The sequence below is a fragment of the Cyanistes caeruleus genome, chromosome 37 (genome assembly GCF_971803275.1).
Source record: "Cyanistes caeruleus chromosome 37, bCyaCae1.hap1.1, whole genome shotgun sequence".
Lineage (NCBI taxonomy): Eukaryota > Metazoa > Chordata > Aves > Passeriformes > Paridae > Cyanistes > Cyanistes caeruleus.
The window spans coordinates 72,036-176,995 of NC_141738.1; the positions used below are offsets into that span (position 1 = coordinate 72,036).

Below are 104,960 nucleotides of genomic sequence, written 5' to 3' on the forward strand. Positions count from 1 at the left end.
CCCAGGTGCTGGGGGATGGTACTGGGGACTGGTTTGTGCTGGGGGGAGTTACCTTCCTTCCCAGGGGCTTCTCTGGGGTGGGGCTTGGATTTGGGCTGGAAACAGGGGTGGGGAGGGAAATTCAGGTAGGTTTTTATTCCTGCCCAGAGCCAAGGCCTTTCCTGTTGTAATAAATATAGTTATGAATAAAAATTCGTAAGTGACCTGAATAAATATATCTGTAGTTATAATAACATGAGAGAATATAAAATGGAAAATACAGTGTGGCCAGAAAGTCTTTTCCCAGATCTAGTCGCGAATTCCCATTCAGGAAATAACAATACTAGCCGAAACCCCGATAAAGATCCTAGCCGGCGTCCATCAACCGAAAAGAATGAGCAGGACACGAGCCATCAAGCTAACAAAGGAAGGAGCTGGGAGGAGATACCCATCTCCGGACCTGAACACCCCACCTGGCCACCCCACCTGGCCGACCACTGTTGAGGAAGCAATCAGGTTAACAAAGGAATGAGCTCGGAGGAGATACCCATCGCAGAACTTGAACACCCCACCCCGGCCCCAACCCGGATCCCACCACTCCATCCTGATGGCCCGGACCAAAATGAAATCAAGAATCTCTTTACATATGAGGAGACTCTGCCCAGACATCTATTAACTCTATTCTCCAATGCCAAGAAATCCATTCACCCAACAATCAAGGACCTTTGGTGAATGGTGCCTGCTTGGAATTTGGCCTCAGGACACAAAATCCCTATAAAAACCCAGACCTGAAACCCCTCGATTGTGGATTTGGGTAAATCTGTACCTCTGGGTATAGACCCCTGTCCACCCAGCGCTGCGCTGATCTATTTTATTGTGGTTTTTATTTTTCTCCCATTTGTGATTGAATTGTTTCATAATAAATCGCTGTCTATATTAATCATATTTTGCCGTTGCATTTATAACACTTTTCCTCATCCTGCCCCACTTGTGAGGGTGTTGGGGGAGCACCAGAAAGCAGGAGAGACACAGCTGAGACATGCTGATGTACAAAACATTCGCTCAAGGTGAGAGACTTCTCCAGGGTCGAGCTGCTCAGGTATAAGCAGTTTATTATATGGGTAAAGAGAGGGAGAGACTCGTGTCCACCATCAGCATCAGTGAACACGTGGCCAGGGAGGGAGAGAGAGTGGAGGGGGGAGGGCAAGAGAAGAGAGGTTAAAAAGAGAGAGGGGGGAAAACAAGAGAGAGAGGGAGAGCGGGGAGAACAAGGGAGGCTTAGGAGAGAGGGGAGAACAAGAGAGAAGGAAGAGGGAACACAAAGGAGTTAAGAGAATGGGGAGAATGAGAGAGAGTGGGGAGAACACAAGAGAGTGAAGTTCCTGTTACAATCCAATATATCCTTTTCTATAGCGAATATTCTAATTCCAGTAACCAATCACTACTAGACACACCCACTAAAGAATTTACATATAGCCTATAGGAACTACTACATTACCATACAGTGTTACATTTCAAACTCTAAAAGCTTTACAAATTCTTCTCTTGCTGCTTGACCTTTGGATTCTCTATCTGCAGAAGGACATTGTTTCATCATCAGGGATTCTCCTTGAGCTGGCTAGGCTGTTGTTCCTCGGATAGCACTCAGTATCCCATGACTCAAAGCCAGCTCTTATTTCTATTTCGATTCTAGGCGTCATATTTTCATTTTTTATTTTTGCTAAACAATCATATTCATAAGGTTTCCCTGTTTAATCCTCCCCAACATAGACAGATGACCTTGACTTGACCCCAGACCATGTGGAAGAAGAATCAGATTGGGAAGCAGGGGGGAGGAGTAGGAAGGGGGGATGCTGGAAGTGATGGCATTTGTGTTCCCAAGTCACTATTGCCTGGGATGGAGCCCTGCTCACCTGGGGAGGGATGAACAGCCACCTGCCTGAGGAAAGCAGGGAATGAATTCCTGGTTTGGCTTCCTTGCACAAATTTTCCTTCCCCCATCGACCTGACTGTGTCTGAGCCCAGGAGTTTGGTCTCTTTCACTCTCTGGATTCTCCCCCATCGAATGCTGCTGTGTGAGGGACAAGTGCCAGAGAAGAGAGACAGGGAGAGATGTAGCTGTGGACTGTTGCCACAGCAACAAGTGCGGGGAACTCCAGCCCATGTATAGAATCAGGCACAGAAACAGGCAGATATGACTTTACACCCTTCCCTGCTGTTTGCATTTCCTGCAAGCTTTCTGGAGTGTTGCTGGCAATATTTTTATAATTTTTCAGGTGATTTGCACACCACCTCACAGGACACACTCATGGTCTCAGGAGAATTATGTGATATACCGTGGATTCATGTCCCTAGAAAATACCAAGGCTCTAACTGATTAGTCACTGAGTCTAGAAGTGAGCAGTACAGACTTCCATTTTTCACTTTCAAGTGCTCATGGGGAAAGCGCAGTATATTCTTCCAGGTCTTTGCACAATATTTGTTAGTTACATACAATAACAAATCTTATTTACATCACTGCTCAACAGCTCAACATAAAGAACACAAACTACTGGCTTGTCCATAAGACTACACAAAAAGAATGCATCAGGTATGTTTTGCTTCCCACTTCAGATGAATCTGGGATTTTTAATTTTTCATTATCTTTCAAGACATAGTTCTCTTGTCATCTCTAAGCTCTGAAGTAGAGTTTGTCATTGTTGAAATCAAGATTAATCAAGGATTAATAAAGAAATAGATGTTCTAATCTATGCTTACACTTTTGTGGCAGAAGCTGCTGTCCCTAGAAAGGCTGACTGGTAATTTCTGTCTGTTCAAATATTTAAAGCAACAACATTTAGTCCCACAATTTGTATTTCAGATAAACAATTTAATGGCATCTTAACATTGTTTTCACAATTTTATAACATGTGTATTTTATTTCTTATGTAGCTGAAATATTTTTAAATACAAGTGATTCTATTAAAACTTCAGTTTTAGAAGTTTCAAAACTGTTTTAACGTACAATCTAGAACAGTCTAAACAGACAGGTCTAAAAGCCATTAAAAGGCAGGAAAAAACAAGAGGATTTCAGGTAAAAGTGTATACATTTAAAAGCTACATTTCTTTCACTAAGTATTATGTGTTAACAAAAACAGAGTAAACTTAAAAGAACAGAAGTTCTTTAAAACCAAAATTTCTAATGCCAGAAACAGCTTTGAAACAACTTTCTACGTAGTTATATTTCTTTCAAAATTTAAAATTGGCTAATTTGTGTCCCAACATTTAACAGCAGAAGGGAGGAAAGGTGGAAAATACTCTGCAGGGGGATGTATTTATAGATCTATAAAGTTTATATGTGTAAAGGAAATGAACATAGAATTCAACGCACTGAGCATGACAGAAAAATGCAACAAAGTACTAACTCTGAGAGATTAACACCCCTATGGTGGCACCCATAAGCAATGCCCAGGCACTGGGTATTTCTGCATTTTAAGTAAATAACTTTGCAGCTTCTTTCATTTTTCTTTTCCTGTCCATTTTGGAAACCGCAGTCCAGTCCGCCTGGCGCGTTCTCCTCATTGTTTTGAATCTCAGTGAAGAGCCTGGAGATTTCACATTGGATGAAGTTGGTGTCTAGGAAGGAAAATAAAGCCATCCATTATTTTGTGTAAACAATCTGATTAACTGTTTGGTTTAATCATATGAAAGGCTAACATACCTTTTTTGGTGCTGTGGAATGTAATTGTGAAGCTTGTGGATAATCTTTGTACAATTTTTTAAACATTTCTTCTTCCGAGACTATGCTCTAATAAATTAAAAAGTTACTTAGTCACACTGTATTAAAAAATACTTTTTCTTTCCCCCTGTGGATATTAAACTATATAAAAAAAAAGTTAAGATGTCATTATGAGGCATAACAGTTCAATGAAAAGAATGTAAATTATGTACATACAACTACAATTCCAGAAAGAACCAATTAAGTAAAAAATATACATAAATATTGGCTTGAATGTGGAAGCCTAAACTCTTTATTTTCGTTCTTGGACACAGCAGTGAGCACAAAGAACTGCCCAGTACATTATTTGTTCTCTGACTCTTACCAGGAGGTCAGTGTACTCAGAGCTGTCTGACTGACTATCCAACTGGAGAAACACTTTTTGCTTTTTCCTTGTGCTCTCCTCTGAAGGTAGGTTTGTGCTTCTTCCACTTTGCAGTTTATCTACTGGAGGAGTCTTTACAATGTATGTCTGGAAAAGATTTTTTTTTATATTTTTACATTATATTTTATGGGATAAGTATAAACCTAAACTCATGACTCAGGTTACAGTCTGAGTGTCCAAGATGACACCTGAGAGATGTGGTGGAACTATTATCTTTCCATCCAAACATGAAGCAAAGACCCAAACAAAGTGGGGTGGGGTGGAAATATCCTTTTTTGGTTGCCAAATGAGGAGAATGAACAGGAAGCTGTGGAAGAACTGAGTTTCATGGCATACTAAGTTCTTCATGCTTCTCTGTAGAAATTCAGATTATTCTGAACTGTAACCACTGCACATGGACTATATCAAACATCTAAGAAAATGGAAATGAACAAAACTGCAGGAAGAGGCTTTCGGGGAAAGATTGATGGTGATATCAACATTGGTGTTATTTAAAATAGTCTTTTCACTAGAAATTAATCTGAGAACATTGCAATGGTCCAGTGCAGTCCCTTTTTTGAAAGATAACATCAAAATGGGAGTGGATTTTATTGTTCCAATATGAAAACCACAAGCAAACTCTTGACAAGGAAGAAGAGTAAGTTTTGCACTCAGAAATACTTTGATACTTTGACAATTTTTACAGCCATATAAGTTTTTTTTCTCTTCCATAGAGAAAAAAATGCCTTTTCAAATGGATACTTTTGAACAATTGTTTAAGTAAAGCAATTCTAGAGACATAAAGCAACAACTGAGCAAGAAAAATTACATATTGGGAACCCTTCCACAAACTGCTGTCTACTATCTCCATGGAATGGTATCACCCTTTAAAATCCCTGCTTATCCCAGGAAGAAAATAAATAAGTATCTACAGAGAATTAAGAAATACAGGCAGAAAAATGCAACAAGAAAAATTCAGTTTTAGGAGTTACAAAACTTCAATGTTGAACTGCCCAAGGGGCTTCCTGCAGGTACCACAGGAGACACTTTTTTCTTTTCCACCATGTTGACTTCCACAGGAATATAATTTGGAGACTTTCTATTTTTTACATTAATAGATTCACTGTCTGGACCTAAACAAGGTTTAGGAGTCCCAGGAACATAAGTTTAAAAGGTTTTAAGTTAAAAGCATTCCAATGTCTTTTGTTGAATGCAAATAAATTATCATGGCACTTCAGTTGATTCTACACATATACACACTACCAAATTCTAAAACCAATTAAAAAGTTAAAGTTACCTTGTGTTTCTTTTCACTTTCAGAAATCATCTTTTGAGAGTGCTCTTTTACAAGAGTCTCCTAAAAAAGAATTATGTGATAGGCAGTAAATATTTATTTCAATTCAATTGTTATAAATCTTCTTGGTGTAATTCCAGAACAGAGTCTACAATCATCGATGGTTACAAAGTTTACACAAATAAATGACCAGATTTAGTACAACTGCAGCATTCAAAATCATGTTTTTTCTATTCAGTTTCATTTCTTATACAACTTCTCCCAGAGCACAAGGCCAAGCCACACCTCTCACCCACACTGCTCAGTTAGTAAAAAACTCCACCTTCTCTTCAACTTCTGCTTTCAGTTCTTCCTTAAGGGATGACAGTTCACTTTTCAAACATGACAGCTCATTTTCCTAAAAACAATTAAATAAATGATATGGTTAACTATGCACAACCCAGAAAAAATAAAAGTCCAAAATGAAACAGTAATTAATAGGGATACTCATTACATAAAAAAGATAATTCTATTTGTTTTTCAACTCTATACCTGAACCTTTGCTTGTTTAAAAAATCCTGAAGTACTATAAGAAAAGGTAATTGATCAGAAGTGTTCAAGGTAAGACTTAAAACACTTGGGAGAAGAATGGTGAGAGAGTAGAATCTAACTATTTAAAACAAAAGTTTCATATTCAAACTGTGAAGCCAGAAAATGACACACAATCTGGAAGAGCAGACACAAACTGCTACTCCAATTTATTCTTAGAAACATTTGGAGTTTTTAGTGCCCAGAATAAGATCTGTAAGAAAATAAAAGCAAATAAATTAGTGGGCTGAATCAATCCCACTAAAGCAGACAGTTAACCCTTCCCCAAGTACTCAATAGGAAGAAGTAAAATATGGCATTTATAATTTTATTACTCTTCAAGGGACGTTGGTTTAACACATCTTGGCTCTCAGTGGGGGTGGAGGAAGCCACAGAAGTGGCTTCTGAGAGAGAAACCTGTTCAAAGCTTCTACTGTGCCCAGCAGAGCCAACTTCTGAAGGCTCTGATCATGGACATGTTGCTGGCCTAATTAAAAAAGTCGGTAATGCCTCTGTGATATATTAAGGGAAGAAAAAAACTGCTCACACCTTTTCTTCTTCTTCTGAGAGGTGGAGAGGCGCCACAGCCGGGACCCTCTTGGCACCATGAGTGGCCACCAGGGCCACGCAGCCGAGGCCCCATGGCCAGAACCACGTGCCTGGGGCCGTGTGGCTGCCACCATCTCGGCACAGCTCCTCATGCACTTTGCCTGCTCAGACGCTTTTAGCCAGCCGTGCTGCATGCAGAAGGACAGAAGCTGTGGAAGCAGCTTCTCCTTCTCGGTGCCTTGCGTGAAGAGAGGGCTGAACATGAGATGGTGCCTCAGTGGCCGTGGTGGGCACCACGTGGCTGACAGTGGGGGGCATGACGAGCAACACCCCCAATACAGAGCCCAGGTGAGATCAACTTTTCAGCACTGCAAAACCCTACAAGAACTTTCCAATTGATAGAACTTGAGAACAAACGAACCTCCAAACAATTTTCTCCAAATCAGAGAGAAGGAAAAAGTGAAGACATGTGAAAAGAACAACATGGCAACACTAAAGTCAGTGAGGGGAAGGAAGGAAAAGAAGTGCTCCAAACGTCAGAGCTGAGATTTTTCTGCAAGCTGTAGTGAGGACTATACTACAACAAACTGTTTCTCTGTAATTTATGAAGCGCATGGGGAAATGCAGAGATCCATCACAGCCCGTGAGAAAAGTTGCTCATGCTGGAGGAAGTGGATGCTAAAAAGCTGTCATCTAGTGGGAAATTCAAACAAAGAGAGAAGCTGGAGAATCCATTTCCAAACTAGAACAGCTCCTCATTAAAAGACTGCAGCCCCTAAACCAATGACCCTTGCAAAACAGTTGTGCGAAGACTTTGCCTTTGGGAGGGACTCACGTGGCAGCAGGTCGGGTGGGACAGCTATTTGTCAAAATTAAAATCACACTGAAAAGGTTCACAGAACTGGCTCTGGTGGGAAAGATCCCATGGCAGAGCAAGAAACTCCCTAAACAAACTGAAAAAATATTTTTAGAAGTGACAAACTGATTAAAGATCACATGTTTAGTCTCTGTACTGTCAGTGGAAAAGAAGAAGGGATTAGGAAAAAAAAGTGTTCTAGAGGTTTATGTCACTAAAGGACACGAAATGATTCACACGGACTCAGCTCAATGGTATGACAGGAAAAGCAGTAACTTTATTTTCTGACTCCAGTATTTATAGATTCTTGACAATGACCAGGGATTGGGTAACTAAATTATGACCTTCCCAATCACACTGGTCATGTGAAACGTCCATCAAAGATGTTTCTTAGAAGGAATGTGTAAATATTTATGTTTACAGTTACTTTCCTGGGAAAGTAACTAAAACTATGAAAACAAGATCAGAAAGCTTAGTTTTCAGGGCAACAGGTTTATTTTAATTCTAATTACCCACTTCTAATTCTATTTATATTTTCTTGATACTATTTAAAATTGAACCTGTTTTACCCTTAAAGTGTTTTTCTCCTAATCCTTAGCTCATAAGCCCTTCCATTTTTCTTTCCCCTCCTCTGCTCAACTATAGCACAGAAAAATGAGTGAATGTTTTTTTCATGCATGCCTGGCTCTTAGCCAGTGTAAAACCACGAGACAAGGACATCAGCCCCTTCACTGAATTATTTAACATTGGAAAGTACTCCTTACCAGTGCTCTTTCTGATGATAACTGCTTTTGCAGTTTTATTTTATATACTTTTAACTCTGCATCTTTTTCTTCAATCACTTTATCATATTCGTTCTGTGTTAAAAAAATCAAACCAACATCAAACTCAAAACATGACTAAATTTTACAATTACAGATCTATCCAGTCTTAAAACATCAATCATTTTTTCAAACCAGGCTCTTCAGAAGATTCAGAAAGAACCATGAACAAACACTGATGCTTCTGCAGAGACTGTAAAACAGAAAATGCTCGATACAGTATTATTTTGTGGACTGGCAGAGAGTGCTGTATTTCTGTGCAGCAATATGTGTTCAGCACCTATGAGCCAGCTGTGCTATTTTTATTAATGACACCTGCTAAAGATATGGTAAAAGAGGGCAACAGAAAGGTAACCTAAAATATGTCAAGCTAAACTGCTGACAGTCACTAAGTAATCGCCCCGGAATAAGAGGCCAAAGTGATACTGAAAAATACTGCATTCAGATGGTATCAAAGGAAGCCTGAATTTAAAATAAAAAAAAAAGCAATTAAAAATCCAAGAAGTTTAGATAAGTGGAGTTTATCTGCCCATAGGCATGTTTTCAAAAATCTTCAAATTAATTTGATTTTACATGATGAAAACTCAAGTATGTATTCAGCTTCCTTTTCCCAGATTCAGGCTTTTTTCTGATTTTGAAAGGTTATTAACGTGGTATCACAAAATACAAATCAGGGCAATCAGTAAAATCTCTCACCTTGTGCTTTTCCATAAGTGCCACCATTTCAGTTATCTTATGCTGACATCTGATATCAGTTTCTCTTTGTATCATTGTTGTTTCATCATAAAGCAACCTCAACTTTTCTACCTGTTAGTAATAAATTACATTTCATTCATAAATGTAACAATATATTTTTTTTTAAATCTTAGTTTAATTTATCTTCCCCCTGTGGGTGCCAAGTATGTAATCCCACCTGGACTTCATTTGCTTTTAAGATCTTTTTCAAATCTGACATCTTTTATGCAGATTGTTAAAATGGGCAGGATTAAAGGTACATCCACAGCAGGCAAATTCACTTCTAACCACAAGGCCATTTCAAGCTCTCTGCCCTAACATTTCCTAGAATTACCATCAACAAATGTGTGGGGGAAAAAATATTAATATGGGAGAAGTTATAATCTAATTTAGCTATGCTGACTTTATACCAAGGGTAGAATTTCTTTGAACTGTATCTTGAAAGAAGTAATTTTTAACTGGGTTTTTATTTTCAAAGATATATTCAAGTACTTTAACTTAAGCACCTAATGTACTAAAGCTTTGCTCATGGGCATACAAAAGAAGTTCCATTTATGTTGATAAGACTGAACTGTAAGAGTAAGGACTCTGGCCAATAAAGCTTCATAAAAACATTTTAAATTAAAAAAAAAACAAATTGCAGAAAAAATTAACACCTCTCACCTCTTCATGAAGTTTATTTTCATTCATTTTTCTTGTTTCTATGTCTTTTTGATAGGTGTCAACTGCTTCCTTATGTTCTTTGTTCATATTTTCCATCTCTAACTGCAATTTATTCACCTTTTGAGAATGCAGAATTGCTGCTGTTATTTGTTTAGGAATTAATATGTTAATGCTTTTTTTTTCCTCTTATTCTTGAGCAGAAACACACTGTTACTTTTCAGGTATATGATTAAAGTGTTTCCTATTTAAAAGTTCAGCTTTTTTTTATAAAGAATTGAACTTTGGCTTGAAGTCAGTTAGAAAATACTCAAAGAAACCATGGCAACAGCATTTTGCAGATTACAGTTTTTCCTTTTAAGTTTCTCATGTGGATATCCTCACAAAAGTCCACTTCTTTCAAGTGCAGTACCCAAAGCTGGACACAATATTCCCATCGGAGGGATTGTGACTGCAGAACGCATTTAAAGAACAGCCTAAAGTGAGTAATACATGTATATCTTTTAAATGCTTTTCTGTCACAATGGGGTTACTGAACCCTGTTCAGTCTACTATCAACAAAAGAAAAAAAAAAGAAAGGAACTGATTACAAACATAATTAATTGTGATGTGAAGTCCATCTCTTTTAAATGTCCAATAGTCAGTGCCCAATGACTAAAAATGGAAGCATCTTCTAAAAACTATGAACTCATTCCCACAAAATCTGTATCCCAGATCTATAAATCAGTTCAGAATGTATTTAACAAGTATTACCATTAGTTACACTGGGGCTTAAAAGCACTCACCTCATCTTCTACGTGATGTTATTTAAACCTACCTTCCCTTCATATATACTGTTTTTCTTGCTTTCTGCAGTAATTCTCTTTTTTAGCACCTTATTCTGTTGAAATAAAAACCAAGGACTGTATCTTAATAAGTTAATAGAATTATGTAATGGTTTAACTGCATCAGGAATGTCAGAATCTTCAAAATTCCAGCTTTCATCAAGCAAATAACTTTCCATTGTGCAGTTCAGGTTCCACAACAATTCTCCAAACAAAAGAATGCTCAAATAATTACTGTGATAATACTGTTTCTTCATGACCTTAAGAAAGAGCTCCTTCTGAGCAACAACAGGGAAAACAAATGAGGTGCAAAATGGGAATTAAAACTAAGGTGCTGCTGACAGAAAGTGTGAAGATGTCATGACAAAATATACAAATTATTTTTACAGTGAAGTTACTACAATTTGTGCTAGTGCAGAATTCTCTTCTACTACTGGTAACTGAGATAGTCCTGATGACCAGTAAATAAATAATACTATGTACTAAATGAAAAAAGTACAGGTTTATTCAAGATATTATTTTTGTAATTGTTCTTTTCAAATTAAAGCTAATTTAACAAATCAAGTGATTCCAAAGATGACTCCTTAATTTGCTCAGAGTTAGGATAAGAAAGAAAAATGTTTAAATTACATAGGTGTATCTAAAGATACCACAGCAGACAAAAACTGCTGAAAAGTCACCCCAAAATACCATGTGTTTATGTATTTGTAACTTTTAAAATCTCTACACACCTCCTGCTGCAACTCTTCAATGTGTTTGGTTTTATTTTCCACCTGTTTCTTTAAACTATTCATCTGAAAGAGATATTTCAAATATTAATTAGTAAGTTCTAAAAATGACTCCATGTTAGCAATTCCTGTCAGCATTCTCAAACATGCACTTGCACCAGTTTGGTTTATTCCAACAGGATTGAAACACAAGCTGACATGTTAGGATGATCTGAGTTTTAGCCATAAAGTACTACAAGATGTTAATTAATAGCAATGACCCAGTGTTTATAGGGTTAAGAAAGAAGAAAAAAAACCCAGCCTCTTCACAATTTTAAAAATACACTTGTATGAAGTTCCATACAATCCATGAAAAAATGAATTTTCCCAATTATTTTCTAGAATCTGCAACTGCTTTTCTTTTATTGAAATTCCATTTTCAATACCCTTAACCTGAAATTAAAATTGTAAATCTTTGACTTTTACAATAGAATTTTGAAATCCATTCTAATGCTAAAAACCTCAGGTTGCTTTGAAACTATAGAAAGAAAGTGAAAATATTTGAATCTATTTAAGCTAAAACTCACATTACATATAAAAAGCTAATCCAGAGCCCATCCATCAGTCAGTGGGTATATGAAAAAACAGAAAAGCAGGTTCTCTGTTTGCCTGAAATCAAGCAAATCTTTAATATCAAACTTCCAAGCAAAGAGTAAACATCCCAGTGATTTTGCTTGTCTTTTAAAATAATAGGGCTCAGCATGTGGACACACAATGTCACAACTGGCAGCAGCTGTGAAAGAAGAAATCCTCTGGCAGAGATCACATCCCCCAGGCAGAGCTTTGCAGAAAAAAATCCCAACACACATTTTATATTTAGATTATGTCCTACAGGTTATGTAACATATTTTCATGACACATGACGTGACGTACGTTTTCTTCTCTTTCATCCAGTTTACTTTTAACCTCTTCACCTGTCTTTGCCATTTTCTCCTTCAAAGACTCCAGTTCACTTCTAAGGGCCAAATTAACAAGCATTGGTAAATATCTACTTATTACCTTTAACTTCTCTTTAGTTTAATAGTATAGTATACTTGTAATAGTACATCATAATTAATAATAATGCTGTATTTTATTTTCTAAAAAGAGCTGCTAATGTTGATGGGAACTTCATAAGCTGCTCAGTGAAATGAAGCAACATGGCTAGTAAGTCAATATGTGAACAGTCTATACATTTTTTATGTAGGAAAAGATGTTCCACCTAACCTAAGGAAAATACATCCTAACCTGGAATATTTTAATGCAGCTATGAAACATGGGAGGTTGCCTGTCTATTGAACAGATGGTACAGAGACTTCTGCAGAGAGTAACACCTATCCAGTTTTGCCTTATCACATTTAATCCATAACCTTGAACTTCCATTTTTATTTCCTTCCCACCTAAGATGTCTAACACAAAACAGAACAGCTCTTTCATGTAATACAAAACTATGGCAAACATTGTTCCTGCAGCAACAGGTACTTATAATCTGAGAAAATTTCTACCTGGCCAACAGCAACACTGAATAGTTTCTGTTTAGCTATATATTCTAGAAAAACATTAATCAAAAAAATCCCAGAAAGCAGCATATGAACACAACTATTTCAGTCTACTTCCTTTAACAACATCAGAAATTAATATTTGTTTTTACTTGCCTTAGCTGGCTATTTGCCTCTTCTAGGTTTTCAACTAACTGCTTTGTATTTTCTTCTTTTTTCTTACTATCCTAAATAAAGACCCGTGTCAGCAAAGAAAGAAAATTCAAAGTGACTTCTTAACAAATTCAAACACATCCAAAGCACACTGACCTGCCTTATTCACAAATGTAAATACACTTCCTTTCCAATTCAAACACAAAAAATAGTCCAGGTACTCTACAGAACCATGTCATGTTGCAGCTTATCATCTGATTTGTAAAATTGAGTACTGTCCTTTAAAGAAAGCTGGAAGTTTACAACTTGCCTCTTGTTTTTCTTGCAGCCTCTTGAGTTCTGCAGCCACACCATTTTTCTCTTGTGCTATTTGTTCTTTCTCTAGTGAAAGCTTATTGAGATACACTGTTAGTTGTTCATTCTTCAACCTAGTTTAAAACAAATGGCCAAGAGGAATAAGAACATGCATTTTGAAATCTCCTTTTAAATTAAATATACCCATTATCAAGTGTTACTCCATGCTGAAAAACGTCCAGGCCTTTATCTACAAATATAAGCTTTGCAGCAAAGTCACAGTGATATAAAAAGCTGACACAAGAAGGAAAGAAAACTAGAGCCAACTTTTATATAAATACAATCTTAGTGAAGATGATGTAGTTTAAAGCAGGATTAACTATGAATTCAGAAACCTTCTCTTCTTGTTAACTAAGTCAAACAGATACGGAACCATGTATTCCATAGAATACATACAAATAGACAAAATCTAATTTACAAATACAAGTGTATAATTAATGTCATACTAATTAGTTCAAAACTTCCTTTTGAAAACAATCATAGTACGTTTCACTGTGTATTAAAGTAACATCTATATAACACCAAAAAAAATTAAATACTATATTTTCAAAATGGTCATACTCCTCTTGTTCAAGATCTGTTTTCAGAGTCAAAAGCTGGTTTAAATAATCTTGTTCCTTTTCAGCTGTACTAGTCAGCTGTACTTTCAAATCATGGATTTCTTTCTGCAAAAGGAAAAGGAAAAGTTTTGAGTATACATGTGTAAACTACAACTCATGGAGGTTATCAGACATGAGCTAACAGCACAAGGCTTTCAGAAGAACCAAACAACATCCATGTCATGGATTATCCAGACTGTATCTTCACATATCTCTGGTGGGATATGGAAGTGGTGTGAGAGAGTGAACTCTGACACCAGTGCTGTAAATGTCCCCTGCTGTAATTAGTTTAATTACCTAGTCTGCAAAACTACTAAAATTAGATTCCTTGGACATAATTGTAAATAAAGACATTTACTTCAGACTTCATAAGCTTTTACATGCATCTAAGTAAAAATCAGAGAATTCCAGTTCTATAAGATAGAACAGAAAGGCAATCAGCAGGGCTGTGTCTTCATCCTTAGTACAGCCACTCTAAGAGTGTAAGAGGCTACAGGAGGACAGAGGATCTCCTGCTGTCACTGTTATGAGCAGAGCAGTTCAGCGTGGGACATTGCTCTGTGTGCTATTTCTTATGTACTAGTGTACACGTTATGATGTGTTACTTCACTATTTATAAAAGCATGTTACTATTGCCCTATTTCAGGCCTCTCTGATTTGAAGAGCATTTTCATTTCTCTCTCCAAATTTTTCTCTCTGCAAATTTTCTACAGTAGCCTCAAGATCCTTCTTCAGTACAAGTCCTCCAACCTGCCCATTTTAGAAAATTAGTGAAACTTAGAACACTCAATGCACAAATTATAACAACAAGCAGACATGGTAAAATGCACACCTGATTTCACACTAACTTAACTTGATATGGTTCCTTGTTAGACTTGTTAATATAAAATCATAATGAAAATAAACCTCTATTAAGAGTGTACTTCATATAGCTTAAGACTTCTGTGACAGAAAATGGGCCTATGTCACAGTACAGTAGGGTTCAAAGAGGCCAGAGCCAATTACCTTCCTATAAGTAAGCAAAAAATTGGAAAACTTTATATGCAGAGGGAGTGGCATTTGAATGAGCATGAACGAAGAAGGAAATAACCAAAAACCTTGACAATGAAAACCAAAACATGGGAGACAAGAAAAACCAAAACACAAGAGACGAGAAAAACAGTGGCAATAAAGTTCTTCAAAGAAAACACTGAAATTGTGTGTGAGAAAGTTTAGTAGAAATGTTAAAGTTGACTAGATGGTGTTCATTTATGGCATTTAAGATACTTACAAAGCAAGAGGAATTTCAATTAAGAGCAAATGCTATAAGATTAATAAAATGAACATTTACCAGAGTTTCTGACAGCTCTTCAAGTTGCACTTCTTTGTCACATTTTACTTTAGTCATCTCCTCTACAACACATGTAATGTAAAATTAATGGAACAGAAATAATTTTTCATATTTGGCAGGCAGTATAAAACATTAACCCTTTTCCAATACCCAGTTCTGAAAACTTTCTGGATTAAGTTCAGAAGCTGTAAAGCTAATTTATGACTTAATCTAAATGTAGACTTGAAAAAATGATAAAGAAAGACATTAGCAAATCTATATCTGAAGAGATAAAATTCAGAGCCAATTATGTTTTCCACAGTTATGGCTTCAAACAAACCATGGACTGTAAGACCAGAGTATTCTCCAAGTATTGATGCATCTGCATTGTTCCAGAAAAAAAATCTGAACTGCTAAAGGTGTCACACGGATATGCTGAAAAAGGAAACCAGTTGTTACTAACTTCCAAATGTTTTCTATGTGCAAATTCACAATACTGGTATTTTTTGCAAGTACTCAACACCAAGGTCACGTTTGGTGTGGAATTCTCACAGGTCTCATCCTGCCTCGATCTAAACAAGTATTAGCAGTTCACTTTTGAACACTTCTCTATAGATGCCCTCAGTGTAGATAAAAACATCCAACCACATTTCTCATCTGTCAGATGAAACCCAGGGCCATGTGCTGCACAGCAGGAAAACAGTCCTGAAGGCAGATCTCTTACTCTGGGGGCTAGGGAGCACATCCCTAGAAACCACATGATATCAAAGCAGTATTTAAAGATAACCCCTGCCAGCACCACTGCACATCCAGCCAAGTACAGAAACGTTAATGGGAGGGTTTTATCTCTGCTACAAGCCACAGAAGTCACTCCTGGCACCTGCAGTGCTACTAGTCTTAGCTGGAAACCAAAATTACTTCCATGAGAATTCATGCATGGATGGTCTTACTACTGGGGTTCTGCACAGCACTGCCCTTTGGCTGTTCCAGTACCAATGACCACCAAAGAAAATGGAGTCAGATGAGTAAAAAGAAATTTAGGCATTCCTGACAGGTACAGGTACTGTAAAATCATTTCTCCAAGTACTAGAAACAGTCCATTTCCAGAAAACATTTTTATTACTGCATAGCTCATTTTATGCCTTTCTACAAGCCTTACCCAGCTCAGCAGACTTATTTTGGAGCTCCAAGGTAAGCAGCTTTGACTTGTCTTCATATTCCTTTAATCTAAGAAAACAGTAATTTAAATTTAAAAATCCCAAATGTATAGTACAAAACACTGCATTTGAAACTTAAAGGACAATAAGACAGTCTTACCACAAGCACTTTAACAACATTTACCTTTCAACAGGCAGATGATATATCAGCCTGCAACACATATCAAATTTTTACTTTTACAATTTCAGAATAGTAGATATTAAAAGTAAACAAATATATACATACAGAAATCTGTATTTCTTAAAGACAGAATTATAAAAGTCAAAGGGGGAAAAAAATTACTTTTTATAGACCAGTATCAACCATCACAAATAAAAAAAAACAACATTAAATTCTCTGATTTAGACCACTGTGTCAAAAAAACCTCCAAGTCTCAGCTTCATTTTTAACTGCTCTTTGTCATAGACTGCAACCTGTAAGATGACTCTCCAAATTTAAACTCTTTAATTTACCTATTTTGCTCCTTTTGCAGTAAGCTTTTCAAATTGGCAGTAGAAGTCTCAAACTCCTCTGTCAGGGCTGCAAGCAAAGCTTCCATTTTTTTACATTCTTCCTCCTGTGCTTCCTTTTCTCCAGTGACCTGAATTAATGCTTTCACTGTAGTCTGACATTCTGTTTCTAAGTTCTTTTGAGTAACCTTCAAAACATGATATAATCTCTAAACAGGTTTTGCAACAAACAGCTACAGCTGTTTCATATCCATAATTATTTATGCAAATGCTCATCTAGTCTATTTACACTGTAAAACTATAAGCAAGGTGTACCTCTGCTTTTTGCAGTGAAATTTTAGCCTCTTCCAGCTCTGCCCTCAAATGTTCTTGACTGGCCTGGGATTCCTTTAACATTTCTTCTTCATGTACTAAGCAAAAATGATGCATGTTTATACTTTTACAAATAGGATACTTACTAAAAAATGCTGCTAAAAATGGAAAAGTACATACATTTATAGAATTTAACAAATACCAATGGTATTGACATCATATACTAGAAATACTTTGAATATAGATGGCTTAAAAATATTGAAAATCAAGTTCTGAAAAGTAAGTTTCCTCAGTGGCATCTACCTGACTATGAATCTGCAAAAGTGAAGCAACATATTTTCCCCCTGCAATTTTCAAAAGCTCTCACAGCTTGACTTGCCTAAAAACTACCCTGCCATTCCTGAATCCACATGAGCAGCTTCTGCTCCAAACAAAAATAAGGCCTTCAAGGACCCAAAATTCTGCTGCTGACCAGCAACAGAATAAAACTATCATGACCCTGCTTCCTATGCTTCTATAACAATTACATTTAAACACAGCAGACAGAACTCTTACATTTTGCTTCTATTAAGTCAGCAATCTTATTTTGTGACGCCTTCAGCTGAGCCTTGATGTCTTCTATTACACCATCTTTTTCATCTCTCTGTATGGTAAGAGTTGAAATCTAAAAAAATTAAGGAAATATCATAATGAAGTCTGGAGAAGGGACAGATACTCATTTTCATTTGTACCCCAGCTATGATAAGCAGACATACTGCTGTCATTCAAGTTAGATAAGATTGCTGATCTTAGTCAAATATTGATCAAGTCACATTATTAGTCTAAACAAAAAGATTTTCCAGATCAAAATCAAATCATGAATTCCAGTAGATTAAAGGTACTGAAACATCACTAAACTTAGCAGAATCTGAATTAAATGCAGCTTCAGCTATTATTTTTGTCTTTTTTAAGAGTACTCAGAAACAATTATTGGGTCTTGCATTGCCCCTTTAGTCACAAATAAAGCTGCACATATTAGATGGTAAAACTGAGCAAACCTGCTTTTCCTTCTGACTGACTTCCAGTTTGCATTCCTTTTCAAACTTGTCCACCTTTTCTGCTTCTTCTTTTACTTTTGAGATACAGTAATATCCATAGTTAACATTCTAGCTGAAATATACTCCAAATTCAATATAACTTGCAGTTTAAGATTGCTTGTAATTGTACGGCGGTACAATTTGTTTCCCAAGAAAAATTGTTGAGGCAATGTTTGATTTCATAATAAAAATATCTTATTTTGCCAGCTTTTCACAGAATTAGTCCTCTACTCCATGTTTGTTACAAGAAACTAACAGAAAAGAGCATGTGAAAATGAAACACGAACATAGTAGCCTATACATAGCATATAGCTAAAGTTTCTGTAGCCATACATTAGTGCATTATCATTTAAATAAACTAGTTGCATGAAATAAGTATTGATCTCTAGTCTGTACTTCACAGACAAAACTTGGACTTTGAGTGAATGTTTGAATAATAAAGTTCCAAATTTGGCCCAGTGGAACAGCAACAGAAGGGGCCAGGCAGTGAATACTGGCAGCATGAATAAAAGAGGGTCCTGGTGTCTCAGTGTGACCTGCTCACCATCCAAGCACTTCACGTCTGTCTGCTCTGACCCTGCATGTGTTACAAAAGCTATCAAATAGAAAATTGTTGAGCCAGCAGCATAAACACAATAAACAGAATTCTCACATTTGATGCTCATTTCCAATCTGTCCTTCTCGGCTTGCATATGAAGCTCTTCAAACGCCACTGTCATTCTCTAAAAACAAAATTTAATATTTGAAGTTCAATATTGGAAAACTCTGGAAGTTCTCCAGAGGCTGCTGCCATCCTCAGCCATTCCAAGAAATCACCAGGTAGGCGAAACAGAGTCCAAAAAAGAAGACAAGACATTCTGGCAGTCACCCAGCACTAAGCACAGATCACACAGATCACATGGATCTACATCCCACACGCTGCTGCATTTTCTCCATTGAATGTGCTTTATATAATACAAAAATGATTCTTGAGAAGGGACCGAAAACCTGACTTTCTGCATCACACATGACATGATATGCACACATGATGGAAACAAATAGTATCTCAACATAAACATGTAACTCACATAACTCACATCCTTTTTATCAAGCTGTGTCACTTACTTCGATGTCGCTATGAAGTTCCTCATACAATTGTCTTGTTTCACTTTTTTCCTGTTCATCTGTCAAAGCAAGAACATTCAGGAAGGTTTTTCTTTTGAAAAAGAATGCAAGCTGTCCAAATCATTATGCTTAATCAGCCTAATGAATTAAAAAAGGAATTATCAGCTCCTTTCTTATTAAATAAGTCATTATAAAACATGGTGCCAAAAGTTATAGAATCTAGGGAAAACATGTATTTCATTGAAACATTAAGCAAACTCAGCTTTTAAATTTCCTTCCCAATATAATTTTTTCCGTGAAAAGTGTAATTCTGGATCAATTTACGTAACCATATTAATTATTATAGTATTAATGTTGTTGAGTAATAATGTATCAAAACTGTTAGTATTGGATAAACTGTAATGTAAGGTTTAACACTGAATTTCTTCCTATCAGCAGATACCTATGACCACAGAACTATCACTATAAAATTGCAACAACACTCCATGTCCATATTTTCCTTCTTTCCTTTCACTTTTGTAATTGATACTATTTTTCCCTAAGAAAACAATTAAGGACAGGACAGTATGAACACACCTATCAAAAAAGTACATCTATACACAAGTGTTTCTAGAATTAAGGCTAAAAAGAAATAGACACTTCCTAAGTATCCGGGATCAAGTCAGTAAAATTTTAATGACTACAATAACAATTCTAAATTGCATATAAAGTCATTCCCAATCAAGAACACGTTTTAAAACCTCAAGAATTAAACTTCATTAAGTTACCCAACTGTCTTGGCTTGTTCAGCTTTGCAAGAAGAATTCTACTTACTCATTATACCTTGGTGTTAAGACCTTTTTTCCCCACAAATGTGCGAATGGCTTCAAACAGGAAATTCCAGCTCTGGAAATTTATTAATGAGTGCTGGGAATTTGGAGTAGATTTGACTAACTAAAAACAGGCATGAAGTGCCACTTCATACATCTTAATATATTCACAGTGTCTGGATGGGATTGAAAACCTTCAGTGGGCTGACCAGACTTGAGGAGACCTGCATGGCTCTGGAGTACCTGTCAGTGGTTAATCAGGGGTGTTGACACTGCCTCAAACCTGTATCAGTGTTTAGGCACCCAAATAGCTCCCAGGCTTGCAACCTTTCAGCAAACAATGACACTGGCTTCAAAAGCCCTCTGGATTTAGCATTACAAACCATACCTCTGTTAAACCTATGGCTTCACTCCTAATTTTGTGATTTACTTTGAATTCACTTCTCATTTTAAGACTCGACCTCAACTGGAGAACGTATCTGAACAGCACGAGAACTTTTTTCTGTTTGTGAATTTAGAGCAAGCTAGAAGTACACTGACTCTCATAAATTAAAAATAAAAAAGCATTTACATTTGCTGGTCTTCTCTGTCAAGTGAGAGTAGGTTTCCTTGAGCAGATTACACAGATGCCTCGAAGCAGCGGCTCTAAAGGAGGGAAAAATAGCATATGCTTTCATAGGAGTGCACAGTACTTTATGCACCTAAGGAGTAACAATGTAAATGACCTTTACAATTTAACAGCTATATGAAACTGACCATATGAAAACTAATTATTTTCACCACAAAAATATGTATTTGGTTGTATTACTTACTCTTTCAAGAGATCTTTATTTTCACAAATCTCATCTTCCAGTTTCAAACGGAGTTTTTCATTTTCAAACTAATTTCATAGAGAACAAATGCAAAAAGACACTGTTATTGAAAAATACATTAGAAATACACTTTGACTTCTCAAATCCCATACGAAAAAGTAATTTTGGGCAGAAAAAAATACAGTAGACAGTAGACTGAAGTCTGTTTTATCTGGTATTACATCCCGAGTCATCTTTTGCATGAAAGTCATAATAATTAATGAACAATAATTTACCAGCAACTGAGGCACTTAAGGGTATATTCTTCATACAAACACACACAGGACAGGTGCACACACCTTCTCAAAATAATCATTTTCTCAAGGCACAAACCAAACTGCAACATTCTTTTATATTTAATTGCATCAATAATATTGTCATACTAAATCAGGAAGCACTTCATCTTTTCAATGTATACTATACAATACTGGCCTGAAGTTCTTGAATGGCTTTATTCTGTGCTTCAATAATCTTTCTATTTTCTTGGAGTTTTCTTTCTTTCTGGTTTAGTTCTGATTCCACAGTCAGTTTCCACTGCTTGATCTTCTCAGCCTCTTTGTAGAGTTTTGAGAACATTTCATTCATTGTTTCTGTATTCTATTAAAACAGGTTCCACAATTTACTCTCAAATACTATCTAATAGTGTTGTAGATAACATATTTATCTCTTAGAAATGTCACAAGAGTAGTATTTTTCCACAGGTGGTGATATAAGCATATATGGGATCAGGAGCCAAAGTTTAAATCTTTGTGCATCCACTATGTATGTATCAAAAGGCATTACAGAGCACATAGGATAAACAAATACAATGAAATATCCCAAACTGCCTTCAGACATCACCAAATAGATGGTCTTAAAGGCATGGATAACTGCAGTCCACCAAAATCAATAAAAGCTTTGCTAGAATTATCAGCAAAGCCAAAATTCCTTCTAGTAGGTTCTGTAAAAACAGCTTCAGGGACTTTGCCCAAGAGCAGCAGTGATACTGCCATTAATGTAAGCACGCAGCAGGAAGTAAAACCACGCACCCTTGTGCTCTTAGAACACTTTGAAAGCATTGTACAGGCAGTGCTGGGCCAGTGGTCAAGGCAGGTAAGAGTAACACACGAGCCCACAGGGCAGTTTGGTTTACGTATGACGTCCCTAACACCATCCTTGTCTTGGCTGCATCACAATATCTTTACAGTCCTGATGGTGCTTTAATAGCTGCTAGGATTAAAAGAAGTCTAATCAGCAGGGATATGAAAATCAGCAGGAGGAGCGGAAGAAATGTGTTTTATTTTGTGGTAGCATGTTGCTGTTGGACACGAAATGATTCACACAGACACAGCTCAATGTGTGATAGGAAAAAGAGAGCAATTTATTCTGTGGTTTCAGTATTTATAGATTCCTGACAACAACCAGGGATTGGATGGTTAGGTTACCACCTTCCCAACCACACTGGTCCTGAGAAATGTCCATCAAAAGACATTTCTTTAATAGCATGTATAAACATCTATGTTTATAGTTACTTTCCTGGAAAAGTGGCTAGAAACTATGAAAACGAGATCAGAAGGTTGAATTCTCAGGGCGACTGTAGCAAACAGTGTTTTGCAGCTGCAGTACAGAAGCTATTGTGAAAAAATGAGCTTTACTGAATTGTGCTAAAGCAGAAATATGCTGGTAAAGAAGCTGTGAAAAGAATCCAGTGCTTGAGGAAAACACTAAATTCATTGTTTTACAGATAAAATAAAGCCAGACAAGGCAATTGGCACTATCTACTTCCATTTTCCAAAGAATACTCTGATTTCAGTCCTTCTGCCCCTCAATGGAATAGTCAGAACCAGTTCCACCAGGATACTTAAGTGTTTAAATCTTACTCTAAAGACTTAACAGGCACTTAAAGAAAATGAAAAAAACAATAACAAACAACATTGCAATCACCTTAATTTTTAAAGATTTGTCTGCAGGCATGTTCACTAAATCACAAATATCTCCTCTAAGTGATTCAGCTTTAAATACGAGACAGGAAACATTATCCCCTTCAGACTACCTCCTTTAGCACTGAAATATCTACTGAATAATGCTTCAGGCACTGTTTGGGAACAAATTCAAACAACCCAAATAAATTAGATATGCAGAGTTGATACTTAGCTGACCTCTTCATCTACTTCAGAGCAAAGTTTTACTTGCTGTGAAATTGTATCTGAAACATGAAGAGACATTGATCAATGTATTGCTAAAAGAAGTAACGGTGAAACTGTTAACAGTGTTAACAGATTTGAAACAGTGTTACAGGTATGAAACTGTAAGACTACTCATGAAAATTAAAACAGTAATATTAAAAAAAAAAAGTAAAGATTGTGCATGGCAAATATTTTAGTCTTACCTGAATCAGTGATTTCACCACCGTTCGACATATTGGATGGCAACTTAAAATCATCATCTGAGCATTTGTTAGAACCCTGCACAAATTTAAAAATTAGTTTCTTATGGGTAGATTTGTAAAGAAGGATTATAAATCTAGGGAAAAAAAAACTCTACAGATGATGTGAAAATAGAATTTTGCATTAATAAAGCAGCTGCCTACAACTTTCAAAGCCCAAGCTATTGGCAATGGCTTTGGAACTCGCTTGCTTCTTACTTCACAGTGGCTTATCAAATTGTTGGTCTTTTGCAATTTCCTTTATAGACTGTGGCCAAAAGGGAAGCTTTCAATGCAGGGAACTCAGCAGTTCCTGCCTGTCTGTGCACTCGTGCGTGGTAAAGAACTCAAGAAGCCAAATTACTTTTTTTGAAGACCAGTAGCTGGTATTTCTTTTTTGCTTTACTTCCAATGGCGGTTTTAAGCCATATCTGATTATGTTCCAGCATGAAAATACTCTTTACAAGGTTTTTAAGTGACAGAAGTTTGTCCTGTAAACAGCATAACTCATCTGCTGTCAGAATATCCCGTTTGAATCTCAACACATTTCTTAAGGAGCTTCGACATGAAAAAATAACCTAATTCCCATAACCCAGTGTGGGGACAGAACATTTTCACTGCACACTTGATCTGGTGAGAGCAAGACATCAACGCCACTGCTCACATCCTTGTGGGGCACTGCTCGCTTTCTGTGCTGAATTACCCGTATCAAATGCGGACTTATCATCGGTGAAGTAGTTACAACACAGAGCAGATTCTCGATAAGATGATTCCCTTCAGTTCAGATGGGAAATAACAGCAAAAGTCTTTGGAATTCGAACCCAAGGTGTTCCCCCGGCACCAGTCTAGGCATATGGACAGAAATTATTCCAGCGCAGGAGCCGTCCTGCCCGTGTGTGTGTGTGTGTGTGTGCGAGTGTGTGTGTGTGCGAGTGTGTGTGTGTGCGAGTGTGTGTGTGTGCGAGTGTGTGTGTGTGTGTGTGTGTGTGTGTGTGTGTGCGCGTGTGTGTGTGTTGCAGCTCGGGTCTCTGCCGGGGCACTCTCCGGGCACAGCTCTATCCCCGTGTCCCCGGGGAAGGGCCCCTACGCTTTCCACCCGCCCGCTCCTCAGCCACGGCCTCAGGGCAGCACAGCCGCCCTTAGCGGCCCCGCGCTCACCTGGCCTCTGCCAGCAGACACCTGCCCAGCGTTCAGGCGCTGCGGTATGAACAAGTGAAACCGGTTTTCCTTCTCCATGGCCCTGATAAAGGGGCGGGCAGGCGGGCCCCAGCGCCGGCGCCTCTCGGCGGCCGTGAGGGCGGGCGCGCCGGGCGGGAAGCTGAGGCGGCCCCTCAGCGCCGCTCGCGCCGGGCGGGAAGCTGAGGCGGCCCCTCAGCGCCGCTCGCGCCGGGCGGGAAGCTGAGGCGGCCCCTCAGCGCCGCTCGCGCCGGGCGGGAAGCTGAGGCGGCCCCTCAGCGCCGCTCGCGCCGGGCGGGAAGCTGAGGCGGCCCCTCAGCGCCGCTCGCGCCGGGCGGGAAGCTGAGGCGGCCCCTCAGCGCCGCTCGCGCCGGGCGGGAAGCTGAGGCGGCCCCTCAGCGCCGCTCGCGCCGGGCGGGAAGCTGAGGCGGCCCCTCAGCGCCGCTCGCGCCGGGCGGGAGCGCCGCCTAGCGGAGCTGCGCGGGTGCAGGGCGCTGTCCCGCCTCAGGCGCGGCCAGGCCGGACCGAGCGGCGGCCGAGAGGCGAGCGGGAGGCGCGGCTGCCTCGTCACCAAAATGTGGTGTGGTTTGGTGTGGACACCAAAGAGGTTTCGGGGCAGCCCGAGGGGCCGGGCGGGTTAGGGGTGTCGCCGTGGTCGCCGGCAGGGGCAAAGCGGGAGAGGTCTGGGTGGGAATGGGGGAGGGGGTCCCGCCTGTACAGGGAATAAATGGGGGAGCCCCGTTCTCCTGTGACTCCTCGTGCTGTAAATCGCTCCCCCAGAAGCGTCGGTGGATGGAATGTTGTGTGTCGGGCACCGGAACGTTGAGAGCTCTGGAAGGAGCCAAAGCAGCCAAAGTCAAAGCCCGGAGAGCTCAAGGGAGGACAAACCTTTTCAGTGCGGGCCGCGGTGAGTCTGTGGGTGCAATGCAGGGACAGGTCCTTGAGGCATCTCCTAAAGCTGGCACAGCCCCAGGCGATGGGATCTGTGAGGAGGGGGCTGTTGGGGGGCACTTGGGATTAGCTGTGCAGCCAGGGGGTTCGGGGTGCAGCTGGGGCGCTCAGGACTGTCCCGCAGAGAAGGATCCCTGGGCTTCAGGGCTCTGTGTGCCAGGGCAGGGACTCTGCTGCCTGCCAGGAGCTCAGCCAGACCGGGGAGCTGCTCACAGCACTGGGGGACAAGATCTGGGTGCTGATGCCTATAAAACTTAGATCAAAGTTACAAGGTGCTTATACAGCTTGAGTTATAAGATATCAATATAACCTAATACATCTAAATAACCTGATATCCATATAACCTAAATCATGACTTTATATATATATTTATATATACATATAAATCTGATACCTACATAACCTGAATCATAGCTTTTTATACCTATATAACCTGATACAAATAACTTTTTATACCTATATAACCTGATACAAATAACTTTTTATACGATGTAGTGGCTAGTATTGTAAGAGATGCTTTCAGGGTGCTGGATGGTCCGAAACACAGCAGAGACCTCTATAGTCCAGTGAGATGCTAGTAGTTTATTTCAGGGCGTGGGAGAGAGAGAGAACAATACAAAATACAAAATATTGTTCGGAGAGAACAATACAGAACGGGATAAAATATGAATACATGAGTTCAAGACTTAAGATTGCTAAGAAAGAGAATAACAGAACAGAAGTGAGAGAGCCGGGAAAAAAAAGAGGCCAAGCTCTTCTTTACAATTACTTATATACCCTATACCTTTGAATATTCTATTCCTTTACTAACCGATCTTCATAAGTATACTAATACAGTAACATCACATTTGTGTGTGACCTATAGAAATCGCTGCTTTTGCATATTTTTAGTTACCTCAGGGTCCCTCAGACCTTTCATTATAAGGCTGGGGAGAGGGGTCCCAGCTTAGTTTTATTGGGGGAAAGAATGTGTTCTGGTTTGCCAGGCCGTTTTCTTTGAATTATTCAAACCGTGCTTTCATTTGTATTTCTTCCTTAGCCTCTCTGGCTAAAGAGTCATATTTATAATTTCTTTCTAATTCTACCTTCCCAACAAGTATATAGTTAACTAGTTGCTTAATGCTGAATAGACAAAAGAAAAAGAAGAAAAAAACTCACCAGGTAGATAGTTTTAGAGATAAGGGAAAAGAGTCCACTGGGGCAAAAGAGACACCTGTGGGGTCTCTCTTGAGGTTTTGGAGGATACAGCCTCTTTTAATCCTGAACTCCCAATTGCATGCTGCCCTCTTCCTTTCTCCATCAGCTGAGGTACCAGGAAGGTACAGCTTTCCTAAACTGCCTACCACATATTCCCCCTTGAACATGTGTCACCATTGTCCCCCAATGTCTGGAAGTTCAGGCTGTCTGGACTTTATTACCCTAAAGTTCAGGAGTTCAAACTGTCTGGGTCAAACTGTTTGGGATCTTTAACAAACTTGTGCAGCTTGATGTTTGTAGAGACATTAAGACACATTTTGAAGACATTAACACCCTAACCCACTCCTCCTAAAGCCCCTCACCCATTTATAAACGCACCCATCTTTCCTGTCAGACTGAAGGACTGTAAGGGAGCAAAGATCCCCTTGGTGATAAGGAACAGCCACAACATTATTCAGTAGCATCCTGGAATGGGAGTGCCATCTCAGGAGGGCAGTCCCATTGGGCCTGGAGCTGAGCCCAAGGCTGGGCTCAGGGGCCTTGAGCTGGTGCAGCTGTCTGTGAGAGGTCAGCTCTGTTCACATCCATGCAGAGTCCTTGGAGAACACCTTATGGTGGTAGGATTCAACCCAAACGGGGAGCTTTTGGGGTTTGTATTTAAGGGAAAGGCATGTTCAATTCACCTCATACTCTATTAAGGAATGCTTCAATCAGAAACTCTGGATACTAGGATGCAGATAATGGCTGTGGCCATCACCCCTGCCCTGAGCAGGTTGGGGTCCCCCCGCTGCTGCCAGAGGGGCCACAACCCTGTTGGATGTGTCTCCTCCCCAGGGATGGGAGCCCTGCACCCCAGTGTCACCCCCTTTTCTCTCCCCACAGGGCTCCTGTGCTCCTGCTGCAACCTCAGCCCCTCTCGGCTCTGGCCCAGACCAGAGCCCCCCGTCCCCAGTCCCGATATGTCCTGGTGGCCCCCGACTTCACCCTGCCAGTGCCCCCTGAACCTCCCACACATGTCCAGCCCGGGGATTTGGCTCCCAGGGCTTTGGGGGGGCTTTGGAGCAGCAGTAAAGTAGTTTGTAGGGGTCCTGACACCCACAAATCTGTGTCATCCGTTCCTCTGCAGCCCTGGTGACACGGCGGGGGCAGAACGGGGTGACTGGGAGGCTTTGAGGGGGCTTGGGGATGATCCTGAGAGGGCTGCGGAGGCGGTCGAAATCCTTCTGTTATCTGAGTCTTGATGGGTCTGAGTACGCCCACCACCCGTGCCCCCAGACCCATCACTCCACGATCCCACCCAGGACGCCCCGGACCCACGGCTACGGCGCCCCCCTACAGCCATCAGCCAATCAGGGCGCGTTATGCCGCTGACTCAGCAGTTGCCAGGCAGACCCCCAGATCCCAGCGCTCCTCACCCGGATCCCACCTGGATCCCACCTGTGTCCCCCCTCGCCCCCGGCGCTCCCGGGAGGGGAACGTGGGCAGGGGGGAGGTGGGGGCCGCCCAGGCCGGGCTCTCCCGCGCTGTCCGAACCGTGGCGACTGCAGCAGTGGCCAAGTGCAGGCACGTCCCGGGATTGTTTCAAACTCAGTCCCACCTGGCCCGGAGCCACTCCAAGGATGGGGCAGCCACAACCTCTCCAGGCAACCTGTTCCCACCTGTCTTGTTGGGATCAGGGACAGGGCTAGAGATAACTCCAGAGTGTTGGTGTGTCAGAGAGTGAAACGTTATGGTTAATGGCTTAAACATCATTGTGAGGGAGTTTTGCCCTTTATGGCAAATTTTTATAAAGAAGCTGCGACCACTGAAGCCCACTCCTCCCTGAGGATGCCTCCTGAGGGAAACTTCGGACTGTGAGTTAAGCCATCTAAGGAAACCTGAGATAGATAAAGGTGACGCTGGTCAATTTTCTCAGGTCTAGAGAAGTAAACAAGGCTGAGGGAGAAGAAAATATCCCCCAGAGAGACAAACCCAGCAGCTTTCATGAAAATCAGCTTTGGTTAAGTTTGGGGTGGGGGAAGCCATAGCCTCAGGCTCATCTACTGAGGCCAGGCTTGCACACACTTCCCCCAGCCAAGGGGGAGGTGGGGAATTTTGGGGGCGTGATGCAACCTCTGGTCAGAGGCAGTGAACACCATCGTCCGTTACACAAAACGGCTCAGTTGTAATACCCCCCACCCCAGGAAAGCCATGCTCAGAGGATATTTTTTAAGGCCTTGCACAAGAGCACTGCAATTTTCATAAAATCAGAAATCTCTTATAAACTCTCTGAGTGCGGGGAGAGTTCTCCTCGACATTGAGAGTTACTTCCCGACGGAGGATTGAGAAGAAGGAGACCTCTGCACCCCACTATCATTTGTTGCTAAGTGACATAGAAGGAGACCTCTGCACCCCACTATCATTTGTTGATAAGTAACACTGGCTCCTAATCTATACTATTTGTTTGCTAGCTGTAACATAGGTACTTTTATTATCATGCAATGTCTTAAGAACCTACTAATAGAGTTTCTTTAGTTTATCCTGTGTAGTAAGTAAGCCTGTCAAAGTCTCATGTCTGTTTCTTCCCTTGTGTCTACTCGATAAATAACTCAAATTGTAATAGGCTTGATAGGTCATTATTAAGAACTTGAGAGCAAGAGTGGTTTTGGAATGCTGGCTGCCACAATAAAGCTGCTGCCTACTGCCAGAAGCCTGGGCAAAGGCAGAGACTTGTCTAAGCTCGCTCCTCTCATTTGTAACAGACCCAACAGGATGCTGTTTAGATCCATGGAGTGGTGATATTTTTTCTGTCACTTTGTCTTTCCACCCACCTCTTTTCCTATTTCTTTCTCTTCCTTTATCTCTCTCATTTACTGTTAAATAAAATCCATACTACTAACTTTGGCATATGGTCTTGTTTGGACCTGAATTCAGAGAGAGGCATCTCTAAAAATTTTAATAACGGGATCACAACACCGTGTTGAGATCCTTGCAGACCAACTCCAGCCAATGTTCATCTGCTGGAAATATGGCACCAACCCTTGGGATCTGTTTCATCTGCATCTGGGACCAGCTGTGGGGTGCCTCAGCAGTGGAAATCAACAGAGGTGTCAATCAGTTGACTGACACGAGACCTTGAGATGACTGTGATGAAGAGATAAGCACAACCATGACATGATCCTGACCATGAGACAACCATGGTCATGAGATAACCCTGACTATGACCATGACAGGACCAGGACCATGAGACCAACAGATGACCTTGAGATGACCATGACCATGAGGTGATCAAGACCTAGAGGCGACCATGACCAAGACTATGAGGGGCGTCCCTGAGGTGGCCCCAGTGCAGTGCCATACCCAGGGGCTGCTGGAGTGAAAGCTCCTGAGGACACAGAGAACAAAGTTTGAGCTCATAGCCCTGCAGATGAGGAGATCTTGGAGAGAAGACCCACTGCCAGGAATTCCACAGGATCTCGGTTGGGAATGGCAGGAGTGGGGGACACTGGGAATGAAGGAGCACCACAAGCAGGGGGACACCAGGAATGAGCGACATTGGTATCAGGGTCCACCAGGAATGGGGAACTCTGGGAGTGGAGAACACTGGGAATAAGAGACCTCAGGGATGGGGAATAGCAGTATGGGAGACACTGGGAAAGCGGGCACTGGAAATGAAAGACAAGGAGTGTGTGTACACTCTAACTGGGGATCATGGGAGGAGGCCCAGGGAGATCCAGGGGAGTCCCATGCATTCCTGGGGAGTTTCCCAGGCAGGACCAGGTAAATCCCCAGGGATTCCCTGTGGTGGTGGATTTTCCCCCTGCCTTTTCCAGGCTACACCATGATCTGAGAAATACTCATTAGACCTCTGCCTTGATGAACTTCACCTGGGCTGAACTCCTCTTGAGCTTATCAGAAACATTGTGCTTCTAGGCAATGCTGCTGTCCCACACCTCCTGATTTCTTTATGAACAGCCTTGGGAACTATTTTTCTTCCCTTAACTGGTCAAAATCCTTGTTTTCACACTTTGGGAGAAAGCTGCCCAGCCAAAGTAGGGCCAGGATGAAACTTTGTTGTGACTAAAGGCCATCCCTTGGGTCCCACTAAACAGGGGTGCCAAAGGAGCCCCTTGGAGCTGTGCTGGGCCACAGGAGTGATGAGCAGCAAAGTCCCTGTGAGTGGGGCCTGTGCCAGCCGGGAACTCTCCTGTTTGCTGCACCCAGGGGATCCCTGAAGGACAGTGGCTCCTCAGCTGCTGATGCCCCCACTCCTGGAGACCTCAGCCTTTGCTCGGTGAGAAGATGCCAAGGCATCTGAATGGAGTATTTCAGTAGCTTGGAGAGGAATTTTTTACAAGTACCTTGCACTGACTCATTATGTCTGTGTGCTTTTTCATGTGCATATGCCACAGCAAATCTGGGAGAAATGATGCTGTCTAAGATGTTTAAGTACCTTAAATATCTAACTAAGTCAGGCCTGTAAGTTTATTTTATGTTGTATGTTAAGTTAAATGATGTTAAGTTTTATTCCTTTGTTAAATTTTTAAGGTATAAGTACAGTTTGGTTTGAGTACTGTTAAGCTTTTAGGGTGTATTCCTTTTTATCCTTTCCCTTTCTATCCTTTGCCATATGCACCTAAACACACACACACACAGATGGATAGTTCATTTCTGTTTTGATTGGCTGGATTTTGTTATTGTTCTCTTTTCCCCCTCCGTCTGCCCTAACTCTCTGTAAGCAGTAGAATGAGTCTTGCCAATGAACCTTGCCAAGCTGTCGCTTAATATTAAACCAGATTTTCATTGTTCCCCCTGCAGGTGACTTTTTTTCACGGTCCGAAACGCTCACTGCTAAAATTCCCCGCCACGCTCTCGGTCACTTTGACTCCCAAGGATCTGCCCAGCGACATCGCTGCAGCCGTGCTCTTCCATCGGCAAAAAGGAAACGGCGTTGCCAACCGCGGGGCCGGAGGGGCTCTGCCGGGGGAGATGGTGAGGGGTGAGTGAGGTCTCCGGTACAGGAATCCCCTGAAGTTCCATTCCTGGGCACTGGGACCCCCCCTGCGCTCCCTTTCCGGGTACCAGAACCCCTCTGAACTCCCCACTCCACAACCTGCACCCACCTGCATCCCCTTACAGCATCGCTCCCAGACCCCATATGCCCCTTTTTCCTTGACCCTGGGAGCCCCTGGACCCCCATTCCTGCCTTTCTTAGCCCACATAACCCCTCTTTCCTCAATACCAGGGGCCCTCTGGACCTCCTTTCCAGCCATCCCTGCTTTCCCCAGCCTGGGACTCCCATTTCCTTGACACTGGGAGACCCTGCACACACCTTTCATTCACCCTCTGATCCCCAAATCCCCTTCCTGGCTTTCCCAGCTTTCCTTGATACTGAAATCTGCTGGAAGATAATCTTTCTAACACAATTTGAAGCACTAGAGAGCAGTCATCATCTGTGCAGGACACATGGTGGATATCTCCTTATTCTGTGTTTGAGGTGAGACTTTACAAACAGATATTTGTGCATCGTAATATTCATTACACTGTGTCTCCCAGCTAATACAGGAACATTGCTTTCCTAGAAGTCATTTCTATGCATCTGCTTCCTACTGGAAGTTGTTTTATGGTCCTAGAGAGTTGTCTGAAGGAGTCTCTGGTGGTTGTATTCACTGAAAGATTTGATACTAAAGGTGACCTTCCCTTGAACTTCTCCTTGAGCATGCACTATTGCTTCTTGCTACATACCTTGCTCAAAACCACACTGTTGTCCTTTTTATCTGCTTCTCCACTGGTTCCAGACACATTTCTCATCCTATGTGCATACCTTTACATCCTTTTATCACACCGTTTCCCTCTCCTTGATCTATGAGGCCCCCCCTGGAATCCCCCAACCTTTGTGTCCCTCCAGTTCTCCACACTCTGTGATTCCTGTGCAGTGTCAGAGCCCAGCCTGGGGGTTTCCCAGTGTGTGGCCATGGGGTACCTGGACAGGAACCCTTCTGAGTGAGCAGGGCTGGATTCCTGCTCACGTGGGATGGATGGAGAGGCATTGGAGTGGGATTCCAGAACAGGACTGGGGAGATTCCAAAGCAGATCAGGTGGTATTGATAGAGCAGGATTGGGGCACCAAGGATACAGTAGGATGTCACAGTGAGGGTGACTGCAACAGACAAAGATGCCATGGATGACAGAACATTGGATACCCAGACCTGGTTTGCCAAGCAGAACCAGTGCATGGCTGCCAGCAACCTGGAAACGCTGTGGGGCTGGGGTAGCAGCAGTGGGGGTATCTTGGGGTGATTTTATGATGATGTTTTATTTCCTAATCACGTGCTTTATGCCCAGAAAATGAGTCCTGCAGCTTTAATATAGACCCAGGGAAGGGGTGGGGAGCCTTGGGCTCTTGCACGAGCTCTGTTCAAGCCCTGACAGTGCAGACCAGGACACTGCATTGTTCCTTCTGTTGCATTGGTTTGGGGCTTTTTGCGTGAAGCAATAAGAGTTTTTTTTTCCCTTTCTCCTAGCCTGGAGGCTGTACCAGGAATCCTCTTGACGATTTGTTTCTCTTTTTCCCTTGAACTGTTTCGGCTTGGGTTTTTTTCCTTTCTTTGGCCTGTCTGGGAAGCCAGTGGGACCACCCAAAACCCAAGACCTCAGAGGAGCTGAACTGACACAAGAAAGAACATTAAAATCCACCAACTTCGGCTGCTGCAAGGAAACTGATGGCAGAAATCCAACATGTTCCCATCTGCTCTGAACTCTTGTCTCTTCCTGTCCCCATACACAAAGAAGGGCAGATGCCATATTTGCTTTTTAGCCATACAGCAAGGTGGGAGTGTGGTGTATGGTTAAATTTTTTTTTTTTTCCTAACAAAATGTTCCTTTTTTTTTTTTTTTTTTTTTTTTTTTTTATTTTTTGACTTTCATCCCCTGGTATCCATTTCTCTCATTGGCAGAAGAAAGAGGAGTTATTGAAGCCCTCTCTCTCTAGAGAAAAACACTAATTTTAAAGCATTTTTCTTCTAGAATTTGTCTCCAAACCAAGATGGGGGGGCAGGATCTGGGGGAATCTGTGGGGCTGGGATCTGTGAGGTTGGAATGAGAATCTGTGGCTCTCCATCAGACTCTGTCCATCAGACATCCCAGCGCCATAGGGCTGGGATGACACTCTCTGTGGCTGGGACACAACTCCATGTGGCTCCATGGGTCCAATCCACCCCTCCAGGTCTCCACACAGTGCACTAGGTTTGCAGCAGGTTTGCAGCTGCGACCTCCTGTTCCTAACCCTGGGAACATCCATGGAATCTCTGGGGAAGGCTACAATGGGTGGGATTTCATCTTCAGGCTGGGATCCAGCTTGGTGGTGGCTGACAGTGCTGCCTGGATGACCTGGCAGTAACCAGGCTGACCACAGGATGAATTACTTGGAGCACACTGTGTGGAATGGCTTTAGAAATACATCAGATATTGGTGCCATACAGCTCATTAGGACTGGGATGCAAATGTGGGAGTGGAATTCCTGAGGGAATGCAGGATTTGGGAGGGAAAAATTCAGAAACACAGGAATTCACACAGGAATCCCATGGATAGATCTCACAGTCATCCCATTCCTATGGGAATTCTGTGAATGGATTTCACCTCCATCCCATTCCATTGAAATTCCACAGGTGGATCTCACCATTGTCTCATTCCCATCAGAATTTCATGGATGGATTTCTCCATTATCCCATTCCCAGAACTCCCTGACATCGATGTGTACAGAAAAGTGGAACACGGGACCCTGGCGCTGTCCTGCCACATGTACAGATTCTGCCCCAGGATCAGCTGGATGAAGGGGGAAGATTGATCAGGATTGATCAGGATCAGGAGATTGAGTGGGGTGGAATCATTCCCACCAGCGATGGTACCTTCCACACCTGGGCCAGAACTGAAGCACTGCCAGGGGAGTGGAAGCAGCACTGGTGCCAGGTGGAGCATCCTGTAATGCTGGAGCTTGGGATCTTCATCTGGGGAAAGGCTGGGAATGCAGGATCTGTTAACTGAGAATCTGGGAATGAGAAAATTGGGAATACAAAGCAGCAGGGTAGGGGTTCCCCCCCTTCTCACCATCTTGCACTTCCTAGAGCTGGAATCTCATCCCACTGATGGTCCCTGTGTCCATCATTGCTGTGCCTTGATCCTCACTGGATTCAGCACCCGAAAGGTCCGATCTAGTAACCTGTGGGATGGTGGCTGGGGATGAGCACCAGTCTGCCCAGCAGCATACTGGGGATCCTGCACTGCAGGCGCTGATCACGCTTTAATTCCACAGGAAACTGGAGAGGAATGGATGCAGTACAGTGGCTGGTGGGCTGCTCTGCACCAGAGCTCTGGCTAGCTCTACGGTGTTCTTTCACACTCTGGCACAGCACCAAGAGTGGGGAATCATTGGGGATTTAGCTTTTCCCACAGTGAAGCCTCCAGAGTCTTGGGCCACCCCAAGCTCTGTGGTGCACGGCATCGGGGATGGAGGTAATAAAATAGGAATCTCTCTGGATTGAAGTTCCCAGCAACAGTTTAGTGAGGACAGGGAAACAAGGGACCCACACCAGACAGGGTCAGATTGAAGAGAACGCTGAGAGCTGTTGTGCAAGGGGTTAAATACAGCCCGAGCTCCAGGGGAGGGTACAAACAGTGGCCCAATAGGGAATCCCGAGGGGAGGAGTAAGGGGTATTTACAACTTCAAAACCAATAAGAATACACAGAGGGAGGGAGCAAGATACAATAACCAGTGGGACCATGAGGGACAAATGATTGTCAAGGAAGGATCTGGAAGATGGGGTGGGGCTTACAATGATGGACAGGGGAGTAGGGGCAGGGCTGCGGTGGCAGACAAGGAACTTTTGAGAAGGAAGGGAGAGGTTTGCTTTGATGGATAGGATGTGGGAGGGATAAAAACAGGGAGAAACCCAAATATTTAACCTGGGGGGGAAAGGAACATGCCAACAAACAATTCAAACCTATCAACTTTGACAAAATTAAATAAACACACTGCAACAGGTACGAGTGGCAGATCCAGCTCTGGGTCACCTCCGTGCAGATGAATCCTGGTGTGTGATCCATGCTGGAATCTCATAGATCTCATTCTGCAGAAACAGGCAGAGGAATCAATTGCTTGACCGCAGGTACAGAGAGGGACCTGTGTGGGACTCCAGAAGGAATACAGGGCAGGATTCCAGATCAGGGCAGGATTCCAGATCGGGATCAGGTAGAATTCTGAAGTGTATCTGGGCTGGATTCCAGAGCAGGATCGGGTGGGATGGATGGAGAGGCATTGGAGTGGGATTCCAGAACAGGACTGGGAGGATTCCAAAGCAGATGAGGTGGTACTGATAGAGCAGGACTGGGGCACCATGGGTACAGTAGGATGTTACAGTGAGGGTGGCTGCAGCAACCAACCTTTGGGTCCTCTGATTTCAGGACAGAGGGCAGCAGAAGAATAAATAGGAGTGGGAACGATGGTTAGCACCAGGAAAAGAACCCTTTAATAAGGAATAAAATAAAATAAAATAAAATAAAATAAAATAAAATAAAATAAAATAAAATAAAATAAAATAAAATAAAATAGGGACAATGTCCAAAAGTGGAGCAACCAGGGGGTGCTCCGTGAGGGTGACCAACCAAAGAGGAGAACAAAGGAAGGCACAATGATATATAACCTTAGGGAACGAACATTCTAGTAGCCTAACCATACAGGGAGACACGTTACTCAGTCTGTGACTGACATGTAACTCAAGTAACATAATAACAGAGGTGTATCTTGGGGCTTTTAACTCAAATGAAAGATTTCCGCATCTTCAGATAGATAGGTGACTCTTCCGAGGCAATAGTCTGCTAGGTTGTGCCCCCAGCCAGGCTGAGGTCCATAATAAGGTCTGGTGGGATTCCAGAGTAGTTCTTGCTCTTTGTGGGCTCTTCAGCCAGATCCAGCCCATGAGATGGGGACAGAGACAGGATGACATCAACTCTCATCCTGGCAGGAATCACCACCTGAATGATCCATGGTGCCAGGTCCAACCCTTTCTCTCTCCCTGCAGAAAGCCACAAATTGCTGGCAGAGCTCATCCTGCTGCTCCCACCCATCACACAGCAGCTTCTCCCAACAGATCGATTTCCTGTTTTCCCATGTTTTAAACACAAGAATTACAATTATTCCGAATGTTCTAATTCTGATGTGAAAATACCCTGGTTTGGGTAATAAATTCCAGTTTCCTCCTCCAGTGCATAGCAGCTCCTCTCTGGGAAACAGGAATAGAAAAGGGGACATGGGGAACTGGGATGAAGACACTGGGGATACGGATGGGGACACTGGGAAAGGACTGGGGACACCAGGAGTTTGGAGTGGGCTCAGCAGGAGTGGGATGAGGATATGACACCCACACCCAGATCCATCCCTTGGGATTTATTTCCCACTCTGTCCCATGTCCAGGAGCAGATATGGGGGACATGGGGACCAGGAATCATGGGGACATCACAGGGCTTGGATACAAGTGATCTGCGCATGGGGAGTACAGGGAAGGATACAGGGGACACAGAGATCCAGGGAATAGGGTGACCTGGGGGACACTGTGGACATGGGGGACACAGGGACCAAGGCAACACATGGAGTTGGGATCCAGAGGACATGGGGATAAGGGATTCACAGGACACTGACTGGGGACACCAGCGGCGGGTTGGGGACACCAACACCAGGAATGGGGACACTGGGACTAATTCCCCTTTATTCCCTGCCAGATGCAGCCCCCTTTTCACTGCCCATGCTGGAGGCCTCAGGCCCCCCAGTCCTGCCACCTCCAAGGAGCAGGCGGCTGTAGGCCCCACAGCGTTCCCGCAGCTTCGCTGGTGTTCCTGTCTCCACCACAGCTCCACGCTCCAGCACCACGAGGTGATCGGCTGCATCCAGCACCCGCGGCCGGTGGGACACCACCAGCACAGTCTGGGCCAGCCCCGTGCGCAGCCAGCACTGTGCCTGGGGCCAAAGAAACCTCATCCCATCCCATCCAACTCAGTCCTACCCTGTCCCATCTGATCCCACCCAATCCCAACCAACCCAACCCCACTGTCCCATTCCTCTCAGTCCCACCCAAATCCCATCATCCTATTTTTACCATCCCACTTCCCTGTTCTCTATCCCATCCCCATTGTCCCATCCTGTTCACACTATCCCCATCCCCATTGTCCCATCCTATCCTACTCCCACGACCCCAACTCTTCCCATCACATTCCGTCTCTCTGTCCTCATCCCAGCATTCCTTTCCCCTCCATTCCCACCCCATCCCAACCCACCCTATCACATATCTTTGTCTTCATCCCTTCATTCTATTTTCCTGCCAACCTACACCCCTGGTCTCCATCCCATCCTCACCATTCCCATCCTACCATTCTGTCCTATTTCTCTACCTTGTTGACCCACACCACTCCATTCAATCCCTGTCTTCATCACATCATTCCCACTCTATCCCACTATCCCTTATTCCCACCACCCCTATCTCTCCAGTCCCCATCCCACCATCCCATCCCAGCCATCCCATCCCAGCCATCCCACCCTTCCGCTCCCATACCATCACACCCCATTTTCACCAATTGCACCCCTATCCCAACCAACCCCCTCCATCCTACCCCACTCACCGCCCCCTCGTCTCCATCATCCAGTGCCTCGTCGAGGATGAGGACGGCTGGGCGCCGGAGCAGAGCCCGGGCCAGGGCCACACGGCGCCGCTCCCCTGCTGCCAGATGCTCCCCATGCTCCCCCACCTCTGCAGGAGCAATCCCATGGGATCAGTGGGATCCAGCCCTGGGGTTACCCCTCTTCTCCCCACCCCCTGTGCTCCCCCACCTCTGGAGGTGATCCTGGAATCAATGGGATCCCAGACCTAGAGGTCCCCCACTTTCCACTACATTCCCTTACCACTGCAAAAGCAATCCCATGGGATCAGTGGGATCTGACCTTAGGGATCCTCCCACACCCCACCATCTGCCACCCAACACACTCTCCCATCTCTGCCAGAGGATCCTGGGATCAGGGGGATGCATCCTAGGGATGCCCCATCCCCCCAGCTCTCACTAGAGAGCTCCATCATCCACTCCACCCCCATCCCACTCCACCCCCAGGATGAAGCCACAGGCCCCAGGATTCCCTTGGTATCCCCCTGGCTCTCACCAGTGTCCCAGCCCCGTTCCAGCCCCTGGATGAATTCCATGGCTCCAGCAGCAGTGGCAGCCTCCTGCAGCTCTGACTCTTTGCAGTGCTCCAGCCCCAGCAAGATGTTTTCACGGATCGTTCCAGAAAATAGGATGGGATCCTGCTCCACCAGCACCACCTGCCCCAGCCCCGAGCCTTGTGATGCTGTCTTGGCTCCTGGTGTTGCCATCCCTGTTCCATGACCCCATCCCACCTTGGCACCCCCATAGTCTCCATCCCTGATCCCATAGTCCCTGTCTGTGTCCCCAGCGTCCCCACCCCTGACTTCCCACTTTCCCCATCCCATCCCTGTCATACTCATCCCATTTCCCAGTGTCCCCATTCCTGCTCCTCATTCTTCCCAGGTCCCAGTTCAATTTCAGTGTCCCCACCCATGTCCTCATATGTCCCCATTCCATCCCCAGTGTTCCCAGTGTCTCTGTTGTCCCCACCTTCCGGTGCAGGTACTGGTGTTCATATTCTGGCAGTGGGATCCCATCCAGAAGCACCTTCCCACTCCCGGGATCCCGCAGCCGCTCCAACAGTGCCACAGCCGTGCTCTTCCCGCTTCCATTGGACCCCGCTAGTGCTGTCACCTCCCCGGAACGCACCTCAAAGGTCACGTCCTATGGAAGGGGGGCAGGTGATGCCAGAACTCTCATCCTGGGAAACCCCACCTCCCCACAGACCTACCTTCAGCACAGGTTGCTCTGGATTCCCAGGGTACGTGAAGGTGACTTCCTGAAAAGTGACATGGCCCTGAAGCTCGGGGGGCTTCTGCACCCCCCCGACATCCCCTGTGGCTTCCCGATCCAGGTATTCCCAGATCTTCCATCCGGCAGCTGCTTTGGTCAGGAATTCATTGAAGCCGTAGAGTAGCACCTGGGGAGAAGGAAATGGGTGGCACTGGGATGGAGAGAAGCATGGATGGATGGACTGACATCTGGATTCTATGGGATCACCTGGACATGGCTGCCAACTGTGTCCTGGTACAGCAGGAAGCTGACAAGGACCCCAGGAGTGATGTATCCGTCACGGAGCTGCTGGTGACTTCGGAAGAGCACCAGGACCCGGATGGTCAGCTGGAGCACCTGTGGGTGGGAACAGGGATACTGGTGCCCCCAACTCACTCTTGGTGTCTCCATTCTGCCTGTCCCCATCCCGCTTCTGGTGTCTTCATCCCTGTTCCTGGTTGCCTTAATCCAGTCCTGGTGTCCCCATCTCACTCTCGATGTCCGCATTCCTGATCCTGATGTTCCCAGCCTTTGTCCCAGTGTCCCCATCCTGCTTTCTAATGTCACCGTTCCTGGCATGCCCATTTCTGATCCCAATGTCCCTGTTCTGGTGTCCCCGTTCCTGGTGTCCCCATTCTGCTCTCAGTGCCCTCATCTCAGCTGCTGGTTTCCCATTCCTGGTCCCAGTGTTCTCATTCCCAGTGTACTCATCCCTGATCGCGGTATTCCCATTCCCTGGTGTCCCCATTCCCATTCCCAGTCCCCCCTGACCCTCTGGACAAGGGTGAAGAATGCCAGCTCCAGGTTCATCTGTTCCTTCAGCCTCAGCTCCTTGGCCAGGTTGCAGCTGTGCTGCTTCTCCTCCTCCTCCTCCGCCGAGAAGATACGGATTGTCTCGATGGCAGCAACAGATTCCTGCACCCCCGAGGCTGTCCGGGCAGATGCTTCCAGCATGGATCGCTGAAGTGCCTGTGGCAGCATTGGGGGTGTCCAACTTTCCCAGGTCACCATCCTGGCCCACCATCCACACCCTCAACATTCCCATCCCACGACACCCATTGCATCCCCACTATTGTATTCCCAGCATCCCACACCCCTCTCTCCCACCCTCACCATTCCCATCCATTCTCCCAGTCCTAATCTCACCATCCCCATCCCCACTGTCTCATCCCATCCCCACCATTCTCATTCCCAGCATCCTATTCCTCTTGTCCTCATCCCCACTCCCATCCTCCTGGAACTCATCCAACCACACCATCCCAACCCATTTCCCTGTTTTATCATCCCATCCCATCCCGTCCCTTCCCCACCATCCCACCTTATCCCATCCTTTTCTTCCCATCCACACCACTCCCATCTCCACCATTCCATTCTATCCCCATGCCAGCATTCCCACCATTCCATTCCCCTGGTCTCTATCCCCTCTCATTCCATCAGTTTCATCTCCATCATCTTCCTTTCCATTCTCCAACAAACCCATCCCATCCCCATCCTCTCATTCCCCTGGCCTCCATCCCGATTCCACCACTCCCACCCCCCTTCCCCACGTCCATGTCCCCCTCCCACTCTTTCCCTCCTGCATTCCTGACCTGTTTCCGGGCACTCTCGATGCGGTGGATAGCGATTCCAAGGGGCAGCTCCAGCAGTGCCAGCAGTGCCAGCCCCGGTGCCAGCACAAACATGAACGCCCCCACCACCAGGGCCATTCCCAGGCTTCGGAACAGCAGGTTGGCTCCACTCGGTGCTGCCATGCACACCCGTGGCACTTCCATGGAAAACTGAGCCGAGAGCTCAGCTGCAGGGTGGGAAAAGAGGTTGGGATCATGGGGAAAGGATGGGGATGATGTGATGGGGACCAGTGGGATGGGATTATGGGTATGGGGATGGTCAGAGTGGAATTGGATGGGATGGTGGAGATGGGATGGTGAGAATGGAGGTTGTGGGCTGGGGTGATGGGGGTGGTGGGATGATGGGGACATGCAGTGGGATGGAGGCATGGGAATGAGAATAATGGGGAGGGGACAGTGAATAGAATGGGAAAGTGGGATTGGGACAGGATGAGACATTGGAATAGAATGAAGGCAGAAAGATGGAGTAAGATGGAATGGTATGGTGGGAATGGGAATGATGGGGATGGAATGGTGGGATGGGATAACAGACAGATGGGATAGGATGGGACAGGGATGGGACTGAATGCTGGGATGGGGACTGGGGTGACAGGATAGTTGAGATGGGACGGGTTAGGTGGGACGGGTCAGGTGGGGTGGGGTGGGGCCGTGCCCTGTTACCTGCCGGCGTTCTCTGAAAGAAGTCCAGGTCTTGACGCACCAGGTGAGAGAAGAGCCGGAGGCTCAGCCTCTGATGGAGACGAGCTTTCAACAGCATGAAGAGCCCCCCACGGCACCCGGAAAACAGCACACTGCGGGAACACAGGGACACGGTGACATCGGGGACATTGGGCACAGGGGGACAGGCCCTGGGAATGCTGCAACCCACCTGGCGGCTCCAGCAGCTGCCACCATCCCAACAGCTCCAGCAGTGAGTCCGTCCCCATTCCTGATGGCATCCAGCACCTTCCCAGTGGCGTACGGTCCCAACGTCTCCCCTGGGTGTCACCGAGACTGTGTCACCATGGGTGTGACCACTGACACAGGGGGACCCTGATTTGTGAAAGGCAGGACCCAATTTGGGGAGTGAGGATCTAATTTCGGAAAGTCAGGAGACAATTTAGGGATCAGGACCCAATTTTGGGGGTTTACTGTCAAATGTCAGGGTTTGACACCCAATTAACGGGGTCAGTACCCATTTTGGGGGGTTCAGCACACAATTCTAGGAATCAAAACCTAAACATGGGAGATGAGGACCCAATGTCTTGGAGGTCAACATCCATTTTTGGGCACCAGACTCTAAGTTTGAGGGTCAGCACCCAATTTTAGGAGGTCAACACCCAAGTTTGCAGAGTCAGAACCCAATTTGGAGGGTCAGCATGCAACTGAAGGAGTCAACTCCCAATTTAGGGGGGGTCACCATTCAATTTTAGGGTGCCTAAATCATCTATTTAGGGACTCAGCAATCAATTTTTAGGGGCCAGCATCCAGTTTGGTGGGAGTGGAGGCATGTCCCAAACTGGGGGGTTCCAAATTTGGGGCTGCAGAGCCCAAATCTGGGGCATCAGCGCCTGTCACCGCATGTCACCCACCAATGGCCGCCAGCACGAGGCAGACGAAGGCACCTCCGAGAACGTTCCGCTCCTCCCAGGTCAGTGCCAGAACACGCAAGATGGTGCCAGGAGCCTTGGGAACGTCGCCAGAGGTCTTGGGGACACCGCCAGGGGCCGGGGGTGCGGCCCAGGCCAGCAGGGCCAGTGCGACAGCTGCGTGGGTGACTCCGAGCCAGGTGGGGGAGGCGGTCACCAACAGCCCTGGCCCAGCTCCAGGTGGCCCCAGGAGGTGCCGGAATGTTCCGAAGGCCGCGGGGGTGGCAGCGACCGTGACAGCGGCCGCGGTGGCTCCAGAGGGACGGCGTGGGAGCAGCAGCCACGTAGCCACGGCCAGGACGGGCAGGCGCAGGGCGGCCTCGAGCCACAGGCCCACCACACCCAGCGGCACCAGCACCGGCACCAGCGGCACCAGTAACACCAGTGCCAAGGCATCAGCCACCAGCAGAAGCCCAGGCAGGAGAGCAGCAGATGGCAGCGCCATGGCTGGGCTGGTACAGACCAGTGCTCTGTGTGTGGCTCCCAGGAAATGATCAACAGCCTGTGAACTCACCAGTTAAAACCAGTTAGGACTGGAGTGCACCCTGTCCAAGCCAGTGGTCCTGATAGTAAAAAGATTTTAAAATCATAGAAAATTCAGGGGGTTAGAAAGAAAGTTAGGCTTGGCAAGACCTGGGAAAAGTGTTAAAGGTAGACCCTGGGAAATGTTAGGCCTTGTGCTTGCTAGAGATCATGTGAAACTGCATCTGTGTAATCAGTATATGATAAATGATATAATTGTTAGATGTGATTAGATATAATTATTGTTTAAAGAACATGAGGAACAATGTTAGGGGTTTTGGGGGGACCACGAGAAACCCATGCTTGGGTAAAATCAATGCATACAATAGAACAATGTAATTTTAATAATTAATATATAAGTTATATAACGATAGTGTATAAAAACATGTTCAGCTCAAAAACAAGCCGGGTCAGATTTGGGTATGTGTACCCCTGACACCCAGAGCTCTTAATAAAGCACCTTCGTATAATCATTCCGTGATTATGTGTTCCTGAACGCTAACAGTCCCAGTCTAGACCATGGCGCTACCAGTCTAGCCCCCTGAGCTCAGCAGTCCACACCAGTGCTCCCAGTCCAGCTCTCTCAGCTCCCCAGTGCCCATCAGTGTTTGCAGTCCAGCTCAGGGTACTCACCAGTCCACACCAGTCCACACCAGTGCTCCCAGTCCAGCTCTCTCAGCTCTCCAGTGCACATCAGTGTTTGCAGTCCAGCCCAGGGCACTCACCAGTCCACACCAGTGCTCCCAGTCCAGCCCTCTCAGCTCCCCAGTGCACATCAGTGTTTGCAGTCCAGCTCAGGGTACTCACCAGTCCACACCAGTCCACACCAGTGCTCCCAGTCCAGCCCCCCAGTAGCTCCCAGAAATGGTCCGTTACGATTTAACTTTCGAGCCTCCGCCCCTCCCCTCCCTCTCCCCGCCCTCTCCCCGCCCCTCCCCGCCCTCTCTCCGCCCCTCCCCGCCCTCTCCCCGCCCCTCCCCGCCCTCTCCCCGCCCAGACCCCGCCCCCGCCCCGCTCAAACCCCGCCCCCTCATGGCATCGCTCCTTTCGTCTCGCAAGTTGCTCAGGCTCCCTCTACCTGGCAACCGATGATGTCACCTCCACGTTGACCAATCACAGTCAAGCCGGGACGCCCGGGGATTCCCCTCGGCTTTCCGGGAAGAGGCGGCGGCGGCGGGAAAGGGACCGGGTAGGAGCGGCATCACTCACACCGGGAACCCCCGGGACTCAAAAGGTCCGGACTGGGACATACTGGGAGCAGTACCGGCACCCGCCCTGGCCCTCCGGGACCCTCCGGAACCAACCGCGAAAAGAACCGGGACCAACCGGGAGCAGGACCAGGACCCAGCAGGACCACACCAGGACCCAGCAGGACCCAGCAGGACCACACCAGGACCCAGCAGAACCCAGCAGGACCACACCAGGACCCAGCAGAACCCAGCAGGACCACACCAGGACCCAGCAGGACCCAGCAGGACCACACCAGCATCCAGCAGGACCACACCAGGACCTAGCAGAACCCAGCAGGACCACACCAGGACCCAGCAGGACCCAGCAGGACCTAGCAGAACCCAGCAGGACCACACCAGGACCCAGCAGGACCCAGCAGGACCCAGCAGGACCACACCAGGACCCAGCAGGACCCAGCAGGACCACACCAGGACCCAGCAGGACCCAGCAGAACCCAGCAGGACCACACCAGGACCTAGCAGAACCCAGCAGGACCCAGCAGGACCCAGCAGAACCCAGCAGGACCACACCAGGACCCAGCAGGACCCAGCAGGACCACACCAGGACCCAGCAGGACCCAGCAGAACCCAGCAGGACCACACCAGGACCTAGCAGAACCCAGCAGGACCCAGCAGGACCCAGCAGGACCCAGCAGGACCACACCAGGACCCACCAGCCCCCCTGGCCCAGATGTTGTCTCCCCCCACACGCCGGCTCCTGGCCCTGCTGGGCCCTGAGAGCGGGCGCTGGATGCTGGTGGTGGGGCTGATGTTTGCTTCTGCCCTCGGTACGGGGGGACCCCGGCCTGCGGGGGGCAGGACCCCTTTGAGGGGCTTCAGGAGCCTATTTAGAGGATTTGGATGTAACCAGGGGAGTAGGACCCGATGGGGGGTTGCAATGCCAATTTGAAGGGTCAGAAGCCAATTTGGGGGAGGCCGGATCTGATTTGAAGGGAGGTCAGAAACCAATTTGTGGGCCGGGACTCCATTTAGAGGCAGCAAGCACCCAGTTTGGCGAATCAGGATCCAATTTTGGGACTCAACATCCAGTCTGGGGAGTGGTCAGGATCAAATTTTCGGTCCTCAGACCCCAGTTCAGGGGTCACCACCCTGTTTCAGGGCATTTGGCACCCCCCACCCTAATGTTGTGTCCCCACAGGTGAGGTGGCTGCCCCATACTTCACAGGACAAGTCACCGACCAGGTGATACAGAAGGATGCAACAGCGGTCGTGTGGCCCCTTGTGCTGCTGGGGCTCAGCAGGTGGGTGACACCGGAGCCACGGGGACACCCCGAGGTGCCGGTGACCCTTTGTCCCCCTGACCCCGCTGTCCCCGCAGTGCCATCACTGAGCTGGCCTGTGACAGCCTGGCAGCAGTGGCGCTGACACGGGCACGGGACCGGCTCCAGCGCGGTGCGGTGGCTGCAGTGCTGCGTGGGGATGTGCCCGGGCCGGGGGGCACCCTGGGGGACACGCCAGGCGCGGTGGCCGAGCGGGTGACAGGGGACTCTGAGGCGGCGCACTCAGCGCTGGCCGATGTGCTGGTGCCGGGGCTGTGGGCGTTAACACGGGCTGGGTCACTGCTAGCCATGGTGGCCTGGCTGTCCCCGGTGCTGGCCCTGCTCACCCTTCTGGCGCTGCCCCTCCTCCTGCTGCTGCCACATGCCGTCGGGTGCATCCAACAGGTACTGAGAGGACATGGGGTGTGAGAGGCCCCTGTCACCTCCCTGTCTCCCAGTGTCCCCTCCCTGTCCCCACTGTCTCCTCCCTGGACCCCTTGTCACCTCCCGGCACATTGAGTTCACTCCAAGTCCTTCCTGTCCCCTCCCTGTGCCTGTTGTTACCTCCCCATGCCCACCGTCACCTCCTCCTGTCCCCTATTTCCTCCCTGTTCCCCCACCATCCATCCCCATGGTGATTCTGAGGGGACTTCCCTGTCCCCAAATGACCCTATGGTGACCCTGTGCTGACCCCGGTGTAACCTTCCTGTTCCCTCTGTGACCCCATGATGACCCTGTGGTGATCCCCTGTCCCACTCCATCCACGCCATGTCCCCCCCATCCTTGAGGTAGCCCCTCCATGTTCCCATGGTGACCCCCCCTTGTCTCCACTGTGACCCCAGGGTGACCTCCTGTTCCGTGTGTCCCCAGGATCTGGCACGGCAGGTGCGGATGGCACAGGCCCGCACCACTGCACTGGCCCTGGAGTCACTGGGGGCCATAGGGACCATCCGGGCCTTCGGGCACGAGGCCGGTGCCACCACACGCGTCCGGCAGTGCCTCGCCCAGGGACATCAGTTGGAGCAGAGGGAGGCGCTGGCCTATGCGGCTGGGTGCTGGGCCAGCGGGGTATGGGGACATGGGGATACTGGGGGCACTGGGAACTGAGGAACAGTGCTGTGGGAACGGGGGATGTGTTGGCACAGAGCTGGGGGCAAGGGCACATGGTGGCAGGGGGCTGGGCGGCATGGGAATATGGTGGCATTGGAATAGGGGACACAGGGATGTGGCAGCAGGAAGTCACACTGGATGTGGTGGCAGGGGGGATGAAGACATGGGGACAGGGGCATGGGGACACAGGGATGGTGGCACAGGGATGGGAGGGGTTGACAGGGGCTGGGGAACAGGGACACAGTGGCAAAGGGCCAGGGGACACAGAAACATGGTGGCCTGGGGCTGAAGGGCATGGGAATGGGTGGCCTGGGGAAGGGGACGTGGTGGCCTGGGGCTGAGGGACACAGTAACATGAGGCTGGGCTAACACCCTGTGTCCATGTATCCCCGTGTCCCCAGTTCCCTGCATTGGCCCTGAAGTTGGTGCTGCTCCTCTTGGGGGGATACTTGGTGGCTGCAGGGACTGTCACCCCTGGGGATCTGGTCACCATCCTCATGTGCCAGCTGCGCTTCATCAACGCTGTGAAGGTGATGAGTGTGTCCTCTACATGTCCCCAGTGTGTCCTCTCCTGTCCCCAACCCCATTCCCTGTGTCCTGTGTCCCCCTCATGTCCAATTCCCATGTTCCCATGTCCCTACATCCTCCGAATGTTGTCCCCATGTTCTCCTGGCCATGTTCCTGTCCCTATCTCCTGTGTCCCCAGATTCCCCCACTTATGTCCCAGTGTGCACCTGCCAGCTCCCTGTGTCCCTGCGTCCCCATCCATGTCCCCATGCCCGTTCCCCATGTCCCCAGTCTGTCCCAGCCGTGTTTTTTCCACCCAGTCTCCAACATAACCCTGCTGTGTCCCCTCCATGCCCCCAAGCCCCATTCCCCACCTGGCTGTGCCTCTCCCTATCCCCAGGTTCCCCTGTGCTCCCATGCATCCCCAGGCTTTGCCGTATCCCCAATGTCCCCCCACGCCCCCATCACCCCCCATGTCCCACTGTCTCCTGTACCCCAATGTCCCTTGTGTCCCCCAAGTCCTCCCATGTCTCCAGGCCATGCCATAGCTCCCCCATGTCACCTCATGTCTCCTCGTGTCCTCCTCACATCCCTGTGTCCCTAATGTGCCCATGTCCCCAGGGTGTGCTCCAGTACTTCCCGATCCTGGCCAAGGCTGTTGGCTCCTCTGAGACACTCCTGGAACTGCTGGAGCAGGCCAGGAAGGTGGCACCCGCAGGGCCACCATCACCTGTCACCCCCCAGGGCCATGAGACCACATGGACTCAGGGCCTGTGCCTCAAGGATGTCTGGATGTCGTACCCTGGGCGGTCCGAGCCAGTCCTCAAGGTGATGAGTGACACAGGGGCATGGGGAGACATGGGGGTATTATGAACATGGGAGGACAAGGGGGCACTGGGGACATGGGGAGGACGTGGGGGAACGTGGGGTTTGGGGGGGATATGGGGCAGGGGCACACGGGAGATGGTGGCACAGGGGGATATTGGGGCCACGGAGGGACACGTGGGACATGGGGAGGCGTCGGGTGCGATTCCCGCTCCTGCCACCAGGGGGTGTCGCTGTCGCTGCGCCCCGGGGAGGTCGTGGCCGTGCTGGCGCCTCCTGGCGGTGGGAAGAGCTCGCTGGTGTCAGCGGCGCTGGGACTGCGCCCCCTGGCGGGCGGGGAGGTGCTGCTCAACGGGATTCCCCTGACCCCCAACTCAGACCCTGCTCTGCGACAACAGGTGACACACACGGGCCACCCTCGGGCCGCCACTGCCACCCCTAGATCACCATCCACCTCCTGCTGCTGGCCCCCTGTCACCAAACCTGTCCACTGTGTTCCCATGGCCACCCTGGGCAGCCTCTTGTACCCCACAGCCACCCCTGGGTCTGGTCCTCAACAGGTCCCCACTGCTACCCCCAGGTCACTCCTGTGCCCCAAATGGGTCCCTACTACCCAAGGTCACTGGTGGTGCCACCCCCTGGGTCCCCAGTTCCACCTCTGTGTCACCTGGGTCCCCAGTTCCACCCCTGTGTCACCAGTGGGTTTACCATGGCTACCCCCAGGTCACCCATTGCCCCAACAGCCATGACCACCATGTCACCCTGTGTCCTCAACACTCCTCACTGCCACCCCCTCATGTTCCAAACAGTTCCTCCCAGCCATGGGACCTCACCATGACCCTGCCACCACCCCATGTCTCCACTTGTCCCCTCCTTGTCCCCTGTGCCAAATCCCTATGTGGTCCTGTGTTCTCTCATGTCCCCTGTGTCCGCAGGTTGCTGGTGTCCTGCAGCGCCTGTCCCTCTTGTCTCGCTCTCTCAGCGCCAACATCACGCTGGGCTGGGGCCACAAGGAGGGGCCACAGGTGATGGCAGCGGCACAGCGGGTGGGGGTGCACACTTGGGCCAAGCAGCTGCCAAATGGCTATGACACAGGTACAGCAATGGGGGTTCCCATGCACCCCCTGTAGTGTCCCCAGTGTGTTCCAAAGATGTCCTAAAGTGTCCCAATAATGTGTCCAAGGTGTCCCCTTGGTCTCTTCAGTTTGTCCCCATCGAGACCCTATGATGTTCCCATAGTATCCCCATAGTGTCCCCTGCTGTTCCCACGGTGTCACCTCACCATCCCCAAGGTGTCTATAATGTCCCCACGGTCTCTCCACTATATTCCTTCTGTTCCCTCACTGTTCCCTGACTGTCCCCATGGTGCCCCCAGGGTCTCCCCATGCTGTCCCCTCCATGTCCTCTCTGCTTCTTCACTGTCCCCTCACTCTCCCATCTCTGTTGTCCCTGTGCACCCCAGAGCTGGGGGTGCAGAGGGTCTAGCTTCCTAGCATGTCCCCAGTGTCTCCCAAATGTGTCTTCATGGTGTCCCCTCAGTGTCCCCATGCCATCACCACAGTGTCCCATTGTCACCACACTGTCCATTCTCTGCTTGCTCCCAATTCCCCACCGTGTCCCTTCGGTATCCCCTCTCTGCCTCCTCCTTGTCCCCTCGCTGTCCCCGGAGACGCAGGTGCACAGTGGGTGCAGCTCCCCAGTGTGTCCACACGATGTCCCCGTGGTGTCCCACGGTGTCCTTGTGGTGTTCCCATGGTGTCCCCTCTGTCCCCAGAGGTGGGCCCACGGGGCATGCAGCTTTCAGGGGGGCAGGCACAAGGAGTGGCGCTGGCCCGGGCCCTGCTCAGGAACCCCCAAGTGCTGGTGCTGGATGAGCCCACGCGGGCACTTGACCCCATGACCCAGCACAAGGTAGGTCACAGCCCTGTCCCTGTGTCCCATGGCCCTATCCCCCGGGTCCCCTGGGTCCCCCAGTCCTCATGTCCCCCATGTGCCCTGTGTCCCCTGGATTACCATGTCCCCTGGGGTCTCTTAGGTCACTAAATTCCCTGGGTCCCTGCCCCTGGGTCCCTTTAGTCCCTGTGCATCCCCTAGGTGCCTTCCTTGTCCCCATGTTCTCTGGGTTCCCACTCCCCAGGTCCTTTGGGTCCCCCATCCTTGTGTCCCCCATGTGCCTCGTGTCCCCTGGGTGCCCACTCCCTAAGTGCCCTGCATCCCCTCTGTTCCCATTCCCTGTGTCCCCTTGGTTGCTGTCCCCATGTCCCCTGGGGTCCCCTCTGCCCTGGGGTCCCCTGGGTCCCCTGAGCCATGAAATCCCCAGGATCCTGCCCTGTGTCCCCTTGGTCCCAATGTCCCCGCGTACCCTGGGTCCCCACATCCTCACATCTGGGTCTTTGTCCCAATCCTAGAGTCCCCTTGATCCCGATGTCCTCTGGGTCCACATGTCCCCACTCCCCAGTCCCTCACTATGCGCTCCACCCTGGGGTCCCCTGACACCCCCATGTCCCCGATCTCCACCGTGTTCCCCGTGTCCTCGTGTGTCCCCGCAGGTGGAGCAGGAGCTGCTGTGTCCCGGCGCTCCTGGGGCAAGGGAGAGGCCGGCAGTGCTGCTGGTGACAGGGCGGGTGGCCCTGGCCCAACGGGCTCCGAGGGTGGCCCTGCTGGAGGGGGGACGGCTGCGGGAGCTGGGGAACCCCGGGGAGCTAAGGACCCTCCCGTGGGGGACAGCGGGGGACACTGGGGACACTGGGGACACTGGGGACACTGGGGATGGGGAGGGGGACGACTAGGGCTGAGAGGGGGACACCAGGGATGGAGACTGTGAGAACAGGGGTGAGGACGCCGGAGAAGGAGGGGCAGTGGAGGCATGGGGACACCGTGGGGGAGAGGGTGACTTCGGGGCCAGGGCTGTGACAGTGACCGAATGTGAAATCAAACGATAAATCTACAAATCTGTACATCAAGAAATCGATAAATTAAGCAATAAAGGCGTCGGGAGTGGGGCTGGGGCCGGGACCCCCCCCCGGCGGGGCCCCGCCGCCCCTCCCCCCCCCCCCCATGATCTCATCGTGTTGATGGAGAAAATTCCTTGGCGGGGGCGGGGGCGACACGCGGTGGGGGGGACACGGAGGGGAGAAAGGGGAAGGAGCAGTGGAAGACATCGGGGGAACACGGGGTGCTCCCCCCACTCTGCTCCCGCCCACCTCCGCCCCTCCCTCCCGGCCTTTTGGGGGGTCCCCGGAGCCCCCCCCGCCGCTGTTGTTGTTGCAGCCGGGGCAGTGAGTCACGGCCACGCCCGGACTGGGAGCACTGGGAGGGGTTGCGCTGGGGCACTGGGAGCACTGGGATGAGCTGTACTGGTGTTACTGGGAGCCCTGGGTTGGGGTGTGCCACATTATTGGTGTTACTGAGAGCATTTGGACAGACTATACTGGTGTAACTGGGAGGACTGGGGTGGACTGTGCCACGTTACTGGTGCCACTGGGAGCATCAGGATGTGTTACTGGGAGTCATGGGTTAAGCTTGCTGGGGTTTTGGGGGTTACAGGTGTCACTGGGTTGGGCCTTACTGGTGTTACTGGGAGGACTGCTGTGTGCTGTGCCACACTGGGGAGCACTGGGAGCACTGGTGCAAGCTATACTGGTGTTACTGGGAGCACTGGGATGGGTCATACTAGTGGTACTGGGAGCCATGTGTCATGCTATGCCATATTACTGGTGTTACTGGGAGCACTGGGGGCTGGAGGGTAGGTGGCACTGGGGTTACAGCTTCTATTGGGGGCACTGGGATGAACTGTGTGGTGTTACTGGTGTCACTGGGAGCACTGGGATGAGGTATAGGACAGGTCCTACTCTACTGGGAGCACTGGGATGGACTGTGCTGTGTTAGTGGTGTTACTGGTGTCACTGGGATGGACTGTGTGGTGTTACTGGTGTCACTGGGAGCACTGGGATGGACTGTGCTGGGGTTCTTGTGAGCTGGGGGTCAGTCTGAGGCACATTACTGGTGTCACTGGGAGCACTGGGATGAACTGTGTGGTGTCACTGGTGTCACTGGTGTCACTGGGAGCACTGGGATGGACTGTGTGGTGTTACTGGTGTCACTGGGAGCACTGGGATGGACTGTGTGGTGTTACTGGTGTCACTGGGAGCACTGGGATGGACTGTGCTGTGTTAGTGGTGTTACTGGGAGCACTGGGATGGACTGTGCTGTGTTAGTGGTGTTACTGGGAGCACTGGGATGAACTGTGTGGTGTTACTGGTGTCACTGGGAGCACTGGGATGGACTGTGTGGTGTTACTGGTGTCACTGGGAGCACTGGGATGGACTGTGTGGTGTTACTGGTGTCACTGGGAGCACTGGGATGAACTGTGTGGTGTTACTGGTGTCACTGGGAGCACTGGGATGGACTGTGTGGTGTTACTGGTGTCACTGGGAGCACTGGGATGGACTGTGTGGTGTTACTGGTGTCACTGGGAGCACTGGGATGAACTGTGTGGTGTTACTGGTGTCACTGGGAGCACTGGGATGGACTGTGTGGTGTTACTGGTGTCACTGGGAGCACTGGGATGGACTGTGCTGTGTTAGTGGTGTTACTGGTGTCACTGGGAGCACTGGGATGGACTGTGTGGTGTTACTGGTGTCACTGGGAGCACTGGGATGGACTGTGTGGTGTCACTGGTGTCACTGGGAGCACTGGGATGGACTGTGTGGTGTTACTGGTGTCACTGGGAGCACTGGGATGAACTGTGTGGTGTTACTGGTGTCACTGGGAGCACTGGGATGGACTGTGTGGTGTTACTGGTGTCACTGGGAGCACTGGGATGGACTGTGTGGTGTTACTGGTGTCACTGGGAGCACTGGGATGGACTGTGTGGTGTTACTGGTGTCACTGGGAGCACTGGGATGGACTGTGTGGTGTTACTGGTGTCACTGGGAGCACTGGGATGGACTGTGCTGTGTTAGTGGTCTTACTGGTGCCACTGGGAGCACTGGGATGAAGTGTGTGGTGTTACTGGTGTCACTGGGAGCACTGGGATGGACTGTGCTGGGGTTCTTGTGAGCTGGGGGTCAGTCTGAGGCACATTACTGGTGTCACTGGGAGCACTGGGATGGACTGTGTGGTGTTACTGGTGTCACTGGGAGCACTGGGATGGACTGTGTGGTGTTACTGGTGTCACTGGGAACACTGGGATGGACTGTGCTGTGTTAGTGGTGTTACTGGTGCCACTGGGAGCACTGGGATGAAGTGTGTGGTGTTACTGGTGTCACTGGGAGCACTGGGATGGACTGTGCTGGGGTTCTTGTGAGCTGGGGGTCAGTCTGAGGCACATTACTGGTGTCACTGGGAGCACTGGGATGGACTGTGTGGTGTTACTGGTGTCACTGGGAGCACTGGGATGGACTGTGTGGTGTTACTGGTGTCACTGGGAACACTGGGATGGACTGTGCTGTGTTAGTGGTGTTACTGGTGTCACTGGGAGCACTGGGATGAAGTGTGTGGTGTTACTGGTGTCACTGGGAGCACTGGGATGGACTGTGTGGTGTTACTGGTGTCACTGGGATGGACTGGGATGGACTGTGTGGTGTTACTGGTGTCACTGGGAGCACTGGGATGGACTGTGTGGTGTTACTGGTGTCACTGGGAGCACTGGGATGGACTGTGTGGTGTTACTGGTGTCACTGGGAGCACTGGGATGGACTGTGTGGTGTTACTGGTGTCACTGGGAGCACTGGGATGGACTGTGTGGTGTTACTGGTGTCACTGGGAGCACTGGGATGAACTGTGTGGTGTTACTGGTGTCACTGGGAGCACTGGGATGAACTGTGTGGTGTTACTGGTGTCACTGGGAGCACTGGGATGGACTGTGTGGTGTTACTGGTGTCACTGGGAGCACTGGGATGGACTGTGTGGTGTTACTGGTGTCACTGGGAGCACTGGGATGGACTGTGTGGTGTTACTGGTGTCACTGGGAGCACTGGGATGGACTGTGTGGTGTTACTGGTGTCACTGGGAGCACTGGGATGGACTGTGTGGTGTTACTGGTGTCACTGGGAGCACTGGGATGGACTGTGTGGTGTTACTAGTGTCACTGGGAGCACTGGGATGGACTGTGCTGGGGTTCTTGTGAGCTGGGGGTCAGTCTGAGGCACATTACTGGTGTCACTGGGAGTACTGGGAGCCCTTCCATCTGGGTTGTTTGGTTTCCATGGCGACGCCCCAAACACGGGCGGGGGCGGCTCCCCTGGGGGGGTGGGGAGGGAGTGGCCCAGGCCCCGCCCCCGGCCCCGCCCCCCCCGGGCCACCCCGCCCGACCCAGAGCGAGAGCGCAGCGGGACCGGCCGGAGGTGCTGGGGCAACTGGGGGGACTGGGGGGTCGCTGGGGGGCACAGGAGGGACTGGGGGAACTGGGGTCACTGGTGGGTGACTGGGCGGGGCTTGGGAGAACTGGGCAGGTCTGGGGGGCACTGAGATAAACTGGGAGAAACTGGGGGGAATTGGGGGCATTGGGGGGACCGGGGAGCACTGGGAGAACTAAAGGGACTGGGAGGGACTGGGAGGGACTGGGAGGGACGGGGGGAACTGGAGGCACTGTGGGAACGAGGGGGGACTGGGGGGAGCCGTGGGGTCACTGGGAGAAGTGGGGGAGGCTGAGAAGGTACTGGGGGGAACTGGGAGGCGCTGTGGGAGACTGGAGGAATTGGGTTGCACTGGGGCAAACGGGGGGCACTGGCAGCTCTGGGGGAACAGTGGGGATTGGGGGCTGAGGAGGACTGGGAGTCACTGGGAGTTACTGGAGAGTCACTGGAGGTTACAAGTTGCTGTGGTTTGGGCTGTCTGTGTGTCTCCAGGAATGTCCCCCAGGTGTCTCTCGTGTCCCCGCAACTGTCCTTGTGTCGCCATGGGTCTCCCTGTGCCCCCCTCGTGTGTGTCCCTGTGTCCCTCAGGTGTCCCCAGAAATGTTCCTGTGTCCCCTGCCGGTGTGCATGTATCCCTGGAGATGTCCCCAGCGGTGTCCCCTGTGTGTCTGGGTGTCCCCTACGGGTGTCTCTCTTCCCCCTCTGTGTCACCGTGGGTGTCCCCCAAGTCGTCCCTGTCCCCCTGCATCCCCCCATGGGTGTTCCCAGTGTTTCATGTGTGTCCCTTGTGTGTCCCAGGGTGTCTCCACATCCTCCCGGTGGCTTGTTTGCCTTGGACGTCGCCACAGCTGTCCCTATGTCCCTTATCGGTGCCTGTGTCTCCCCATGGATGTCCCCATGGGTGTTCCTGAATCCTCGTGCCATGAGCCTGTGTGCCCTGGCTGTTCCCATAAATGTCCCGCGTGCCCCCCCACATGTGCCTGTGTCCCCGCCGTGGCTGTCCCCACGGTTGTCGCTGTGTCTCTCCACCATGTCCGCGTTCACCTGTGGCTGCCTCTGCATATCCCCATGTCCCCGTTTTCCCCCAGGACGATGCCGATGACCCTGGAACTGCGGCTTCTTCTGCTGGCGCTGGCGCTGCGGGGGGAGGCCGTGTCCCCCTCAGTGTCCCCTTCAGTGTCCCCCTCAGTGTCCCCCTCAGTGTCTCCTGCCGCGTCTTCCCCCGAGTCCCCCTCCGAGACGTGTGGGGCAGCACTGGCGGATGTGCTGAGGCGGCTGCGGGAGCTCGAGGGACACGTGCGGGCACTGAGGGGACACTGTGGGGACACGGGGGGACCCCAGGCCGGGACAGGTAACAGGGGACAAGGAGGGACAGCCCGGGGAAACCTCAGGCTGGGACAGGGGAGCACGTGGAGGGTAGGGAGACATCGGTGACATGGGGGGAACTTGGGGCTCATGGGGACAGTGAGGGGACATGGCAGAAGCCCAGGCTGGGACAGGTAACAGAGGTTGGTGACATGGAGGGGACACAGGGGGCAAGGGAGAGTGAAGGACAGGGGGACATAGAGGGTCCTTGGGGGAATCACTGGGGAGTCAGTGGGGGCTCATTGGGGGGTCACTGAGGTGGGGACACTGGGGTCATGATGGTCCTTGGGGTCATTGGGGGTGTCAGTGGGGTCCAGTTGGGGGTCAGTGGGGTGTCACTGCCAGGGTCAGCGGGGGTCAGTGGGAGGTCACTAAGGGGTCACTAAGGGGTCACTGGGGGTGTCATTTAGGGGGGGTCACCGGGATGTCACTGGGGATGTCACTGGAGGTGTCACTGGGGGGGGATCACTGTGGGTGTCACAGGGGGAATCATTAGGGAGGGTCACTGGGGTGGGGTCATTGGGGGTGTCACTGGTAGGGGTCACTGGGGGAAGTCACTGGGGGGTCGTTGGGGGGTCATTGGGGGTGTGTCACTGGGGGGGTCATTAGGGGGGTCACTGGGAGGGTCACTGGTGGGGGTCACTATGGGGTCGTTGGGGGATCATTGGGATGGGGTCATTGTGGGGGGTCATTGTGGGGGTGTCACTGGGGGTCAGTGATGGTCACGCCCGTGTCCCCCCAGGTCGGTCGGTGCAGCTCTGCGCGCCCCCTGCCGGCGGCGGCTGCGCCTGCCCCGCCCCCTCCGCCGAGGCCCCGCCCCCGGCCCCGCCCCCCGCGTGCCCGCGCGGCTGCAGTGACCAGGGCCGGTGCGAGCGCGGGCGCTGCCGCTGCTTCCCGGGCTTCAGCGGCCCCGACTGCGCCACCCCCGCCTGCAGCCCGGGCTGGGGCGGGGCCCGCTGCGACATCGGTGCGTCCCAGTGCCCCCCAGTGCTCCCAGCAGCCCTCCGTGACCTCCCGTCCTCCCCACCTCAATGCCCCCCAGTGCTCCCAGTAGCCCTCCGTGACCTCCCGTCCTCCCCACCTCAGTGCCCCCCAGTGCTCCCAGTAGCCCTCCGTGACCTCCCGTCCTCCCCACCTCAATGCCTCCCAGTGCTCCCAGTAGCCCTCCGTGACCTCCCGTCCTCCCCACCTCAATGCCCCCCAGTGCTCCCAGCAGCCCTCCGTGACCTCCCGTCCTCCCCACCTCAATGCCCCCCAGTGCTCCCAGTAGCCCTCCGTGACCTCCTGTCCTCCCCACTTCAATGCCCCCCAGTGCTCCCAGTAGCCCTCCATGACCTCCCGTCCTCCCCACCTCAATGCCCCCCAGTGCTCCCAGTAGCCCTCCGTGACCTCCTGTCCTCCCCACTTCAATGCCCCCACTGCTTGCACTGCGTCACCCCCTCGTGTACCCTTGGATGGGAGGGGACTCTGCTGCGAGGCCGGTGGCTCCCCAGTGCTCCCCAGTGTTTCTCCTGTGACTTCCCAGTGACACCAGCTCAGCGCTCCCAATGCTGCCCCTTCTCCCCTCCCATCCTGGGCGCCCCTACTGTGACACCAGTGCATACCCAGCTGCTCCCCAGTGCCCTTCAGAGTTCCTCCAGTGCTCATCCCAGTGCTCCCAACAGACCCCCACTTCTCTCCCCATCCATGGGGGGGTTCTCATGCCGCCTCAGTGTGTCCCCAAATGTCCCTGTGTGCCACTCATAGTGCCTCTCAGAGCCTCCCAGCACCCCATCCCTGAGTGTCTCCATCCTTTTGTGTTCCCAGTGTATCCCCAGTATGTCCTAGGGTATTCCCAGGATGTCCCCATCTCCTAGATGCCCCATCCCAGGGTTGTCCCCGTGGTGTCCCCAGGGTGTCACCATCCCAGGGAATCCCCATCTCATGGGTGTCCCCTGGTGTCCCCATGGTGTCCCTGCACTGTTCTCTCAGAGGTGCCCTGGGTAACACCACGCTTGGCCTCCCGCACCCCAACGTCCCTGCGCATCACCTGGCCCCAGCCCCTGGTTCCTCCTGATGGCTACCGGGTGACACTTGTCCCTCTGGTGAGTGGGGACACAGGAGACATGGGGGTGGGGGCATGGGAATGGGACAGGGACAGGAGGGGACAAACAGGGGAACAGGGATGTGGAAGGGGGAAGACCCTAGTGCCACCTGTGTGGACACAATGGGATGACCCCAATATGTCCCCAGATCATCTCCATGTGTCCCCATGGTCTCCTCAATGGTATCCCCTACGTGTTCCAAGTATGTCCCCCATAAGCCACCCCATTGTGTCCCAAACATGTGCCCAATGCATCTCCCCAGCACTGGGGAAGATGGGACCCACACCTGGTGGATCCCCAGTGTGTCCCATGGTGTCCTCAACCCGTGTCCAATTTGTCCCCAGTGTTCCCTATTGTGTCTCCACCATGTTCCCAGTGTGTTCTAATGTATGTCCCAACACATCCCCAGTGAGTTGCCACACTGTGTCCTCAATATGTTCCTGACACATCTCCAAGGTGTCCCTGAAGTTCCTAAGGTGTCCCCAGTGTCTACCCCTGGTGTCCCCATGATTTCTGTCCCCATCCCCTCATACTGTCTCCGTCCTCAGGATGACCCTGTGGCCATGACAACGCACGAACTGCCCAGCTCTGCTGTCGCCTTCTCAGTGACAGGGCTGTCCCCAGGCCACCCCTTCGAGCTGCTGGTCCAAGCCCGGCGGGGGCCGCATCTAGGGGCACCTGGGGTCCTGCGTCTGCGCACAGGTGGGGACCCTTGGGGACACCAAAGGGACACCTGGGAACACTGTGGGAACAGGGAAGGGAGTGGGACAACAGGGACAGGGGTGAGGGTGGGAATGGCATGGGGATGAGGATGGAGAGGACCTGGGGTCCTGCAGCTGTGCAGAGATGGTGGCACCTGGGGACAAGGCAAGGGGCATAGAGATGGAGTTAGGAACACAGCAGGGACAGGAATGGAAGTGGGGATGGAAGGACAGGAGTGGAGACAGTGGGTGGCATGGGGACAGGGATAGGGTGGTATACAGATAGGAATGGAATGGGGATGGCACAGGGATGGGGACAGTGATGACATGGGGTCACCATGGGGGCAGGGATAGCAAAGGGACAAGGATGGGGATGGGGCTGGCATGGGCATGGGGACAGGGATGAGAGGCATGGGGACAGTGATAGCACAGTGTCACAGTCAAGGGGACAGCCCAAAAGTGTGGTCAGGAATGGCACAGGAGTGGGATGGATGACCCAGTGCAGGTGGGAATGGCACAGGGATGGTGTCACAGTGTGGTGTTGAACAGAGATGGGATGGCACAAGGATGGGCTGGGGACTCAATGGCATGGCCAAGGGGGGCAAGGATGGGAACAGGGATGACAGGAGAACAAGGATAGGGGAAGCATGGCATGGATACAGGGGGAACAGGGACATGGGGACAGGGTGGGGATGGCCCAGGGATGGGGACAGGGATTTCCTCTGCGATGGATTGATGACGTGGGTCCCCTTTGCTCCACAGCACTCATCCCATCTGTGCCGCACTATGAGGGGTCCCCGGCGTCGCCTCAGGGCTCCCTGGGGTCCCCAGCAGTGGCACCATCAGCCCGAGGACCCCCAGAGTCCCCAGGATCCCCAGGGTCACTGGGACCCCCAGGGTCACCAGTGTCACCCATATCACCAGACTTGTCCTTGGGATCACCTGGGTCTTTGGGATCACCAGCATCCCCCAAGGTTCCAGCATCCCCAGTAGCTCGAGGGTCCCCGGGATCCCCAGCACCCCCCAGGTCATCAGTGTCACCAGAGTCCCCAGAGTCACCAGCATCACCAGAATTCCCAGGGTCATCAGTGTCACAAGATTTCTCAGTGTCACCAGCGTCCCCAGAGTCCCCATTGTCCCCAGAGTTCCCAGAGCTTCCAGGGTCCCCAGAGTCCCCAGTGTTTCCAGGGTCCACTCCACCCCCATGGTCCCCGGTGTCCCCATGGCCCCCACTGTCCCCAGGCATCCCCTCCCTGCAGGACCTGGTGGCCCGGCTGTCCACATACAGTGGATCCCTGCTCCAGCGTCTCGAGAGCCACCTTCGGGCCACCAACTTCCCACTCCGTGGCAACCAGACAGTGCCAGGGGTGGCCCGTGCCATCCTGGCTTACATCCTGCGCCGGCACCCAGAGCTTGGGAGAAGACAGGGACCCATAGGTGGATGTCATGGCAGGGACTGAACCAGGAGGGGTGGGGACCCTGGGGAGGGGGATGGGGAGAAAGGATGCCTCAGGGATGAGTGGTACAAAGGGAGAGACATCCTGGAGAGTGGAACAGGGGGGATGGGGAGAAAGGAACATCAAAGTGAGGGGAATGCGGGAGGTGGGGTGGGATGGTGGGAGGGGGGAGTGGGACAGGACAGGGAAGGAACATTGCAGGGAGGGTGGGATGGAGGGGATGGGGGAAGTGGAACAGTGGAACAGTGGAACAGGGAGGATGGGGAGGATGGGTGGAAGGAACATCCTGAGGAGGAAGAGGGTAACCAGGCACAGGGGGAGGGACATCTTGGGGAGGGGAATGAGAGAGATGGGGTGCCAGGGATGTCCTGTAATAGACTCTCTTGGGACAGGGGAGGGTGGAAACCAGGAGCCGGTGCTGGAATGGGTGGACATGGATGGGATGGAGCTGATGGAGCCATGGAGGGACGTGGAGAAAACAGGTACCGATGTGGGGGGTGATGGATGGGATAAGCCCAGGTGTTAGATTTGATGACCCTTCTGGGTACCATCCAGTTCAGGAGATTCTGTGATTCTGTGATACCTGGGATGGAGACAGGATGGATGGATGGATAGATGGATGGATGGATGGATGGATGGATGGCACATGGATAGAGGGATGGAGAGACAGATGAATGGAGACATGAATGGAGGAGGGGATGGATGAAGAGGTGGAGGGTTAAGACAGTGATAGATGGAGGGAGGGCTGGAGACATGGATGGCCATGTGAATAGACAGATGCCGGTGTTCCAACTTCATTGCAGTCAAGGCTGAGCCAGAGGAGCTGCGTCCATCCCGGCCAGTCCTGGGTGACCTCAGTGTCACCAGCATCGCCCCCAGCTCCATGCAGCTGCAGTGGACTGTCCCCAAGGGCTCCTTTGACTCCTTCATGCTGCAGTACCGGGATGCTGAGGGCCAGCCCCAGGCCCTGCCCATTGATGGCGGGTCTCGCTCGGTGACGGTGCCAGGCCTGTCCCCCTCCCACCGGTACCGCTTCCACCTCTATGGACTGCGGGGTGGGAAGAGGATCAACCGTGTTTCCATTGATGTCATCACAGGTGAGGGTGGATGGATGAATGGATGATGGATGGAGGGATCAACATATACATGTATGATATATATAACATATATATGTATGTGTGTGTGTTATATATGTATATATAACATATATACATATTTGAGATATCCCATCTCATCCTATCCCAATTTGTCATCAAGCACCCACTGACATCATCATCACCCATCATCATCGTTACCATCATCATCCATCACCCATTCCCATCCTTCCACCTAAGCTGTCCCCAGTTTCCCCCAGTCCCAAGTTTGCCAGCTTGGGGGTGGAGGATGGGTAAGAGCATAAGAGGGTGGATGGATGGATGGATGGATGGATGGATGGATGGATGGATGGTACAAGGATGATACATGATTGTCATTGAGAGCATTTTGTTGGTGGTTTGACGTATCAGATGAGTGGCTGAGTGGTTGGATGACTCAGGTGAGATTAAAGGAGTTGAAGGAAAAGGTGCTTGGTATGCCCCGTGAATGAATGCATGGGTTGGTTGGGGGATGGTGGATGTTTGGATGGACACAGGCATTCCCACCCCCAGCACTATCCACACCCCACTACAGCTGCAGCAGAGCCAGAGGAGCAGCCCCTGCTCTCAGAGAAGCCCCAACGTGAAAAACATCGAACTGAGTCCCCTGCATCTGAGGCACCTCTTGTGCGGGCAATGCTGGACGATCTGAGGGTCTCCAGTGTCACCCCCGACTCTGTGCAGCTGCAGTGGAGCGTCCCCAGTGGTTCCTTTGACTCCTTCATGCTGCAGTATCGGGATGCCGAGGGCCAGCCCCAGGCCTTGCCCATCACTGGCGGGTCCCGCTCAGTGACAGTGCCAGGTCTGTCTCCATCCCACCAGTACCGCTTCCACCTCTATGGGCTGCGGGGTAAAAAGAAGATTGACCACGTCTCCACTGAGGCTGTGACAGGTGAGGGGGAAGGTCAGGGGGGTGAGGGTACATAGAGGAAGTGAGATAGGGAGGGATTAAGGAATGGGGGAATGGGTGGGTGAAGGAAGCGATAGAGAGGTGCAGGAGTAGAAAGATGGAGGGTGGAAGGATGGATGGATGGATGGATGGATGGATGGATGGATGGATGGATGGATGGATGGATGGAGGGGAAGAGATGAAGAATGGGTGGATAATTGGCTCCTCGGTGAGTTGGTTGGGTAGACTGAAGGATGACGGGATGGTTGGGAATGCATGGATGGTGATGGAAGATAAATCAATGGAAGTGATCTTCTTCTGAGTGGGATGGATGGATGAATGCTGAATGGACACGTGTCTGGACAGGTGCACATGAGGCTGAGCGCATGGCTGGTTTTTACTTTGAGTGAATGAGGGGGTGAGAGTAGGGGAATAAGATTGTATTCAAATCAGATTAAAATAGGATTTTATTCAAGGACTGACTGAAAGAAACAGGATGCATTGATGAATGGATGGATGAAGATGGATGAAGATGGATGAATGGATGAAGATGGATAATGAATGATAGCTGCTGGGACAGTTTGTTAGTGGTTTGATATGTCAGATCAGCCGGTGGGTGGCTGGATGACCAAATACAGGGTGAGATTAAAGAACTTGAATGAAAATGTGCATAGTATGACCAGTAGCTAGATGGATGGGTAGATGATGGGTGATGGAATTAATAGTCCAGCATAAAAAAAATACACTGATTAGTGGGTAGTGGGATGGATGATTGGATGGAGAAAGAGACTACCATGCTGTCATCCATTGCAGGCACAGAAGAGCCAGAGGAATTGCCCTTGCCCTCAGAGGAGCAAAAACATGAGAAACTCCAAATTGAGACACCCCCGTCTGATTCCCCCCCGGTGCCAGCAGTGATGGGGGAGCTGAGGGTATCCAGTGTCACCCCCACCTCCATGCAGCTGCAGTGGAGTGTTCCTGAGGGCTCCTTTGACTCCTTCATGCTGCAGTACCGGGATGCCCATGGCCAGCCCCAGGCCCTGCCCATTGATGGGAGGTCCCGATCGGTGACGGTGCCGGGGCTGTCCCCGTCTCGCCGGTACCGCTTCCATCTGTACGGGCTGCAGGGTAGGAAGAAGACAGACCGTGTCTCTATCGACATTATCACAGGTGAGTTGGAAGGTCAGAGGGATGGATGGATGGATGGATGCATGGATGGATGGATGGATGGTTGATGGATGGATGGATGGTTGATGGATGCCAGAATGAATGATCCAGAATATGGAAGTGTGGATTGATGGATGAGTTGATTGGTTGGTAGGTGGTAGACTGATGCTTGGATGGACACACCCATCACCATCCCCTCTCCATTACAGCAGCAGAAGAGCCAGAGGAACTGCCCCTGCCCACAGAGGAACCGCAGGATGAGAATCCCCAAACTGAGGCCCCACCATCTGAGGCCACTCCAGCACAGGCAGTACTGGATGAGCTGAGGGTCTCCAGCGTCACCCCCAACTCTGTGCAGCTGCAGTGGACTGTCCCCAAGGCTCCCTTTGAATCCTTCATGCTGCAGTATCGGGATGCTGAGGGCCAGCCCCAGGCCCTGCCCATCGATGGCGGGTCTCGCTCGGTGACAGTGCCAGGCCTGTCCCCATCCCGCCGGTACCGCTTCCACCTCTATGGGCTGCGTGGAGGCAAAAGGATTGATCGTGTCTCCACCGACACTGTCACAGGTGAGACAGAAGGTGAAAGGGACCTTCTGGAAGGATCAGGAAATGAGGGCATCAAGGGATCCCATGCCCATCACATACCCACCACTGAGCAACCATTGACTCAGGATCACTCCGTCCACCATCAACCCTTCCAGCAACCTATTGAATTCCTCCTTCCATCATCCATCATCAGCCACAGCAACCATCAATAATCCATCATCATCCATCATCCTTATCTACCACGTATCACCATCATCCATCAATTATCATGCATCCATCTACCCATCCATGCTTCCCTCATCCTCTATCCATCAAGGACGGATTCAATGATGGATGAATGGAAGATTGTCCATGGGAAATGTGGGAGGGGTGAAGATGTGGAGGGAAATAGTAAGAAAGAGGCAGGAGATGGACATGTCTAGGATGTTATGTTGGATATTGAGTGCGTGATAGGATGGATGGATGGATGGATGGATGGATGGATGGATGGATGGATGGATGATGGATGGATGGATTAGTTAGTGGGTAGTTTGAGAGATATTTGGAGGGACACATGAATGCTCATGCCCATCACCATCCTCCCGCCAATGCAGCCAGTGAAGAACCCTTGCCCTCGGTGACCAAACACGAGAAGCCAAAAGCTGAGTCTACCACATCTGATGCCTTCCCAGCTCCAGCAGTTCTCAGTGACATGACAGTCTCCAGTGTCACACCCAACTCTGTGCAGCTGCAGTGGAACGTCCCTGAGGGCCCCTTTGACTCCTTCATGCTGCAGTACCGGGATGTCCATGGCCAGCCCCAGGCCCAGCCCATTGATGGGGAATCTCGCTCTGTGACTGTGCCAGGGCTGTCCCCATCCCACCGGTACCGCTTCCACCTCTATGGGCTGAGGGGAAGGAAAAAGACTGACCACGTCTCCACCGAGGCTATAACAGGTAAGGGGGATGGCCAGGGGAAGGACGGGTGGTTGTATGTGTAGATGAAGAATAATAGATCTATGGAGAGATGGAGAGATCAAGGGATGGAGGAATGGGTGATTGGAGGAAGGGGTGAAGGAATGGAGGAATGAATGGATGGATGGATAATGGATGGATGGATGGATGGATGGATGGATGGATGGATGGATGGATGATGGCTGTCAGAATGAATGATCCAGAATATGGAAGTGTGGATTGATGGATCAGATGATTGGTTGGTCGTTACTAGACTGATACTTGAATGGACACAACCATCACCATCTTCTCTCTGTGGCAGCAGCAGAAGAGCCAGAGGAACTGCCCCTGCCCACAGAGGAACCACAGGATGAGAAACCCCAAACTGAGGCCCCACCATCTGAGGCCACTCCAGCACAGGCAGTACTGGATGAGCTGAGGGTCTCCAGCGTCACCCCCAGCTCTGTGCAGCTTCAGTGGACTGTCCCCAAGGGCTCCTTTGACTCCTTCATGCTGCAGTATCGCGATGCTGAGGGCCAGCCCCAGGCCCTGCCCATCGATGGCGGGGCTCGCTCGGTCACAGTGCCAGGCCTGTCCCCATCCCGCCGGTACCGCTTCCACCTCTATGGGCTGCGTGGAGGCAAAAGGATTGACCGTGTCTCCACCGACACTGTCACAGGTGAGGCAGAAGGTCAAAGTGAACTCCTGGAAAGATCAAGAAAGGAGGGCATCAAGGGATCCCATGTCCATAACATACCCACCAGTGGGCAACCATTGACTCAGCACCATCTGATCCACCATCAACCCTTCCACCAACCTGTTCACTCCCACCTTCCATCATCCATCATCCATCGTCAGCTGCAGCAACCACCATCCATCAATGCATCAATGCATCCATCATCGTCCATCATCTTCATCTACAGTGTATAAGCATCACCATCATCCATCAATTATCATGCATACATCTATCCATCCATGCTTTCCCTCACCCTCTATCCATCAAGGATGGATTCAGTGATCAATGAATGGAAGATTGTCCATGGGAAATGGAGGTGGGAGGGGTGAAGGTGTGGAGAGATATGGTAAGAGAGATACAGAGAGATGGAGGTGGATCTGTTCAGGGGTTATTTTGAGTGTATATGTGATAGGAGGGATGGATGGATGGATGGATGGATGGATGGATGGATGGATGGATGGATGATGGATGGATGGATGATGGATGGATGGATGGATTAGTTAGTGGGGGTGGGAGAGACATTTAAAGGGATGCATGGATGCTCATGCCCATCACCATCCTACCACCAATGCAGCCAGTGAAGAAACCTTGCCCTCAGAGGAGCCCAAACACGAGAAGCCAAAAGCTGAGTCCACCACATCTGATGCCCTCCCGGCTCCAGCAGTTCTCAGTGACATGACAGTCTCCAGTGTCACACCCAACTCTGTGCAGCTGCAGTGGAGTGTCCCTGAGGGCCCCTTTGACTCCTTCATGCTGCAGTACCGGGATGTCCATGGCCAGCCCCAGGCCCTGCCCATTGATGGGGAATCTCGCTCTGTGACTGTGCCAGGGCTGTCCCCATCCCACCGGTACCGCTTCCACCTCTATGGGCTGAGGGGAAAGAAAAAGACTGACCACGTCTCCACCGAGGCTATAACAGGTAAGGGGGATGGTCAGGGGGAGGACGGGTGGTTGTATGTGTAGATGAAGAATAATAGATCTATGGAGAGATGGAGGGATCAAGGGATGGAGGAATGGGTGATTGGAGGAAGGGATGGATAAAATGGAGGAGTGGAGAAATAGATGGATGGATGGATGATGGATGGATGGATGGATGGATGATGGATGGATGGATGGATGGATGGATGGATGGACGGACAGCAGTTATGGACAATGGGTGCTGGGATGGTTGGTTAGATGATGGAGGAATGCACAGACAGCCACATCCATCACCATCCTTTCTGCATTGCAGCCACAGACAAGACAGAGGAGCCACCCTCACCCTCCGAGGAGCCCCAAACTGAAGCCCTGCCAACTGATGACAACCAGCCTGAGCATACCCAAAATGAGGTCCCCCTGGTGCGGGCAGTGCTGGGAGAGCTGAGAGTTGCCAGTGTCACCCCCGACTCTGTGCAGCTGCAGTGGAGCGTCCCTGAGGCCCCCTTTGACTCCTTCATGCTGCAGTACCGGGATGCCCAGGGCCAGCCCCAGGCCCTGCCCATTGATGGGGAATCTCGCTCCATAACAGTGCCAGGGCTGTCCCCATCCCACCGGTACCGCTTCCACCTCTATGGGCTGAGGGATGGGAAGAGGACTGACCGTGTCTCCACTGACATTATCACAGGTAAGGGGGAAGGTCTGAAAGTGAAAGGGTTGGAGAGGTGGTTGTAGGGATGGAGAGATGGAGCAATCAAAGGATCCCATCCCAATCACATCCCTACGTGCCATTCAGTGTTCACTGACACCAGCATTATCCAATCAACCACTGACCCTTCCACTGGCCTATTAGCCAACATGCACCATCATCCATCATCGTCATCATCATCATTATTTAACGGGACAGATCCATGATCTATCCATCACCCATCACTGATCCCTCCATTCCCAGATGGCTCCACTTCTCCTCAGTTTCCAGCTTGGTAGTGGAGGATGTGTGGGAGTGTTAGAAAGGTAGAGGCATGGATGGATAGACAAATGATTATGCTGATGATTATGATGGCTGTGATAATGGATGGATGATGCTGGGTGATGGAAAATGGATGAACGATGGATGATGGAAGAAGAATGGAATGGCAATGGATGGACAGTGGATGGATGGATGGATGGATGGATGGATGGATGATGGATGGATGGATGATGGATGGATGGATGGACGGATGGATGGATGGATGGATGGATGGATGGATGGAAGTGATGGAAGATGGATGGATGGATGATGGATGGATGGATGATGGATGGATGGATGGATGGATGGATGGATGGACTGATGTGTTAGTAGATGTGTTTTTGTCAAAGCATGTTTGGATGGACACATCCATCACCATCCCTTCTCCATTGCAGCTGCTGAGAAGAAGCTGGAGGAACTGCCCCTGCCTACAAACGAACCACAGCAGCATGAGAAACCCCAAACTGAGGCCCCCACTGCTGAGGCACTCCCAGCACGAGCAGTGCTGAGGGACCTGACAGTCTCCAGTGTCACCCCCAGCACTGTGCAGCTGCAGTGGAGTGTCCCTGAGGGCTCCTTTGACTCCTTCATGCTGCAGTACCGGGATGCACATGGCCAGCCCCAGGCCCTGCCCATTGATGGGGGATCTCGCTCTGTGATTGTGCCGGGGCTGTCCCCATCCCACCGGTACCGCTTCCACCTCTATGGGCTGAGGGGAAGGAAAAAGACTGACCACGTCTCCACCGAGACGATGACAGGTAAGGGGGATGGCCAGGGGAAGGAATTTGAGGTGGATGTGTAGATGAAGAAAAATGGATGCATGAAGAGATGGAGGGATCAAGGGATGGAGGAATGGGTGATTGGAGGAAGGGATGGAATGGTGGAGGAATGGAGGAATGGATGGATGGATGGATGGATGGATGGATGGATGGATGGATGGATGGATGCATGGATGGATGGATGGATGGATGCATGCATGCATGGATGGATGGATGGATGGATGGATGGATGGATGCATGGATGGATGCATGGATGCGTGGATGCGTTGATTGGTAGGTAGGTAGTGGACTGATGTTTGGATGGACACACCCATCACCATCCCCTCTCCATTACAGCAGCAGAAGAGCCAGAGGAACTGCCCCTGCCCACAGAGGAACCGCAGGATGAGAATCCCCAAACTGAGGCCCCACCATCTGAGGCCACTCCAGCACAGGCAGTACTGGATGAGCTGAGGGTCTCCAGCGTCACCCCCAGCTCTGTGCAGCTTCAGTGGACTGTCCCCAAGGGCTCCTTTGACTCCTTCATGCTGCAGTATCGGGATGCTGAGGGCCAGCCCCAGGCCCTGCCCATCGATGGCGGGTCTCGCTCGGTGACGGTGCCAGGCCTGTCCCCATCCCGCCGGTACCGCTTCCACCTCTATGGGCTGCGTGGAGGCAAAAGGATTGACCGTGTCTCCACTGACACTGTCACAGGTGAGGCAGAAGGTGAAAGGGACCTTCTGGAAGGGTCAGGAAATGAGGGCATCAAGGGATCCCATGCCCATCACATACCCACCAGTGGGCAACCATTGACTCAGCACCATCTGATCCACCATCAACCCTTCCACCAACCTTTTGACTAAAACCTTCCATCATCCATCATCAGCCGCAGCAACCATCAGTTATCCATCATCCATCATCAGCCGCAGCAACCATCTATTATCAGTCATGCATCATCTTCCTCTACCATATATAACCATCACCATCATCTATCAATTATCATGCATCCATCTATCCATCCATGCTTCCCTCATCCTCTATCCATCAAGAATATTCGCCTTAATGATGGAGTAATGGAAGATTGTGCATGGGAAATGGAAGTGGGAGGGGTGAAGATTTGGAGGGTTTATTGTTAGAAAGAGGCTGAGAGGAGGTGGAACTATCTTGGGGGTTGTGTTGGGTGTATTTGTGGTAGGAAGGATGGATGGATGCATGGAAGGATGGATGGATGGATGGATGGATGGATGGATGGATGGATGGATTAGCTGGTTGGTAGATGGTAGATGGATGTTTGGATGAACACATCCATCTCCATCCCGTCTCCATGGCAGCCACAGAGAAGCCAGAGGAACTGCCCCTGCCTACCGAGGAACCACAGCATGAGAAACCCAAAACTGAGGCACCTGCAACTCAGGCACTCCCAGCACGAGCAGTACTGGGGGACCTGAGGGTCTCCAGTGTCACCCCTGACTCTGTGCAGCTGCTGTGGACTGTCCCTGAGGGCCCCTTTGACTCCTTCATGCTGCAGTACTGGGATGCCCAGGGCCAGCCCCAGGCCCTGCCCATCGATGGGGAATCTCGCTCTGTAACGGTGCCAGGGCTGTCCCCATCCCACCGGTACCGCTTCCACCTCTATGGGCTGAGGGGAAGGAAAAAGACTGACCACGTCTTTTGGAGATGGTCAGGGGAAGGAAGTTGGGATGGATGTGTAGATGAATAATAATGAATGTTTGAAGAGATGGAGGGATCAAGGGATGGAGGAATGGGTGACTGGAGGAAGGGATGGATGGAGATCATGGAGGAGTGAAAAAGTGGAAGAATGGATGGATGGATGGATGGATGGATGGATGGATGGATGGATGGATTAGTTGGTTGGTAAATGGCAGATGAATGTTTGGAGGGACACATCCATCACCATCCCCTCTCCATGGCAGCCGCAGAGAAGCCAGAAGAACTACCCCTGCCTACAGAGAAACCACAGCATGAGAAACCCAAAACTGAGGCACCCACTGTTGAGGCACACCCCGCTCGAGCAGTGCTCAGTGAGCTCACAGTCTCCAGTGTCACACCCAACTCTGTGCAGCTGCAGTGGAGCGTCCCCGAGGGCCCCTTTGACTCCTTCATGCTGCAGTACCGGGATGCCCAGGGCCAGCCCCAGGCCCTGCCCATTGATGGGGAATCTCACTCTGTGACTGTGCCAGGGCTGTCCCCATCCCACAGGTACCGCTTCCACCTCTATGGGCTGAGGGGAAGGAAAAAGACTGACCACGTCTCCACCGAGACGATGACAGGTAAGGGGGATGGCCAGGGGAAGGAAGTTGGGGTGGATGTGTAGATGAATAATAATGGATGTTTGAAGAGATGGAGGGATCAAGGGATGGAGGAATGGGTGACTGGAGGAAGGGATGGATGGCTGGATGGCTGGATGGATGGATGGATGGATGGATGGATGGATGGATGGAGGGATGGATGATGGATGCCAGAATGAATGATCCAGAATATGGAAGTGTGGATTGACGGATGAGATGATTGGTTGGTAGGTAGTGGACTGATATTTGGATGGACACACCCATCACCATCCCCTCTCCATTACAGCAGCAGAAGAGCCAGAGGAACTGCAGGATGAGAATCCCCAAACTGAGGCCCCACCATCTGAGGCCACTCCAGCACAGGCAGTACTGGATGAGCTGAGGGTCTCCAGCGTCACCCCCAGCTCTGTGCAGCTGCAGTGGACTGTCCCCAAGGCTCCCTTTGACTCCTTCATGCTGCAGTATCGGGATGCTGAGGGCCAGCCTCAGGCCCTGCCCATCGATGGCAGGTCTCGCTCAGTGACGGTGCCAGGGCTGTCCCCATCCCGCCGCTACCGCTTCCACCTCTATGGGCTGCGTGGAGGCAAAAGGATTGATCGTGTCTCCACCGACACTGTCACAGGTGAGACCGAAGGTCAAAGGGACCATCTGGAAGGGTCAGGAAATGAGGGCATCAAGGGATCCCATGCCCATCACATCCCCACCAGCGAGAAACCATTGACTCAGGATCACTCGGTCCACCATCGACCCTTCCATCAACCTTTTGACTAACACCTTCCATCATCCATCATCCATTATCAGCCGCTGCAACCATCAGTTATCCACCATTCATCATCTTCCTCTACCATGTATAACCATCACCATCATCCATCAATTATCATGCGTCCTTCTATCCATCCATGCTTCCCTCATCTACTATCCATCAAGGATATTCACTCCAATGATGGATAAATGTAATATTTCCCATGGGAAATGGAGGAGGGAGGAGTGAAGATGTGGAGGGATATGGTAAGAAAGATATAGAGATATGGAGGCAGAACTGTCTAAGGGGTTGTGTTTGGTGTATATGTCATGGGAGGAATGGATGGATGGATGGATGGATGGATGGATGGATGGATGGATGGATGGATTAGTTGGTTGGTAGATGGTAGATGGACTCTTGGATGGACAAATCCATCTCCATCCCTTCTCCATGGCAGCCGCAGAGAAGCTGGAGGAACTGCCCCTGCCTACAGAGGAACCACAGCATGAAAAACACAAAACTGAGTCCCCCTCTGCGGAGGCACTCCCAACACGTGCAGTACTGGGGGATCTGAAGGTCTCCAGTGTCACCCCTGACTCTGTGCAGCTGCAGTGGAGCGTCCCCGAGGCCCCCTTTGACTCCTTCATGCTGCAGTACCGGGATGTCCATGGCCAGCCCCAGGCCCTGCCCATTGATGGGGAATCTCGCTCTGTGACTGTGCCAGGGCTGTCCCCATCCCACCGGTACCGCTTCCACCTCTATGGGTTGAGGGGAAGGAAGAAGATTGACCACGTCTCCACCGAGGCCATGACGGGTAAGGGAGATGGTCAGGGGAAGGAAGTTGGGATGGATGTGTAGATGAATTATAATGAATGTTTGAAGAGATGGAGGGATCAAGGGATGGAGGAATGGGTGACTGGAGGAAGGGATGGATGGATGGATGGATGGATGGCTGGATGGATGGATGGATGGATGGATGGATGGATGGATGGATGGATGGATGCATGGATGGATGCATGGATGCATGGATGCATGGATGCATGGATGCATGGATGGATGCCAGAATGAATGATCCAGAATATGGAAGTGTGGATTGATGGATGAGTTGATTGGTTGGTAGGTTGTGGACTGATGTTTGGATGAACACACCCATCACCATCCCCTCTCCATTACAGCAGCAGAAGAGCCAGAGGAACTGCCCCTGCCCACAGAGGAACCGCAGGATGAGAATCCCCAAACTGAGGCCCCACCATCTGAGGCCACTCCAGCACAGGCAGTACTGGATGAGCTGAGGGTCTCCAGCGTCACCCCCAGCTCTGTGCAGCTGCAGTGGACTGTCCCCAAGGGCTCCTTTGACTCCTTCATGCTGCAGTATCGGGATGCTGAGGGCCAGCCCCAGGCCCTGCCCATCGATGGCGGGGCTCGCTCGGTGACAGTGCCAGGCCTGTCCCCATCCCGCCGGTACCGCTTCCACCTCTATGGGCTGCGTGGAGGCAAAAGGATTGACCGTGTCTCCACCGACACTGTCACAGGTGAGGCAGAAGGTGAAAGGGACCTTCTGGAAGGATCAGGAAATGAGGGCATCAAGGGATCCCATGCCCATCACATACCCACCAGTGGGCTACCATTGACTCAGCACCATCTGATCCACCATCAACCCTTCCACCAACCTATTGAATTCCTCCTTCCATCATCCACCATCAGCCTCAGCAACCATCAATTATCCATCATCATCTATTATCTTTATCTACCACGTATCTCCATCATCCATCAATTATCATGCATCCATCTATCCATCCATGCTTCCCTCCTCCTCTATCCATCAAGGACGGATTCGATGATGGATAATGGAAGATGAGTAATGTCCATGAGAAATGGAGATTGGAGGTGTGAAGGTGTAGAGGGATGTGGGAAGAAAGAGACAGAGAGTTGGAGATGGAATTATCTAGGGGTTTACGTTGGATGTTGAGTGCGTGATACAAGAATGGATGGATGGATGGATGGATGGATGGATGGATTAGTTGGTGGTGGGAGAGACATTTGGAGGTACACATGGATGCTCATGCCCATCACCATCCCCCCTCCAATGCAGCCTGTGGAGAACCTTTGCCTTCAGAGGAGCCCAAACAGGAGAAGCCAAAAACTGTGTTAACCACATCTGATGAACTCCTGGTATGAGCGATGCTGGGGGATCTGAGGGTCTCCAGTGTCACCCCCAGCTCTGTGCAGCTGCAGTGGAGTGTCCCTGAGGGCTCCTTTGACTCCTTCATGCTGCAGTTCTAGGATGCCCATGGCCAGCCCCAGGCTCTGCCCATCGCTGGTGGGTCCTGCTCAGTGACGGTGCCGGGGCTGTCCCCCTCCCACTGGTACCGCTTCCACCTCTATGGGATGCACTGAGTGAAAATTATTGGCCATGTTTCCAACGATGTCATCACATGTGAGAGGGAAAATCAGAGGAAAGAAGGGATGAGCGATAGATGGAGGGATGGAGAGGCAGAGACATCAAGAGCTGGATGAATCATGGGTTTCTATTCACATCCCACCCCTAAACGACATCATGGACTTTTCTAGTCGGGCATCATCCATTCAACCACTGACCAATTGAACCCCCCACCATCATCCATCGTCATCATCCCTCATGATTCATCATCAGCCATCAACAATCCATGACCATCAATAATATACGTATTGGGTGAGGTGTTGGGTTGGGTGTTGGGTGTGTGGTAGGATTGATGAATGATGGATGGATAGCAGTTATGGACAGTGGGTATAGGGATTGTTGGGTAGATGATGGATGGATATGTGGATGAATGCATGGACAGCCACATCCATCACCATCCTTTCTGCATACCAGCCACAGACAAGACAGAGGAGCCACCCTCACCCTCCGAGGAGCCCCAAACTGAAGCCCTGCCAACTGATGACAACCAGCCTGAGCATACCCAAAATGAGGTCCCCCTGGTGCGGGCAGTGCTGGGAGAGCTGAGAGTTGCCAGTGTCACCCCCGACTCTGTGCAGCTGCAGTGGAGCGTCCCTGAGGGCCCCTTTGACTCCTTCATGCTGCAGTACCGGGATGCCCAGGGCCAGCCCCAGGCCCTGCCCATTGATGGGGGATCTCGCTCCATAACGGTGCCAGGGCTGTCCCCATCCCGCCGGTACCGCTTCCACCTCTATGGGCTGAGGGATGGGAAGAGGACCGACCGTGTCTCCACTGACATTATCACAGGTAAGGGGGAAGGTCTGAAAGTGAAAGGGTTGGAGAGGTGGTTGTAGGGATGGAGAGATGGAGCAATCAAAGGATCCCATCCTAATCACCTCCCTACATGCCATTCAGTGTTCACTGACACCAGCATCATCCAATCAACCACTGACCCTTCCATTGGCCTATTAGCCAACATGCACCATCATCATCATCATCATCATTATTTAACGGGACAGATCCATGATCTATCCATCACCCATCACTGATCCCTCCATTCCCAGATGGCTCCACTTCTCCTCAGTTTCCAGCTTGGTAGTGGAGGATGTGTGGGAGTGTTAACAAGGTAGAGGCATGGATGGATAGACAGATGATTATGCTGATGATTATGATGGCTGTGATAATGGATGGATGATGCTGGGTGATGGAAAATGGATGAACGATGGATGATGGAAGAAGAATGGAATGGCAATGGATGGACAGTGGATGGATGGATGGATGGTGATTGGGTGGATGATAGATGGACTTGTTGATGGACAACCAGATTCCCAGACCTATCACTATCCCCTCTCCATCACAGCTGCAGCCAAGCCAGAGGAGCTGCCCCTGCCTTCAGAGGAGCCCAAGCCTGAGGTCATCCCATCTGATGCCCCACCAGCATGGGCAGAGCTGGGGGAGCTGAAGGTCTCCAGTGTCACCCCTGACTCTGTGCAGCTGCAATGGAGCGTCCCCAAGGGCCCCTTTGATTCCTTCATGCTGCAGTATCGGGATGTCCATGGCGAGCCCCAGTCCCTGCCCATTGATGGCAGGTCCCGCTCGGTGACAGTGCCAGGGCTGTCCCCATCCTATCAGTACCGCTTCCACCTCTATGGGTTGCAAGATGGGAAAAGGGTTGACCATGCGTCCACCAATGTCATCACAGGTGAGGGGGGCTCAGTCCCTTCTGCACTTGTGGTGCATCAAAGCTCTCAGACAGTCCTTCAAGTTTGGGGAGCCTGGGAAGTGCTTCTGGGGCTTGGGATGGGGGTGGGAATGTGGAGGCCAGAGGGATGGAGAGTAGAGGGATGTGTGGACCCATGGATGCATGATGGATGATGGTGGATGGATGGATGGATGGATGGATGGATGGATGGATGGATGGATGGATGGATGGATGGAGTGATGGTTCAATGACGTGTTGATTCTCATGCCCATCATCATCCCCTCTCCATCACAGATGCAGCAGTGCCAGAGCAGATGCCCATACCCTCAGTGGAGCCCCAACTTGAAGATCACAAACCTGAGCAGCCCCAAACCGAGGTCGACCAGGGACAGGTCGCACTGGGGAAGTTGAGGGTCTCCAACGTCACACCCAACTCCGTGCAGCTGCAGTGGAGCATCTCTGAGGGCTCCTTTGACTCCTTTACACTGCAGTACAGGGATGCCCTGGGCCAGCCCCAAGCCCTGGCTGTTGATGGGGGGTCCCGCTCGGTGACAGTGCCTGGGCTGTCCCCATCCCACTGGTATCGCTTCCACCTCTATGGAGTGCGGGGCAGGAAGAGGATTGACCGCGTCTCCACCGATGTTGTCACAGGTGAGGAGGAAGGTCAGAGGGTGGAAGGGTTGGGGAGATGGAAGTAGGGAAGGAGAGATTGATGGAAAGTTGGAGAAAAAGGTGGATTATGAAGGATGCCTGGAGGTTTGGATGGACTCCTGAATAGAAGGATGGACATAAACATCATTGGGTTCCTGCAGAAATAGATAGTGAAAGGGTAGATGGAGGGCTGGGTACATGGGAGATGGATGATGTGGGTTATCAATCATTGATGATGGCAAGTATCCATTGAGCAGACATTTTCTGTGACTTGTGACTGTCAGATTGTAAATGGTGATATGGAGGGGAAGGAACAATGGATGGAATTGGGCAGGGAAACTGGAGACAGCCTGGAGATGGAGAGATGGCTGGGGCCATGGGAGTGTGGAGTGATGAAGGGATGGATGGATGGGTGGGTGGATGGATGGATGGATGGATGGATGGATGGATGGATGGATGGATAGATGGATGGATGGATGGATGGATGGATGGATGGATGGATGGATGGATGGATGGATGGATGGATGGAGGTGAATATTAAATGAATCAAGATGATGTTGATTATGACGATGATGAAGATGTGGGTAATGGCAGATGCTGGTGAGTAAGGTCATGGAAGAGTCAGTGGTTGAATGGTCAATTGGTGCTCAAGGACAGGTGAGGAGGGAAGGGTGAGAAGTGACTGGGAAGAAATGATGCATGATGGATAACAGATAGTTGAGTGGGTGGTGGACAGACATATGGATGGACATACTGATGCCCACACCCATCATTGTCCCCTCTCTATTGTTGCTGCAGCTGACCCAGAGGATCTGCCCCCATCCTCAATTGACACCCCAACTGAGGCGGCTCCATCTGAGACCCTGTCAGCACGGGCAGTATTGGGGGAGCTGAAGGTCTCCAGTGTCACACCCAACTCTGTGCAGCTGCACTGGACTGTCCCAGAGGGCCACTTTGACTCCTTCATGCTGCAGTACCGGGATGCCCAGGGCCAGCCCCAGGCTCTGCCCATCAATGGCAGGTTGCGCTTGGTGACGGTGCCAGGGCTGTCCCCATCCCACCGGTACCGCTTCCACCTCTATGGGCTGCGGGCCAGGAAGAAGATTGACCACGTCTCCACTGAGATTGTCATAGCTGACAGGGAAGGTCAGAGGATTAAGGGTGGGTGGATGGGTGGGTAGGTGAAACATAATGGATGGATGGATGGATGGATGGATGGATGGATGGATGGATGGATGGATGGACGGATCTTTGGATACCCATGTCCATCATCATTCCCTCTCCACCACAGCTGCAACTGTGCTAGAGGAGCTTCCCCTGCCCTCAGAGGAACCCGAAGATGAGAAACACCAAACTGAGGTCCCCACATCTGCACCCACCCTGGCGCAGGCAGTGCTGAAGGAGCTGAGAGTCTCCAGTGTCACCCCTGACTCTGTGCAGCTGCAGTGGACTGTCCCCAAGGCTCCCTTTGACTCCTTCATGCTGCAGTACCGGGATGCCCAGGGCCAGCCCCAGGCCCTGCCCATTGATGGGGAATCTCGCTCTGTGACTGTGCCGGGGCTGTCCCCATCCCACCGGTACCGCTTCCACCTCTATGGGCTGAGGGGAAGGAAAAAGATTGCCCATGTTTCCACCGACATTGTCACAGGTGAGGAGGATGGTCCGAGGGGTGAGGATGAATGAAGGGATGAAGGATGATGGGTGGAGGGAGAGATGGAGAGATCAAGTGATGGAGGAACATGTGGGTGCCTGAAGGGTACAGAGAGGTACAGGGGTGAGTGGATGGAGGATGGATCAGTTGATGGATGGATGATGGATGGAGGGCTTCTGAGTTGCCTCTGAGTTGGTTGGTTGATCAGTGGAGGATGGATGGATGGATGGATGGATGATGGATGGATGGATGATGGATGGATGATGGATGGATGATGGATGGATGATGGATGGATGGATGGATGGATGGATGAGGAATGGATGGATGATGGATGGATGGATGGATGCATGGATGGATGGATGGATGATGGATGGATGGATGGATGGATGATGGATGGATGATGAATGGATGGATGATGGATGGATGGATGGATGATGGATGGATGGATGGATGGATGGATGGATGGATGGATGAGGAATGGATGGATGATGGATGGATGGATGATGGATGGAAGGATGGATGGATGGATGGATGGATGGATGGATGATGGATGGATGGATGGATGATGGATGGATGGATGGATGATGGATGGATGGATGGATGGATGGATGATGGATGGATGGATGGATGGATGGATGGATGGATGGATGATGGATGATGGATGGATGGATGGATGGATGGATGGACACATGAATTCTCACATGCATCGTCATCCTGTCTCCATTGCAGCCACAGCCAAGACAGAGGAGCTGCCCCTGCCCTCAGAGGAGCCCCAACCTGAGGACCCCAAAGGAAAAGACCCTCCAACTGAGGTCACCCCATCTGAGGTCTCCCTGGAACAGGCAGTGCTGAGCGATCTGAGGGTTTCCAATATCACCCCTGACTCTGTGCAGCTGCAGTGGAGTGTCCCCAAGGGCCCCTTTGACTCCTTCATGCTGCAGTACCGGGATGCCCAAGGCCAGCCCCAGGCCCTGCCCATCGACGGTGGGTCTCGCTCAGTGACGGTGCCGGGGCTGTCCCCATCCCACCGGTACCGCTTCCACCTCTACGGGCTGAGGGATGGGAAAAGGATTGACCACGTCTCCACTGAGACCACCACTGGTGAGGGGCTGCAGGGACTCCCCCAGGACCCCTCAGGGAATGGAGCTGGAGTGGGGACAGGGCTGGGTGTGGAGCCCAGGGGGAGCTGGGAGGAACTGGGCTGTACTGGGGGAGCCAGAGAAATGAGGGGGACCAGGAAGCTCAGGGGACTGGGGGGCACTGAGGACTGGGGAATTTAGGGGAAAGTGGGAGCTGGAAGCAACCAGGGATTGAAAGGGACTGGAGATAAGGGGGAGTGCAACCCCTGGAGGGACCCTGATCAGCTGGGGACTGAGAGGAACTCAGAGCAGCTGGCTAGCTCGGAGCTAGACTGGCTAGAACGGGGGCCTGGGGTAATCTGGGGCCTGGGTGAAACTGGGTGAAGCTGGGGAATGGGTGGAACTGGGGAGAACTGGGGCTGTGGTGGAGCTGAGGACTGGCAAAGACAGGGAGCAACTGGGCACTGAAGAGAATTTGGGAGCTACTTGGTAGCTGTGGGGATCTGTGAACTGGGAGAGACTGGGAATTTGGGGGAACTGGAGGAATATGGGGCATTAGTTATTGGGGTGACTGGGGGCAGTTTGAGAACTGGGGGGGACTTGGGAGAGCTCAGTGGGGACCAGGGAGGGACAGTGGGGAATTGGGAGTAGAGGAGGATTGAGAGCAACTGGGGCTGTGGGTACCTGGGAGAACTGGGAGAAACTGGGAGCTGGGGGTAGCCAGAGGACTGCAGGGAACTGGAGATTAGGGGCAATGTAGCACTGGGAGGAACTGGCAGGAGAACTGGGGACAACTTGGGACAACTGGGGGGTGTGGGGGAAACAGGAGACAGGTGAACTGGGGGCAGCTGGGGGCTCAGAGGCCTGGGGGCAACTGGGAGGGGATTGTGAGGCACTGGGAGAACTGGGGCTGGGAGGAACTGGAGGGAATTGAGGATGAAGGGTCTGGGGGAAACAGGTCTGAGGGAGACAGATTGGGGTGATGGGAAACTGGTCAGAGGGGGATTGGGGACTAGGATGGAGCTGGGGACTGGTGAGGACTGGGGGGAAACTGGGCACTGGGGAGAACTCAGGGGCCTAGGGGGAACTGGGAGGATCAGGGACTGGGAGGAACTGGAGGAAACAGGTCTGGCAGGCAGTGGGGGAAACAGGGGATTGAGAGTGACTGGGTCTTAGGAGTCTGGGGAAAATGAGGGGGATCTGGGGCAGTGTGTGGGCAGGGCTGGGGGGCCCATGGGAGGGTTTGGGGTGTCAGCGGGGAGGGGAGGGTTGGGGTGGCAACAGTGGGGTTTTTTTGGGGTATCACTGGGGGATTTTGGGGTGTCAGCTGGGCCATTTGAGGTGTCAGCAGTGTATCCTTCCCCAGGTGCCCCAGGGACCCTCTGGGTGGGCTCTGTGTGGCCCCGCAGTGCCTGGCTGCACTGGGACGCCCCGCACACCCCCCCTGATGGCTATGAGCTGATGTATGGCCCCCCTGGGGGACCCCAGCAGGTAACAGCCCCCCAAAGGAGCCTAAAAACCCGGGGAACACCCAGAGTGTCTCCCCAATATCTCCTTAAGGGACCCCAGTACCCCCCTGGGAACCCCAATACTCCTTCAGCTATCCCAGTAACACCCTTGAGGACCCCGATATCACCCCAGGATATCTCATTACCCTCCTTCAGTAATGGCACTCCAATACGCCTCCAGGGGACCCCAAAATGTCATATGCCTCCCTGGGGACTCCACTGTCCCCCTCAGAGACCCTAATACCCCTCGTGCCCCCAGACCCTGTGGCTGCCTCCCGAGGCGACGTCGCGGCAGCTGTGGGGGCTAGAGCCGGCGAGACGCTATGGGGTGCGGTTGTGGGGCCGAGGGGGAGACCCCCAAACAGCCCCCCTGGAGGCCACCTTTGACACTCGTGAGTGGGGGGAGCTAGAGGGCGTGGAGGAATCACTGGGGGGGTGCACCTGCACCCCTGGGTGCTATTGTGGGGGGTGGGGGAAGCTATGTAGCTTGGGTGGAGGGCTGCAACTTTGGGGGACACCTGGGGACCCCCGGGTGCTTTTGGGGTGTGGGTGGGTCCATGGGAGGGGGATACCCGGGGGAGGGGTTGGGTTGTGGTGTGGGGGGGCACCCAAGTTCCTGAGTCCTTTTGTAGGAGGGGGGGTTCTTGGTGGGGTGGGGGATGGTACAGAACCAGACACCTGGATCTTTTGGGTGTTCGTGTCCTGGAGTGAGGGGGTACCTGGGGATCTGGGTCCTTTGGGGGGCCTTACTCTGGTGCTTGGGGGGCTTTGGGTTGATGGGCAAGGGTGGATCCTTGAGAGAGGCACCCGGTTACCTGGGTCCGTTTTGGGGGGGCTGGGTCCTTGGGGAAGGGAATGTCGTTTTGGGGGGCTGAGACATGGGCAGCTGGGTCACTGGAGAGGGGGAGACCCATTGGGGGGCACCTGTACCCCGGGTCCTTTTTTGGGGGGTGCCTGTGTCCTTTTGGGAGGGGTGGGTCCCTTGTGGGGGTGAATATTGGGGTGCGGGCTGGGTCCCGAGGGGGTTATTGGGTGGGGAACCCCCTGGGTCCCTGCATAGGGGTGGGGCTGTTATTGAGTCGGGGGTTCCGTGTCCTTTCGGGGAGCGGGCACCAGCACCCCCGTGTCCCCAGAAACCCCTGGGGTGTCTGAGGGGACCCCCATGTCCCCCCAGCCCCCCTCCCGCACCCGCACCCCCGGGACTGCGCCGAGGAGCAGCTGAACGGGCCGGGACCCTCGCGGGAGACCCTCATCTTCCTCCGGGGGGACCCGGCCCGGCCCCTCAGCGTCTTCTGTGACATGGAGACCGACGGCGGCGGCTGGCTGGTGGGACTGGGAGCACTGGGGGGCACTGGGGGGCACTGGGAGCACTGGGAGCACTGGGAGGCACTGGGAGCACTGGGGGGCACTGGGGGGCACTGGGGAGCACTGGGAGCACTGCGGGGCACTGGGGGGCACTGGGGGGCACTGAGGGGCACTGGGAGCACTGGGGGGCACTGAGAGCACTGGGAGCACTGGGGGGCACTGGGAGCACTGGGGGCACTGGGGGGCACTGGGAGCACTGGGAGCACTGGGAGGCACTGGGAGCACTGGGGGGCACTGGGGAGCACTGGGGGCACTGGGAGCACTGGGAGCACTGGGGGGCACTGGGGGGCACTGAGGGGCACTGGGAGCACTGGGGGGCACTGAGAGCACTGGGAGCACTGGGGGGCACTGGGAGCACTGGGGGCACTGGGGGGCACTGGGAGCAGAGGGGGGCAGAGGGGGGCACTGGGGGGCACTGGGAGCACTGGGAGCACTGGGGGGCACTGGGAGCACTGGGAGCAGAGGAGGGCAGAGGGGGGCACTGGGGGGCACTGGGAGGCACTGGGAGCACTGGGGGGCACTGGGAGCAGAGGGGGGCACTGGGGGGCACTGGGAGCACTGCGAGGCACTGGGGGGCACTGGGAGCACTGGGGAGCACTGGGGGGCACTGGGAGCACTGGGGAGCACTGGGGGGCACTGGGAGCACTGGGGGCACTGGGGGGCACTGGGAGCACTGGGGGGCACTGGGGGGCACTGGGGGGCACTGGGAGCACTGGGGGCACTGGGGGGCACTGGGAGCACTGGGAGCAGAGGGGGGCACAGGGAGGCACTGGGGGGCACTGGGGAGCACTGGGAGCACTGGGGGGCACTGGGAGGACTGGGGGGCACTGGGAGCACTGGGGGGCACTGGGGGGCACTGGGAGCACTGGGGGGCACTGGGAGGACTGGGGAGCACTGGGAGCACTGGGGGGCACTGGGGGGCACTGGGAGCACTGGGGGGCACTGGGAGGACTGGGGGGCACTGGGAGCACTGGGGGGCACTGGGAGCACTGGGGGGCACTGGGGGCACTGGGGGGCACTGGGAGCACTGGGAGCAGTGGGGGGCACTGGGAGCACTGGGGGGCACTGGGGGGCACTGGGGGGCACTGGGAGCACTGGGGGACACTGAGGGGCACTGGGAGCACTGGGGGACACTGGGGGGCACTGGGGGGCACTGGGGAGCACTGGGGGGCACTGGGGGTTACTGGGAGCACTGGGGGGCACTGGGAGCACTGGGGGGCACTGGGAGCACTGGGAGCACTGGGAGCACTGGGAGCACTGGGGGGCACTGGGAGCACTGGGAGCACTGGGGGCACTGGGAGCACTGGTGGGACTGGGAGCACTGGGGGGCACTGGGGGGCACTGGGAGCACTGGGGGGCACTGGGAGCACTGGGAGCACTGGGGGGCACTGGGGGGCACTGGGAGCACTGGGAGCACTGGGGGCACTGGGGGGCACTGGGAGCACTGGGAGGACTGGGGGTCACTGGGGGGCACTGGGGGGCACTGGGAGCACTGGGAGGACTGGGAGCACTGGGAGCACTGGGAGGCACTGGGAGCACTGGGGGGCACTGGGGGGCACTGGGGGGCACTGGGGGGCACTGGGGAGCACTGGGAGCACTGCGGGGCACTGGGAGCACTGGGGGGCACAGGGGGGCACTGGGCGGCACTGGGAGCACTGGGAGCACTGGGGGGCACTGGGAGCACTGGGGGGCACTGGGAGCACTGGGGGACACTGGGGAGCACTGGGAGCACTGGGGGACACTGGGGGGCACTGGGAGCACTGGGGGACACTGGGGGACACTGGGGAGCACTGGGGGGCACTGGGGGGCACTGAGGGGCACTGGGAGCACTGGGAGGCACTGGGAGGCACTGGGAGCACTGGGGGGCACTGGGAGCACTGGGGAGCACTGGGAGCACTGGGGAGCACTGGGGGCACTGGGGGGCACTGGGGAGCACTGGGGGCACTGGGGGGCACTGGGGGGCACTGGGGAGCACTGGGAGCACTGGGAGCAGAGGGGGGCACAGGGAGGCACTGGGGGGCACTGGGGAGCACTGGGAGCACTGGGGGGCACTGGGAGCACTGGGGGGCACTGGGGGGCACTGGGAGCACTGGGGGGCACTGGGAGGACTGGGGAGCACTGGGGGCACTGGGGGGCACTGGGAGGACTGGGGGGCACTGGGGGGCACTGGGAGCACTGGGGGGCACTGGGAGCACTGGGGGGCACTGGGGGCACTGGGGGGCACTGGGAGCACTGGGGGGCACTGGAGGCACTGGGAGGCACTGGGGAGCACTGGGGGGCACTGGGAGCAGAGGGGGGCACTGGGAGCACTGGGGAGCACTGGGAGGCACTGGGAGCAGTGGGGGGCACTGGAAGGGGAACTGGGGGGGCACTGGGAGGGGCTGGGAGCCTTCTGTAGGGTTTGTGGGAGAGAAATAGGGGTGGGGGGCGGGGGTCAGGGAGGTTTCGGCTGCCCCTGAACCCCCTCCCCACGCCCCCCCAGGTGTTCCAGCGCCGCCAGGACGGGGGCACCGATTTTTGGCGGGGGTGGGACTCGTACGCCCGCGGCTTCGGCAACGTCAGCGGCGAATTCTGGCTCGGTAAGGGGGGACCCTGGGGGTCGGGGGGTCCCTGGGGGTCGGGGGGACCCCGGGACTGGCGGAGAGCCATAAAAATCTGAGGGGACGTGGGGCCAACGGAGGCACCCCGGGGGTTTGGGGGACAGGGGGAGCTTTTGAGGAGAGCCAGCTCCTGGGGCTGCAGCGGGGGGGACCCAGAACCTGGGGGCTCCCCAGGGGTCCGAGAGGGGACTCGTAGGATCCAGGGGAGGGCCAGGCCATTGGGAAGCAGGTTTTGGGGTGCAGGGAACAACGCACTGACGAAGGAGTCCGGAGGTTTCTCCCAAGGGTCTGGAGGAACTTGGAGGGTCCCCAAATATTCAGGTCTGGTTTTGGGGCCCCAAGGAAGGACTTGGAGGGTCCCCAAATATTTAGGTCTGGTTTTGGGGCCCCAAGGAAGGACTTGGAGGGTCCCCAAATATTCAGGTCTGGTTTTGGGGTCCCAGGGAAGGACTTGGAGGGTCCCCAAATATTCAGGTCTGGTTTTGGGGCCCCAAGGAAGGACTTGGAGGGTCCCCAAATATTCAGGTCTGGTTTTGGGGTCCCAGGGAAGGACTTGGAGGGTCCCCAAATATTCAGGTCTGGTTTTGGGGCCCCAAGGAAGGACTTGGAGGGTCCCCAAATATTCAGGTCTGGTTTTGGGGTCCCAGGGAAGGACTTGGAGGGTCTCCAGGAGTTCCGCGGGGGAGTTCAGGGCAGGCTCGAGGGCTCCAGGGGACACTTGGGGGGTCTCCGGGAGTTTGGGGGGAGGGGGGGGTCTCCATGCAGGATTTGGGGGGACGGGGGAACTCGGGGGGCTCGCAGGATCTCTGGGGGTGCCGGACGATTTTGGGGCGCAGGCAACGAGGCTCTGCACGAGCTGACGACCGCGACCCCGACGGAGCTGCGCGTTGACCTGCGGACTGCCCGCGACTCCGCCTTCGCTCTCTATCGCGACTTCGCTGTCGGCAGCGCCCAGGAGCGATATCGGCTCCGAGTGGGAGCGTTCAGCGGCACCGCCGGTGCGCGGGGTTCGGACCTTGGGGAATTCTGTGGGTCCCGCTGGTGTTTGGGATCCCTGGCGGTGTTTGGGATCCCAGATCCGCTGCCTGGCAGGGGTCTGTGGAGTTCCTGGTGGATTTGGAGGTTCCTGGTGGGGTTTTGGGGTCCCTGGGGTGTTTTGGGACTCCCTGGAGCGTTTTGGGGGGTATTGGGGTTCCTGCTGGGTTTTGGTGTTTCCTGGTGGGTTTGTGGGGGCTGACAGCGTTCCCTCGCAGGGGATGCCCTCTCCTACCACTCGGGCAGTCCCTTCTCGACAAAGGACCGGGACTCCCGGGACCCCCGGGACCGCCGGGACCCCTCGGGGCGCCCCCGCCCCCCGCCCTGCGCCGTGGCCTACGGGGGAGCCTGGTGGTACCGAAACTGCCACTACGCCAACCTGAACGGGCGCTACGGGACCCCCCGAGACCACCAGGTACCACAGAGAAGGGGATCGGGGGGTATGGAGGGGCTATGAGGGAATTTGGGGAGGTCTGAGGGGGCTTTGAAAGGGGCTGTTGGGTGTTTTTAGGGGGCTGTAGGAGGCTTGGGGGGGCTATGGGAGTGGGTAGAGAGGTCTAGGGGGCCTTTGGGTGGACGATAGGGGGGCTATGGGGGTGTATGAGGGAACCTATGTGAGGGTCTGTGGGTGTCTCTGAGGGTCCATAGGGGTCCGTGGGGGTCTACAGGAGTCTATAGGGTCGATGTGATTCTACACAGCCTGTAGGGGTCTGTGGTCTCTGGGGTCTGTACAGAGATCTGTAAGGGTCCATGAGTACCCATGGGAACCCATGAAGGTCTGGGGGGGTCTATGGGGATCCATAGGATCTGTGCGGGTCTCTATGGTCTGTAGGAGTCTATGGGGATTTATGGGTGTCTCTGGAAGTGTTCAAGGGTTCTGACCCCCCCTTCCCCACAGGGCATCCACTGGTTCCCCTGGAAAGGCTTCAACGTCTCCATCCCCTTCACCGAGATGAAGCTGCGGCCGCAGCGGGGCTGAGGGGGCTGGGTCCCCTGAGTGCTGGACCTAGGGGATCCCAGAGTCTGAGGGGCCCCCTGGGTGCTGGGGGGTCCCAGATGGGACCTGGGGAGGCTCAAAGATAAAACTTTTATTGGGGGGTACTAAAAGCTGATGGTGATTCCCCCTGTCCTGTGGTGAACTGGGAACAGGGAAGGGAGAGAGCACAAAATCAGGATGAGGTCAAGGTCATCCCTGGGGCGAGAAAGGGTATGGCAGCTCCAAATGGTCCTTGTGGTTCTGGTCCCAGTGTTGCTTGAAGTGCTGGACCCGATCTCCCATGGAGATGCTGAGATGTCCCAACCTGGGCAATATGAACACGTGGGCAGGGATGGGGTGGGATGGGATGAAGCATCCAGTGAAACCAAAAACAGAGGTCATGGGGTCAGGCTGAACAACTGCCTGGAACACCTTGGGTGTCCTCCTGAGACTCAGATGAATTTGGGTCAGGGTTGTGCCATGGTCACACCATGGCTGTCTCCTGTTCATGTTGTGGTTATCTCATTGTCACAGGCACCTCATGGTTGTGTCATCTCTTGTCACCAATGATCCCATGGTCATCTCCTTATCACTACCACTATCGCTCATGTCATGGTCATGGTCATCTCAGGTCACTCAGCTCCTGACCTGGAGTGAGAATTCAATCCCCGACCTAGGTGTGGGGTCCAGTCCCTGATCTGGGGAGGGGGTTCTGTCTCTGGGCCACGGATCCCTTCCAGCACCTCAGGATTCCTGGGGTCCTTTATTCCATGATAAAGAGGCATGCCCTCAACTCCTGTGGCATCAGGAAAAGGCTCCAGCAGTTGGGCCTCCACGAGCACCTAAATCTCACTGAAGTGCGTGGCCCAGAATTGCTCCAGAGGAAGGGATGGGATCTGCACGAGAAGGTGCTGGCACAGGTCACAGGTGGCCACAGCTGCATCTGTGCCCAACCCTTGTGGGGACCTGTCCTGAGGGGTTCCTGCTCCAGGAGGGATCCTGAACTGGGCTCCAGCATGAGGGTCAAACCCTGCTCAGGGACAGTGTTGGGACAAGGGCAGGACAGGGCCATCCCTGGGGGCTGCAGTGGGAGCTGTGTGCCAGTGCCAGCCCAGCCTGGAGCCACAGCCCTGCTGCCACAGAGCCCCTGGCAGCCCATGGCTGGCACAGCTGAGCACAGCGGGATTGGGCTGATCCAGCAGGACACGCTGGCCCCGGCTGGGACGCTGGGGCCGGCCAGGGGATCTTCCCCTGGCAACCTGCAGCAGTTTGGGGCTGCAGGGCCGGCAATGGGCCGGAGCTGGGTTAGCCCAGCGCTGCCCCAAGGCCAGCCCTGGTGTCCCAGGGGCAGCGCTGCCCAGGGCTGCCCGGTGCCTGCAGAGACTGGAGAGCCCAGGCACGCAGCTGTTGCCATGGGCCAGCCCTGCTGCCCTCCCAGCTGCCCGTTTGCCCCGGTGCCGGGCTCCTGGTGCCCCAGGCAGAGGGCTCAGGGCATTGCCCGCTCAGCCGAGGGGTCTGACACAAGTGTGACACCTGAGTATGTTGGGTTTGAGGCTGGGGTCAGCTCCAGGGGAATTCTGGAAAGGCTGTGCTGGGAACTGAGGGGCCCTGGAGATGGGGATGTGGGAGCTGTTGGCTTCATGCTGGAGCTGTTGGCTCACCAGAGCAGCCCAGGCCTGGTCTCAACCCCAGCCAAGTCCAGAGCCTCAGCCCTTCCAGGGAAAGATGCTCCATGCTGGAAGTTTTATGTTTGGAAGGGTCTGTGGGGGTCCTGCCTGGTGCTGGCAGCACCTCTGAAAGGATTCACTTCTCCCAGGAATAGAGGGTACCTCTATGAGCATGGTACCTCTGTTAGCAGGGACACACCCATATGGAAATGGGAATATTTTGGATGTAGAGGCTCGGGATCCCCTATTTTGCCTCCCTGTAGATGCACACAATTATCACAAGAAATAGAAAACCACAAGGCCACACAGTATCACAGGGTCCATCTTGTGATCTGATGCTGGCTGCATGACAGGCACCCAGCAAAGCTGATTTATTCCTGCTCTTCTCAGCTGAACAGGGAGAGAAAATATAAGGCAAGGTTTGTGCCTTGAGATAAGCACAGGGAGAAATCTCTTACTGATCACTGGGAGAACAGACTTAATTTGGGAAAATTAACTGAAGTTATAGCCAAAAAACATCACAGGATATCAAGAAGTAAAACAAGATTTAGAAGCACCTTCCCCCCGTCCCTCCTCCTTCCTGAGCTCTCCTTCCGCTCCACAGGATGATCATTTATCTCCCAGGATGCAAAAATGAAACAAAAAATAGTTTTATTAAAAACAAAGGAATGCTCAAATTCCTGCAGAAAATACAGCACCAAAAGAAAAACCCAGATTTAGAGACACAAAAGGACCCAAACTAACAAGAGGCCCTGGCCCCTTTTCTTTCCCCCCACCACAAATCAGCACCTTGGGAGCTGACAGGAGCCCAGCACAGCCACAGGGAGCGGCGTGTTGTCGCTGTTGGACATGAAATGATTCACACAGACACAGCTCAATGTGTGATAGGAAAAAGAGAGTGATTTATTCTGTGGTTTCAGTATTTATAGATTCCTGACAACAACCAGGGATTGGATGGTTAGGTTACCACCTTCCCAACCACACTGGTCCTGAGAAATGTCCATCAAAAGACATTTCTTTAATAGCATATATAAACATCTATGTTTCTAGTTACTTTTCTGGGAAAGTAGCTAGAAACTATAAAAATGAGAACAGAAGGTTGAATTCTGAGGGCAACAGTGTGTCCCTGAGCACACAGCCAGCAACAGCTTCCCACGGGCTGCACATCCATCTGCCTGCACACCCAAACCTCTGGCAGGGCCCAGCACCTTGGCAGCACCCGGCTCAACCCAAAACCTCACCTGTCGCATCCCACCGGAATGTGCTGCACCCGGCTCTACCCAAAACCTCACCTGTCACATCCCACCGGGATCTGCAGCACCCGGCTCAACCCAAAACCTCACCTGTCACATCCCACCGGGATCTGCAGCACCCGGCTCAACCCAAAACCTCACCTGTCACATCCCACCCGAATCTGCAGCACCCGGCTCTACCCAAAACCTCACCTGTCGCACCCCAGGTTCCGACCTGCAGCCCTGGGGACGCTCCAAAACGCTCCATCACAACTCTGGGCTGGCCACAAGGTCCCAGGCTGAAGCGGAGCAACCTGGGAGAAGCACAAAACATTGCAGCTTTAGGGCCAGGCTGAGCAGAGGTGCCCCTGGCCTCCTGCACACTCCCAGCTGCAGCTGCGGCAGCCCAGCCGCACACGCACAACCTGCACGGCTCTGACAGCAGCCGGGGGCTCAGGGACAGCCCGAGCAGGCAACATTGCCACATGCACCTGGCCACCAACTCCCACAGCGTGCAATTGGGGCCACGCCACAGCCCCTCGTGCCCACAAAGCCCAGGCCTCAGCCCACAGCTGCACCTGCCCCAGCTGCCAATGGGCCACAGCCCACCCTGGGCCCCCTCTCCTCAAGCTGCCTCACACTCTGCCGTGGCCACTCCATCCCAGCGCCGCCAAAAGCTCCACTGCCACGGCCAGCGGGGCCTTCCCGGGCCTCAGAGTAATTCTAGAGCTAAAGCGGTCAGAGACATCAGCTCCGCTCAGATAATACATGCCAGCGCTCATCCCGGGCCCGGGAACTGCCGCCTCCTCCTCCTCCTCCTGCTGCTGCTGCTGCTGCTGCTGCTGCGGCCCTGCCGGCCCAGAGCCGCTGTTGCAGCTCGGGCCGCTCCCTGCGGCTGCAGCCGGGCCCCGGCAGCACAGCAGCCCTTGGCACGGCGCTGGAGCCGGCGCCGCTGCCGCCAGGGGAAAACCCCCCCGGGGCCGCCCCGCCACGGCCCTTCCCGCGGCCCCGGCTCGGCCGCGCCGCCATCGGCCTCAGCGTCCTCCCGCCGCCGCCTCGCCCGGCCCGGCCGCTCTGCCCTGGGCCGCGCCGTTCCGCCAGCGCCGCGCTCGGGGCAGCGCCTGCGGCACCGCGCCCTTGGAGCGGCCCCTGCCACAGCCCCGCCACCGGCACCGCGGGGGCTCTGCCCGGGGGGCTCCGTCACCGGGATCCCCCCCTGGCCTGGTGATCCCCCCTGTCCCCGGTGATCCCCCCCGGTCCCGGTGATCCCCCCCTGTCCCGGTGATCCCCCCCTGTCCCCGGTGATCCCCCCCTATCCCCGGTGATCCCCCCTGTCCCCGGTGATCCCCCCTGTCCCGATGATCCCCCCGTCCCTGTTGATCCCCCCTGTCCCGGTGATCCCCCCTGGCCCGGTGATCCCCCCCTGTCCCCGGTGATCCCCCCTGTCCCGGTGATCCCCCCTGTCCTGGTGATCCCCCCCTGTCCCCGGTGAGGCTCAAAGTTCGCTCGGAAGGATTTCTTCTTGCCCATCGTGCCAAAACTTTATAAAAAAGCGGCCACCACTAAAGCCCCCCCGCCCCAAGGACGCCGCCTGAGGGGAACTTTGGACTCTGACTTTAGCCACCTAAAAGGGAACCTGAGATGCAGAAATGGGACACTGATCAATTATCTCAAGTCGAGAGAAGTGAACAAGGCTGAGGGAGAAGAAAGGATCCCCCACCAAGCAAAACTCAGCAGCTTTCATGGAAAACACCTTTGGTTGGGTCTGGGGTGGCAGAGCCCATGGCCCTCAGACCCAGTCCCATGAGCTTTTCACACACTCCCCCGAGAGGTTTTTGCTGTGCGGCACAACTTCTGGTCACAGGCACTGAACACCCACCCATCCTCTCCTACACAAAATGACTCAGCTCTAAAACCCTGAGCCCAGGAAGGCCACACACACCTGAGGGGCAGCTGAGGAGGGGCTAGAAACCATCAAAGACCCCCAAAGCTCCTCCAGATTCATTTTCATTCCTTCAGGCCTTCACCAGAGCGCTGCACGTGATGCAACAGATCCAGGAGCTGTTGCCAGACTCTGTCAAACTCGCTGCCTCCCTCGTCCACCTGCCTGGGGATTCCCACCTGGCTGGAATGGATAATTATCCACTGAACCCATGGCGGGATCCTCACCACCAAGATCACCAGATGGACAGGCCCAATGGGATGTCCTTGGCAGCCATGGACTACTGATATATTCTACCTCATCTATCACCACCTTTCTCTACCACCCAGCACCTCCCCCCTTCTTCTATTTCTAGCACATTTAAATAAAATCTGTGCTACAGACTTTGGTTTACGGTCCCGTTTGTACCTCAATTAGGGCAACAGGCATTCCTCCAAAAATTTTAATAATCCCAATATAAAAATAATTTTAATAATCCCACCATCCCCTCCTGCTGCTGCTCCCAAGAGCAGCTGGGGCTCCTCCCCCTGCCCCAGGCCCGGGATCCCTGCCACAGCACACTGCTCTCCACCAGCTTCTCCACACAGAGTCCCTTTCCTCACACTGCTCCAAGTGCAGAGACCTCCTCTGTACCTCTGACAGGAAACAGCTTTGCCAGCTTCCCAAAAAACAGGGACTTCCACACCTTTCCAGGGTGGGAAGAAGGAAGGCTGCCCCCTCCGGAGGAGAAATAGCCATGGATGGCTTTGGCTTCTCCCCACCTGCTCAGGTCTCTGCCTGTTTGTTCATTCCCTCGAAGGAAGGTGTGGGTGGCAAACAGGGACAATCTGGGTTTTACAGACACAAAAGGACCCAAACTAACAGGAGGCCCTGGCCCCATTCCTTCCCCCACCCCCCAAATCAATGCCACAGAGGGGACAGGAGCCCAGCACAGCCACAGGGAGCGGCGTGTCCCTGAGCACACAGCCAGCAACAGCTTCCCAGGGGCTGCACATCCATCTGCCTGCACACCCAAACCTCTGGCAGGGCCCAGCACCTCGGCAGCACCGGGCTCAACCCAAAACCTCACCTGTCACATCCCACCGGAATCTGCAGCACCCGGCTCAACCCAAAACCTCACCTGTCACAGCCCACCCGAATCTGCAGCACCCGGCTCAACCCAAAACCTCACCTGTCACATCCCACCCGAATCTGCAGCACCCGGCTCAACCCAAAACCTCACCTGTCACATCCCACCGGAATCTGCAGCACCCGGCTCAACCCAAAACCTCACCTGTCACATCCCACCCGAATCTGCAGCACCCGGCTCAACCCAAAACCTCACCTGTCGCACCCCAGGTTCCGACCTGCAGCCCTGGGGACGCTCCAAAACGCTCCATCACAACTCTGGGCTGGCCACAAGGTCCCAGGCTCAAGCGGAGCAACCTGGGAGAAGCACAAAACATTGCAGCTTTAGGGCCAGGCTGAGCAGAGGTGCCCCTGGCCTCCTGCACACTCCCAGCTGCAGCTGCGGCAGCCCAGCTGCACACGCACAACCTGCACGGCTCTGACAGCAGCCGGGGGCTCAGGGACAGCCCGAGCAGGCAACATTGCCACATGCACCTGGCCACCAACTCCCACAGCGTGCAATTGGGGCCACGCCACAGCCCCTCGTGCCCACAAAGCCCAGGCCTCAGCCCACAGCTGCACCTGCCCCAGCTGCCAATGGGCCACAGCCCACCCTGGGCCCCCTCTCCTCAAGCTGCCTCACACTCTGCCGTGGCCACTCCATCCCAGCGCCGCCAAAAGCTCCACTGCCACGGCCAGCGGGGCCTTCCCGGGCCTCAGAGTAATTCTAGAGCTAAAGCGGTCAGAGACATCAGCTCCGCTCAGATAATACATGCCAGCGCTCATCCCGGGCCCGGGAACTGCCGCCTCCTCCTCCTCCTCCTGCTGCTGCTGCTGCTGCTGCTGCTGCGGCCCTGCCGGCCCAGAGCCGCTGTTGCAGCTCGGGCCGCTCCCTGCGGCTGCAGCCGGGCCCCGGCAGCACAGCAGCCCTTGGCACGGCGCTGGAGCCGGCGCCGCTGCCGCCAGGGGAAAACCCCCCCGGGGCCGCCCCGCCACGGCCCTTCCCGCGGCCCCGGCTCGGCCGCGCCGCCATCGGCCTCAGCGTCCTCCCGCCGCCGCCTCGCCCGGCCCGGCCGCTCCGCCCTGGGCCGCGCCGTTCCGCCAGCGCCGCGCTCGGGGCAGCGCCTGCGGCACCGCGCCCTTGGAGCGGCCCCTGCCACAGCCCCGCCACCGGCACCGCGGGGGCTCTGCCCGGGGGGCTCCGTCACCGGGATCCCCTCCTGGCCCGGTGATCCCCCCCTGGCCCGGTGATCCCCCCTGTCCCGGTGATCCCCACCTGTCCCGGTGATCCCCCCTGTCCCCGGTGATCGCCCCCTGGCCCGGTGATCCCCCCCTGTCCCCGGTGATCCCCCCCTGTCCCGGTGATCCCCCCTGCCCCCGGTGATCCCCCCCTGTCCCGGTGATCCCCCCCTGTCCCGGTGATCCCCCCTGTCCCCGGTGATCCCCCCCTGTCCCGGTGATCCCCCCCTGTCCCGGGGATCCCCCCTGGCCCGGTGATCCCCCCTGTCCCGGTGATCCCCCCCTGGCTTGGTGATCCCCCCTGTCCCGGTGATCCCCCCCTGTCCCGGTGATCCCCCCTGTCCCCGGTGATCCCCCCTGGCCCGGGCCCGTCCCGCACCACGCTCCCGCTCCGCCGCCGCTCCCGCTCCAAAGGCCATCCGGCCGCGTGGGGAGGGAGGAGCTGCCGCCGGCCCCTGCCCACACCCGCCTCCAGCTCCCTCATCCCCGCCCATTCCACCTCACTTCCCTTCTTAATCCACGTTCAGGGCCGTGTTCGCCTGGCCCAGCATGGGCTCGTAGGTTGCCTGTTCCCTGTGCGTCCATTCCCAAGCGCTCCTTGAAATGTTTCATTTTCATCCTTCCACCTTTTTATAGATACTTTTTATATTGCTGGCTTTTCGCAGATATTAAAATGAATGTTATAAGAATGAGAAATTTTGTTGTATTAATATAGTTTTCTTTATTTCTTTTATTGACGAAATTTAGAAATAGTAGTATAATGCATATATGTTAGGTTATGGCATAGTATTAAAATAAAAACTGCTTTTGTTTGTATAACCCAAAGACTGAGGAAAAAAATAACTAGAGAACTCCTGCATTTTTAAACTCTCTTATCCAGATGAGGACAACAGTGCCCAGAACTCTGGGGGGAGGAATTTATTCCATTCCTGGTATCAGAGAATGTAAATCTCGATGGTGCCAAGAAGATTGATCTATTGGGAAGGGGGCAAGAGAAAACTAAACAGAAGAATACCAAAGATCCTAAGGAGAATGTCTGAATATGTGTGAGAATTTATGGATATATGTGAGAATTTATGAATATGTGTGAGAATTTATGGATATGTGTGAGAATTTATGGATATGTAGCAGGGTTCTGTTTTTAAGGGACAATCCTTTGTTAGTGAGGTGAATACAGAGACACCCGTCTGTATCTGTATACTTTATTTTTTTCTCCTAATTGTCTTTTTTTTTCTAAACTTTTAAATTCTATAAAAATTATGTGAACCTCGTTTTTCACACACCTGCAGCTCTCCAGGCCTGTGGTAAGAATCCCCTTTGAGCACGAAGGCTTTTCCACATCTCTCACCTGGCCGTGGTCTCCCTGTTCCACAGCGCTGCTGTCACCAAATCATTGGAAAAAGCTTTATAACAGTCTAGGTCCTCTATTAAAAACAAGTGTAGCTTTATTTTGGCTCTGGGATCACACGCTCACAGCTATTTCACACACCAGTGTGTACCTATGTCACTAATAGAAATCCATCTCATTTCCCAAACTTATTTGCTAAATGTTCCCACAAATTCATGTGAGGGGTCTCTCAGGGATCTCTGGTGGTTATTTGGGGAACATCCCATTCATTAAATTATCCTTTGTGAAAAACGATGTTCACATAATTTTTATGGAATTTAAAAGTTTAATTAAAAAAAGACAATTAGGAGAAAAAAATAAAGTGTACAGATACGGCCGGGTGTCTCTGTATTCACCTCACTAACAAAGGATTGTCCCTTAAAAACAGAACCCTGCTACATATCCATAAATTCTCACACATATCCATAAATTCTCACACATATCCATAAATTCTCACATATATCCATAAATTCTCACACATATTCATAAATTCTCACACATATCCATAAATTCTCACACATATCCATAAATTCTCACATATATCCATGAATTCTCACACATATCCATAAATTCTCACACATATCCATAAATTCTCACACATATCCATAAATTCTCACACATATCCATAAATTCTCACACATATTCAGACATTCTCCTTAGGATCTTTGGTGTTCTTCAATTTAGTTTTCTCTTGCCCCCTTCCCAATAGATCAATCTTCTTGGCGCCATCGAGATTTACATTCTCTGGTACCAGGAATGCAATAAATTCCTCCCCCCAGAGTTCTGGGCACTGCTGTCTTCATCTGGATAAGAGAATTTACAAATGCAGGAGTTCTCTAGTTATTTTTTTCCTCAGTCTTTGGGTTATACAAACAAAAGCAGTTTTTATTTTAATACTATGCCATAGCCTAACATATATGCATTATACTACTATTTCTAAATTTCGTCAATAACAGAAATAAAGAAAACTATATTAATACAACAAAATTTCTCATTCATATACACATAACATTTATTTTAATATCTGCGAAAAGCCAACAATATAAAATGTATCTATAACATCACTAATACAAATCCATCTCATTTCCCAAACTTATATTTATTTGCTAAATGTTCCCACAAATTCATGTGAGGGGTCTCTCAGGGATCTCTGGTGGTTGTTTGGGGAACATCCCATTCGTTAAATTATCCTTCATGGTCATGGACCTCCTAAACCCAGTTTGTTCCCTTTGAATGCATCCCAGCTCCGTGATATGGCCACAAATCTTTTTCCTCTCACTGCTCAGACCCACAGTCTGTATTCTCATGGTTCAGGTACCACTTGCACAAGGAGAGAGCTGAATGCAGGACTGAGCACTGGCTGGGAAAGTTCAAGGAATAAACACTGTTTGTTACCATTAAAGATTTTCCCACCCTTTGTCAAAGATTGTCCCAACTCTGCCCTGTTTTTCTCCCTTAAGCCCCACCCCACGTCCTCAACATCCCTGGATCTGGATCAGCTTCGTGCCTGGTGGTGCCTCCAGCACCGGCTCCCCTCACCTCCAGCCTGAGGAACTGGGAATTCAAGGACACCTGGAAGAAGCTGATCTGCTCCATGGTGTCTCCATGGGAATAACCCCATGTCTCCTTCCAGGACATTTCCAGTCCAAATCCAGAGCCTCCTGTGCTCTGGGTGTTGATCTGTGATCATATTCCTTTTAGTTTGGGGATATCAGCAGCTCCTAGAGTCTGGAACTTGCCCGACCTCGTGCCCCCAGGGCATCCAGAAGATGGTGCAGCTTCTCCTGTATCACCATTCCACAATCCAAGAGGATTTTCTTCTGGCAGGGTGAGCTCTTCCAGAGCTGAGATATGGAACACGAGGAGGGACATTCAGGGGTTCTTCATGGAACAGTTCCTTGGGAAATCTTCCTGGGGCAGGGATGTCCCTGGACAAGAGCAAATGAGCAAGGCCTGCTCAGTGCTGTGTGTGCTGGATGTCCCAGAGGAGCTGAGTCAGAGCCATTCCCCTGGATCAGCTCTGAGGAGCTGCACAAAAGTCCCCAGCCCTTGCCACAGCTGGTTCCAGCCAAACCCATCCTCAGACAACTCCAGATCCACCCCATGCTCAACAGATGTTGAGAAAAAAAAACATTGACTGAAATCCCACCAACTGATCCTTGACTCTGAGGGAGCACCTCCATCCCTTGGAGGTGCTCAAGGAATGACTGGATGTGACACTCAGTGCTCTGGTCTGGTTGGCAAGCTGGGGATTGGTCACAAGTTGGACTCAGTAATCTTGAAGGTCTTCTCCAGACTCAGTGATTCTGGGATTCCTCAAAAACCCCGCTCTCCCAGCTTCTCCTTGCCCAGGATGTGCTCCAGGCCCCAGGCATCCTTCAGCTCTGCTCTGCTCTGTCAGGTTTTCCTGGTGCTGGGGAACCCAGACTGGACACAACACACACCCCTGCCATGTTCTGGTCACTCCAGGACACAGCTGAGCTCTGGGCAGTGCCAGGGGAGATGTTCTGGTCACTCCAGGACACAGCTGAGCTCTGGGCAGTGCCAGGGGAGATGTTCTGGTCACTCCAGGACATGGATGAGCTCTGGGCAGTGCCAGGGGAGATGTTCTGGTCACTCCAGGACATGGATGAGCTCTGGGCAGTGCCAGGGGAGATGTTCTGGTCACTCCAGGACATGGATGAGCTCTGGGCAGTGCCAGGGGAGATGTTCTGGTCACTCCAGGACATGGATGAGCTCTGGGCAGTGCCAGGGGAGATGTTCTGGTCACTCCAGGACTCAGCTGAGCTCTGGGCAGAGCCAGGGGAGATGTTCTGGTCACTCCAGGACATGGCTGAGCTCTGGGCAGTGCCAGGGGAGATGTTCTGGTCACTCCAGGACATGGATGAGCTCTGGGCAGTGCCAGGGGAGATGTTCTGGTCACTCCAGGACATGGATGAGCTCTGGGCAGTGCCAGGGGAGATGTTCTGGTCACTCCAGGACTCAGCTGAGCTCTGGGCAGTGCCAGGGGAGATGTCCTGGTCACTCCAGGACATGGATGAGCTCTGGGCAGTGCCAGGGAAGATGTTCTGGTCAGTCCAGGACATGGATGAGCTCTGGGCAGTGCCAGGGGAGATGTTCTGGTCACTCCAGGACACAGCTGAGCTCTGGGCAGTGCCAGGGGAGATGTTCTGGTCACTCCAGGACTCAGCTGAGCTCTGGGCAGTGCCAGGGGAGATGTTCTGGTCACTCCAGGACACAGCTGAGCTCTGGGCAGTGCCAGGGGAGATGTTCTGGTCACTCCAGGACATGGATGAGCTCTGGGCAGTGACAGGGGAGATGTTCTGGTCACTCCAGGACTCAGCTGAGCTCTGGGCAGTGCCAGGGGAGATGTTCTGGTCACTCCAGGACTCAGCTGAGCTCTGGGCAGTGCCAGGGGAGATGTTCTGGTCACTCCAGGACATGGATGAGCTCTGGGCAGTGCCAGGGGAGATGTTCTGGTCACTCCAGGACTCAGCTGAGCTCTGGGCAGTGCCAGGGGAGATGTCCTGGTCACTCCAGGACATGGATGAGCTCTGGGCAGTGCCAGGGAAGATGTTCTGGTCACTCCAGGACTCAGCTGAGCTCTGGGCAGTGCCAGGGGAGATGTTCTGGTCACTCCAGGACACAGCTGAGCTCTGGGCAGTGCCAGGGGAGATGTTCTGGTCACTCCAGGACTCAGCTGAGCTCTGGGCAGTGCCAGGGGAGATGTTCTGGTCACTCCAGGACACAGCTGAGCTCTGGGCAGTGCCAGGGGAGATGTTCTGGTCACTCCAGGACATGGATGAGCTCTGGGCAGTGCCAGGGGAGATGTTCTGGTCACTCCAGGACATGGATGAGCTCTGGGCAGTGCCAGGGGAGATGTTCCTGTCACTCCAGGACACAGCTGAGCTCTGGGCAGTGCCAGGGGAGATGTTCTGGTCACTCCAGGACACAGCTGAGCTCTGGGCAGTGGCAGGGGAGATGTTCTGGTCACTCCAGGACACAGCTGAACTCTGGGCAGTGCCAGGGGAGATGTTCTGGTCACTCCAGGACATGGATGAGCTCTGGGCAGTGCCAGGGGAGATGTTCTGGTCACTCCAGGACACAGCTGAGCTCTGGGCAGTGCCAGGGGAGATGTTCTGGTCACTCCAGGACTCAGCTGAGCTCTGGGCAGTGACAGGGGAGATGTTCTGGTCACTCCAGGACATGGATGAGCTCTGGGCAGAGCCAGGGGAGATGTTCTGGTCACTCCAGGACACAGCTGAGCTCTGGGCAGTGCTAGAGGAGGTGTTCTGGTCACTCCAGGACATGGATGAGCTCTGGGCAGTGCTGGAGGAGATGTTCTGGTCACTCCAGGACACAGCTGAGCTCTGGGCAGTGCCAGGGGAGATGTTCTGGTCACTCCAGGACATGGATGAGCTCTGGGCAGTGCCAGGGGAGATGTTCTGGTCACTCCAGGACACAGCTGAGCTCTGGGCAGTGCCAGGGGAGATGTTCTGGTCACTCCAGGACACAGCTGAGCTCTGGGCAGAGCCAGGGGAGATGTTCTGGTCACTCCAGGACATGGATGAGCTCTGGGCAGTGCCAGGGGAGATGTTCTGGTCACTCCAGGACATGGATGAGCTCTGGGCAGTGCCAGGGGAGATGTTCTGGTCACTCCAGGACACAGCTGAGCTCTGGGCAGTGCCAGGGGAGATGTTCTGGTCACTCCAGGACTCAGCTGAGCTCTGGGCAGTGCCAGGGGAGATGTTCTGGTCACTCCAGGACATGGATGAGCTCTGGGCAGTGCCAGGGGAGATGTTCTGGTCACTCCAGGACATGGATGAGCTCTGGGCAGTGCCAGGGGAGATGTTCTGGTCAGTCCAGGACATGGATGAGCTCTGGGCAGTGCTAGAGGAGATGTTCTGGTCACTCCAGGACACAGCTGAGCTCTGGGCAGTGCCAGGGGAGATGTTCTGGTCACTCCAGGACTCAGCTGAGCTCTGGGCAGTGCCAGGGGAGATGTTCTGGTCACTCCAGGACACAGCTGAGCTCTGGGCAGTGCCAGGGGAGATGTTCTGGTCACTCCAGGACACAGCTGAGCTCTGGGCAGTGCCAGGGGAGATGTTCTGGTCACTCCAGGACTCAGCTGAGCTCTGGGCAGTGCCAGGGGAGATGTTCTGGTCACTCCAGGACACAGCTGAGCTCTGGGCAGTGCCAGGGGAGATGTTCTGGTCACTCCAGGACATGGATGAGCTCTGGGCAGTGCCAGGGGAGATGTTCTGGTCACTCCAGGACTCAGCTGAGCTCTGGGCAGTGCCAGGGGAGATGTTCTGGTCACTCCAGGACACAGCTGAGCTCTGGGCAGGGGTGGGGGTGTCCTGGCTCGTGGTCTGGGTCTCAGCTCCTGCAGGCACAGAGTCACAGGTGGACCCCCTGTGCTGCAGTCAGAGGCACAGAGTGTGTGCCCTTATCTCTGATACCTGGCTCTGACATCCAAGAAAACACTGAATTTCAGAGAACACCACACAAACAACTGTTAAACAGAAAAACTAGGAGTGTGAGTGTGTAAATTAGCGAGTTTTCTCAAGGCACTAGGTGAAAAAGTTAAAGTTTAAGCTCCTTTAAAAAACAAAAGACAAGAGAGAGGATTTAGGGTGTTGTCTCTTCTTCCTTCTTCTTCCTTCTTTATCTTCTCCTTGAGGTTTTTGGGTAGCAGGAAGCGATGGGATAAAAATTGCCACAGTGCAGCACGCAGGTGTTGGGTCATTGGGTCACTAAGAAAAATAATTTACTTGGCATTTGTTAATGATCATAAATAATAATAAATATATAATAAATAATATATAATAAATAATAATAAATAATAATAAATAAATAATAAACAATAAATAATAAATAATAATTAAGAAATAATAAATAATAAATAATAATAAATAAATAATAAACAATAAATAATAAATAATAATTAAGAAATAATAAATAATAATAAATAATGAATAAATAATAAACAATAAATAATAAATAATAAATAATAAATAATAAATAATAAACAATAAATAATAAACAATAAATAATAAATAAATAGATAATATGGATAAACAGACATATAAAAGACCTTGAAGAGTTTCTTTGTCAGCAGTTTTGCACCTTAGTGCACGTAGCTCCTTGTACTCTGTATATGTATATAAATGTATATATATATATTTAATGTAATGTAGATAAGAGAAGAATAAACCACCAAATCCAAACAAGAGAAAACTGCCTCTCTCTCATCAATCTCAGTCCAGGGGGGAAAAAGATCCCAGCCACCAGTGTTGCATCCTGACACCCATGGATTGAGATCTCCTGGAGATCACTCAGCTGTGCTGTCCTGCACACAGGGGCTCCAACACCATCCTCTGCAGCTGAAACTCAAACCTTAAGGAGTTTTGGGGTTTTGGAGAAGCTGGAGTTTTAACTGATAATTGGCTTTGCTGAGACTAATTAAAATAAACAGATGGGCCTTGCCAAAACTAAAGGCAGAAAGAGAGGCCTTGCTAAAGTTAGAAGTTAATTGTTAGCTATCCCAGATGTGAATGTTTACTCAGATGGGTTTGGGATGAGAAACAGGGAATCTGATAAAGAACTTCAGAAACCTAAGAAAATTGTAAATCAAATTAAAGACAGGAAACAAGAAGCCCAGCCAAGGGCCCATTTGGCCCATTTGTCACTACATTGAAAAGGTAAAAAGGTCAGGAGAAGGAAGAGATGTATTCCTTCCTCCCTCCCATGATCCCTGCTCATAAAAAGACCACAGACCCATCTCAAAGAACAAACAACACTTGCTTAATTGCTCTTTTCTAATTAGTCTGAGTCACCTCTGTGCCACCTCTGAGCCACCTCTGAGCCACCTCTGAGCCACCTCTGTGCCACCTGTGAGCCACCTGTGAGCCACCTGTGAGCCACCTGTGAGCCACCTGTGAGCCACCTCTGTGCCACCTCTGTGCCACCTCTGAGCCACCTCTGAGCCACCTCTGAGCCACCTGTGAGCCACCTCTGTGCCACCTCTGTGCCACCTGTGAGCCACCTGTGAGCCACCTGTGAGCCACCTCTGAGCCACCTCTGAGCCACCTCTGAGCCACCTCTGTGCCACCTGTGAGCCACCTCTGTGCCACCTCTGTGCCACCTCTGAGCCACCTCTGAGCCACCTCTGAGCCACCTGTGAGCCACCTCTGAGCCACCTCTGAGCCACCTCTGAGCCACCTCTGAGCCACCTCTGAGCCACCTGTGAGTCACCTCTGTGCGACCTGTGAGCCACCTCTGTGCCACCTGTGAGACACCTGTGAGCCACCTCTGTGCCACCTCTGAGCCACCTGTGAGCCACCTCTGAGCCACCTCTGAGCCACCTGTGAGCCACCTCTGAGCCACCTCTGAGCCACCTGTGAGTCACCTCTGAGCCACCTCTGTGCCACCTCTGTGCCACCTCTGAGCCACCTGTGAGCCACCTCTGTGCCACCTCTGAGCCACCTGTGAGCCACCTCTGTGCCACCTCTGAGCCACCTCTGAGCCACCTCTGTGCCACCTGTGAGCCACCTCTGTGAGCCACCTGTGAGCCACCTCTGAGCCACCTCTGAGCCACCTGTGAGCCACCTGTGAGCCACCTCTGAGCCACCTCTGAGCCACCTGTGAGCCACCTGTGAGTCACCTCTGAGCCACCTCTGAGCCACCTCTGTGCCACCTCTGTGCCACCTGTGAGCCACCTGTGAGCCACCTGTGAGCCACCTCTGTGCCACCTGTGCCACCTGTGAGCCACCTCTGTGCCACCTGTGAGCCACCTCTGAGCCACCTCTGTGCCACCTCTGTGCCACCTGTGCCACCTGTGAGACACCTCTGTGCCACCACTGAGCCACCTCTGTGCCACCTCTGAGCCACCTGTGAGCCACCTCTGAGCCACCTGTGAGCCACCTCTGTGCCACCTCTGAGCCACCTCTGAGCCACCTCTGAGCCACCTCTGAGCCACCTGTGAGCCACCTCTGTGCCACCTGTGAGCCACCTGTGAGCCACCTCTGAGCCACCTGTGAGCCACCTGTGAGCCACCTGTGAGCCACCTCTGTGCCACCTCTGTGCCACCTCTGAGCCACCTCTGAGCCACCTCTGAGCCACCTGTGAGCCACCTGTGAGCCACCTCTGTGCCACCTCTGAGCCACCTGTGAGCCACCTCTGAGCCACCTCTGTGCCACCTGTGAGCCACCTGTGAGCCACCTCTGAGCCACCTCTGAGCCACCTCTGAGCCACCTCTGAGCCACCTGTGAGCCACCTCTGAGCCACCTGTGAGCCACCTCTGAGCCACCTGTGAGCCACCTGTGAGCCACCTCTGAGCCACCTGTGAGCCACCTCTGTGCCACCTCTGAGCCACCTCTGTGCCACCTCTGTGCCACCTCTGAGCCACCTGTGAGCCACCTCTGTGCCACCTCTGAGCCACCTGTGAGCCACCTGTGAGCCACCTGTGAGCCACCTCTGTGCCACCTCTGAGCCACCTCTGTGCCACCTCTGTGCCACCTGTGAGCCACCTCTGAGCCACCTCTGAGCCACCTCTGAGCCACCTCTGTGCCACCTGTGAGCCACCTCTGAGCCACCTCTGAGCCACCTCTGTGCCACCTCTGTGCCACCTCTGTGCCACCTGTGAGCCACCTCTGAGCCACCTGTGAGCCACCTGTGAGCCACCTGTGAGCCACCTCTGAGCCACCTCTGTGCCACCTGTGAGCCTCCCCTGTGCCACCTCTGAGCCACCTGTGAGCCACCTGTGAGCCACCTGTGAGCCACCTCTGTGCCACCTCTGAGCCATCTCTGAGCCACCTCTGAGCCACCTCTGTGCCACCTGTGAGCCACCTGTGAGCCACCTGTGAGCCACCTCTGAGCCACCCGTGAGCCACCTGTGAGCCACCTCTGTGCCACCTCTGTGCCACCTCTGAGCCACCTCTGAGCCACCCGTGAGCCACCTCTGAGCCACCTCTGTGCCACCTGTGAGCCATCTCTGAGCCACCTCTGTGCCACCTCTGAGCCACCTGTGAGCCACCTCTGAGCCACCTGTGAGCCACCTCTGAGCCACCTGTGAGCCACCTTTGAGCCACCTCTGAGCCACCTCTGAGCCACCTCTGTGCCACCTGTGAGCCACCTCTGAGCCACCTCTGTGCCACCTCTGAGCCACCTCTGAGCCACCTCTGAGCCACCTCTGTGCCACCTCTGAGCCACCTGTGAGCCACCTGTGAGCCACCTCTGTGCCACCTGTGAGCCACCTCTGTGCCACCTCTGAGCCACCTCTGAGCCACCTCTGTGCCACCTCTGAGCCACCTCTGAGCCACCTCTGTGCCACCTCTGAGCCACCTGTGAGCCACCTCTGTGCCACCTCTGTGCCGCCTGTGAGCCACCTCTGTGCCACCTGTGAGCCACCTCTGAGCCACCTCTGAGCCACCTGTGAGCCACCTCTGTGCCACCTGTGAGCCACCTCTGAGCCACCTCTGAGCCACCCGTGAGCCACCTGTGAGCCACCTCTGTTCCACCTCTGTGCCACCTCTGAGCCACCTCTGAGCCACCTGTGAGCCACCTCTGTGCCACCTCAGTGCCACCTCTGTGCCACCTGTGAGCAACCTCTGTGCCACCTGTGAGCCACCTGTGAGCCTCCCCTGTGCCACCTGTGAGCCACCTCTGAGCCACCTCTGAGCCACCCGTGAGCCACCTGTGAGCCACCTCTGTTCCACCTCTGTGCCACCTCTGAGCCACCTCTGAGCCACCTGTGAGCCACCTCTGTGCCACCTCTGTGCCACCTGTGAGCCACCTCTGAGCCACCTCTGAGCCACCTCTGTGCCACCTGTGAGCCACCTCTGAGCCACCTCTGTGCCACCTCTGAGCCACCTCTGAGCCACCTCTGAGCCACCTCTGTGCCACCTCTGAGCCACCTGTGAGCCACCTGTGAGCCACCTCTGTGCCACCTCTGTGCCACCTGTGAGCCACCTCTGTGCCACCTGTGAGCCACCTCTGAGCCACCTCTGTGCCACCTCTGAG

General features: G+C 52.2%; 4 protein-coding genes, 1 long non-coding RNA gene and 2 other non-coding genes across 19 annotated transcripts; 2 read left to right on the forward strand and 5 right to left on the reverse strand.

The window, feature by feature from the left end:
• Positions 1-2,827: 2,827 nt before the first annotated feature.
• On the reverse strand, positions 2,828-24,635 carry SYCP1 (synaptonemal complex protein 1). 10 transcript variants are annotated; one of them, XR_015281520.1, is made up of 28 exons: positions 24,448-24,588; positions 23,254-23,329; positions 23,024-23,070; positions 21,318-21,482; positions 20,847-20,914; positions 20,606-20,679; positions 19,226-19,284; positions 18,774-18,843; positions 18,083-18,156; positions 17,601-17,709; positions 17,049-17,143; positions 16,737-16,921; positions 16,226-16,293; positions 15,088-15,149; positions 13,720-13,823; positions 13,115-13,232; positions 12,808-12,878; positions 12,047-12,128; positions 11,138-11,200; positions 10,400-10,462; positions 9,586-9,702; positions 8,884-8,994; positions 8,131-8,223; positions 5,717-5,791; positions 5,398-5,457; positions 4,039-4,208; positions 3,680-3,838; positions 2,828-3,594 (listed from the first exon to the last, which is right to left on the reverse strand). XR_015281520.1 is itself a non-coding variant. In XM_086871761.1 (28 exons), the coding sequence occupies exons 1-28, from the start codon at positions 24,523-24,525 to the stop codon at positions 3,451-3,453; spliced, it is 2,565 nt and encodes an 854-aa protein (XP_086727887.1). In that variant the 5' UTR covers positions 24,526-24,635; the 3' UTR covers positions 2,828-3,450. The 10 variants fall into 10 exon arrangements, 9 of the variants coding, with proteins under 9 accessions (XP_086727887.1, XP_086727889.1, XP_086727888.1 ...); XM_086871761.1 differs by having other exon boundaries at positions 3,680-3,766; positions 4,062-4,208; positions 24,448-24,635; XM_086871763.1 differs by having other exon boundaries at positions 3,680-3,766; positions 4,062-4,208; positions 16,737-16,864; positions 24,448-24,563.
• Positions 24,636-36,094: 11,459 nt separating this feature from the next.
• Positions 36,095-44,225, reverse strand: LOC111936803 (antigen peptide transporter 2-like). Of its 2 annotated transcripts, XM_086871782.1 has the most exons (12): positions 44,133-44,225; positions 42,747-43,305; positions 42,044-42,152; positions 41,836-41,966; positions 41,137-41,342; positions 40,319-40,516; positions 39,776-39,904; positions 39,507-39,695; positions 39,266-39,439; positions 38,793-38,952; positions 38,261-38,388; positions 36,095-37,601 (listed from the first exon to the last, which is right to left on the reverse strand). In XM_086871782.1, exons 2-12 carry the CDS (start codon positions 43,246-43,248, stop codon positions 37,353-37,355), a joined length of 2,175 nt encoding a protein of 724 aa, XP_086727908.1. In that variant the 5' UTR covers positions 43,249-43,305; positions 44,133-44,225; the 3' UTR covers positions 36,095-37,352. The 2 variants fall into 2 exon arrangements, with proteins under 2 accessions (XP_086727908.1, XP_086727909.1); XM_086871783.1 differs by lacking the exon at positions 42,747-43,305 and having other exon boundaries at positions 43,969-44,191.
• Positions 44,226-45,213: 988 nt separating this feature from the next.
• Positions 45,214-51,342, forward strand: LOC111942812 (antigen peptide transporter 1-like). Its single transcript, XM_086871808.1, has 10 exons — positions 45,214-45,342; positions 45,714-45,816; positions 45,894-46,239; positions 46,705-46,902; positions 47,346-47,474; positions 48,073-48,279; positions 48,501-48,674; positions 49,212-49,371; positions 50,051-50,187; positions 50,826-51,342. The coding sequence occupies exons 1-10, from the start codon at positions 45,246-45,248 to the stop codon at positions 51,063-51,065; spliced, it is 1,791 nt and encodes a 596-aa protein (XP_086727934.1). The 5' UTR covers positions 45,214-45,245; the 3' UTR covers positions 51,066-51,342.
• A 3,239-nt stretch (positions 51,343-54,581) lies between these two features.
• Positions 54,582-86,507, forward strand: LOC111936808 (tenascin-X-like). Its single transcript, XM_086871730.1, has 34 exons — positions 54,582-54,623; positions 55,724-55,986; positions 56,743-56,967; positions 57,972-58,084; positions 58,633-58,786; positions 59,548-60,222; positions 60,635-60,724; positions 61,046-61,339; positions 61,911-62,267; positions 63,078-63,434; positions 63,641-63,997; positions 64,570-64,911; positions 65,231-65,587; positions 66,219-66,563; positions 66,876-67,247; positions 67,964-68,326; positions 68,684-69,040; positions 70,261-70,617; positions 70,922-71,257; positions 71,835-72,191; positions 72,553-72,909; positions 74,232-74,603; positions 75,157-75,498; positions 75,793-76,149; positions 76,948-77,295; positions 77,441-77,797; positions 78,530-78,901; positions 80,246-80,370; positions 80,647-80,779; positions 81,562-81,713; positions 84,235-84,331; positions 85,189-85,350; positions 85,606-85,802; positions 86,286-86,507. The coding sequence occupies exons 2-34, from the start codon at positions 55,728-55,730 to the stop codon at positions 86,364-86,366; spliced, it is 9,519 nt and encodes a 3,172-aa protein (XP_086727856.1). The 5' UTR covers positions 54,582-54,623; positions 55,724-55,727; the 3' UTR covers positions 86,367-86,507.
• A 2,403-nt stretch (positions 86,508-88,910) lies between these two features.
• LOC147647444 (uncharacterized) lies at positions 88,911-94,030 on the reverse strand. Of its 3 annotated transcripts, none has more exons than XR_015281534.1 (3): positions 93,930-94,030; positions 92,529-92,629; positions 88,911-89,576 (listed from the first exon to the last, which is right to left on the reverse strand). It is a non-coding gene; the product is annotated as an uncharacterized LOC147647444 (long non-coding RNA). The 3 variants fall into 3 exon arrangements; XR_015281535.1 differs by lacking the exon at positions 93,930-94,030 and adding an exon at positions 93,088-93,455; XR_015281536.1 differs by lacking the exon at positions 93,930-94,030 and adding an exon at positions 92,955-93,081.
• On the reverse strand, positions 89,969-90,052 carry LOC111945367 (small nucleolar RNA SNORD45). The gene has a single exon (XR_002871622.1). It is a non-coding gene; the product is annotated as a small nucleolar RNA SNORD45 (small nucleolar RNA).
• LOC111922315 (small nucleolar RNA SNORD45) lies at positions 93,022-93,105 on the reverse strand. The gene has a single exon (XR_002860473.1). It is a non-coding gene; the product is annotated as a small nucleolar RNA SNORD45 (small nucleolar RNA).
• Positions 94,031-104,960: the final 10,930 nt, after the last annotated feature.

Coding starts and splice junctions, on each gene's coding strand:
- LOC111936808 (XM_086871730.1), top strand. CDS start 55,728: ATGCCGATGACCCTGGAACTGCGGCTTCTTCTGCTGGCGCTGGCGCTG. Junction 65,588..66,218: donor CTCCACCGACACTGTCACAG/GTGAGGCAGAAG, acceptor CCACCAATGCAG/CCAGTGAAGAAACCTTGCCC. Junction 66,564..66,875: donor CTCCACCGAGGCTATAACAG/GTAAGGGGGATG, acceptor TCTGCATTGCAG/CCACAGACAAGACAGAGGAG.
- LOC111942812 (XM_086871808.1), top strand. CDS start 45,246: ATGTTGTCTCCCCCCACACGCCGGCTCCTGGCCCTGCTGGGCCCTGAG. Junction 45,343..45,713: donor GATGTTTGCTTCTGCCCTCG/GTACGGGGGGAC, acceptor GTGTCCCCACAG/GTGAGGTGGCTGCCCCATAC. Junction 49,372..50,050: donor GCCAAATGGCTATGACACAG/GTACAGCAATGG, acceptor CTCTGTCCCCAG/AGGTGGGCCCACGGGGCATG.
- LOC111936803 (XM_086871782.1), bottom strand. CDS start 43,248: ATGGCGCTGCCATCTGCTGCTCTCCTGCCTGGGCTTCTGCTGGTGGCT. Junction 39,905..40,318: donor TCTTCACCCTTGTCCAGAGG/GTCAGGGGGGAC, acceptor TCCCACCCACAG/GTGCTCCAGCTGACCATCCG. Junction 38,389..38,792: donor GGAACGGGGCTGGGACACTG/GTGAGAGCCAGG, acceptor TTGCTCCTGCAG/AGGTGGGGGAGCATGGGGAG.
- SYCP1 (XM_086871760.1), bottom strand. CDS start 24,525: ATGGAGAAGGAAAACCGGTTTCACTTGTTCATACCGCAGCGCCTGAAC. Junction 20,915..21,308: donor AAGAACTTCAGGCCAGTATT/GTATAGTATACA, acceptor CTATGAAATTAG/TTTGAAAATGAAAAACTCCG. Junction 8,995..9,585: donor AAAATAAACTTCATGAAGAG/GTGAGAGGTGTT, acceptor TATTACTAACAG/GTAGAAAAGTTGAGGTTGCT.